Raw genomic sequence first — 144,179 nt, 5'->3', positions numbered from 1 at the left:
TTGGAAGTGTCTAGTGGCAGTAACTACCTTAAGTCTGGGCAGAAGGGGGCATAGTTAGTAAGGGTGTGTGTGTGTGTGTGTGTGTGTGTGTGTGTGTGTGTGTGTGTGTGTGTGTGTGTGTGTGTGTGTGTGTGTGTGTGTGTGTGAAGATCAAATTTCAAAGTGTGTGTTTGTCAGCTACTTGGAGCAGGGACATGAAGCACTGGTGTCACAGAGAGGGTGCTGGAAGACTTGGCTTGGATACTTGGCTGAGGACTTAACTCTACAGCTGTGCCAGTGGGAAGCCTTACTGGGGACCTGGGGAGAGACAGAGAGAGAATCCCAGACCTGGGCTGAGTGTGCTCCCTGTCTGCTCCTAAGGAGAAATTGTGCTTGATGAAGAGAGCTGCATCTGGAAATACTGGGTGTATCTATTTTTGTTCCAAGTTAACATCCCTTTCCAGTGTCAATGGTGAGGATTGAGGCTCCTTGATTACTGGCCCAGAGTGGTGACATGACACCCGCACCCAGCCATGGGTTATTATTATTATTGTTATGCAATGACATTTTTTTAAGAAATGTTATTTACATTTCTTCAATCATATGCTTGTATAATGGTGCTGTGCTGCTCTTCCACATTTTCCCCAGTACCCTGGGGCTTTCTTGATGTACTGTGCATCAGTATGGGACTTATGTTCCCACAGTTATGCAATATATCAGTGCTGTGTAAAGGAAGTCATGGAGAAAGAAAGATCTTCATTGTTTTTTGTTGTTGTTGTTGTTTTTAATTTAAAAAAATGAAATCAGCAGACTTTCAACCCATGGAAGAGATGGGACAGAGAAAATATAAGGATAATCAGGTACTTTTCTCTAGTTTTGCATAACATACCTGATTATCCTTGTATTTTTCTCTGTCACATCTGTCTTGTTCTTTTGAAGTCTCCATTTTTTTAATTTTTTTTTTAAATAAAAAAGTAGACTTTCCATACCATATATTAATAGAAAAAAGTCTGGGCAACTGGACTTTTTTCCGTTTATACATACTCTATTTACAATGAGCACACTGGTTGGGATGACCAGTCAGTGTGCTTGTTTTTGAATGTTAACGGCCAATCATTGTATAATAATGAGTTATATCCTGTGGTACAAGACTTGATTTCCTCAGCCTACCATGTGATCTTGAGCAAGTCGCTTCACCAGACATTGCTTTTGGGCAACAGAGAATTTGGGCTAGTCTCATTAATGGTCTTATGGACTGCATAACTAGTATCTTCCTAAGGTGTTGCATGAAACTCTAATAACATGCATTATTGACTGTGTGCAATCCTTTATCATTTACCATATGTAAGACAATAATAATATATTTATAATTTATTTATTATTTACCAGATGACAGCACCAAGCTGGGATACATTTAATGGTGGACAGGGCAAAAATATGAGACAATATTACAGACAGCTAAGAGGTGGACTACTCTAATTCACTTACAAATTTAACAGAATAACAGGTTTTGCAGCAACATGCATTTTCTGCACATCAAAATTATGAAACTATGGCTGTAATCCTTCAATATTTTATTAGAAAATGAAGTTGTTAATGAAGGTTGCATAGATGGTGTAGAGGATTTAAGCTCCATGCTCTTAATGAGTTGCTCCCTTTAGACAAAGATACAAGGTCTACCTCCATTTGATTTATCTACTGTGTGACTGAACAAGACACTTAACTAGACTTCCTCCTTTATCATTTACCATATGCAAGACAATAATAATACATTTAGAATTTGATTGTGGCAAAGTGTATTATAAAACTTGTTCTCTTGATGACTAATGTCAGGATTATAGATCAGTGTGCATATTGAACCTAGTCAGTCACTGTAGTCAGAGAGCATGTGCATGTAAGTTAGTGAGCACATGCGAGATCAGTGTCATTTTGTATCGTCATTCAGTGTGAGTGTTAGCTTAAATGGAGATGCACATATGCATGTGTTAGAAGTAACAAGTCAGTCAGTAAGCTTATGAAATTCGAAGTATATGCTCCAATTACAGCTCCTGAGACATGTAACATGATGTCAGAATGGGATCCAAAGTTGAAGCAGCTCGCAAACCATGAGGTATGCAGTTAGAAATGGAGCAATATCCAGGACTGAACTCACAAACAGTTACACTGGATATAAGTGCAATGTTATATCAGCACACATGTTTGCTAAAGTAAAAGCTGGTGAGAAACTTGATTCAGCAAAGTGTGCAAAACTAGTTGCTTATGGTGGTGAAGAGATTCAAACTGATGGCGCAGTAGTTCATTCATGCCATTCTGCTGGAAACAGCTATGACTTGAAGTTTTACATAGTCAAAAGACACGTGCAGTCACTGTTAGGCTTCAAAGACAGCCTGAGAATGGGACAGATTTCATTTAATAAAGAGGTCCACCATATAAGTCTGAGTAATGGTGATAGTTTTACACAGAATATTTTTTAATGAATATGCTGATATTCTCAAAGATGAGCTTTTTAAACTTCCAGTCACATATTCCATGAAGTTAAACCATGAAGTAAGTCCAGTTGTCAGACCAGCATGGAAGATTCCAGTAGCAATGCAGAGTAAAGTAAAAGCAGAACTAGACAAAATGGTGTATTTAGGTGTCCTTACTCCAGTAGAAGAACCAACTGAATGGGTATCCTCCATGGTCATAGCTCATAAGAAAAGCTCAGATGATATTTTAATATGTATTGATCCAAGAGACTTAAACAAAGCACTTAAGCATCCTCATCATCCAGTGCGTACAGTGGAAGAGGTAGCTGCTCTCATGCCAAATTCCACTGTTTTCTCAGTCATAGATGCAAAAAGCTCTTTTTGGCAAATTTCACTGGATCACAAATCTTCATTGTTAATTACATTAAATACACCATTTGGGAGATACATATTTTTGAGAATGGCATTTGGAATCAATTCTGCCAGTGAAGTCTTTCAACGTGCGATGGAACAATTTTTTTCTGGTTATCCATGCGCTGTTATAGTACACATTATTATTGGAAGCAATGGTGAAGATGAACATGATAGAAACCTAAGGACAGTTCTGAGACCATGTACATGAAGTAAATCTCAAAATGAATCCTCAGAAATGTAAATTCAAACTGAAAGAAGTTACTTATGTGGGACATTTGTTTACCAATTCTGGTTTACAACCAGATCCATCTAAGCAAGTAGAAATTCTTGAGATGCTAGTTCCAGAGAATGTCATATCTTTACAATGTTTTCTAGGTATGGTCATCTATTTAGGAAAGTTCATCTCAGACTTGAGTGAACTTTCTGTATCATTACGTGAGTTGACATGCAAAAATGTAAATTGGTCCTAGTTGGAGCAACACCAAAGAGCATTTGACGTCCTGAAGCAGAAAACTGCCAGTCCATCAACACTGAGATAATATGATGTTCACAAATCTGCAACTCCTTCTTGTGATGCTTCAAGGTACGACCTTGGTGCAGCATGTCTTTAAGGAGGCATACCAGCAGCCTATGTGTCAAGAACTTTAACCTAAACAGAGATGCATTATGAACAAATAGAGAATGAACTTTTGGCAGTAGTGTTCTCATATCCGAAGTTCAATGATTATATTTATGCAGACTTTTCCAAATAGAGATCACCATCCACTAGTGACAATTTTGAAAAAGCCACTGCACCATGACTGCAACATATGATGTTAAAATTGCAAAAGTACAATTTCAATATTGTTTACAAAAAGGGCAAATATTTGCACCTTGCTGATGCTTTGTCATGCGCACCCAGACAAATGACAGAGCAGCATAAAAATGAAACAGCAGACTTTGAAGTCATGAAAGTCAGAAATTGTTTGTCATCATACCTTGATGAACTAAGAAATTATACAGCTTCAGGCTCAGTTCTACAGAAGCTAAAAAATGTTATCAGTCAAGGATGGCCAACACGACAGTCCAGTTTACCACTTGACATTCAGCAGTGTTTTCTTTACACAGATGAACTCATGATAGAGGATGGAATCATTATGAAAGGTCCAAAAGTGGTAATTCCTAAAGCATTCAACAGGAATATATCAAAATTTTGCATCGTGGTCACCCAGGTACTGATTCAACCAAAAGAAGGGAAAGGTATATTATATTTTGGCCTTCTATGTCTAAAGATATAGATAAGGAAACTCTAGCATTTTCAATTTGCAACAGCAGCAATCCACATCAACTAAAATAACCACTTCAGCTGTACTAGATTCCTGAATTAACATGGTCAATGGTTGTCACAGATATTTTCGAATGGAATGGTCAGCATTACTTAGTGTTAGTAGTCTGTTACTCAGATTGGTTTGAAATTAACCTTATTCCTAACTTTACGTCCAGCACAGTCATTACAAAATTGAAGAGACATTTTTCTGTCGATAGTAGTCCACACAAAGTCATGTCTGACAATGGTGCACAGTTTACAAGTCAGCAGTTTAAGAAATTTCCTGAGTCTTTTGACTTTGTTCATATTATCAGTAGTCCTGAGTATCCACAAGCCATTGGGTTAGCTGTAGTTCAAAGTGCAAAACACTTGTTGGAGAAATTCAAGAGAGATGGTACCGATGTTTTCCTTAACTTACACAGTCTCAGAAGCATTTCTCGAGACAACTTGCTTGGTTCACCTGCTCAGAGATTGATTTCCAGACAGACTAGAACAACTCTTCCAATCAGTAAACAATTGTTACTGCCAAATGTAAAGAACAACAAAGCAAGGCTCAACTTTTGAGAAAATGTCAGTCACAAAAGGTGTACTATGAGAAGACCATTAAATCCCCTAGACCATTACTACAAGATAAGTTGTGAGAATGCAAACATCTAAAGGATATGACCGAGTGAGAATTGTGAAGAACATTTGTGAGGAACCAAGATCTTACATCATACAATCAGAAGGAATGGATTTCAGATGGAATCGAAGGCATGTGTTACCTGTCTACAAACCAGTGACGCAACAGACTGCCTGTGCCAATGACTCTAATTCCCAGAGTGACTCTACACCTGTTCAAATTCAAAAGGACAGTGTGCTTCCTTCAAATAATTTTGATGTAATCCCTGGTGTTCAAGTTTTGAAAGAATCTCCAGAGACTGCCCCTGTTGCTAAACCCAGTCAGAATTTCTGTATTACCAGATTGGTGAGAATTTCCAGACAGCATCCTAAATTCACAGTGACTTGGAGTTGAACTCAGATTTATTTGTTCAAATGACAGTATAATGTCTGTCTCTTAAAATATCTTTGTTCTCCTATTTTGCATGCTGAACAAAATTAAAGAGGGAGGATGTAGATCAGTGTGTACATTAAACCTAGTCAGCCACTGCAGTCAAAGAGCACGTGAATATTAAGTTACTGAGCATGTGCGAGATCAGTGCCATGTTGTATAGTCATTCAGTGTGAGTACTAGCTTGCATGGAGATGCATATGTGAGTGCGTTAGAAGTAATGAGTCAGTCAGTAAATATATGAAATTCGAAGTATATGTTCCAGTTACAGCTCCTGATGTGTTTATGTACAATAAATGACTGGAACCCATCCTGTGTTTCAGTGTCTCATTTGAATACATTTATAATTGTGCTTTGTGCATAAGGATAGTAGAATTTCCTGCATTTTTAATTGCAAAGTACCTTAGGTAAAATGAAGTATGGCCTCTTACGGACTTAGCTTTTGTAGTGTTTTTGTTGTCACAGTCTGTCATTACGTCAAGTTTTCACTTGGGCGCTAATTGACTATTGCTCATAAGACCAGGTGGAGTAATGTATTGAGTGTATGTGCACTACATCCTCATTAGGCCAGCAGTAAAAATGTATTTAGTTTCATCGGCCAAAGTAATGTTTCTTTTATTGCATATAAGAAAGATGTAGACCCCAGCAACTGACAAAGTCGCTGTGCTGCAGTGTAAGGTGGGACTGATATTCAGTGAAATATGGAGGAGTAGAATGTACTTTTTGCCCAAATATCATATTATAACCCCTTGAATTTTAATTTGTAAGATGTCTTGGGGAACTGATGTTTGCCCAGTTATACACTATTAACAAATCTAGCATCTTAGAGTACATTTGTTGTCAAAGACTGATTCTAAGACGTCAGAGGAAACTAAAGTTAAGAATATATGTGTATTAAGTTCTCATTATGTCAGAAGTAAAAATCCTATCACTTAATCAGAGAAAATATTTTTCACATGTTAAATGCCTCCACAATTCCATGTTTACTTTCAGCTAAGATGTTACCTCAAATTCAACACTGAGCCGCACTGAAATTGATGAGAGTTGAATATGAGTCTTAGGTGAATTTTGTCGATCGTCACTCTGTTGTTACTGCTGTAAAGTTTCATTATCAAATCTGAAAGTGGAACTGACATACAGTCTTCATAGAGAGGCACTAATAGCTTTGGTTTAAATGCCAGACTGTGACATTTTGCATTATACTCTGTTTCCACAGATAGTGTCATGGTGAACTTCTGCTCAATATATAAAGAATAATAGCCTAGAATATTTCTCTATTGAGTTTACATTGCAGTAGGTTTTATGTACATATATATATATATATATATATATATATATATATATATATATATATATATTGCAACATGTCTTAGCTAACAGTCAACTGTTTCAGTAACTACCGCATGGGGTCAGATTCAATATTGTGCTATATTGACACCTCTAATGGCAGAATAGGAATCTCATGTGTTTTGTATATGATCACACTACTATTAATCTCAGAAATGCTCATAATGAACTCTGAAAGGTGTACTGAGATATCATTTTTATAGATAAACACTACATCCATATGTTTAGAGGTATTCAATGCCACAGTCTGACATTTGGCATGGCGCCCATTTTCCATTAGGAGTATTCTCTTGAACCTCTGCTTAGTATTCAGAATATAGTAATAGTCTACAATACGTTCACCAGAAAAACATTTTTTTATTTCATTTTTAACATGCTCTGACTGCAATGTCATGCTTTAAAGCAACACAATCTGTAGAGAAGGTCAGCAAAGCAATGGATGATGGCAAATGGTTCACACTGCCAACCTTCACCTGGCCAAGACATTTCACAATACCCCACTCAGGAGTTATTGAAAAACTCAAGGAGTTAGGTATATACCTGTATGCCACCCGGTTAATAGCCAACTGGCTCACAGACAGGACCCAAGAAGTTAGACTTGGGGAGTCCACCTCTACAAAGAGGCTAGTCACAAGTGGAGTCCCTCAGGGATCAGTCCTTGGACCGCTCCTTTTTGGCATTTACTTCTCTAATGTCAAGGACAGTGTCAATGGTTTCTGGCTGTCTAAATTTGTAAATGGTTTCAAATTAGGAGCTGTCATTGAATCCCGCACTGACACAAATGTTCTCCAGGAAGGGCTGCCACAGACAAACAACTGGTGTCAGAGCCATTGACTAAAACTAAATGCCACAAAATGCATAATAGTTACCAGGGGTGGATGACTTTTTGAAAGATACAATCACATTGACAACACACCCCTTAGAGTTGACCCAGCAGTCAGGGTCTTAGGGACACACATAAAGAGTAATCTAGTCTTTGATCATCACGTGTCTACAGTAGTGAGGAAATCATTCTACGTTGTGCAGTTTATAAATAAAGGTATGTCAACTAGCTCCAAGGAAGTCATTGTTCCACTGTATTCTGAATTCATCAGATCTATCTCTGAGTACAATACACCTTTGGTATCTACCTAACCACGCAAATTCAACAAAGGGAACATCCACAGAGTTTCCTCATTAAAAGAATACAGGGCATAAGTAAAATGTCCTATGCAGACCACCTCAAGGCCCTTTCCCTGTATTCTGTCTTCTACAGGCTGTTGAGGGGAGATCTATACCTGGCATATAGGGCATTGTCAGAGCCCACTGTGATGGACCTCCTGAATATCTGCAAACCAGTAGCTCCAGAATTACCCATTCTAAAGACTTAAACCTTGCGTGTGACCTGTTGGAGACAAAAGTATGTATCCCAGAGACTACCCTGTCTCTGGAACAAGCTCCCCATTCATGTGAAGCTGAGTTCCTCCCTAACCCAATTCAAGTGTAACTTGGACAATTGGACGGAGAACAAGAAATTCATCCCTGGCTTGGCACCTATGTCTCTAATGGACAGAGACAACTTTCAACTCGTTCATCTTCCATACCCCTGCTTGTAAATGTTTCATCTCCTAAGACCGTGCATACACTTAACAAGGGTACCAGAACTTGTCAGGGATTTGGGATGCATAGCTAGGATTAAAAAGGCCCTTGTGGTCATTAGCCTAGTAAACACCTATGAACCTATTCAAATCCAGAACAGAATTACCCTGGAAGCACTGAGGTTAGAAGTGCAGAACTGAGGATGTATTATAGCAGAATACCCAAGTGTTATTTCCAGAATGTTTCATAACGGAGACACATTTCACAGATGGACATCAGTTGCTTTAATCATATGCCTTTACTGCTATAGTCTGACAATTTTGTTTCATTATGGGTGTCTGTGCTGAAGTTCTGTTTAGTATACTGAGTACTATAATGGCCTAGAATACTTCTTATTTATTTATTATTTATTATTTGCCATTTGTTAACCAGGTAGGTCCGACTGGGTAGAGACCCTTTTTCAGCAGAGACCCAAGGAGAACAGCTCCAATATTACAGAAAATAGTGATTAACAATTGTAAATTCATAGAAAACAAGGTTAAAAAGAACTAACATGAAATAGCTAACAGTAAGCAACAAGGTCATTTACTTTTTTTTTTGTAAGAGAATAATATTAAGATAAATTTAAAATGTGCATAGTCCAAATTTGCTAAAGGTAAGTCAGCCAGAAAGCTGCATAATGCAATAGGAATATTAGAGTACAGACAGTTATTAGCCAAGCTAGTAAGATAGCTGAATTGAGGGAGAAAATGTAGGGTAAAAGCAGGACAAAATCCCAGGTAATAAGTAGGTAAAGAAGCAATTTAGGTAGGGAATAAGTGAAAGCCTAGAATAACAGAAGCTAAGGGGACAACAGTCCTATCAGATGAGTTAATTCATTTTATAGAAGATGCAGCTTAGAGGGGGAGAGAAGCAGGCAGAAATAATAGATGACAGGAAGGTAGGTTATGTTGGTTCATAGCAAAGGCATGACCATGCCTTACAATAGATATGTTTTAGTGCTATTTTAAAGGAACTGGAGTTAGTGATAGATCTGACATGTGTTGGTAGTTTGTTCCAAGAATTTGCAACAAAGTAGCAATAGAGTAGTTTACCAACATTTTTGTTGGGCTTAGAGACATGCAGAAGGTTCTGTTGAGAGGTATGAAGAGCGCAGCTTGGGATGTAAGGCTGAATAAGAGTAGAGAGAGGGGTGTAATGATGAATCATGTGAGACTGAAATGAGCTGTTACAAGCTGGGGTAATAGAATTTGGTGCTGGAATTCCAGCCATTGCAGATTTTTTAGACATTTTACTTCTGTATTGCATTTTCATTACATCTGAAGTAGAAACCATCTACATTTTACAGAACATGCATATTGTTTTTGCAACATCCCATAATTAGCATGTCAGATGTTTGAGCAATTAAAGCAGTGGGGTAAAATTTAGCATGGGATTCTATTAAAATACTTTTTTTAGCCAATAATGTTATTATTATTCTCCTTAAAATTTTCTAAGCAGGTCTGAGATATGTTCTTTTATAGGTAGACACTATCCATATGTTTGAGACAAACTGAAGACTAGACGGAAAACTAGCAAAAACAAATGACTTCACGGAACTAAAGTTACTGATGGGACCAATTGAACAAAATACTAGTTGGTGAAATGAAGCAGATACTAGTTTAATTAAGTAAAACGCTTTTCGTCGCTTTCATAAAGCAACTTCCTCAGACAATACACATCCACAAAGCACTCTTTAAATAGTAAAAATTGGTCACATGACCTTGTAAAGCCGGTACATTGATGTTACAAAAAACTGAATATATTGTTATATAAATAACTTTTGTACTCGTAAAACAAGTAAAATCTCCATCATTATACTACAGTCTGGGGAATAGTTACGTCACTATTCAAAGAATATTGTTCAATTTAAAAAGATAAAAAGTAAACTAAAATATAAAATTGTATAACCATATAACTAATATGTATACTAAAATATTACAGTACACACTTTCTTTTATTCAAGGTAGCACATCTAAAATGTATGTCAAATAGTGAAAGCGTGTTGAACTTTTACTAATTTATTTTCTGTCTAAACTTTTTAGTTTCAACAAACAGGTTATGTTACAATGATCATTTAAACCAGGCAATACAAATGCGTTCGTTCTAATTTGCCATGATAACTCTCTGTTATCTAATAATAAACTATACGGACCTCCTCTAATACTAGGTTGGATAGAGTCAATTATTGTAAAAGTAAATTTGTGTCCTGGATATCGCATAAAATGTCTAGCAAGGGCATTCTCATTTTTACCTGTATTAATGGCGTATATGTGCTCATAGATTCGCTCTTTAAATTTTCGCTCTCTTTTTCCAGTGTAGAAAATATTACATAAGGAACACAGAGCGACATATACTACCATTTTTGAATTGCAATTTACATTAAATTTAAGTTGATATTTAATTTTATTAATACTGACCACTCTACCTGTGGAAATGTGTTTACACGTACTACAAGTTCCACAGGTAGACTAAGGTTGAAGGGTTTTCTGTCATTCTCAGATTCCAATAATGTTTTTAAATTTCTGCCTTTTCTGAAAACTATTTTTGGAAACTCTTCAAAAATTTCCATTAGTGTCCTATCTAGTCTAAAAAGTCCCCAGTTCTTATAGAGTAGAATTCTGACTGTTGAAGAGTCAGCACTAAATTGAGTTATGAAACTACATTCAAATCTGTTGACTGGGGATGTGTTAGATGTTATATCCAGATTAGGTGTATGACTATTAGGACTGTAAGATCCACATTCAAAAAGGTCAAAACTGTCATGTTTATTAAGAATGGGTTTAATAATACCTTTAAGTCTTTTCTGCTATACTTCATGTGTTAATGTTTCTATCAATGAGTTAGGATAACCCCTCTGTTTGAACATTCCTGCAAGTAAGTCACATTCATCTAGAAAGTCGTGATTATTGGACACCATCTATAAAATTAAATATCAACTTAAATTTAACGTAAATTGCAATTCAAAAATGGTAGTATATGTCGCTCTGTGTTCCTTATGTAACATTTTCTACATTGGAAAAACAGAGCGAAAATTTAAAGAGCGAATTTATGAGCACATATACGCCATTAATACAGGTAAAAATGAGAATGCCCTCGCTAGACATCTTATGCGATATCCAGGACACAAATTCACTTTTACAATAATTGACTCTATCCAACCTAGTATTAGAGGAGGTCCGTATAGCTTATTATTAGATAACAGAGAGTTATCATGGCAAATTAGAACAAACGCGTTTGTATTGCCTGGTTTAAACGATCATTGTAACATAACCTGTTTGTTGAAATTAAAAAGTTTAGATAGAAGATAAACTAGTAAAACTTTAACATGCTTTTGCTATTTGACATACATTTTAGATGTACTATCCTGAATAAAAGAAAGTGTGTATTGTAACATTTTAGTATACATAAGCATTAGTTATATGGTTATGTAACTTTACATTTTAGTTTACTTTTTATCTTTTTTAAATTGAATAACATTCTTTGAATAGTGACGTAACTATTCTCCAAATTGTAGTATAATGATGGAGATTTTACTTGTGTTACGAGTACAAAAGTTATTTATGTAACAAAATATTTAGTTTTTTGTAACATCAATGTACCGACTTGACAAGGTCATGTGACCGGTTTTTACTATTTAAAGAGTGCTTTGTGGATGTGTATTGTCTGAGGAAGTCGCTTTATGAAAGCGACGAAAAGCGTTTTATCTAATTAAACTAGTATCTGCTTCATTTCACCAACTAGTACTTTGTTCAATTGGTCCCATCAGTAACTTTAGTTCCGTGAAGTCGTTTGTTTTTGCTACTATCCATATGTTTATAGGTGTTCACTATAGTAGTCTGACATTCTATATTCTAACTCATTTCTATTGACACTGTTGCTTTAAATGGCTGTTCAGTATGCAGAACACTGTAATGGCTTAGAATAGCTTTCCTGAGGTTGCCATTAGCTCAAAAGTAAAAGTCCTACATATTTCACCATTAAATTACATTATCTTGAGTATGGTAGACAAATTTGCGATCAGCATCCATGTGACTCTTTGAAGTACATGTACTCAGGCCAGTAAAGAGACCACTTTGCCAGTGGTAATGAAGTTGTGAGAAGGAGATATAAAAGATGTCCTGGAACCTGGCAGTAGATGAAAGTCATATATGGACTTCTAGATCATTATGCTAAATAGCTCAAATCATCAGGGGATGATTCTAGTCAGCTTCTGAAACGAACTATATGATTCCATAATGTTCCAGAAAAGAGTGGTAGATATGCAGAGCAAGTCTATGTAACTAAGGTGTTAAATAGTTTACGCTGAACAGATTTTGCTTACACTGGAAGATACAACAAAATGGAGAAACATGAATTTCCATGGGATTTTGGATGGTGAAAAAACATTTGATTGAAGTTTGCGAAAACCATGATTCTGAAATGGGCTTGATTTTCCAGGAGTTATCTAAGTGTTGAAAAAATGTATTGACTGCATTCATAAGTGGTTGTTGCGATCTTAGTTCAGTTTGTGACTTGGCATGTGAAGGAGCAGGGCCAGTGGTATATTTGGTACCCCAGTAATAAGATATCATTTGGATAGAAGGTTTGTGTTTTTGGACTATTATTTCTCAAAGACTACTAACATTTGGCTGATATAAGTTATCATTTATGAAGATTTTGAAAGTGTTTTTTTCCAGTAAAGATGCTATTGTTCACTTCAACTCATTAAATGACTGACAGGCTACATAATTTGTTTCAAGTACTGGATTATATGAGGAAGGAAACTAACAGTAGAACACAGCATAGGAAATGAATATCTGTATATTTTTTGGTTCCCCTTCTGCTTCATTCTTTTCAGCTTACCCCAGTGCCCCATCTGTCAGCAGGTCTGCCAGCTTCTGCTTCAGCCCCTGGACTATCTAAATGTTAAGACTTTGGCTAGCATAGAACCTTAAGAGTATCCTAGGGGGTTGTATTGTTGACTGCTTCCACTAGGGTATTTTTTCATTTTAATGACCTACACCTCATTTCTCCCACCCATGTGTTTGTCTGTTGCATCCAAGCACTAGTCTCCTCTATGGACCATGCCTACCCACAGGAAATGCCTAGACAAATGCCCCCCTCCTGGGAAGACCATCTCTATTCCTTCTTAATAGAGCCTCAGATGCCTGACCCACTAATCAAACTGGCGCACCTGTGCCATAGTTAAGGCTGTATTCCTCTACATCGCAGCACTAGCTGAATACCTGGATATTGTTGAATTACAAAATGACTGAAAACAAGAGTTTGAGCCAGGGAAGGGTAAGGCTGGTAATGCATGTACCCCAAGAAACATGCAATAGAAAGAGAGATGTCATTTAGGCACATGAATGGATAATGAATTTCTGGAAAATTGTAGTTAACAGTAGCCAAATGAAGTGTAGAGCTGTGTAGGGATGGGTACATAACGGAAACTATTTTTTTAAATGTGTTTTAACTTTATCTTTGTATCTTGAGATGGAGCTTCCCAGGAGTTAAACAGTAGGTTCATATAATGATTCTTCCTAGTGGACATGTGTTACTGACGTGATGTATTAAGGCTATGAGATATTCTGTGTCCTAATAAACAACAGCGAACTGTGTGCAATTGTTTTGCTCCCTTACAGCTGACCATTAACTGCTCTCAGGTCCTCTCAACCCTTCTTACCTCCTCAGATTTACTCTGGCCACATTCAGGACCAGTGATGCAACTGAAGTACTCTAAAGCAGTGTCTCACTGTTGCTGATGTAGTGTTTATCATTTTATTCTCATCTCTTTCACACACACATACTAATATCTTATGGTTATGGCATGTAATTGCTGTCAGTGTTGCACCATCCCTTACTTCAGCAAAGAGATGACATGACCAAGGCTTCCCCACTGGCCCACAAGCAGAACCACATGGTTGTTTTCATGGTCTTCATCAGGGAGAATAAACTGCATGAGTGTGCCACACGTAGGCTCACCTACCTCCTTCCCTTCAGTATGGCCACTCCTATCCTCCATACCCTCCTTCCCCTCAGTATGGCTACTCCCATCCTCTCTGCCCTTCTTCCCATCAGTATGGCCACTACCATACTCCCTGCATATGCTATCAATTTCCCATACTACTATTTGAACTCAGGTTACCTGAGCCATAGCTAAGGCTTTATCCCTCTGCACCTCTAGGCTGAAATTTATGCAAAGTTATAAACATGATCTTAATGAAGAAAGAGTTTTTGGAACTATGGTCTTAATGAAGAAAGAGATTTTGTAACAATAATGACTTAAAATACTCCATTTAAAGGTGTTCTTTTTTTAGAATTGGCGTGATATTGATATTATTGTGTTATTTATTGTTTCATGGCTGATAACCTCATTGTGATATCCTGAACAACAAAAATTGCAACATTATTTTACATATGTCACTCCAGTCTAAAGGACAGAGCAGCTATTGGAAAGAAGGTACTCCTGATAATGGGCAAATACTGTCCTTCCAGTTACTGCCTCCTGACCTGCCAAAAATACTCAAAAACTTAAAAGTATGCAATACTGCATTTGTCTCTACATTGCAGATGCTGACAAAACCCTGCATCATTGCCTTAAAATAACTTGACTGGCTTCCTATTCCCATCAGATTACTTTACTTACTGTTACACAAGCAATAATGCCCAATGGGGTGTGTGTTACTGTGTAAATAACACCCGCCTAGGGGTGTTATGAGGCCTGACACCACAGGCGGAGAGCCTCTACACCCCTGGAAGGGAGTTATTTACACAGTAATACACACTCTGGAGGGCATTATTGTGCTTAGAAAATGGGCTGCATGTAAAATTGCTGTGTTTTACTTACTTACTTATTGTTTTTTATTACAATATTTTTATATAGTTTTGATGTAAAATAGTTCATTTGCCTAATGTTTCAAACTTGTTGTAGTATATGTAAATGGTGTTGGAAGAAGTATTTTACATTCAAAATATAGCATGTAAAAAAATATCCAGATATTTATTTCATTTTTTGGTCCTTACTCCTAAAATGTGTGGTTTGCTGCCAGTCATTGGGGATTAAAGTCAATAAATAATGACATACATTTAAGTTTCAGACTTTATTCCTTCAGAAAATTCACTCTAACACAAATTCTGTTATTTAACCAACTTTCTAATTTTATAAGAGCAATATTTAAAATTGGTCCCTATTTTGAGCCTTTGTTCCCCTTTACTTTAGGCTTTATGGAGATATCTTGAGATAAGAGGTCATATGCAAACCTCTTAACGCACATAAACACTTCCACTTTCATGGATGCAAGCACATACAATCATACATGCAGACAGAAACAGAAACACACTTTTTTTCGTTTCATTTATTTTTTACACTGTCTAAACAGCAAAAGTGCTGTTTAGTGAGTGTAAAATAATGACTTGATCAATCTCACTCTCACTCACATGCACACACGCGCACTCACATACTTTTTTTTTTTTTTATTTTACTCTTACTAAACAGCAAAAGCACTGCTTTGTGAACATAAAATTATGGCAGCCTTTATGCTACTTTCAATCCTAGCTTCCCTGCTACTTGATATGCTACTGTGAAGTGGTGGACTTGTTTTTCAGTGGGCATTACCTGTAGATTAACACCCTGCTGAAGAACTATGATTCCCCAATCAGTGTGACAATCTATAGATTGTCCATTCTCTAATTACACAGTAACACATACTCTGGAGGGTACTATTGCACTTAAAGAATAAGCTGTCAGTAAAATAGTTGTAACTTATTTACTTATTATTTTTTGTTACTATTTTTTTATATATTTTTGATGTAAAATAATTCCTCTGCCTAATGTTTCAAAGTTGTTGTAGTATATGTAAATGGTGTTGGAGAAAGTATTTTACATCCAAAATATAACATGTAAAAAAAAAAAAAGGATATCTAGATATTAACTTTATTTTTGGTCCCTTACTCCTAAACTGTGCAGTTAGTTGCCAGTCAATGGGGATTGAAGTCAGTAAATAATGACATACATTTGAGTTTCAGACTTCATTTTCTTCAGAAAATTCATGCTAACACAAATTCTGTTATTTAAACAACTTTCTAATTTTATAAGATTAATATTTAAAATGTGTTCCTATTTTTAAGCCTTTGTTCCCATTTATTTTAGGCTTTCTCTAGATTTTTTTGAGCTAAGAGTTTGGGAGATATGCAAACCTCTTTATTTTTGCTGCCAGTGGTCGATCGATTTCACTTGCTCTCACACACACACACACACACACACACACACACACACACACACACACACACACAGACACACGACTTGCTCTTCAGAAAATGCATGCTAACACAAATCCTATTATTATGGAAATTACAATTTTATAAGAGCAATATTTAAAATCTGTCCCTATTTTGAGTCTTTGTTTTTCCTTTACTTTAGGCTTTATGGAGATATCTTGAGATACGAGGTCGAGAGATTTGCAAATCTCTTAACTGCTGCTGCTTCTGCCACTGCTTGATGGCTCTCACTCTTCACATAATAAACACATGCACACACACTTCCACCTCCATGCACACAAGGATGCATGCACATACACACACACACACACACACACACACACACACACACACACACACACACACACACACACACACACACACAGAGACAAAAATATAAACACACACACAACACACACACACACACACACACACACACACACACACACACACACACACACACACACACACACACACACACACTTTTTCTGTTTAATTTATTTTTACACTTGCTAAACACCAAAAGCACTGCTTAACGAGTGTAAATTAACAGCTCAATCATTCTTGCTCACATGCTTGCATATACTCACACACACAGACATATAAACACACCATAGTCATAAAGGATGCGCCCACCTCCAGACTGGTAGCCCAACATAATGCATCAGAGATACTTCAGGTGCAGCTAACATTGGGTAAGACAGAGATTCAGGTCATAGCCTGCTATAGGTCCCCAACCATGTCTCAAGACTCACACTCCACGTTCCTAAGCACCCTGGAGAATATTAGGGTCCAACATAACACTCTCATACTAGGCGACTTCAACTACCTCCCATTAACTGGGAAAACTACTCATGTACCATTACACTTGCCCAAAGTTTCTTGGAGTTCATTAATTCCAGTGGCCCCAGCTCATTCTTACTCCCACTAGAGGTAGCAACATCCTTGACCTGGTCATTACTAACATGGGCGACCGTTGTTCTACACCAGTAGTCAATTCCTCCGCGGTTAGATCCGACCACAAACTAATCACCCTGGAAATCCACATCGGTCCCACAAAGGTAATCATCATTAAAAACTTCTCCAAGGCTAACTTTGGGCTCCTAAAAACAGAGGTGGCTAACTTCACCGCACCCATGCAAATGGAGAATAGTTGCATGACCGCCAAATCATACACCAATGCACTGTACGAACACGTACACAATTGCATAGATTTCGCCATACCCAGTAGAACCAAGACACTCTCCTCCAAAAAAACGGAAGCCAATCTGGTGGTCCCCTGCCATAAACAAACTCTACAACAGAAGGAGGTAACTGATGTGGAAAAAGGTGAGGTTCCAAGACTGGAAAAACTCCCTTATCAGCCTCAACAAAATGTTGAGATCCCTCATCAAGTCCTCTAAAGCTAGATATGAAAACAGAATTGCAGCAGACAGTAAAGACAACCACAAGGCCTTCTATAGTTATGTAAAGAATCTCCACGGCAATACCCAGATTTGCTCTGAGCTACTGCACAATGGTACCTCCTATACCAAGCCAACAGATATTGCCAATATACTGGCCGACAGATTCAGTGCCAACTTTACCCCCCCCCCCCAAAGGACCAGTCACAATACCAGTAGATTGCCAGGCACCCAGCATTACTGCTGCACAGGTTAAAACAGTACCATCTGAGGCCAATAAAACAGCTTCTATGGGACCTGACAATATTCCTGGCTGTGTTCTACATGAACTACAGAGTTAACTGGAATATCACCTGTGTGCCCTGTTCAATCACAGCCTCACCTCAGGCTTTGTCCCTATCGAATGGTGCACTGCTACAGTCATCCCTCTCCACAAAGGAGGAGTGACTGCAGACCCTGGCAACTATTGTCTCATTAGCCTGATTAGTCTGATATGCAAAGCTATGGAACACATCACCATGGACCCAATAAACAAGGATATAGGGAATCTCCAAACTCTGGATCCCACACAGTTTGGTTTTGTGAAGGGTAGATCATGCCTGCTCAACTTGGTCGACTTCTTTGAGTCAGTTACCAGAGCTGGGGATGAAAGCAAGATGGTTCATACAGCCTGCCTTGATCTGGCCAAGGCCTTTGATACCATTCCCCGCTCAGGAATCATAGAAAAACTTACTAAGCTAGGCATCAACCCCTATATCACTAGGTGGGTTGCAAACTGGCTCACAGATAGAATCCACAGTGTGAAAGTAGCTGACTCCAAGTCATGAGTGGAGTCCCACAGGGTTCGGTCCTGGGTCTCTCCTATTTGGTATCTACTTCTCTGAAGTCCAAGCCAACATGAAGGAACTCTGGCTGAAAAAGCTCACAGACGATTGCAAGTTGGGAGCTATTATTAATTCCCCAAGTGATGTTGACATCCTACAGAATGGCCTCACTGAGACCAACGACTGATGTCAGAACCATGACCTTAAGCTCAATGCCAAAAAATATGTTGTCATTCCCTTTGGGAAAAACCCAGTTCCCAAGAATTACCACATCGATGGTAGTCCACTGAACACAGAAGGCATTATAACAGATCTGGGAACACAGGTTGACAGCAACCTCTCTTTTGATCACCACATTTTCACTGTGGTCAGACAGTCCTTCTATGTGGCACATCTCATTACTAAGGGTTTTGTATCCAGGAAGAAAGAGGTCATTGTCTCCCTCTACTCCTACCTCATTAGGCCAATCATCGAGTACAATGCCCAATTTGGCATGTACCTCACTAGACACCTGCAACAACTCGAGAGGCCACAGAAGTGCCTCACAAAGAGGATCCTAGGCCTTAAACACTTGTCTTGTATGGACAGACTCAAAAAACTCCAACTATTCTCTGTCTCATATCGCCTACTTAGAGGTGATCTCTGCTTGACTTTCAAAGCCATGTCTTACCCAGCTCTGTTAGAAATGCTACATCTAAATAAATCCCAATCCCTCCGCACCACATGCTCCAGAGACCTCAACTTCATTACCACAATCAACAGAACGTACTGGAGGGACAGTTTCATAACCCAGAGACTGCCCATGCTATGGAATAGACTTCCCATACATGTCAAGCAGAGCACCTCGCTGACCCTCTTCAAGAGAAATCTTGATGAGTGGATGGGAAATAGAAAATTCACCCCACGGAATCACTGCAATGACTCTACTTGACAGAGGCACTGGGAACTAAGTTCAGGTGGCACAATGCCATGGTAATCCTATGGCTAGGCTTGTAAATGCCCCAGGGACATTAGCCTAGTACACACCAATGAACCTATAAACGTACAGTTTTTTTTTATTTTCTTTCTTTTTTCTTTTATTTTATACTTACTAAACAGCAAAAGCACTGCTTAGCAAGTGTAAAATAATTGCCGTTAGGTTACTTTCAATCTGAGCTCCAGAGCAGCTTGATATGCTGCCATGAAGCAGCTGTCTCATTTTTCACTGAGCATTACCTGTAGATTAACTCCCTGCTGGAGAACGTTTGTTTTCCAGTCATCATGGCAATCTACAGGTCGTCCATTCTCTAAACTAATTTATAAGATTGTCTTCATCTACCAATGTAAAATCTTATAACTCAAGCATACCTTTAGGGAATATTCCAGATCTCTTAGATTACCTGATCCTTCTGTTCTTACCATTGTTACTCCCTTTATCTCACTATTCTGTGCTGTTATGGCTTTTTACCTATCTAAGACCATCCATGTGGGATTCACTGCTGGCCACTGTTCATGCATCTTTCTATAAGCTGCGTAAATCTTCCCTAATATGTCACATCAGTCCAAATGCACATGCATCAGAGTAGTAACCAAACTCCTGTCTTGTTACATTACATACTCCTAACTGTTCATTTTTATACTCTTACAGTAAATGTTCTTCAGCTTCTGAGTCAGCACTATGTCTACTAATAGCACTGATTCCATTTCTAATGTCAGCCACTACCTTTCACTTGCAAACCTTGTGCATGTATGTTTTATAATTGGGTCTTACATTTTCCTGAAGCATCAAGCCAAATACATACACATTTGATTAACGGCCTGACTTACCTGGCTTATGTCTTATTACTTTGGGTAGACTAGCACTCAGCCTTATACACAGTATTAAACTTTCTTGTAGGACACCACTATGTTTGTTGACAAACATTTTTTTTATTCTGTTGTCTGACAGTGTTGTCACTGTGAAGATAGGTAAAGTCTGCCAGCATAGCCAGATAGAACTTTGTAGATAATTCTGTCATTTGTAAATATTAATGTAAGCCACAGGCTTGTTCTCTTAAATGTGAAAAGACTGCATTGGATATTGAACTGCAAAAATGTAACAACAGTGTACTCTGCTGTAACAAAGCTAAGTCAATTCTTTGATGTCAAAATTCAGAGCCGAGATGTCTAGAGGGAGACATCCTTCCTATTGTTTTGAGGCCAGAGTTAATGGCTAGAATTTGCATGTATAATTTCTTTTATTGCTCTGGTCCCTGACCAGCTGCAAGATCAAAAGGGTTATTAAACTCTGAGAGTCTGTTAGCCTGGGAACCAGAAAGAAGTTATGTAATCTGAAATGAATCAGTGGTACTGTGTTATCAATTTAGGGAGAGAAACAATGAGAGCATTAGAGCATTTGTCTTGATAACATCCAACTCACCAGATCTCTGCCTGTGTCTGTATGTAAGAAGGATCTTAGACTTTAGTGTTTCTCTGAGATATAGCTAGGAAATAGGAAGATTAGACTAAGTGTTTTTCTGTGATGATGTCACAACTTTTCTACGGTATTGTTTTAAGAGTTTCTCTGTGATCATAGAACTCTTGATTGGCACTGTATAGTAAGAAATATTGTCTTGTGGTTTTATTATTTATTATTAAATATTTTAAACCTTTCAACTGTGGCTGTTTTGTGTAGAGATAAATTAAGCTCTTAAGAGTACTTGCATGTATTTGGTAAAACTGTACAAAGCCACTCCAATAGTTGTAGCCCTGGGCTACACTACCTATTTGGATAATAATATTACACAGAAATAACTGGATACCCTTTAGCAAGGACCTTTTTATTATCTGATAGGAGTAGGTGGTGGCAGGTTGGTACTACCTTATAATCTGGGCAGAAGGGGGCATAGCTGAAGAACCTGTGTCAGTCTTCCTCAGGAGTGTCTGTGTGTTTGTTTATAACTCATATCTCAAAGTGTGTGTGTGTGTGTATGCGTGTGTGAGCTACTTGGGCAGGGACACAAAGCACTGATACGACAGAGAGGGTACTGGAGGTTTTGGCTTGCCTACTTAGCTGGAATCTTAACCCTATAGCTGTCCCAGTGGGGAGTCTTATTGGGGATCTGGAGAGAAAGAGAGAAACCAGCCCCAAACTGACTGTGATCTCTGTGTGTTCTTAATGGAAATTGTACTTTACTGTGTGCGTATTTGTTATCCTTTTCCTATATGGATGCCCTTCACTGGTGTTAGGGGTGAGGATTGAGGCTCCTTGATTGCTGGGCCAGTGCACAGGCATCACATAGTAATTGTTTGGCAGTGGTAGGATGTCCACACCACATATTAATTGTTTGGCAAATACTAATTGGCTTGTAGTGGTGTGGGTTGAGTGAATTCCTGTAGCTTGTGTACAGTGATCACTGAAGGTGTTTTGTACTCTAAATCAGCCATGCAGTGAATGCTCAGCGTTCAGATCACAATTATTTTATTTCTTTTGTTAGCTTAGTTAGTCAGGGAGAGCAGGCAGTATGTCAGCAGAGGAGTACAGAAAGATGACAAGGAGCCAGCTGGCTGAGATGTGCCAGACTAGGGGACTGGTGCATGGAAACCTGACTAAGGCAGACATGATTGCAGCTTTGGTCACAGTTGCATCAGAAAACAGCAACCAGGAGGATGATCAGACTGGCCATGGAGATATACCACACTGAGAGAACGGACAGCTCAACCTTTCTGCAGAGGACTTAAAAATCCATCTGAAGCTAAAGAGACTTCAGTTGGTGGCCACGTATTTGGAAATAGAAGCAGCTGAGAGAATGAGATGTCTGCAGTCCGAAGAGAATGAGAAACTGCTACACCTGAAAGCTGAGGAAAAGGAGAGGCAGAGGCAGCATGAGAAGCAGATGCTGACTCTTCACCAGAATCATGGAGGTAATAGGGAAGCACAAAAGGTCAGTAAATTTCTTCCGTAGTTTAAAGAGGGGGATAATTTTGATAGTTTCATTCATATATTTGAGAGGGTATGTAAACAGTATGGTGTTGATCAAAGGCTCTGGGTACGGTTCCTGACCCCCTTACCTCATGGTAAAGCTGTTATTGTCTTGTCTAAACTTGCGATTGTGAATATTTTGATTATACTGCTGTTAAAAATCACTTGTTAGAAGTGTTTAAGCTAACACCTGAAACATATAGGAAAATGTTTCATGAGCATAGACACAAGGCAGATGAAAGTGTGTGAATGTGTTGCTGAACTGAGCACTTATTTTCATAGGTGGGTGAGTTGATGTGAGGTCACCACTTCTGAAGGGTTAGCAGACCTTTTCGTGAGGGAACAAGCCCTTAGCATTTTGCCTGAGGGCACGAGGATCTGGTTAGCTGATAGACAATGTGCTACTTCAGATGAGTTGGGGAAGAAGATAGACCTATACCTAGAAAGCAGGGCATCCCTGCACAGGAAAAGGACCCCCAGTACTGCTCATGGGCCTAAAGGAACCCATGGTGGGCAGCACAGACTGCCCCAACAGATTCTGCCAGTAGCACAGAAAGCCACTAGTCCAGGTACATGTCCAAGACCTAGGGTTAAATGTTTTGAATGCAATCAGTGGGGCCATGTGGCATACAGATGTCCATGGAGGCAAGGTGGAGAACAAATGGTGAGAGAGAGCCAGTAAGTGGGAAAGACAAAATGCCAATAGTAGGTTGTCTTGAGACAATAGGGGTACCTAACTACCCTCGTGCAGATGTCCTGATAGGGAAGGATTTGGATGAGGCAGTACCATATGTTTATGCAGTTACATGCAGTCAGGCTAGGAGGCAAGCATGTGGGTCTGGAACCCTGGGGAGACCCAGATAGACCACTTGTGGGTACTGATGCTCTCTAGGACAGAGTGAATGCAAAGGTAGAGGTGAGTAGTAGTATCCAGGCTGACAGTGAGGCACCACTGTTAGAGGATGCCAGATTTCTTGTGGAAGGGGAGCTGGGAAGGGTTACAAAGAGAGAGTTGAGACAGGCTCAGCTCTCAGACCCTACATTGTAAGGCCTGAGGCCGGTAGCTAGTGAGGCATCTGATTCTCAAGGGAAGGGGGAGTCTCTATACTGGGACAAAGGGTTACTGTACAGAGAGTCGACCCCTGAGGGAGGGCTAGAAGGTGAGAGAGTACAGCAGTTGGTAGTGCCTAGAGCGTACTGTCTGGTGCTTCTAGCCATAGCCCATGATATCCCCTTTGCAGGTCATATGGGCACAAAACACACCAAGAGACATATTATGCAGTACTTCTATTGGCCTGGAATTTCCAGAGATGTAACAGTGTACTGCAGGACCTGTGAGCAGTGCCAAAATGTAGGCAATGCAAGGGACAAGGTGAGAGCTCCTTTGATGCCTTTGCCTGTGACTGAGGAGCAATTTCAAAGGGTAGCTATGAATATTGTAGGGACTCTGAGTACCCCAAGTTCCACAGGGAAAAAGTATATCCAAGTGGTAGTGGATTATGCTACAAGATACCCTGAGCAAGTGGCTCTGTCCTCCATTGAGGCAGAAAAGGTGGTAAATGCTTTGTTAGAGATTTTCAGCAGGGTAGGTTTCCCAAAAGAAATACTGGCTGACAGAGGTGACAGTTTCATGTCAGACCTGCTGACTTGTCTGTGGAATTACTGTGGGATGAAGCACATGAAGACCACCCCTACCATCCCCAGACTAATGGTCTGGTTGAGAGGTTAAACTCTACAATCAAGTCCATGCTACAGGAATTTTCAGACCAGTTTAAGAGGGAGTGGGACAAATATTTCCCTCATCTGTTGTTTGCTTACAGAGAGGTTCCCCTGGAATCTACAGGTTTTTCACCCTTTGAATTGCTGTATGGGCATAGGGTGAGGGGACCTCTAGATTTAATTTGAGATGAGTGGGAAGGTGAGTGTGAACCTCACAAGGAGTCTGTTGTGGCATATGTCCTAAACCTCAGGACAAGGCTCAGGGAACTCATGGGCTTGGCCCAGGAGAACCTGGCAAAAGCCCAACAACAGGAAAAAGGTGTGGTATGACAAGAATGCTGGAGCTAGAGAGTATGCTGTGGGGCAGCAGGTAATGGTTCTCATTCATGTCAGACACAACAAGCTGCAAGCAGCTTGGGAGGGACCATACAAGATAGAAAGAAAAGTAAGTGATGTTAACTACATGGTGGAACTGCTAGACAGAAGGCAAGGGCACAAACTGCACCATGTTAACATGAGGAAACCTTACCATGATAGGGAGGCCCTTGTGCTGAGCATTTGCAGTGGATTGCAGAAGGAGTCAGAGGGAGATCTAAGGATTGATCTCCTCAGTGAGGCTCGGGCTGACACCTCAGTGGAAGGGGTAGCAATGTCCAAGCAGCTATCTCCTACCCAGGTCCAAGAAATCCGAGCAGTGTTACAGGAGTTTGGGGACATGTTCACTGGGAAACCAGGGTGCACCCAGCTCATGCAGCACCAGGTGGATACAGAACACCAAAGGCCTATTTGACAAGCCCCTTATAGGGTGCCTGAGGGAGTCAAACAGACTCTGAGGGAGGAGATACAGGAGATGTTGGAACTAGGGGTCATTCACAATTCCAACAGTCCCTGGGTCTCTCCAGTGGTGCTGGTGCCAAAGAAGGATGGCAGCACCAGGTTCTGTGTGGACTACAGGAAATTAAATAGTCACACAGAGTCAGATGCTTACCCTATGCCTAGGACAGATGAGGTCCTAAAGTAGCTGGGTGGGGCTAAGTATTTATTTATTGACATTTGTTGACCAGGAAAGTTCACTGGGTTGGGGACCCATTTTCAGTGGCGGCCCGGGGAGAAAAGCTTCGCAATTAACAATAAAAGTAAAATAAAGTAAAAAACTTTATACAAATAAATAGCAACAGTAAGTAGAGGTTTAAGGTTTTACAGATATAGTTTGAAGAGAAAAAAAGTTAAAAACATTTATATACAATGTACAACTTATTAATATGAATTAAAAACCCTAGGTAGTCATTGGTATTGCAGTACAAGGAAATTGAGGTATTTCCTTTGGTAACTCATGACACATGACAAAAAAGTAAAACACATAGCAGTGATAGAGCTAATACTATCAGGCTAGGCTTTTTTTTCCCCCTCTTTTTTTGATTTTAGGTTCTAGGTAGGTGCTAGGCTATCTGCCCGAGGGCATTTATAAGCTTAGCCGGAGTATGTCGGCTTTCGCCGCCCCATTGATTAATTAACTGATCCTCTGTCAAGCAGAGCCAATGAAGTGATCCCAGGGGTGTATTTTCTTTTACCCATCCACTTGTCAAGGTTTCTCTTGAAGAGTGTTAGAGAGGGGCTCTGCCTAATGTAGTTTGGAATTTTGTTCCAAAGCATGGGGAGTCTCTGTGACAGGAATCTATCCCTCCAGCATGTTCTATTTCTTGTTATGGTGAGATTTAGCTCACTAGAGCATGTGGCTCGCAGTGACTTGGATTTCTTTAGGTGGAGCATGGCAGAGATCACCTCTGAGTAAGTGATATGCCACTGAGTACAGCCGGAGTTTTTTCAGTCGGGCTGCATAGGACATATGTTTGAGGCCAGTAATCCTTTTGGTGAGGTACTTTTGTAGTCTTTCCAGCTGTTGGAAGTGTCTTGTGGGGTACTTCCCAAATGGGGCATTGTACTCTATGATGGATCTGATGAGTGATGAGTAGAGGAGCCCTATAACTTCTTTATTTCTAGATGCGAACCCTTTAGTAATTAGATGGGCCACATAGAAGGATTTCCTAACTACTTTGGCAATATGATTGTCAAAGGAGAGATTACTATCTACCTGGGTCCCCAGATCTCTTATTACCTTTCCTGTATTAAGGGGGCTGCCACCTATGTGGTAATTCGTGGGTGTTTTGTTTTTCCCAAACAGGATGACTATGCATTTTTTGGCATTTAGCTTGAGGCCATGACTTTGACACCAGGTGTCCATCTCAGTAAGGCCCTTTTGAAGGATGTCCGTGTCAGCTGGAGAGTCAATTATGGCTCCCAGTTTGCAGTCATCTGCGAACTTGGTTAGCCACAGTCCTCCTGTGTTTGCCTGTACTTCTGAGAAGTATATGCCGAACAGTAGGGGTCCCAGGACCGAGCCTTGTGGGACACCACTTGTGACTGGTTTAGAGTCGGACCTGGAGCCCACTATTCTTACCGTGTGAGTTCTGTCTGTAAGCCAGTTGTCAACCCATCTCATGATATTGGGGTTTATGTTCAGGCTGGTGAGTTTTTCTGTAATACCCGAGTGGGGAATGGTGTCGAAAGCCTTGGTGAGGTCAAGGTAGGCTGTGTGAACCACCTTTCCCTCGTCAATGGCCTTAGTGACTGCCTCGAAGAAGTCAACCAGGTTTAGTAGGCATGATCTGCCCTTAACAAAGCCAAACTGGGTTGGGTCAAGTGTTTGGAGGTTCCCAATGTCTTTGTTAATGAGTTCCATGATGATGTGCTCCATAGCCTTGCAGACCAGGCTAGTCAGGCTTATGGGGTGATAGTTACCAGGGTCAGTTGTGGGCCCTCCTTTGTGGAGAGGAATAACCGTTGCTGTGCGCCATTCTATGGGCATGTAGCCTGTGGAGAGGCTGAGGTTCAACAGTGTATTTAGGTGGGGGTTAGTTTGTTCTGTAGTTCGTGCAAGACACAGCCTGGGACACCATCTGGCCCCACTGACGCTGTGTTTTTGGTTTTTGAAAGGGCTGTTTTCACCTGTGCGTCTGTGATTTCTGGGACACTACACTTTCCCGGTATTGTTGTGGGCCCTTTTGGGGTGGGGGGTGATGTTTGCACTGAATCTATCTGCCAGGATGTTGACAATATCAGTAGGTTCAGTATATTTTCTGCTATTTTGCACTAGTTCAGTGCATATCTGTGAGTTGCCACTTAGATTCTTAACATAGCTAAAGAAGGCTTTGTGGTTATTTTTTGAATCCTTGGCTATTTTTCTTTCGAAGTTAGCCTTGGATGATTTTATGAGGGACCTTAGTTTCTTACTGATACTGATCAGGGATGTCTTTCCTTCTTGGGATTTGCTTTTTTTCTGAACTAGTTTCGTCCTTCTGTTGTATAGCCTGTTTATGGCAGGGGTCCACCAAACTGGTTTCCTTTTCTTAGAGGAGTGAGTCTTGGTTTTGTTAGGGATGGCACAATCCATGCATCCTTGTAGGTGCTCATACAGTGCATTTGTAAAGGTTTCTGCATCTTGGGCAGCATTATCTTTTAGAGTGGGGGCTGTGAAACTTACCACCTCTGTCTTAAGTAATGTGAAGTTTGCTTTAGAAAAGTGTTTTACTGTGGTTTCCTTAGCTGGGGGTGGTGGTGGGGTGTGGACATCCAGAGTGATTAGTTTATGGTCTGATCTAACCAGTGACTGGTTGATCTCTGGTGTGGAACACCTGTCACCCATGTTGGTGATAACCAGGTCTAATATGTTTTCACCTCTGGTAGGGGAGTTTACCAGCTGATCCAGGGCATTTGAGTTGATAAATTCCGGGAACCGCTGGGCCTGGAAGTTTGTACTCGAGTAGTTTTCCCAGTTACTGGTAGGGTAACTGAAATCACCCAAAATCAGGGTGTTCGGTAGGACCTTCATGTTTTCCAGTGTCTCCAGAAAGGTGGAGTGGTGGCCCTGGGTCATGGAGGGTGATCTGTAGCAGGCCACAATTTGCATTGCAGATTTGCCCGATGTTAGTTGCACATGGATGATCTCAGAGGTATCATGCTGCACCACTAACCTGGAGGTGTAGGTACCCTTGATGAATATGGATACACCCACTCCTTTTGTGTTTTGGTCCATGTTCTGTGTCCAAAATGTGTGGCATGAGTTGTAGCTTGGTAGTGCTGGGGTGCTCTCTGCAGCCTTGAACTAGGTTTCAGTTACTGCACAAATGTCAATGTTCTCCATACTGAGGAATGCTTTGAGCACGTGCATTTTGAGATTTAAACTCCTGGCGTTGAGTAGCATAACCCTCAGTATTTTGTTAATTGTGCTGTTTACGGAGGTGGGTTTGACTTTTGAGCCTTGCCTAAAAAGGCACTATGGGGGCAGAAAGAGCCTTGGCCAGTATTTGAAAGCCTAGGGGTGATAGGTGCAAGCCATCTCTTGCGAAGCAATGCGGCTTGTTGTTCCAGGCTGACAGACACTGGATCCCCTTTGAATGACACCAGAAGCTTAGCCAATTGTTGAAATTGATAATTGTTTCTTTATACTGAGGTATCATTATTGGTGAGGGCAGGATGCTACTCAGGGTCAGGGTCATACCAGCCTGGACTACATGATCAGAGAGCTCTTCCATGTCTCTTTTCATGTAGTCCAGGGAGGTACATCTCAGGTCATTTGCACCAACATGAACAATGAGAGTCATATTTGTACTTGTTCTGGAGTGACCTGAGTGCTTGTGTTATGTGGTAAATTCTAGCTCCTGACAGGCAACTAACAGTAACCTTTTGCTTGTCCAGCCTAGTGAGTGGGACGTCAGTGTGCCTGACTATAGAGTCACCTATTACTAGTGTGTTAGTTATGTTATTTCGCCTTAAGGGCTGTGATTGTGCGCACACAGATTTTGTGTTTTATGTGTTGTCTGGTTTGTGACGGGAGGTGCAGGTTGCTTGGGTGTCTGCTTTGGAGGTCTCTGATGGTTTTGCAGGTTTTTATTTAGAGCCTCCAAGTATGATTTTGTATATTTATGTGTATTTTTTACCAGTGCTGTTTTAGTAGGCCTATGTGTGGCTGAAGGTGTGGTGCAAGTGTTAACCTTCTCCTCTTGACTGTCTGTTCCAGTCTTGGGTGAAAAGAGCTTAGCCTCCAGTTTGGCTGTATAATTGCATCTCTCATATATGTTAGTGTTTTGTGGTAGGAGGAGAGGTTTGCCTGTGTGCATGAGGTAGGTGTAACATTGCCTCAGGATACCCAGATTCACCAGCTGGACTGGAGAGTACACCTGAAATTGCCCTTTGGTCATGCCTGAATAGTAGGGTGAGCTGCGTAGTCACTTGGTTGGTGAGGGGTGAATAAAGAGCCTTGCCCTGCTGGGCAATCAAGTGTCAGGGTATATTAGTACTTGCTATTAGGTCTTAGCAAGTGCTGGGCTATAGGATGCTTTTTGAGTGCTTAGGTTGAGAGTTAGACTAGTTTCAAGGAAAAAACTGAAGAGGAGACTTAGTGGAGCCAGGAATAATTTAACCATAGCTAACTGGCACAGCCTGGTGCACAAAACCTTGCAAACGCAGTTTTTATAGTAGGGAAATGAAAGAGATAGAAATTAGCCCAAAATGGCCAATAAACTACTAATGTCTGGGCAGGAACCACTCCTCCAGGGACAGATAGGCTGCTGAAAGCTCCCCTCTCTCACAGGTGAACAGAGAAACTTCCTTCTATCCAAGTAAGGTACAGGCAACTCAGAAACTAGTATCACAGCCCTGAATTCAGCACTATCCTGAAAACTGGACTATACTAGCTTAGAAAGGTGGGAAACAAGGAATTTTTTTTTTTGTTTTTTTTGAAAAGATAAGGCAAAAACAGTAAAAAAATACACTTAAAACAGTTTTAAATGATTACAAATGATCAGAAAAGGCTATCACACTTTAGTGTGTAGCCTACAACAGTTAAACAAATTATTTAAACAAAAAACTTTTTAAAAGTGCAGGCAGTCAAATAAGTACAATATGTGAAAAAAATAAGCTTTTAAATCACAATAAATGCTGGAAAATCTGTGTTTAGGCAGAAAAAAGTTAGGTACAGCAAGAAAGTATTGAAAAGTGGTACTTAATCACTCCAAAGTCTCTCTTCTAAGCTGGATTATGGAGCTGGCTTACAAACTATGCTATTATGGAGCTGGTTTACAAATTAAGTAGCCCTGGTTTATGGTGATTTATTGATTGACATTGGCATTCATGGTTGTCAAGGATATATGTTTTTAATGTTACTTTGAATTTCTTTATGCAGACTATTTGTGTAATATGGGAGGGTAGGGAGTTCCATTTTTTATCAATGCTATGTGAGAACAGGCATTGCCCAGTATCTTACAACCATTGATCTTACCGAGGGTTACTGGCAAGTGCCCTTGACTCCCAGTGCTAAAGAGAAGTCAGCCTTTGTGACTCCCTTTGGCTTGTATGAATTTACAAAGATGCCCTTTGGGATGAAGAATGCCCCAGCAACTTTTCAGAGGCTGGTAGATCATATCCTAGAAGGAGCTGGAGGGTTTGCCCTTGCTTACCTACATGATATTGCCATCTACAACCATTCCTGGCAAGGGCACCTTCAACATGTCAGGGAGGTTTTGGCAGACTACAGAGGGCAGGGTTGACCATTAAGCCCAGCAAATGTCAGGTGGGTAGGGCAGAGGTCTCCTACCTGGGACATAGAGTGGGGAGTGGTAAGATCAGGCCAGAAGCTGCCAAAGTAGAAGCCATTCAGACATGGCCTGCACCTGTTACCAAAAAGCAGGTGAGGGCATTCTTAGGGACAGCAGGGTACTACAGAAAGTCCATCCCCAGTTATAACACCATAGCTGCTCCCCTCACAGACCTAACATGGTTAAACAGAGACAGACAGCAAAATGCCAAGTTGCTAAAATGGAGCCTAGAGTTGCAAGCATATGATATTTCAGTGCAGCACCACAGTGGGATTAGCAATGCCAATGCAGATGGCTCTCAAGACAGGGAATGGGGTAAGGTATACTCAGATAGACTTAACCCTCTCAAGCAACATTTCTCAAGGGTCACTTAAAAACTAGCTTGAGTTCTCTGGGGGGGGGATGTGTGGGGGGGGTGTAAAGGTAGGTAAAGGCTGCCAGCCTAGCCAGATATAATTTTGTAAATAATTCTGTCATTTGTAAATATTAATATAAGCCACAAGCCTGTTCTCTTAAATGTGAAAAGACTGCATTGGATATTGAACTGCAAAAATGTAACAAAAGTGCACTCTGCTGTAACAAATCTGATAAATCAATTCTTTAATGTCAAAATTCGGAGCCAAGATGTCTAGAGGGAGGCATCCTGTGTATTGTTTCGAGGCCAGAGTTAATGGCTAGAATTTGCATGTATAATTTATTTTATTGCTCTGGTTCATGACCAGCTACAAGATCAAAAGGGCTATTAACCTCTGAGTTTCTGTTAGCCTGGGAACCAGAAAGAAATTATGTAATCTGAAATGAATCAGTGGTACTGTGTTATCAATTTAAGGACAGAAAGAATCAGAGCATAAGAGCATTTTGTCTTGAGAACATCCAACTCACCAGATCTCTGCCTGTGTCTGTATGTAAGTAGGATCTTAGACTTTAGTGTTTCTCTTAGATATACCTAGGAAATAGGAAGATTGGACTAAGTGTTTTTCTGTGTTGATGTCAGAACTTAAGTATTTCTCTGTGATCGCTGAACTCTTGACTGGCACTAAGTAGTAAGAAATATTGTCTTGTGTTTTTATTACTTATTATTAAATGTTTTTAAAGCTTTCAACTGTAGCTGTTTTGTGTAGATATAATTTAAGCTCTTAAGAGTACTTGCATGTCTTTGGTAAAACTGTACAAAGCCACTCCAATAGCTTTAGCCCTGGGCTACACTATCTATTTGGATAATAATATTGCACAGTAATAATTGGACACCCTTTAGCAAGGGCCTTTTTAGTAGGCTGATAGGAGTAGGTGGTGGCAGGTTGGTACTACCTTATAATCTGGGCAGAAGGGGGCATAGCTGGAGAACCTGTGCCAGCCTTCCTCAGGAGTGTCTGTGTGTTTGTATATAACTCATATCTCAAAGTGTGTGTGTGTGTGTGTGTGTGTGTGTGTGTGTGTGTGTGTGTGTGTGTGTGTGCGCGCATGCGTGTGCGTGTGTCAGCTACCTGGGCAGGGACACGAAGCACTGGTACAACAGAGAGGATACTGGAGGTTTTGGCTTGCTTACTCGGCTGGAATTTTAACCCTATAGCTGTGCCAGTGGGGAGTCTTATTGGAGATCTGGAGAGAAAGGAAGAAAACAGCCTCAGACTGACTATGATCTCTGTGTGCTCTTAAGGGAAATTGTACTTTACTGTGTGTGTGTGTGTGTGTGTGTGTGTGTGTGTGTGTGTGTGTGTGTGTGTTTGTTATCCTTTCCCTATATGGCTGCCCCTCACTGGTGTTAGTGGTGAGGACTGAGGCTCCTTGATTGCTGGGCCAGTGCACGGGCGTCACAGTCACATGCAAATGCTATGTTATGTACATTTATGATTGGACATTACGCTCAGAGTATTGTAGTTTTATAAGTTTTTTTTTACTTTATTACAATCAGGCCATAACTAAACATTGACACTTGTGATCCATTTCACTTAACTGACAGTTAAATAAAATAAAAAAAATATTATTCTTGATCACTGTTTATCCATGAGGTACTGTTAAAACTCTTTTGCATAACAAGTGCCTTAAAATGTTACATTCATGTTGAACTGCTAGAAATTTCCACATTATATGTACTTTATGGAGGGTGTCAAATATGTGGGAAAAGATTTCAGTGGGAACAAAACAGCATGTGATTAGTGGCCGACTGGGCTGTATGGCGTTTTTAATTTACACCTGCTAACACATTCTGAAAGTGCACTTTGTATTCAGCATGACAGTGCTTCCAATAGATTTAATGCCTTAGGTATCCAGTCTGATAGTAAATTAATCATGTTATCACCTCTGCATTTTTCAGGAATGTCACAGATTCTTGACTGTTTGCCATATCCATTTCCTCAGTCAATCAGTAATTTTTTTCTAGTAAAAAGTCAGTTTCGGTTTCATCTGCTGTCAGTCTTCCTTCTATATCATTCAGAGCTTCTTCAGTATTACATAATTGTACAGTTTATTGTTTTACATAGCTTCCAAACAAATATATACTGGATTTTTTCAAATGACTTTTTAACGTTTTTTTAGGAATTTTCAGTAGAACAAACTTCCTTTTCATATGTTTAAATTCAGCAGTTCATGTAATGTTGCCATTGATACAGATGCCATGTTGGTGCTACAGTTTATTATAACAATTCTGTTAAGTAAACAATGACATTGCAAAGCAGTTTACTGGAACTTCTTTCAGTCTACCATCTTGGCCATGAATATTTAATTTCTTAAGCTGTATCAATCAAGCATTTTAGTAAGGAAATGTATTTATTGGTAATTACTGAGTGTTGGTGACTAGCTGTGGGCATCCACCACTGAAACAGAGAAAGACTGCTCACCCATCAGTTGTTTCATTTTATTTGGATGTCTTTAAGAATATGGTGTAGTAACCAATAACCTTATATATATGTTATGTAAGCTCTGTCTGGTAGCAGTACACCCAAAAACCAAGTGAACGAGAGCTGAAGCACTGGAAAGCATGAGTGTGTGTGTGTGTGTGTGTGTGTGTGTGTGTGTGTGTGTGTGTGTGTGTGTGTGTGTGTGTGTGTGTGTGTGTGTGTGTGTGTGTGTTTGTGTGTGTGTATACGCTTGCAAGAATGGGATGCATTTTACTTATTCTATTTATACATATGACTGCATTTGCTAATGTCGAACAACACATATGTTGACATTGTAAATATTGATAAAAATCAGTGACTATCACCTGAACTTAACATGGATCCTGCAAAGGGGCAGGTTGGTGCCTTGAACTACTGCAGTGGTCAACAAAAGTCTACCAGTGTAATCAACAAATCACATGCTGACAAAAGCATCTGCTACCTTATGTGCGTACGTTTGTATGTGTATACACACACACACACACACAAATATATATATATATATATATATATATATATATATATATATATATATATATATATATATATATAATTATAGATATATAGCTAGATATAGATATATATATTTAGATAGATATAGATATAGATGCATGCACAAGTACATGGTAATTGTTCATGTGAGCAAAGTGCTGTAATGTCAACATCTGGTTTGTCAATGTCAACATGCTTTGGTTGACAGGTTATGAGATTGTCAGTCCACAGGGTAGGGGAATATGCCATTACCCCAGGGAGTGTATGATCTGAGACTTAGCATTTATAATTAGCAGGGGGTATGGATGGTTGTAGAGGGGACTGTTCCCATGTGAAAAAGATTATTTTATTTACCTGCTTTCAGGTTGATCCTCGGAGCATGTGCAGAAGTGTGTTGATGTTTTGCTGTCAGTGTTAACATGTTTGAAGAACAGAGTGTATGTGCTGTATCATTAAGAAGCATATCAAGGACTGAACATGCATATATAAATAGCAAGCATGTACTATTCCTAGTGCCATTATGACAGTGCAGCCAGAAAGTGAGCATGTATGATTGCAATAACTAGTTTGTATATAAGTTACCTAAGTTAAAGCCAGTAAACATCTATCGTGATGTGTTTGTATATAATAAAGCTGCTTGAACAGAACCCACAAACACTCTTCCATTGTATCCTAAGTAGCAGAGTGACATAGTGCCAGAACCGGGATTCCAGAGGTTGATATTCAGAGCCACAAAGTGCAGAGATGACAGTGAAGGTAAACTAAGAGAAACAAGCACAAAGAAAGGCCAGAAAAGAACCTAAGGTAATGAAAACTTGCAGAGATAACTTATTTTACAGCATTACAAGAGCACAAACCACATTATTAGACAAGTGGGAGGCACAAAAAGTTTATTAACTAAGCAAAATGTTTAAAATTAAGATATTTGATTAAATGATTATCATAAAAGCAAAATGAGTATGTTTAAAGCAAAAAAAGTGTGTTTAGAGTAAAACAAGCACAAGAAAAGTACAAAGGGCATGAAAAGAGATTAAACGAGCAAAACGAATATAAAAAGGGCAAAAAGAGCACATTAAGCATAAATAAAGCAAGGCAACTGCATGTTTTTTGGCAACGTGCTGTGTTTTAGCATACCTATGACTTTGTATTATATCAGGGGCATAGCTAGAGTTATTCAAAGTATCTCAAAGTGTGTAAAAGTGCTTAGTGTGTGCTTATTACTGTGCATGTATTATGAAGAGTTTGTGTGTAAAGTGCAACTAATTTGTGAAGTACAGTCAAAGTACAGCCATTTCAAAAAGTTTCTTGTGCTGGGTGTGTCTATTCAGAAAGTGTCACCATTACAGAGTGTTTCTTGCACTGTAAAGAATTATCTAGCAAGCTACTGCCAGTTTGGGGAAATTTCAGTGTGCTGTGTACTGTTTATTCGCAAAGTACAATTACTTCAAAATGTTTTTAGCTCCGAGATTCTTCTGCCCAATTCATTCACATTGTGCAGTTATTTGAAATGTTTCTTATACTGATGAGGTGATTTCTTGCAGTACAGCAATTTCAAGAATATAACCATGCCCATTAGACTTATTATTCAGAGGCTTATTGTGCTATTGGGCAAAGTTACAAATACTGGCATAAATTTCTGGCATTATATGTATGTGTGTGTATTCGTGCATATTTGCAAAACCCTTCACTGATATGTGTTAATATTGCAGACAGATTTTGAAAGCCCTCACCACTTGTATTTGATTAGAATATTGCAGAGAATTGGAGAATATTTGAGCGAGAGTACAATATTTTTATACAAGCGGCTAATTCAAACAAGGATGCACAGACCAGGGCATTCATTTTGCTAAACCTAGCTGGGTCCAAGGCAATTGAAAGAGAGCATTAATTTGTGTATGTACCAGCAGTATATGAGGGAGAAGGTGAAAAATCATCATATTGTTGTACAGGCTGAATCAAAGGAAGACCCTAAGTGTTTGAAGCGCAAATTCAGGGAAATGTGCAATTCCCAGACAAATATTACATTAGAGATGCATTTGTTCATAGGTTCATAGGTGTGTACTAGGCTAATGGCCCTGGAGCCTTTACAAGTTTAGCCCAAAAAAATTGTCCTGGCACTGTGCCACCCAATGTTAGTTCGCAGTGCCCCATCTAGTAGGGCAACTGGATTGATCCCTGGAGTGAACTTTCTGTTACCCATCCACTTGTCAAGATTTCTCTTGAAAAGGGCCAGCGAGGTGCTCTGCTTGACATGAATGGGAAGCTTATTCCAGTGTATGGGCAGTGTTTGGGAGATAATCTGTCCCTCCAGCATGTTCTGTTAATTGTGGTAATGAGATTGTGATCTCTGGAGCATGTGGCGTGGGGGGATAGGGATTTATTTAGGTGTAGCATTTCAAGTAGGGCTGGGTCAGACATAGCTTTGTAAGTCAAGCAAAGATCACCTCTAAGTAGACAATAAGAGACTGAGAATAGCTGAAGTTTCTTGAGTCTGCCCATGTAGGACATGCGTTTAAGGCCTAGGATCCTTTTTGTGAAGTACTTTTGTGGCCTCTCCAGCTGTTGTAGGTGTCTGGTTAGGTACATGCCAAACGGGGCGTTATGTTTGATGATTGGTCTAATGAGGAATGAGTACAGAGGGATGATGACCTCTTTCTTCCTGTATGTGAAACCTTTGGTTATAAGATGTGCCACGTAGAAGGACTTTCTGACCACAGTGGCAATGTGGTGGTCAAAGGTCAAGGTGAGGTGGATGTTGACCTGGGTACCCAGATCTCTTATGGCCCCTTCAGTGTTCAGTGGGCTCCCATCAATGTGGTAATTTGTGGGAACTGAGTTTTTTCCAGTGGGGATGATAATGCATTTTGGGCGTTAAGCTTCAGGTCATGGTTCTGTTACACAAGAGATCAGAATCCAGGGGAAACTTTTGCAGCTTTTATTATTCACCTGAGAAAGAAAGTTAAAATGTGTCAGTTTGGTGACTTAAAAGATGAATTAATAAAAGACAGGCTCACGTGTGGTATTAATAATGCTGTTGTGAGAAAGATTTTGCTTTGTGACAGTGATTTAACATTGAGTAAAGCTATAGAGATTTGTCAAATCCATGAAGTTACAAGCAACAAAAAGAAGTAACGTCACCAAAGGCAGAGCACATCAAAATATAAAACTTCAAAAACAAATGGTTCTGCCACCAATTCCACTTAAAAACACTTGAAACTTGAAAACTTTAATTAAAATATACAATAATAAAATAAAATAAAATAAACACACTGGCTCATAAACCGGATAAGCGCTTTCGGTATAATACCGTTTTCAAATCCTAAATGCTTGCCAGTGAAACTTCTAAATACCTTCCTTTCCTAGTGTTCACTCACCTAGATGCATTTAGTAACCATAGCAGCATACACACCCTTTTAATTATGTAATTTTGAGGGCTGAAGAGCTTTCCCTTTAAGTGCAGGTTTTAAAGGGACAAATGCATTCAGACCTGGTGACTGATCTGATTGCAAATTCATTATCCACTTCATCTCTTCAATTTCTGTTCGGTTTACTAAATCCCCACCTCTTGGTGTTTCACAAAGCCTAGTTAGTGCCATGAACTTGAAAGAATGACTGTCATTTATACTAATATGCATGTAAAGTGCATTGCTGGTAACTTTTTTCTTATGTCAGATAAGTGCTTTAGGATACATTCCTTGAGCATTTGATTAGTTTTCCCTATGCAGTATGCCTTGCAATGACTGCAGGTTGCCACACAGATAATGTTCTTACTCCGAGAGTTTGCAAATCCTTCAAACTTATAGTTCCTCTTAGTCAGGGGATGTGTAAAAGTATTTGAGATGTTTATATGAGAGCATGCTTTGCAACTTCCAGATCTGAATTTACCAATTCTCCTGTTCATCTGAAAACTCCTGTCTTCAGAAATAGCTTAAGTTTTCATGAAGTTACAGAAAAACACGCAAGTATGCTTGCAAGCAGGGTTGCCAGATTTCCAACAAGCCAGGTAGGGACAAAAAAAAGGTCTTTCACGTCAAGTGAAGACCAAAAAAAAAAAGGTCTTTCACGGCAAGTGAAGACCAAAAAAAAAAGGTCTTTCACGGCAAGTGAAGAGCAAAAAAAAAAAAAGGTCTTTAATGCAGAACAGAGTTCCACATTAAAGAACAGGAACAGTAGCTCTGCACTAAATACGGAGCTTCTCGTGTTTCATGCATTGCAGTTCCGCATTCAACACAAGTAGCTCCGTGTTTAGTGATTTTTAATTGGCCCATATGCCAGTATATGGCCCAATTAAAAATCGTTAAACACGGAGCTACTTCTGTTTAATGCGGAACACAAGAAGCTCCGTGTTTAGCGATTTTTGATTGGCCCATATGCCAGGTATACGGGCCAATCAAAAAAAAAAAAAAAACAAAGCGGAGGCTGGCTGGGAATTAAACCAGCAGGGCAGGACTCGGGATCAGGCTGCTGATCTCGGGACAGTCCCGCCCAAATAGTGACGTCTGGCAACCCTGCTTGCAAGTGACAACAGCATAGTTTAGCAGGCTCCAGAGCAAAATGTAGATAGCATGCAACACCTGGCAAACGACAGCCACAGCCCCTGCTGGTTCACCAGGGAAACCACATAGTTTTCCAGCAAGTTCTAAGAAAGGAGCATGCTCATTGCAGTACAAACATAAATCAGCAAAACCCAAGTCCAGCTTTATTGTTAACTGTCGTAATTGTGGTGCCAATCAGGAGTCTAGAAGAGAGAAACTTAGCATTTGGTCAGCAACGTCACAAGTGTAAAAAATTGAACCATTTTCAAAAGTTTTACAAAACAAGTAAACACACAGTTGTAAAACAGGGTCACTCAAAAAAGCAATTTGATCAACTACATTTGCAGCAGTCTACTTTCTATGTAGGTGGTGTATCAGTAATTGGTGAAAGAGCTGATGCAGTGAATTTGTTGGCAAAGTGCGAAGTGTTTTGTACTGTCCAGATGAATGGTACATCTACAGAGTTTAAAGCAGCCTCTGGTTCAAAGTGTAATTTTATATCAGCAGACACATTTGCTAAAGTGAGAACTAATGAGCAACTCAATGTGACTGGTAGTGCAAAACACGTTGCTTTTGGAGGTGAAGAAATCAAACCAAAGTCTCAGTAATGCTATCATGTTATTTGGCTAGGAACTGTTACAGCTTGTCATTTTATGTAGTTTGAAGACGTGCAGTCATTATGGGGTCTCAGAGACAGTATGAGAATAAATTTGCTTTCTTTTATCAAAGACATTAATCATATAAGTGCATATCCTAGTTCCAGCTTTTCTGATACCATTTTCTCAAAGTATGCTGATGTTTTCAAAGACAAGTTGGGTAAACTTCCAGTTGTGTATTCTATGAGGTCAGACCCAGAGGTCACTCCAGTAGTCAGATCAGCAAGAAAAGTTCTGATAGCTATGCAGGATAAAAATAGAAAGAAAACGACTTCAGAAAGCAACCAATGGTCTTTAAGTGCATAAAGCACTTTGCGTTTTATAAAATCAAACTTCTTTAGATGCATACATACCAAATACAAGTTTCAGTTAAATAAAATACCAGGAAGTGCTTGAGCCAGTCGGCTTATATGCTGTGATGACATCAGCAACAATAATTAACCCTTCCTGTTCTACACACTGTGAAATAATACTGTTTAAAACTAAAACAATGCTGACATCCGTAAACAAGGACATTTGAAGCTATGGTTTAAAAAATCAATCATAAACAAATTATGTTCACGAGTATTACTTTAGATTACAAAAACTAATAAATGTGTAACATAGTAAAGTTACCTATAAGAAATTATTTCTATTAAGAAATTCTACCTTACTGAAAAATTGTATTACATAAGATACTTCATCTCTACAAAACAAAATCTCATACCATTGCTAATGAATACTATTAATAATATAAGCGGTGTGCTGCTGAAATTCCAAACTACAACCTTTATTACTACATTTCATACTGCTTCCTTGCTAAACGCCTAGTCCAAAAATAACTCAGCTGGCGGTTCAAGAAGAATATATTAAGGCACCATTAACAGTATCTAGAAAATACTATACAAGGAACAAACTGATTTTAACTAACAGTACATGGCCGTATTACTAGTTCTGTGGGATTCATGCTATGCTAAGCTATTCACTGGTTCCACAGAATGGCATTCATTATATAAAACCACAATCAGACAAAAACCTAAGGAGAATTTAGAGAAAGTATACCTAGTATTACGTTTACTGATGTAAATTACTACTTACGATGGATAGTATTAATAATGATAATATAAAAATACATATAAGAAAATTTGTATAACAGAACTAAAAATGAGATTACGTCATCTAGTTAAACTTTTCAATTTAAGTAAACATCTAATCCAGCAGATGTCATTGATACCAGGGTAGTAATATGCATTGAGGTGAATTTGCCAGTAAAGTTCAAGTTCTTCAAGTCTTAGGGAAATGGGGCCACCCCGAATGTCGTATTTAACATGGTCAATGATCTTAAACTTAAATTTATGGTTTGGAAATATTCCAATATGTTTAGCCAATATGTTCTCCGTTTTCTTTTTATTAATGGCGTACTGATGTTCATATACTCGTTCCCAGAGCTTACTATATAAAATACTAGGCAATACTGGCAATTCGCTAACTATGCTACCAATTTGGTGTTACAATTGTATCTGTCTTTTAAAGACATGGTCGTTCACCTCAAATGTGTTTCCTACATCAATGAATTTACAAAAGTTGCAGGATTCACACTTAAACATCCCAGGAAACTTCGCCAATTGTGGTCTACTAGATTCCAAGAGGTTCTTGATATTACACCCTCTCCTATAGATGATTTTAGGTGAAGTCTCTAGTCTACTGAGTAAGGTCGGGTCCCGTCTAAGCCATTCCCAGTTTTTTCGAACCAAGTTCTGTACAAGGTGACTATCCATATTGTAGGTGTTAACTAAACTCAAGGTGAAGTCACTATCTGTAACTGGAATACCCAACCCAAACTTTTCTTTTGATGTAAATATAGGTACCCCTCCTGAACCCAAAATTGGGGTGCAAAACCCTGACCCTCTCTTACTCTGCACTTCCTCCGTAAGTAAATCAATTAGATCACTAGGATAGTCACTGGCTAAAAACATGTCCTTTAAAAGCTTACATTCCACCTCAAAATCCCTATACAAAGTGATAATTCTGACCGCCCTTACCAACTGGCCCTTGATGACCAAACGTTTTTGATGGTAAGGGTGTCAGCTGGAATAATGGAGGAATGAGTTGGAATAAGTACTTTTCCTGAAAATTCTGGACAAATATCGATTGCTGCCCCTATCTTTTCTGAGATTAATATCTAGATATGCTATTTCTTCACTATCAAAAGTGTGAGTGAATTTCAGGAAGGATGTGGTAGTATTAAAATAATAAACCAACTTATTAGCATCTGCACAATCCCCTTTCAGCATAATAAAAATGTCATCCAAGAACTGGGTATAAAACAAAATCAGGTTCTTGCATTCCTCCATGTTAAATACAAAATTGGTTTCACAGAATGCCATCACTAGATTTGCCAAACTGGCTCCACAAGGGGAACTCATCGCAACCCCAATTTTCAGCAAGTAGAAGTCATTCTCAAAGACAAAATAGTTATTTGATAAAACAATGTCCAACAACTCAGATACAAGTGAAATTTTTGAATCAGGAGCTCCTTTCTTCCTTAACATCCCCATAATCCATTTGATTCCTTCCAAGTGTGGGATAGATGTATAGAGGCCTTTTACGTGAGAAAATTATAGTTCTCACTAAATTCAAGATCATTGATTTTCTGTAAAAATGACCATGAGTCTTTACAGACTTGACTTTCACTTGTCAGGTATCTTTTCAGAATAGCATCCACTACTTTAGCGCATGGATAAGTGACTGAATCTCAACCATCCACTAAAGGTCTCATTTGTGGATTGGTTAGATCCTTATGGATCTTAGGTATCCCGAATAATCTCGGGATTTTGGGGTAAGGATTAGTCATATAATTGAAAATGATAGCTTCAATTCTAGCTGTTATGAATAAGTAGGTCAAATGCATATTTATCCGTTGACATGCCTTGTTGACTTCATTAAGGGAGGCTACTTGGTAGGCTTCCCCTGCTAAAATGTCCCTCATTTGATTCACATATTCATGATGGTCAGGCCACCACCCTTGTCAGGTTTGGAAACCCATACTTTAAGTGATCTTAAATAATTCATTTTGTCCCACTCATATTTGCTGACATTCATCTTGACAGTAGCATTCTTAGAAAATTTCTCCAAGTATCTTAAGTCAAGCTCACATGCATGTTCGAATATTTGTAAGCTGGGATGTAATGGTGGGTTGAAAGGGGTCTACTTTAAAACAGTGAATGATCAAAAGATCGAACGCTGTTATATCGACCCCTTAAAGTTGAAAACTAAAAAAGAGCGAACAACCAGAACAGCGATTTCTTTCCCAGGGAAAGAAATCGCTGGGCCGGCTGTCCGGGTTGTGCTGTTTCCTCCACTATAGTGCAATCTCAGAGTTGGTATATTTAAGTAGGGGGGTGTGGGGGGCAAAGCTCCCTACTTAAAGTAGTGTTTAGTGTGTTTTATTATTATTTATTTATTTATTTTTGGGAACGCCAATTTCTTTCCCTGGGAAAGAAATCGCTGTTCTGGTTGATCGCTCATTTTAGTTTTCAACTTTAAGGGGTCGATATAACAGTGTTCGATCTTTTGATCATTCACTGTTATAATATAGACCCATTGAAAGTACTTGATACACGTAAGGCATCCCTGACATCTGAGCAGTTATTGTCATTGTTGCCAAATAAAATATTCAGATTTAGTTTCCTGGTATAATTTTTGATATCGAGGATTGCTTTGGCTATATTAATATGTTGTGAGGGAACAAAGGTGTACTCCCTAGCCAAAAGTTCAACTAATTTGGGACTAATATTAACTTCCGAATAGTTGAAAATTTGAAAGTCTCCTGTGTTGTTTTTAATGATATTCGAGTACTCTTTGGACTCAGGGTACATTTCTAATGTTTCTTCTTGTTGAACTTCCTGCTGTTCTTCCTGTTGTTCACATAATTCACTTGTTTGGGGATGACCCCCTGTTGTTGGTGGGTTCTGAAAATTTATACCAGATGTGGTGTTACCCCCACCTTTCTGCTGACCCCTTCCATTTTGATTATTGATTCTCTCACTTCTCCTTATGGGGAAAGACTTGGTCATATCCTTCTGGCAGGGGGCTTGAGAGTTCATTTGTTGATCAAGGTTGAAGATTAAATCCAGACCCCCCCCCCCTGAGAAAGGCCTTGCATGGAGGCAGTGTTATTGTTGTTAAATGCCCCTGTTTGTGATGTCAGTGGACTTGGATACGCCATACCATTGTCATAGGCTAAGTGGTCTCTTTGCAATTCTTTAACATTAGTAGATTTCAATTTATTAAGGTACTGGTCAATGCTGGTAAAAGTTCTTGTGTAGTCATACTGGTACCTGTTGAAATCTAAATGTGTTTTAATTTTGTGATCTAAATCAGTCACTTCTTTTAGAATGGTTTCAACCCATGAATTGTAATGTTTTATCATGAGTTCTAAAAGTTCAAATCCCTGTTTGTCAAATAACTGTAGTAATTCTGAATGAAAAACAAAGTGATTAACTAAGCCCGTTGGATACCGGAATCTCCTAAGGCCTTTTGGTACTATATGCTGTTGTAAACACTCCTTAAAGTATGACATTTCAAGTTGTAATTTTTTAAGTTTAACCAGTTTGGAATCAAAAACTTTCAGCATGTCAACAATACTGTTATTGAGATTAACATTACCTCCAGCCAGTTGCCCCTGTAGTGGATTGTGAACTTCCATAGAAAAAGAGAAATTTCCGTTTAGCCAATCCGTCAAAACAGGAGGTCACTCCAGTAGTCAGATCAGCAAGAAAAGTTCTGATAGTTATGCAGGATAAAGTCAAAGCTCAGCTGGATAAAATGGTGCAGCAAGGTGTAATTTGTCCAGTTACAGAACCAACTGAAAGGGTGTCGTCCATGGTAGCAGCCCACAAAAAAGGCTCAGATGAAATCAGAATATGTATTAACCCAAGAGATCTGAACAAAGTATAAAAGAGACTGCATCATCCAGTGCGTACAGTCAAAGAGGTCACAGCTATGATACCGAATGCCACTGTTTTTTCTGTCCTGAATGCAAAAAGTTCATTTTGGTAACTGATGCTTGATCGCAAATCTTCATTACAACTACTTTCAGTACCCCATTTGCCAGATACAGATTCATAAAGATGCCATTTAGAATAAATTCTGCAAGTGAAGTCATCAGTGTGCAATGGAGCAAATTTTTTTCAGGTTACCCCTGTGCTGTAATAGTAGATGATTTATTGGTTGAAGGCAATGGTAAAGCAGGGCATGACAGAAACCTAAAAAGAGTTCTAGACAGCACGTGAAGTAAATTTAAAGCTCAATTCTCTGAAGTGTAAATACAGTCTCCCAGAAGTTACATATGTAAGTCATTTATTTACCAGCACTTATTTGAGACCAGACCCATCCAAGCAGGCAGCTGTTCTTGAGATGTCATATCAGCACCAGATAATATTCAGGTTCTACAGCATTTCCTAGACATGGTCAACTATTTAAACAAGTTTATATCAGATTGCAGTGAATTAACAGCACCTTTAAAAGAGCTAATGCACAAAATTGTTATATGGTCTTGGTTGGAACAGCACCAGAAGGCATTTGAAGACTTTAAGCAGAAAATTGCCCTCCCCCCTCCTACAGTAAGATATTATGATGTCAATAAACCTGTCACTCTTTCCTGTGATGCTTCACAATTTGGTCTTGGTGCAATAATTCTTCAAGAAGGTAGACCAGTAGCCTATGCATCTAGAACACTTACCCAAACTGAAATGCAATATGCTCAAATTGAGAAAGAACTTTTGGCAATAGTATTTGCATGTTCAAAGTTTCATGGTTATGTCTATGGCTGAGCTATTCAGACCGAAACTGATCACCAACCCCTAGTTACTATTTTAAAGAAGCCTATGCATTCAGCTCCAGTGAGATTATTTATTTATTTATTTTCCATTTGTATACCAGGATGGTCTGACCGGGACAGTACCCATTTTCAACGGAGCCCCGGGGAGAAAAGCTCCAGCCTAAGCTTACATACAAAGTCTCCACATCAAGTAATAGAAATGATAGTAAAAAAAAAAGAATGTTAACACATTTACTGGATAAAAATTTAAAAACAAAAATATATACATAGTATCAAATAGAACAAGACTTTAAACACTTGGATATAGACAAATATATGGTTGAATTTATATATGTGGAGGAACATAACATACGTTAGGAAATTAAGTAAGGAGAATCAGTTAGGCAAAGTAGTGCACAGTTAGTAATACGTCTCTGGTGAGAGATGCAGCCAGGAATATAACTACTTATAGAGAAGTAGTGTTGTTAGAAGCAGTGGCGGCTGGTGACTTCACATCAAAGGGGGACCGCAGAAGATAGTTGAATGCGTGGGGCCAATGGGAAGGGGTGTGACCAACTAGAAAGGGGAGGGGCTATGCTCAAAACCACAAAAACTGGGACTTTAATTAAATACTCTGCCCTGGGTGCCAAATCATCATTATGGGTGTCCAATCAAGACAAAATGAAGTATAGAAGAAAAAAAAAGTTTGGTGACTTGATCCTTTATAGTTTTTTCTTATCATCTCCATTTAAACCTATGTCACATTTTACAAGACTTTTTGTTTTAATGAACAGCTGCAGGATTCTTCCCAGTCAGTATTTTCTCTTCCTCATTTCTAATTGATTTTCTTGCAGGCTCTCTTAGTTTCTTCTTTGCTAGCACCCAGACAGTGTACTTACTAGCCAGTAGTGGAATTTACTAAAAGAGACTCATTTCCTGGTCCTTGTCTTTCAGGTTTTTTTTTCACATTGGGACAACTGAAGGTAAGCTGTCAATCAGTGCACAGCCATCTCGGAAATAAATTATATTCTGTTTTGATGGCTTTGACTGTTGTTTTTCAGAGATTTTGTTAACGCCAACCTCTCAACTCTTTTTATATGTATCAAATTAGCCTCCGCAATAAAGACATAATATTACATCATCACATCATTAAAGACATACACATATTAGGCTTGGTAAGTTGTACACACAAAAATTAAGCTAGCACCATTAAAAAAACGCATGCAGTAATCTAATTTTCAGATTAAATCCCTGTGCTTTAAAATTGTAGTATTTAGTGGTTTTTGCTTTCGAATGCTTACAAATATATGCATAAAGTCTATAAAGTTACTGTCTATGAGCCACCCTTTCTCTATAAGAGAAAGATTTTATTTGTAATGCCATATATAACAGTGAGAATATATCTAAGTATCAGTGAAATTCTGATAGAAGTCTGTTAGTTTGTAAAGGTATTACTGCATCATTACATCTTCAAGTACATATATCTATTACACTTGAAGAGTTGCAAAGGCAAAATTTAAGCTAGCACAATTATGTAAAACATAAACCCACATTTGTAGACTAAATCCTTCTGTTTTAAGTTTGGTCAGCAGTATTTGGTGGTCTATAGTTTCACATGAATGCCTAAGGTCTGTAACTACCAGTGAAGTACTTTTTTTCCATGGCTGAGAAGATTTTATCCATAACAGTACGTATATAAGTAAGAGACATCTCTACATTATCAGTTTGTAAGTATTTTATTTCAGAACATCTACTGCTTGCTCACATCAAGCAATCACAGTCACCAGCACAACTTTTTTCTTCAAAAGGAGCAAAAATAGCAGTCATCATGATACAGTGAATGAGAAATAATAAGAAAGCTCTAATATTATTTAATAGTCTTCTGAAGTCAGCCAAAATTATGTATTCCATTTCATAAAGTGCTTTGTATTTAATCATACACATTCATCATCAACTATCACAGCTTACTGGTCAAATAAATTAAATCATTTATGCTGCAAATGCAATAGTTACATTTATGTTTTCCAATTTTTTCAGGGCAGTGTCCATCAGAAATAATCTAAAAAGGTCAAAAAGCAGACTGAACTAAAGTGATATAGAATGAAGATTATTATAAGTGTTAAATGTAATATATTATTCAATATTATAAGGGAACCATTTTATTTTACCATTCATAATGTGCTACAGCATTCACTGAGTTATTTGACAATAAAAACAAAAAAAGTGGTGATTCAGTCCTTACAATGTCATAAGTTTGATTGCCAAGTTTAGACACACACACACACACACACACACACACACACACACACACACACACACACACACACACACACACACACACACACACCAAAATAAGCAGTACCTGAGTGAATCCAGCTCCCAAGCCAGTCCGCAGCCGCCAAAATAAGCCAGTTTCCCATCCCCCAAGTCCACTTCTAGGTGCTGGAATAAATTCAAAGTCCATAGAATAAATAAGCCAGTTCCAGTTCCCCTGAGTTCAAAATTATGCAGTAGTTCCTGTTTCTCAGTGCCTAAATGCACCATGCATGCATGTGCTGCCTCAGCTCGTTCCAAGCATGCATGGACTGCAGACCATGCAGTCCGATCCCCTTCTAGTCTATGCGGTTGTAACCGGATAGACTTCTGGGGTATCTGTAGACTGATGCCTTCTTTCCAAATCTGGACTGGTTAAACAGCAGTCCAGATTCAAGATTCTAAACATGCATGCATGGAGTTCCGAGATTTTTTTTTTATTTTGGGAATTTTTTTATTTTGATTTAAAGCTGGGGGGGGGGGTTGCAGTCCTGCAGTCCAATGTCTCGAGCCACCACTGGTTAGAAGGGATATGTTAACAGTTAGTACGTACAGCCAAATTGTATAAGCAGTGCTAAATTAATAATTAACCTGGAGTGTAACATGTGCAAAGCCAGAATTCAAATATGTCTTTTGAGAGATATTTTGAAATGATTAAGATTGCTTATGGATGTAATACTATGTGGAAGGGTATTCCAATTTTTGGCAATTACAAAGAATGATGCTCAGATTGCAAAAGTGCAAATTCAAAATGGTCTATACAAAAGTCAAACTACTTTATCTGGCTGATACATTATCCAGATCGCCCAGAAATACAATGGAACAGCTTGATGCAGAGAATTTTGACTTTGACATCATGGAAGTGTGCAATTTTTCTACCACTAGACTTAATGAGCCAAGAGGTCATGCAAAGACTGAGTCAGTTTTGCAAAAGCTCAACCACTGCATTAGTGTTGGATGGCAGTCAAAGCAATCTAGTGTACCACCTGAAGTGCAAACCTATTTTCTCTAAAGAGATAAGATGTTGATAAAAGATGGCATTATTTTCAAAGGTCCTGAAATTGTTGTTCCTGCTTCCTTATAACATGAATATATCCAGATTTTGCATCATGGTCACCCAGGTTCTGCATCTACTAAGAGAAGGCCAATGGAAATAGTATTTTGGCCTTCATTACCAAAAGACAATGATAAAGTAAATTTTTCTTGTTCAGTATGCAATAGTACTAAATTGCATCTGCAAAGACAACCACTTTAGCTAAATCAAGTTCCTGAACTTCCTTGGTCAACAGTAGCCACTGATATCTTTGAGTGGAAAAATCAACATTACTTGGTTTTGGTAGACTTTTATTCAAACTGGTTTGAGATTGATCTACTACCTAATCTCACATCCACTACTGTTATTACTAAGTTAAAATGTAATTTCTAAGTCCATGGTAGCGCACACAAAATTGTTTCTGGCAATGGTACTCAATTTATTAGTCAGTTTTTTTTAGCAATTTGCAAGAGAATGGGACTTTGTACATATTACTAGCTGTCATGAATATCGGCAGTCAAATGGACTAGCCGAATGTGCAGTGCAGAGTGCAAAGCAATTACCTGAAAGGTCAAAGCGTGACAATACCAATGTCTTTTTGAATTTACTTAATCTCAGAAACATACTCCGTGATGATATACTTGGCTTGCCTGCTCAGAAAGACTTCTATCCAGGCAAACCAGAACAACGATACCTATTAGTTCCAGTTTATTGAGGCTTAAAGCTAAGAACAGCAGAACCATCAAAGCCCAATCATTCAAGAAGCGTTCTAGCCAGAAGTCCAGTTATGATCAATCAAGCAGATTTATTCGTCCATTGAAAGAAGGAGAGACAGGATACAAACGGCAAAAGGTTTCAAATGGATTGGTAAAGTTACAGGTATATGTACCAAGCCGAGATGCTGCTTTGTAGAATCTGAGGGTGTGGAGTAAAGGAGAAATCGCAGACATCTTCTTCCTGTACCAGAATCATTATCACAGCATTGTTCCTGTGATACAGACTCTAGATCTGAGAATAAGTCAGACATTGTTCCCATCCAAGAATGTGTCTCAACCTCTACTTCCTTTCCTGAGGATGTTCCAGATATTCCCAAGGTTGAACATTCTGCAGAGACAGTTCCAATTGCAAAATCCAATTCTCAGTTTTATGTCACACATTTGGTCGCATTTCCAAGCCCAGTGTGAAATACACAGCAACATGCACATACCTGTATATATGTACCTAGTTCTGTATAAGTGCATGACAAAGAACTGTTTGTATTATCTGCATGCCATATGAGATTCATAGCGTTGCATGATCTATTTCTGAAAGAGGAAAGATGTAGAACAGAGTGTATGTGCTGTATCTTTAAGAAGCATATCAAGGCCTGAACGTGCATATATAAATAGCAAGCACGTGCTATTCCTAGTGCCATTTTGAGAGTGCAGCCAGAGAGTGAGCATGTATGATCACAATAGTCCATTTGTATATAAGTTACCTAAGTTAAAGTCAGTAAACTTATATTGTGCTGTGTTTGTATATAATAAAGCTGCTTGAACAGAACCCACAGACTCTTCTACTGTATCCTAAGTAGGAGAGCGACAATGTTGATGTTTCAAGCATTGATATTTCAGACATTCACCTTGAAGGACTAGACCCCTATACACACACATGCACACATATATAGTCAAGTTATTTGCTATATGGTCTTGCAGGTCATTTTAAGCTTAGTCAGTTTCCTTTCAAATGTGGGAATCAAACTCTGTACCTTGTATCTGTCAGGTAAACATCTACAACACTATGTGAAATCCCAACCTGTGGGGGAGAGAGAAAGAGGGAGAGGGAGAGAGAGAGAGAGAGAGAGAGAGAGAGAGAGAGAGAGAGAGAGAGAGAGAGAGTTAAATGTTACTTTCATTGAAATTTTAAGATTTTAGTTGAATGGAACATCAATTGCCTGCAGGTAAGGTAAGTGTGGCTTTTGAAAACTATTGACACAACGTTTACATATTACAACACTATGTGAAATCCCAACCTGTGGGGGAGAGAGAAAGAGGGAGAGGGAGAGAGGGAGAGAGAGAGAGAGAGAGAGAGAGAGTTAAATGTTACTTTCATTGAAATTTTAAGATTTTAGTTGAATGGAACATCAATTGCCTGCAGGTAAGGTAAGTGTGGCTTTTGAAAACTATTGACAAAACGTTTACATATTTGGAAGGTTTCAGCATTAGGGTTGGAAGTATCTGTGCAAGTGTAGTGTGGGAGGTTTGCATAATGGTTAAGGTGCTTACCTTGCCATCACAAGGTGCAAAGTTTGGTTCTTACATGGGGTAATTGGTTAGGCTTAAAACGGCCAACAGGCGCAGTTAGACTTGTACTAATCTATAAACCTTTGTAGGCAGGTAAGGGTTAAGTATGGAGATTGAGAGTGTGTGTGTAAGGGTGGCCTCTGTGGTGCAGATGTTAGTGTTGTTCCATCACAGCGAGAGGTTCTCTGGTTCTGTTCTCAGCTGGGGTGCCTTCTGTGTGGAGTCTGCATGTCCTCACTATGGTCATGGCAGTTTCTTCCCACACTCCAAAGACAAGAAGTAGGTGGAGTGGGCACTCTAAATTGGCTGTAAGTACGAGAGCATGTGCAAGTGGGTGATATGGATGAATTACCGAGACAGGGCTAGCCACCTGGTGATGTAAACCTTGACTTGAAATGATTGCCACTGTTGAAGTGACACTCTACCCCCATGTTCAAAATGGGAAAAAGGGGTTGAGGATGGATGGATATGTGTGTGTGTCTGAGCTGTCTTGGTAATGTTATGGAAAGGGTCTTTCTAAGGTAATGTGCTGAATTAGAAGCAGAGGCGGGGTTAGGGTTAGCAGATATTAGTAAAATGGTACAGAAAAACCTCCTCTATGCTGTCAGTAGTGAATGTTAATTTATTACTTGAAGGGTATGTGGCCCAGTTGTTGCAGGATCTAATTACTAACTCCTACAGAGTGATACTGCTGTCAGAGCAGAGAATGCACTTTCTAGGTCCTGTCGTCATCTTGCTATAATTTCATTATTCAGCCTAAGCTGATATTTTATGTTTTATTTTTTTTTGTAAATATATATTAAAGTGTTAATACAAAAAAAAAAAAAACAATAAAAACATCAAATTATATTGCAGTATATCCTTTATAAAATTTTCACAATATCCAGTTTTGGTAGAGACCCATTTCTAAAGGCTTGATAACAACTCAGATGGACTGTGTTTATTTAGCAACATGAATGCTGGGAGAGCTTGGAGGGTGGGTGACGATGGGAATGAGTAGGTTATATGAGCTCATCTAACCTGGAGGGGGGGGTTCTAGTCTGCTGGCTGCCTAACATTAGCAGGTATACATGTTCAAGGCCAGTGTGACCACATGCTGCAGACAGCTATGTGGCATTGCTAGGAACTAGCATGTATGGGCGCAAACATACCCCCTGTGTCCAATGACAGGTTAATATGTACTTATTAGGCTATTGATCTGTGAGGATCTTAAAGGAGTACCGCACCCACATACTCAAAAAACATGTTTAATTCATCATGGCATGATGTTTCCTACATTTTAACAGCATTCTGGAATTATTTACAGGATTTTAAATATTTTTATATGTAATTCCATACTCTGACCACATAGAGGCTAGCATCGTAACGTGGTTTGGATAAATCAGGTTGCCATTCAGTATCCCAGAAATCATTGTTTGGCTCAAAAATGTTACATCATGCAGGCCTCGGTTTGCCTAAAGCTCCTGTCATTCCATAGATGTTACATGCATACACTGCTCTCTTTTAGTCAGTACTTTGTAAGTAACATTCCCTGCTGCTGAATGGCTACTTAAAACAGAAGCAGTGTAAATGTCACAGAACACACTCAAAGTGCTGTTTACTGCTGCCGTTTTTTCTAATTTAGTTTAAATGGCACTAATTTGTGAGACAATGAATTCCAGTCCATTTACTTCTCCCCTCCCCCGTAACACTTAGCTTCCCTAGCTGTCAAAGTCCTGAAGGTAATTTGACCTGTTAATTCCTGTGATTGGCAGGGGTCTATATTAGCTGAGAGAAAGTCTGTTTACGTGAATACGTAAACGTCGACATGTATTGCGCGAAACAGACTTATAGCGAAAGTACAAAACCGTGATTTCGGAAATGTCGAATTACCATGGTTGACCTGTCTGTGGAATAGCTGTATAAGGTAAGTGTTGGATAGTTACGGACTTTAGGGTTAGGGTGCAGGTTAAGGTAAGTGCATAGATTGGTTATGTATGTTAGATTTAATGTAGGGTTAGAAATAGGGTTTTGTTAAATGTATGTATGTGGATTATTTATTTTGTTTGTGTATATCTATGTACGGGAAGTGTGCAGTATTTACGGACCTTAAGGTTAGGGAGGTGTTAAGGATAGTGCATAGATAGTTGTGTAAGTGAGGTTTAGTGTAGGGTTAGAAGTAGGGTGTTTGTGCTTTACTTTAGGGTTAGAAGTAGGGTTTGGTTAGTGTATGTATGTGCTTTATTTATTTTGTTTTGGTAGGTAATATGTAGCGGGTGGTAGGGTTGGCCGAGTATGACAGTTCGACATTTAAAATTTCGTGGTTTAGTGCGTTCGGGATATCCACGGTTCGCACAATAGGTGTCGGGGTTTTAGTATTCGCTTAATAGTATTTTTGCTCTCGTAATATAGACCGAATTAGCAGCTCTCAGCAGGGTGCTTGACTCATGTAATTTAATCTTTGCTCTAGCATTTCCTTTGTTAGAGGGGACATATTTTTTTTGCTGCACTATAGGCATGGCCTTACTTGACTGCATTCACATCCAGTTTATGTAGCAGCTCCTGGAAGTTCTTGCACCAAGGAGCTAAAGAATAAAACATTTAGACTATGAACCAGTTTAGATCTTTATTAATTTAAGTGTTAAGGCATCACTTCATGCTTCCACCTTGTTAAAAATTGAGATTTAAATGTGCAAAGTGTGTTGGTATGCAGTGTTTGCCTACATATGTTTTTACTCCACTGGTTGGTTTGCAAAAAAAAACTTTTGCAGTCTCCCTGGATTTGTCTTTGTACATACAAACCACATTGCTATATTTTTCTCTTCCTTTTTCTTGTTTCCAGAAGTGACTGTGGTCATTGGTGAATCCTTGAATGTCACTTATCACAAAGTAATTTATTTATTTATTTATTTTTTTTTTAATCAAGATTAATTTACCTTGAATCAGATAAATGATGCCACTGCAAAGAATCACTTTTGAATATTTGTGCACGGACAAAACCCCTTACTAAATCTATTTGCCAGCCTCCAGTGCAATTGGTGCTATGGTAGTAATATACTTGTGTGTTTGCTCATGCCTTCCAAATATCCTCACCATTACATACCAATTTTGCAGTGGTTTCACATGGTGCTTGTTTACAGCTACTCTCATGTTAAGCCACTACGAATATGTTGCACTGCCACTTCTGATACCAGGGTAATCATTCTACTCCCACAGTGCACACTAGCAGTATCTGGTGCAAATACAACAGAGGAATATGCAAGCGATACACCACTTCAGCATCATTTGCCGTGCGAAATGGACAAGTATGCATACCAAATTTCTGTGTTTCCAAACATCGGTGTTACTACACTAGTACTGAACATAATGAACATATTGAAATGTAACATGACCTGTTACCAGATGTAATTAATAAAGATTTTTTCCTGTATAAAAAATGTCCATGATTCTCTGGCTGTTTGGTTTCATTCACTTTACTGGCTACCTGTAGAGGTTTGCTCTTTCTTAGCAAGTTGCAGTAAATATTCTATCTAGTTGTTTACCTGGTTAGTCTGACTGTGCACACGATGAATGTTTCCAGCGGCGTCCCGGGGTAAAAGCTCAAAATGGTGCCATCTTAATAGTCTGACCTTGTACTGTAGTCCCTTAAGTACTGCCTTACATATCTTGCATAAGGCAGATCTGAATTATCTATTGCAATGTCCAATTCCTCTATCAGGCAGTATCAAACAGTTTGACTAGATGAACCATCTGTTTGCACAAGAGTCTAACTTAAAAAGTTTCTTACCTTAATCACAATCATGCCCATGTATTACTCAAGCATATCAAGGTGAAATTCTAATAGTATTTTCGGGACAGCAATCTAGTCTCTTCACACCCTGAAAAATACAGCAGCCACCACTCGTTTGTCATGTTCATCCCTTCTTCAGCCAGCATTATCCACATCACATAGCACCACGTGACATCCCAACCTGCCTGTTATTGTCCAATACCTGTCAATACAGGAGAAGATTAATGCATACACCTAACTATATAGCAGCAGTCAAAAGGCAGTACTTAAATGATGTATCCACAAGCTGGTTTTTGGTTACAATGTGCATATGCAGAAACTACTGCATACTGCACTATTGTGACAAGCCTCTGTACCACTTCACGGTAGCCAGCCTCACAGAGGTTCACTCACACCACAACAGTACTTGCAGCTGCAGCCAGATCCACTCATCTCACCACTATCATAACACTCCTGCAGCTATGCAGGCTACCCCAAACATGCATCCTCTTGCCAATTATGCATTCTGTCTATCTCACTTCTGTCCTCAAAGACCAGTCTGTAAAACTGCAGCTGCCAAACAATAAGCACCACTACACTGCTGCATCATTCACTCGAACACAGTCTGTAATGTTGTCACACAACAATCCCACTTTCAATACAGATCTGCATTCTCTATTGATGGACGCATGCAAATTTTAAGATTGCTCTTAGCCATGGCATTAACTGAAATTCAACCACCTGACTTTCCTAATGCCTGTATATTTACCCCATTGTATATGAATGACCTGCTCTATATTCGAAGTGCTTCGATATGCATTCCAGTTTCAAAGCCTGTGATGTTGTCAACATTTCACACTGCAGTCCTAAACACATTCCTAGAGAGATGTTTACAGAGTTGTTAAATTGTATGACATGTCTTGTCAGTCATGGCAGTTTGACCAGTTGTTCAATACCAGGATTGTGAACTGGCCAGCACCCAGTCTCCATACACCATTTATCAATGCACACATGGATCACCACAGTTAATGTGATATTACTTCTCAGCAACAGTTTAGCATAATTTCTCCAAATGATCACCTCAATACAACACAACCACCAGGTATGCCAATACAACTGTTCACAAGTCATGAAAGTAGTACGTATAGGGACATAGTGACATATGCTTCACTAACTGTTCGTCTGCTCTTTCAGCACTTATAGTACATATTAACTGCAGCCCATTGTTCCACTTATGTCAAAGCTAATGTCCTTCTGTTGTGTCCGTCATTTGCTAAGGCCCCAGTGTAAGTAAAGGGCAAACATGCAATTCCTAGTCTGGGCCCTTCCCAAAACAAGAATTTCCATGTTGCTGCTTTTAACAATGTCCACCAAGTTGATAAGACAGGATTAAATCAATGAGGCATTTCACTGTTCTCATTTTTAACAGTTACAAACAACACTTTGCATGGTATTATACTAATGTACAAATAATCAACAATGGTAACTGAAATATCACAATGCATCGTAATACATAAGCAGATTAGAATTAACGTGACAGTAAATGACTCCATAGATATATGTCAGCTACCGATCATCCAGACAAAGGATGGCAAAATTGAATGAGGCCAGAAACTATTTATTAATTTAATTATGCTACATTTGTTTACTGGGATAGTCGCACTGGATTCATGTCCTTTGTCAGCAGAGGGCCAGGGAGAAAATCTCCAGCAGAAGAAATTACATAGATTACTCAAATTAGATTACATTACATGGATTGCACAAGTTAGAGAACATTACAAAATATAAGACAATGCATTTATTACAATGGTTTACTAATGTTCCCAAATAGGGAGTCACAGTTCTCATGGTCCGACACAAGACAAGGCATTTTGTACAATGGTTTAATAATGTTCCCAAATAGGGACTCACAGTTCTCATGGTCCGACACAAGACAAGGTGTTGTGTACAATGGTTTAGTAATGTTCCCAAATCGTGAGTCACAGTTCTCATGGTTAGACACAATTACAATGGAGACACATCTGATTGGAAACAGAGCTTGGTTAAGTAATTCCATATTATATTATTTACAGATTATGCTTTCAGTGTAAACTTAATCAGGGTTGGTACTTGGGCAAAGCCAGTTCACTTTGAAATACTGTTTGATTTTGTTGATGTATGGTTTATTTTTTTGTTTGTTTTTTTTGAGGAGACTTCTGGAGGATTGAAGGGGTTTATATAGTTTTGCAGTGAAGTCCAGGTTTTGCCAACAAAGTTGGCAAACACGGATTCACCAGTATAGTTATTAGCTTTGAGGGTTTGGACCACTAGTTTGTTGTCTGATCATAGGGATCTCAAGTTGCTAAATGGCTTAATAGTATTTTGTGCACTATTAAGAGTTGAGGGACACAGTGTGAAAGGTAGCTGGCTGAATAGTTTGCCCTGCCATAAAACTGCCTGTTGTCTACCAGTGAGGTTGAGCTGGAACCACTGGATTGCATGCTTGAGGGAATTTGACTTTTGCGAAAGAATGAGAAGTTCATGGTTGGGCATGTCAAAGGCTTTTGACAGGTCAAGAAAGAGGGTGGAGGATAGCCTATTGTCATTCCTGTTTTGGTTGATGGCGTTAGTAAAGGAAAGGAGGGCCGAGGTGGTGCTGTGATATGGCCTGAAACCATGCTGGGAGTCTGATAGTAAGTTATTCTGTGTAATACATAGCATTAGTTGCTTTTGTACACATTTCTCCATTTTATTTGTAAGTGGGGAAAGAATGGCAATGGGTCAGTAGTTTGATAGTTCTGTAGAACTTCCTCCTTCATGGAGTGTGATGACGTGGGATATTTTCCAGAGGGAGGTGATAGCGCTTACGGATAATCAGGATAGATATGGGCTATGCAATGGTAGCTGCAGCTACTTGTAGGAACTCTGCAGGGAGGAGGTCTGCAGAGAGGGTGGTAGGTTTCATTTTTTTTTTTATGAGTGTTTTGATAAAACTAGTCGATATGGGTTTTAAGGTAAATTGGGATCAATAGTGCATAGATTAGTGGTAACAGGAAAACATCAATCCACTGTTGCCATCACATTTATCACCTGACATCCATACCTGTCCCCTTACTTGCATCTCTAAAGAGCAAATCTGAATTAGCCTCTCTAAGGACAACAACAACAATGGTGGCTCTGGACTACACACACACAGATAAGTTGTGTATTGGCTCTAACCAGAATTAGTAACGACTTTGTGTAGTTCTAGTGTAATGACTGAGAAAATCACAGTCAACTGTGCAATGTGCTCAGTTGCCTCTTTGAACCAAGTTGTTGCTTCCACTGACCCTGGAGACTGTGTCGATTTCAGCATGATTATTTTTTCAGTGCCCATGCAACATGTCTTATACCTCACTATGTGCAGACTACATACATTTTTGCAGGTCTCCTGTCATTGGCCACCACCAATCGTGGCATCAGACAGGTAAGCCGGCAATACTGTGCGAGGTCACTATGTGTCTCACTCCAACACCTAGAGTCCAACTAGGACAATCCACCTTCTCCTGCAGACCAATATGGGGTGGTGTGCCACATGGACCTTGCCTGGAACCTAATCTGCTTGCTGCTATTTCTTGTTAAGTAATAAGAAAAAAGTAGGGTCTTTTGATGACAACGTTTGTAGAGGACAACCTCTGTGAATCAAGTTTGTCATCTGTCCTATATGGATCGGATGACATCAATGTCACTTCTGTTTCACACTTGCCAGTCATATGTCAGCCTTGCTGGCAAGTCAGAAGCCACATGGTCTTGGCGCTGTAATGACCTTCCCCTAGGTATGTGTCAGTACTATAACCTGGTACATGAACTTTGTTGTCCCACAGAGTACACAAGTTGGGCACCAGTATTCAGATTCATGTCTGGCCACCTCATTGGGCTGCTTTGCTTGCAATCTGTATAATTGAATGGCAAATGGTAATTTCAACTTTGATTGATCCATCAATGCCTGTCTGACAGGGACAATTGGTTTCGACTGCAAAAAATGACTGCCACAGTTGGGGATTCGACTGACCCTGAGGACTGCAGCCATTTCTGGATGATTCACCTTATTTGCAAGCCTATGTAGCAAATCAAGGACCTCACTGGGTACAGCATACATACTGTTGTATAGCATTAGCATACACTCTGGCATCACAAACTTACCCAGGCATGTAACGGCTGCAGTAGTGTGGGAGGTCACTCTGGCAAATGCATATAACACCGTTAAGTGCAAGCATGGAAACACACTGTCTCCAGCAGACCACTAAGCAGTGTTGTTTCACAGGGAGCAGGTCTGGGACCAATTCTGCTTGCTGCCATTGCTTGTTAAGGAATAGCCAAAAAGTAGTGTCTGCGGCTGACAGACTTTGCAGAAGACAACCAGTGTGAATGAAGCTCTTCATCTGTCCTATATGGAAATGAAGAAATCACTGGCAATTCTGTTTCACACTGACCCGTCCTACGCAAGCTTTCCCATGCCTCTAAATGAGAAGGCACGTGGTCTTCATGTTGTGCTGAGCTTCCATTGCTAGGTGAAGGTACTATAACCTGCCCAATGGACTTTACTAGTAGCTAGGTGAAGGCACTATAACCTGCCCAATGGACTTTACTAGTAGCCAATTTCTACACCACATATCTGCATCCGGTCTCAGCACCACAAAGGACTGGTTTGCATGCAACATGTACCATTGGAGGTGTAATGGTAATTTAAACTTGGGGTGATCCACCCATGTCTCATGGACAGAGACCTTAGGTTGATTGTGATAACAAGGAAAAAAAGATCAATTTCAACAATTGGCTAAGCTTCTGGTGTCATTCAAAGGGGATCCAGTGTCTGTCTGCCTGGGACAACATGCTTGACAAGCCACATTGCTCATTGCTTTGCAAGAGATGGCTTGCACCTGTCAACCCTTGGCTTTCGAATACTGGCAAAGGCCCTTGCCACGCCCATGATGCCTTTTTTAGGCAAGGCTCAAAAGTCAAAACCACCACCATAAACAGCACAAGTAACAAAAAGATGAGGGTTATGCTATTCAACGCCAGGAGTTTAAACCTCAAAATGCACACTCTCGAAGCACTCCTCAGCATGGAGAATGTCAACGTCTGCGCAGGGACTGAGACCTGGTTCAAGGCTCCAGAGAGTTCCCCAGCATTACCAGGCTACAATTCATATCACACATTTCGGCCGCAGAACATGGACTGAAATACAAAAGGTGGGGGCATATCCATATTTATTAAGGATATCCACACCTCTAGGTTAGTGGCACAACATGATACCTCTGAGATCATCCATGTGCAACTAATATTGGGCAATTCAGCAATGCAAATTGTGGCATGCTATAGACCACCCTCCATGTCGCAGGACCATCACTCTGCCTTCCTGGAGACACTGGAAAACATGAAGGTCCCACCTAACACCCTGATATTGAGAGACTTCAATTACCATACCATTAACTGGGAAAACTACTCCAGTACAAACTCCCTGGGCCAACGATTCCTAGAATTAATCAACTCAAATGCCTTGGATTAACGAGTAAACTCTCCTACTAGAGGCAATAACATTTGGACCTGGTCTGCACCAGAGGTCAACCAGTCACTGGTTAGATCAGACCATAAACTTATCACTCTGGATATCCACTCCCCAACACCACCCCCAACCAAGGAAACCACAGTGAAAATCTTTTCTAAAGCAAACTTTACCTTAATTAATTTTATTTATTTTATTTTTATTTTACATTTGTTAACCGGGCTAGTCTAGCTGGATATATTTCCATTTTCAGTAGAGGCCCGGGGAGAAAAGCTCCACATATAGAGATAAGAGATATATCATGAGCTCAATTAACAGATTACAGGCTGGTAGGACTTAGACAATGAATATTGTTACTCAAACAAGAATAGGACTTAAAAATTTCTAGACAATCTAAATGACATCATAATGAATATTATTACATAGTTTAAAACAAGAAAAAAAAAATGTAAGACCAAGGAAAGAGAAATGTACATTGTTACTAAAAAGGAAAGGAGTTTAACTTTCTGGACAATCTAAATAACCTCCTATTGAACATTATTGCTTATTTTAACAGCAAGTAGAGAAAGTGGAAGACCAAGGAGGAAAGAGAAACAACAATAGAGAGAGAGAGTAGAGTTATAAGAGATACAAGTTTACTGGAAAAGAGTCATAGCCAATAAGGAGGAGAGATATATGAGAGAAGTATGTAGGGTGGAAGGAAGATTAGTGCAGAAAGGAGGAGGCACAACAGAATAGGGCGAGAAAGAGGGTTAAGAAGGGAATCAACATTTAGTCAGGATTAGAGCAGGGACACATCCAGTGGGTCAGGATTAGAGCAGGGACACATCCAGTGGGTCAGGATTAGAGCAGGGACACATCCAGTGGGTCAGGATTAGAGCAGGGACACATCCAGTGGGTCAGGATTAGAGCAGGGACACATCCAGTGGGTCAGGATTAGAGCAGGGACACATCCAGTGGGTCAGGATTAGAGCAGGGACACATCCAGTGGGTCAGGATTAGAGCAGGGACACATCCAGTGGGTCAGGATTAGAGCAGGGACACATCCAGTGGGTCAGGATTAGAGCAGGGACACATCCAGTGGCTTCTGAGGTATGTTCTGAGTTTTTGTTTAAACAGAATAGTAGATGCAATGGAAGTAAGTTCGGTAGGAAGTTGATTCCAGTGTTTACCTATGGAGTTTGAGAAGAGGGAGTCACCAGCTAGGTTATTAGATTTGGTTAGGGTAACTAGCAGTTTGCTAGATGAGCGGAGTGAGTTCAGATTAGCATATGGGGTTAAGAGGTTAGAAAGTACAGGTGTGTTAAGAGATTGGTAGAAAGCACTTTGGACAAATGTAAGTTGGGAAAGAAGTAACATGTTTGTCAGTTCAAGCCAGTTCAGTTGCTGCAGATTCAGACAGTGGTGAGTTCTGAAAGGCTTCCCAGTAACAAATCTAGCTATGTTATTGTAGGTAGTAGACAGTTTGGAAAGATTGTTTTTCTTGAGGTTAGTATAGATGGGAGAAGCATAGAGAAGAGTGGAAATGAGATGAGAGTGGGCAAGAGTAGCTTTGGCTGGGGAGGTTAAGAAAGTCTTAATTCTATAGAGAGAGCCAAGTTTCCTGTTTACACATTTAATGGTATTATTGATATGACAGTCAAAGGTAAGATTGTTGTCAATTGTGACACCTAGCAGTTTGGTAGTAGGGTCAGGTGATATAATGGTTCCATTGTTAGATAAGATAGTGAAATCTAAAGCTGGGGATCTGGTAGTAGGCTTAAAGAGTAAGAGTTTGTTTTTTTTTTTGCGTTTAGGAGCAGGCAACGATTTAAGAACCAAGTTTCTACTTTGGAAAATACAGCTTGAGTATTAGTTTGAAGTTCAGAAATGGATTTAGCAGAGCAAATTAGTGTGGAGTCATCAGCATATTGTATACAAGTAGCCTGGGGAATAGCTACTTGTAGGTCATTTATAAAGAGGGAGAAAAGAAGAGGTCCAAGAATAGAGCCTTGGGGGACCCCAAGTGAGATTGGGAGAAGAGATGAGAGTTCCTTATTCCAGAGGACGGCCTGTTTCCTGTTAGTGAGATAGGAACTAAACCAGTGGATAGCCTTAGCTTCTAAGGAAAGAGATTCGAGAATTTTTAAGAGGAGAGAGTGGTTGACCATGTCAAAGGCTTTGGACAGGTCAATAAAGAGAGCTGAAGACAGGATGTTATTATTACGATTTTTGTTAATAAAGTCTGTGAAGGAGAGGAGAGCGGTGGTTGTGCTATGAAAAGGCCTAAAGCCATGTTGACAGTTAGTAAGAATGTTGTTTTTATTAAGTGGTTCATTAACTGATGGTGAACACATTTTTCCATGATCTTTGCAAGTGGGGATAAGAGAGCTATGGGTCTATAATTAGAATAATCATAGGAGTTCCCTCCTTTATGTAAGGGTATGATGTGAGAGATTTTCCAGATATCAGGTATGGTTTCTTCATTTACAGTTCTATTAATGAGAATGGATATAGGATAGGCTATTTCAGAGGCTGCTTTTGAAGGAATTCAGATGGCAGTTGGTCAGCTGAGGGGGAGCATGGTTTGAGTTTGTGGATACATTTCAGAATAAAGGAAGTAGAGATGGGTTGTAGCCTAAAGGTTGGTAGCTTGAAGGATGCAAGGTCAGGGATATTGGTGTTGTCTCTAGAGAGATGAGAGGCCAAGGAATTAATAGTATCAATAAAGAATGAGTTGAAAGTATTGGCCGTATCAAGGGCGGAATTCTTTTCAGACCCGGAAGGGGATGGAGTGGTAGTCTGTCCTGGGTGAAGAAGTTTATTTAGGGTTGTCCAGAATTTTTGAGGGTTATTATGATTTGCTTGCTGGAGATTACTATAATAACTCCTTTTATCAGAGAAGATAGCTTTTTTGGTAATGTTTCTTAGGTGCCTAAAAGTCTGATGGTCTATTGGAGATTTGCTAGTTTACCATTTTGACCAAGCTTTGTTTCTAAGTAACATTTTTTGTCTTGTATCTTTAGATAGCCAAGGGGCAGGTTTAGATTTAATTCGGATGGAGCGTTTTGGAGCATGATTATCTAGAATTGTTAGGAATGTGGTATTGAAGTAAAGGACAGCTTCTTCAAGAGGAAGTATCTTTAGTGGGTTCCAGTTACAGGCATTTAGTTCACTTTTAAATTGAATAGGGTTGAATTGTTTATGATCGCGTAGGGTCCTGTAGATGGGAGTATTGTTAGAGGCGTTTTTTTGTCTTATAATATAGGTTAGTTTGTGATCACTAAAGTCATCGGGTAAAGTTCCAGATTGATATTTTAGTAGAGGTTTGTTAATGAGAATCCAATCAAGAATACTTTCTTTGTTGTTAGGTTTGTTTGTCCTAGTAGAGGTGTCTATTGTCTGTGTAAAGCCATGGAGGTTAATATGAGAGGCTGGGTTGTTAGTGTTTAACGAGGACCAGTCAAGGTTAAGGTCTCCAAGTATTATGGTTTCTTGTGGGTAGGTGGAGGTGGCCCAACTAAGGATATTTTCTATGGTAGTAGAGTTATTTCCAGGAGGTAGATAAATACAGATAATATAGATAGATTTTTTCGGGTTTAGTTGAAGCTTTGAGATAAGAAGTTCAGTCTTGGTAATGTCCAGGTTCTCATTGGGTACTAATGTTACATTTAGTTCAGTTTTGAATAATATTGCCACTCCTCCTCCTTTTTAGTTTTGCGGTCGAGTCTTAAGATGTTGTAACCTGGAGGAATAATTTCATTATCTGTAGTAAAGGGTTTTAACCAGGTTTCAGTTAAACAGAGAATATCAAAGGAGTGGTGTTCAAGAAGGGAGTGGAGATGGGTGATTTTGTTATTGACACTTCGTATATTAAGGTGCCCTATGAGTAGAGTATTTGCATTGAAGGTTGGTATTAGTAGGGAAGAGTTTAGTGTAACAGGTATAGTATCAGATGTAGAGGCTAAGGGCCCTGGGTTTGGGTGAATGTCCCTATCTGCCAAGATGGAGTGGTTATATTCGAGGTAAGCTTTGTTAGAGAAGTTCAGTAAGTATTTTAGTTTCCTAAGCAAGAGATTCTGGATTTTAATATGTAACAGCCTATGATATCTGGGTAGAAGGTAGCTAGGGGTAGATGTAATATTTACATGAGTAAAGTTTAGGCTTTCGAAATCAAAGGCTGTATGTTTGGGAGAGTAGATAAGGTGGTAGTTAAGGTGTGATTCATAACAGGTCAGGAAGTAGGGTAGTGTGAGAGCAAGAGAAGTACTCAGCAGAAGTGTTATCTTTAACAGAGTAGTTTCTGTTACAGAGGTCTTAGAAGAAGTTTTGTAAGCTTTGATGGACATGTTGAGGAGAGAAAGAAAGGATGAAGCAAAGGAATTAGACTCAGATTATAGAATAAGTAAGACAGGTTAGATGGATAAGTTAGAGTAAGTATTTATCTTTGGGTGGGGAGGGAAGATAGGAGGGTAAGAGCGGAAGGTGTAGTTGGTAGGGTGGGTGGGATAAGGGGTAGGGAGGGAGCGGGGCAGAAACAGTTAGAGAGAGTGAGTCAATCAGCTTAGCAGGGAAGCTGAACAGTACTGTTTCATATGCTATGTAGTTTAAGTGGTAAGTTAGGGAGAGTTAGGTAGAGGAAGATGGAAAGGAGAAGGCAAAAAACAAGAATATAACAGGCTCAAGGTATGTGTAGGATGTATACAGTTTGCAGTGGGACCCTGAGAGGGGTAATAGAAAGTAAGTAAGCAGGAATATTAAGATACAGTCATTTGGTGAATTAAAATGTAGGAAAAAGAGAGAAAGGAGTGCAACAGCCAGGGAAGTAGTGTAGAGACAGTGAGAGAACAGGAGAGGCTAGGCAAGCAGGACGTCACAGCTATAGTAAAGCTAGCGGACGAGGGGGACTTCAGGTCAACCAGGGGCAGGAGGAAGAAGCAATAATAGATGAAAGATGAAAGGGGAACTGTTAAACTGCAGATAGGTAAGGGACAAGACAACCTTAGCTGGTGCCATGTGTGTGCTGTCCACAGGAGGACAAAAACATAAAATAAAGTAAATAGGCAAAAAATGGACGTACAGCCAGTAAAGATTATTTTAAATAGTCAATATAACTCAAAAATAGTAAGAGGAGAGCTAAGGGTATTACAGGGTAAGGAATGAGGAGAGCTGCAGATCTTAAAGGGTAAAGAAAGAGAAGAGACAGGTAAAGTGAGTGGAGGGATGTAAGAGGAATGATGACAGAGGAAAAGGAAAGATGCAAGTAACATGAAAAGGTGGGGAAGTAATCAAGGAGGAGGTGGGAGGAGGAAAAGGGGGGTATAGGGGGGAGGGGATTTAAGTTTAGCGGGAATGAAGAGGATAGGAAGGCACGGAAAGGGGGCGTCTAGAGAGCTATAAGATTAGGACCCCTGGGGTGGGTGGGAATTGGGGGTAGGGAGGAGCGGAGTGAGCCAGAGGCAACGGAGCGGTAAAAACAACTAAAGGTGAGATAGGAGAGGAGACAATCAGAAATGCAGGTAAGAATGGTAGAAGAGCAGTGTATATAAAAGGAAGGGGTAGGATAGAAACTAAAGTACACCAGTGAGATGAGATAAAATTAAGTAGGATTAAATTAGAATAGAGCATACAGTAGGAAAAGAGGAGGAAAGGGTGAAAGTGTAGAATGATAATTTAGGCAGGTTACAAGTGTAAATCTGGAGTTAGGAGGGAGATAGACAGACAGCAAGGTATAGCTAGGGCTAAGGGAAGTAACGGAGACCAAATACTGACTTAACAGACGAGACTAGACTAGGGCTAATAAGAGCCAGAAAGAGCAGCAGAGTTGTAACAGAGAGAGGAGGGTTTCACCTATGAAATAGAGCAGGTAACTGAGAGGGAGAAATAAGGGAAGCAAAATAGGACAGTGAAAGGTACAGGGAAAAGGTAAAAAATATATAAGCAGGAAGAGTTAATGAAGCAAAAGGGGTAGGGGAGGCTGAGAAGGAGAAGTACTGGCTGCTAGGGACTCAAGCACAGGCAACTAAAGGACTCTATAGGAAGACCCGATAGGAGGCTATCAAACTAACATTGCTATGCCCAAGACCTACTTTCTGATTCTTGTTAGAGTGTAAAATATGAGACAAGCAGAATTTCAGTCACTGTAGGAAGGGCCAGGTTCGTCCAACACCAGTAGGGAGTAAGTTAGGGCAGGAATCGTTCAAGTTGAGCTTGGATTTTCTGATTCTTGTTAGAGTGTAAAATATGAGACAAGCAGAATTTCAGTCACTGTAGGAAGGGCCAGGTTCGTCCAACACCAGTAGGGAGTAAGTTAGGGCAGGAATCGTTCAAGTTGAGCTTGGATTTTCTGATTCTTGTTAGAGTGTAAAATATGAGACAAGCAGAATTTCAGTCACTGTAGGAAGGGCCAGGTTCGTCCAACACCAGTAGGGAGTAAGTTAGGGCAGGAATCGTTCAAGTTGAGCTTGGATTTTCTGATTCTTGTTAGAGTGTAAAATATGAGACAAGCAGAATTTCAGTCACTGTAGGAAGGGCCAGGTTCGTCCAACACCAGTAGGGAGTAAGTTAGGGCAGGAATCGTTCAAGTTGAGCTTGGATTTTCTGATTCTTGTTAGAGTGTAAAATATGAGACAAGCAGAATTTCAGTCACTGTAGGAAGGGCCAGGTTCGTCCAACACCAGTAGGGAGTAAGTTAGGGCAGGAATCGTTCAAGTTGAGCTTGGATTTTCTGATTCTTGTTAGAGTGTAAAATATGAGACAAGCAGAATTTCAGTCACTGTAGGAAGGGCCAGGTTCGTCCAACACCAGTAGGGAGTAAGTTAGGGCAGGAATCGTTCAAGTTGAGCTTGGATTTTCTGATTCTTGTTAGAGTGTAAAATATGAGACAAGCAGAATTTCAGTCACTGTAGGAAGGGCCAGGTTCGTCCAACACCAGTAGGGAGTAAGTTAGGGCAGGAATCGTTCAAGTTGAGCTTGGATTTTCTGATTCTTGTTAGAGTGTAAAATATGAGACAAGCAGAATTTCAGTCACTGTAGGAAGGGCCAGGTTCGTCCAACACCAGTAGGGAGTAAGTTAGGGCAGGAATCGTTCAAGTTGAGCTTGGATTTTCTGATTCTTGTTAGAGTGTAAAATATGAGACAAGCAGAATTTCAGTCACTGTAGGAAGGGCCAGGTTCGTCCAACACCAGTAGGGAGTAAGTTAGGGCAGGAATCGTTCAAGTTGAGCTTGGATCAGCTAGAGACTCCAATTAGGTAATCTATTAAAGTCAGCATGCCAGGGCAGGAGCTTATAGCAGCCAAGGACCTAGAAGGTGGAGAGCAGTAAAAGGAGTAAATTAAGACAGAGCAGTAAATTAAGACAGAGGTGGTGTGTTTCCAGTCCCAGAACCGAAGGATAATGCTGCTCAAGACCCGGAATCTTTTACAAATGCTCTCTATAAGCACCTACAAGAATGCATGGATCGTGCCATCCTTAGCAAAACCAAGACTCACTCTTCCAAGAGAAGAAAATCAGTCTGGTGGACCCCTGCCATAAACAAACTATGCAATAGGAGGAAATTAATCCAGAAAAAAAGTAGATCCCAAGAAGGAAAGTCAACCCTGCTCAGTATCAGCAAGAAACTAAGGTCCCTCATAAAATCATCCAAGGCTAACTTCGAAAAAAAAAATAGCCAAGGATTTAAAAGATAACCATAAAGCCTTCTTTAGCTATATCAAGAATCTGAGCGGTAACTCTCAGATATGCTCTGAACTGGTACAAAATAGCACAAAATTTACCGAAACCACTGATATTGCCAACATTCTGGCAGATAGGTTCAGTGTAAACTTCACCCCCCTCATCCCCAAATGGGCCCACAGCAATCCCGGAAAACTGCAGAATCACAGAAATCACAGATGAGCAGGTGAAAATGGTTCTCTCAAAAGCCAAAAACACAGCGTCAATGGGACCTGATGGTGTCCCAGGATGTACATGAACTCCAGAACTAACTGACACCCCAACTAAACACGCTGTTCAACCTCAGCCTGTCCACAGGTTACGTACCCATACAGTGGCACACAGCAACAGTTATTCTGCTTCATAAAGGAGAGTCCTCAACAGACCCTGGGAACTATCACCCCATAAGCCTGACTTGCCTTGTCTGTAAGGCTGTGGAGCGCATTATCATGGAACTCATAAACAAAGACATTGGGAACCTCCAAACACTTGATCAGACTCAGTTCAGTGTCATTAAAGGCAGGTCATGCCTCCTAAACCTGGTTGACTTTGAGACAGTCACCAAGGCCATAGTTGAGGGAAAGGTGGTTCACACAGCCTACCTCGACCTTGCCATGGCGTTTGACACCATTCCCCACTCGGGTATTATACAAAAACTCACCAGCCTGAAAATAAATCCATACGTCACAAGGTGGGTTGCCAACTGGTTTACGGACAGAACTCACACGGTGAGAATAGCAGGCTCCAGGTCTGACTCAAAACCAGTCACAAATGGTCTCCCACAAGGTTCGGTCCTGGGACCCCTACTGTTCGGCATTTACTTCTCAGAAGTACAGGCAAAAACAGGAGGTCTGTGGCTGACCAAGTTCACAGATGACTGTAAACTGGAAGCAATAACTGACTTGCCAGCCGACATAGACATCCTCCAAAAGGGCCTCATGGAAATGGACACCTGGTGTCAAAGTCATGGACTCAAGCTAAACGCTAAAAAATGCAAAGTCATCCCGTTCAGAAAAAAACAAAATACCCATGAATTACCACATAGGTGGCAGTCCTCATAATACAGAGGAGGTAATAAGAGATCTAAGGATCCAAGTAGATAGTAATCTCTCTTTCAACAATCATATTGCCAAAGTGGTTAGGAGTTACTTCTATGTGGCCCATCTAATTACCAAAGGGTTCGCATCTAGAAATAAAGAGGTCATCGTGCCCCTCTATTCATCACTCATCAGACCCATGACAAAATACAATGCCCATTTGGAATGTACCTCACAAGATACTTCCAAAAGCTCGAAAGACCACAAAAGTAGCTCACCAAGAGGATTACTGGTCTCAAACATATGCCCTATGCAGCCCGACTAAAAAAACTCTGGCTGTACTCAGTGGCATATCGCCTACTTAGAGGAGATCTCTGCCTGACCTACAAAGCCATGTCCAACTCAGAATTGATGAACATGATACACCTAAAGAAATCCAAGTCACTGCATACCACATGTTTTAGTGAGATAAACCTTGCCACAACAATAAATAGGACATGTTGGAGGGACAGATTCTTGTCACAAAGACTCCCCATGCTTTGGAACAAAATCCCAAACTACATTAGACAGTCCCTCACTGACACTATTCAAGAAAAATCTTGATGAGTGAATGGGTAACAGAAAATACACCCCTGAGATCAATTCAATAGCTCTGCTTGACAGAGGCTCAGTAAATCAATCAATAGGGTGGCGTAAGCTGACACACCTTGGCTAGGCTTATAAATGCCCTTGGGCAGATAGTTTTATAGGTTCATAGGTAGGTACTAGGCTAACACAACACTATGCTTGTAAGGCCATGATGGACATTACATCGGATCATAGTAAATCAGTACGCTACACTGCTAATGAACCCTGCTATCACTGTTTAATGTCCACTGATGAGTCATACACACTTACATATACATAATATGCACTCGAATACCAATATGCATTCATAAACCAGATCAGTAAGAGGAAACCAGTAAAATCGATGTACGGTATGAAGAACACTGATTCAAAAGCTACTTACCCAGCATGTGGTTATGTTTACTATAGTAGCCTGGGTTCTCTTTATTTTTTCCAAACCTAGAAATATGTCTTTCAATTACCACTGCCTTCTCAGGACATTCACACCAAGCTATATTCTTTGGCACTGCGGGTACTGACATTGGCTGAATTTCCAATATGCCTTTTTTGGCTTTTATGACGTCCATAGATTCATAGGTTCATAGGTTTATACTAGGCTATCTGCCCTGGGGCAATCACAAGCCTAGCCCAATTCTGTATGGCTTACGCCACCCCTTGATTTGAGTATACTGTGCCCTTTTTAAGGTTTAGTTTACTGTGCCTCACCTATGATCCCCCATCCACCTATCGAGATTCTTCTTGAAGAGATTCAGTGAGGTTCTCTGCCTCACATGAACTGGAATTCTATTCCAGAGCGAAGGGAGCCTGTGGGTTATGAACCTGTCCCTCCAGCAAGTTCTATTTATTTCTGTGCTGAGGTTCAAGTCCCTCGAGCGTGTGGCTCTAAGGGATCTAGATTTACTGAGGTGGAGCATGTCCATTAATTCTGGATTTGACATAGCTTTGTATGTCAGGCATAGATCGCCTCGAAGTAGGCGGTATGCAACTGAGTAGAGCTGGAGTTTTTTTAACCGAGCAGCATATGGCATCTGTTTGAGACTCTTGATCCTCTTGGCGAGATACTTTTGGGGTCTTTCTAATTGCTGCAGGTGTCGGGTAAGGTACATCCCAAAAGGGGCATTGTATTCTATGATGGGCCTGATGAGGGATGAATAAAGGGGCACGATTACCTCTCTTGATCTAGACGTGAAACCCTTCGTGATGAGGTGGGCTATGTAGAAGGTCTTTCTAACCACTTTGGCAATGTGGTTTTCAAAGGAGAGATTGCTATCAACTTGGGTCCCCAGGTCCCTAATAACTTTCTCTGTACTTAATGGGTTTCCGCCTATGTGGTAATTTGTGGGCACATTGTTTTTGCCAAAGGGTATGACTATACATTTTTTGGCATTTAGCTTTAAACCATGGAGCTGGCACCAGTTATCTGTCTCTGTGAGACCTTTTTGAAGGATGTTTGTGTCAGCTGGTGAGTTGATTATGGCGCCCAGTTTGCAGTCGTCTGTGAACTTGGTGAGCCATAGTCCTCCCATGTTTGCCTGTACCTCGGAAATGTATATACCGAACAAGAGTGGTCCCAGGACAGAACCCTGTGGGATGCCACTTGTGAACGGTTTCGAGTCTGACATGGCTCCAGCAACTCTCACTCTATGGGTTCTGTCTTTGAGCCAGTTTGCAACCCATCTTGTGACACAGGGGTTTATATTTAAGCTGGATAGCTTATCTATGATGCCCGAGTGGGGTATTGTGTCAAATGCCTTTGCAAGGTCCAGATAGGCTGTGTGGACTACCTTCCCTTCATCTATGGCTTTGGTGACTGTTTCAAAGAAGTCAACCAGGTTCAAAAGGCAGGATCTGCCCTTGACAAAGCCGAACTGGGTAGGATCTAGTGTCTGTAGGTCCCCAATGTCTTTGTTTATGAACTCCATGATGATCCTCTCCATAGCCTTGCAGACTAAGCTAGTCAGGCTTATGGGGCGATAGTTTCCAGGGTCTGTAGAGGCTCCACCTTTGTGGAGTGGGACCACTGTTGCTGCACGCCATTCTGTGGGCACATATCCTGTAGTGAGGCTGAGATTGTATAGCTGTTTTATTTGAGGGATTAGTTCCTCTTGGAGTTCATGTAGGACGCAACCTGGGACGCCATCTGGTCCCATGGAAGCAGTGTTTTTGCTTTGGAGAGGGCAGCCTTCACCTGAGCATCAGAGATGTTTGGGAGGCAGCCCTCTGCTGGGATAGATACTTGCTCTTTTGGGGGAGGGGTGGAGAAGTTTGCACTGAACCTGTCTGCCAGGATATTGGTGATGTCTGTGGGTTCAGTGTATTTTTTGTTGTTTAGAATCAACTCAGAACAAGTCTGGGAGTTGCATCCCAGGTTTCTAACATAACTGAAAAAAGCCTTATGATTGTCTTTGGTGTCCTGTGCAATTTTTCTCTCGAAGCTGGCCTTGGAGGATTTTATGAGGGATCGTAATTTTTTGCTAGTACTAATCAGAGATGCCTTCCCTATTAGGGATTTTGCTATATCATGTAGTAGCTTCCTCCTTCCACAGTTTATTTATGGCAGGGGTCCACCAGACTGGATGCCTGCCTTTGGATGATTGGGTCTTGGTTTTGTTTGGGATAGCATGATCCATGCATTCCTGGAGATGTCCGTAGAATGCATTTATATAGGATTCTGCAGTTTGGGCCGTAGTTTCCACTAGCCCTGGGGCCTTGAAGGATTCCACTTCGGTTTTGAGAAGTGAGAAGTTCACTTTTGAGAAGTTTTTCACTGTGATTTTCTGGGCTGGGGGTGGGGTCGGGATGTGGACATCCAGTGAAATTAATTTATGGTCTGATCATACCAATGAGGGATATACTTCTGGTGTGGAGCATAGAGTCCCCATGTTGGTAATGATCAGGTCTAGTATGTTGTCCCCTCTTGTGGGAGTGGTGACTAGTTGTTCCATAGCATTTGAGTTTATAATTTCCAGGAACCTTTGGGTTAAGGTCCTGGGGCTTGAGTAGTGCTCCCAGTCAATGTTTGGGTAGTTGAAGTTGCCCAATATAATGGTGTTCGGAGAGATCTTCATGTTCTCCAATGTTTTCAGGAAAGCCGAGTGGGATTCCTGACTTTGAGGGGGTGGTCTGTAGGGTGCTATAAACTGAAAAGCAGTCTTTCCCACTGTTAGTTGCACATGGATGGTCTCCGATACTTCGTGCAATGCCACTAACCTGGAGGTGTGGATATCCTTGATAAATATGGAAACTCCTCTTCCTATTGTGGTTCGGTCCGGGTTTTGGGGCCGAAAAGCATGATATGAGGTATAGCCTGGTAGTGCTGGGGTGCTCTCTGGAGCCTTGAACCAGGTTTCTGTCACTGCACAGATATCGATGTTCTCCATACTGAGCAGAGCTTCGAGTGCGTGCATCTTGAGGTTAAGACTTCTGGCGTTTAGCAGCATTACCCTTAGTTTCTTGTTCCTTGTGCTGTCTATGGGGGTGGGTTTGACTTTTGAGCCTTGCCTAAAAAAGGCACTATGGGGGTGGCAAGAGCCTTTGCCAATATCCAAAAGCCCAGTGGTGACAGGTGCAAGCCGTCCCTAGCGAAACAACGTGGCTTGTCGAGCATGTCATCCCAGGCTGACAGACACTGGATCCCCTTTGAATGACACCAAAATTTTAGCCAATTGTTAAAATCGATCATTTTGTCTTTGTACTGTGGCATCATTCTAGGTGTGGGTAAGATGCTGCTCAAGGTCAGGGTCATACCAGCCTGGGCTACATGATCAGAGAGCTCCTCTATGTCTCTTTTCATGTAGTCCAGGGAGGTACGTCTCAGGTCATTCACACCAGCATGTACAATGACTGAGTCATATTTGTATTTGCTTTGGAGTGACCTAAGTGCTTGCATTATGTGGCGGATCCTAGCACCCGACAGGCAGCTCACCGTGACCTTCTCTTTATTCAGCCTGGTGAGCGGGACGTCAGTGTGTCTGACAATAGAGTCACCTATTACAAGAGTAGCAGGTGTGTTATTCAGCCTTAAAGGTTGTGGCTGCTTGGCACACTGACTTTGTGGGTTATGTGTTGTGTGTGTTTTGCTTTGAGGTAGCGTTTGCTTGGATGTCTGCTTTGGAGGTCTCTGTTGCTTAGGTAGATTTTTATTTAGAGCCTCCGAGTATGTTTTTGTGTATTTATGTGTTTGGTTCGCTGATGTGGTGGGACTATGTGATACTGGAATTGTGTTGTGTGAGGTTACCTTCTCCTCCTGACTGGTTACACCAGTTTTGACATGAGAGAGCTCAGCCTCCAGTTTGGCTAAATAGTTGCATCTCTCACATATATTTGAACCTGTTTGGAGGAGGAGAGGGTTGTCCGTGTACATGAGACAGTTGTAACATTGCCTCACAATTCCCAGATTCACCAGCTGGACTGGAGAGGAAACCATTGACTGACCTTTGGACATGCTAGAGTAATATAGGGAAACTGAATTTAAGATGGTCCAATAGAGGACAGGGTAATTGTAGAGAGTATAAGAGTAAGTAGTGCTTGTGGTTTAATAGTGCTAACTTGTAGGATTACTTAATTGGACCAGTGAAGGGCCTTAGAATGAGAATATGTTGTTTAAATTGAGAGATAGAGCAGTTCTAAGGGAAAAAGTGAAGACTTTGTGGAGCCAGGAATAGTTTAAACCCAATTAGGCGGCGCTGCCCACTGTTGTGCTATGCACAAAAATGCGCAAAACCGCGCAAACGAGGGTTTTAAGAGAGGAAGATGAAGGAGTTTTGGAAGTGACCCAAAATGGCCAATAAAACTACAGTTTCAAGGCAGTAACCACTCCCACAGGGGCAGGCAGGCTGCTCAATGTTTTTCACTGCCACTGATCAACAGAGAGACTTCCCTTTAGCCCAAGCAAAAAATGGCCTCACAGAAACTTACAAACAGTTCAAGAACAGTAAGCCTGTAACTGAACTTTTTTAAATCTCAAAAAAGTGGGAAAAAAGCAAGATTTTTTTTGTTTTGTTTTTCAGAGATAGCAGAGGTTCACAAGTATCAACAAGTTATAACAGTGCAGTAAATGACCCCACACAAGAGTGCTAGGCCAAAGACAGATAAAATGCAAGTTTTGAGAAAAACGATTTTAAAAATAAGTGCAAACAGGAAATTCAGTAAACAGCTCTAGGTTGTGCTCTAAATACAGTTACTAATGCAGAAATCAAGTTTAACAAGCCAGAAAATGCTCAAAATAGGTGGCTATGCAGAAAAACTTAGCAAATAAACAGAGGAAAAATACTTAAAATCTCAAAAGTGGCTCCTTTCTTCTCTCAGCGTTTTCTCCTCTTGGTGGGTGCTTCACCAACAGCCAACAAGCCTGAAAAGATGCCAAAACCACGAGGCAACCAGGTTTTAAGAGAGGAAGATGAAGGAGTTTTGTAACTGACTCAAAATGGCCAATAAAACTACAGTTTCAAGTCAGTAACCACTCCCACAGGGGCAGGCAGGCTGCTCAATGTTTTTCACTGCCACTGATCAACAGAGAGACTTCCCTTTAGCCCAAGCAAAAAATGGCCTCACAGAAACTTACAAACAGTTCAAGAGCAGCAAGCCTGTAACTGAACTTTTTTAAATCTCAGAAAAGTGGGAAAAAAGCAAGATTTTTTTTTTTTGTTTTTTCAGAGATAGCAGAGGTTCACAAGTATCAACAAGTTATAACAGTGCAGTAAATGACCCCACACAAGAGTGCTAGGTCAAAGACAGATAAAATGCAAGTTTTGAGAAAAAAACGATTTTAAAAATAAGTGCAAACAGGAAATTCAGTAAACAGCTCTAGGTTGTGCTCTAAATACAGTTACTAATGCAGAAATCAAGTTTAACAAGCCAGAAAATGCTCAAAATAGGCAGCTATGCAGAAAAACTTAGCAAATAAACAGAGGAAAAATACTTAAAATCTCAAAAGTGGCTCCTGTCTTCTCTCAGCATTTTCTCCTCTTGGTGGGTGCTTCACCAACAAGCCTGAAAAGACGCCAAAACCATGAGGCAACCAGGTTTTAAGAGAGGAAGATGAAGGAGTTTTGGAATTGACCCAAAATGGCCAATAAAACTACAGTTTCAAGTCAGTAACCACTCCCACAGGGGCAGGTAGGCTGCTCAATGTTTTTCACTGCCACTGATCAACAGAGAGACTTCCCTTTAGCCCAAGCAAAAAATGGCCTCACAGAAACTTACAAACAATTCAAGAGCAGCAAGCCTGTAACTGAACTTTTTTAAATCTCAGAAAAGTGGGAAAAAAGCATCATCAGGTCATAGATGTAGTCAAACTTTTGTTTCTCAAATATTGGTTTCACTACACACTCCTGCTTTGCCTTCGGATACACCACGTTGTATCTAAGTTCTCCCGTTGCTGCTGAGTTTTGAGTAGGGAATCAGACCACTGCTTGTTCATGATTCAGGTTTTTGTTGTGATCAAGGATGGCCAAAATTATTCATGCCTTCATTCCTGCAAAACTGAAATGCTCAAACTTTGGGCAGTATTTGCACAGTAATGCATGGATGGTCTAGAGGTTCACCTGCAAGGTCGTATGCAACACAGGCAACCATAGCAAACAAACGTAAAAATGAGAGCCCTTTAGGACTCAACAAAGTAAGTTGCAAGTAGTTGTGGCATTAAATTTATCATCTTTTGAGTTAAATCCTGCTCATCTCTCTCTCTCTTTTAGACAAAGGATTTAAATTTATACCATCCTGTAGTGATAATGTTGTGTCTGCTTTAACTGATTTAAAGTTGTTTGTTCGTAACTTGAGTTTAAAACTAATGTTTGGTAAATCTAACTCAATGGGAGACAGTCTAAAATGACGAAGTACTTTTATTCCACTTAATGCACCCATATTGAATGCATTTCATGATGTGTGTGAACTACAAATAAGAGAACTATACCTACGGCCCATGAGGAATAAGAACTTTAATCTGACTTTTGCAGAGTATGAAGCATTAAAAAGTCTACAAAATAATAATGACATTGTAATAAAGCAAGCGGACAAAGGTGGTATGCCTGTTATTATGGACCGAGACAAATATTTTTCAGCTGTTTCTCTACTTTTGAATGATGAGAATGCATTTAAAATAGTTACACATGCAGATGTAAAGAAATGTGTGAGTTATGTCAACATGGTAATATTTGAACTTCAGCTTAATGGTGACATCGACCTTGATTTGTTTCATTTTCTAACTGTACCTTGTCCTTTGATACCTCATCTGTATGGTATCCCAAAAATACATAAGTCTATGGATAACCCACCAATGAGACCTATCGTCTCAGGTGGAGGCTGGATTACAGAACCGGTTTCAGTTTACTTGCACAAACAGTTCCAACCACATTTACTTAATTGTAATACCATCCTGAAAGATACACATGATTTGTTAACTAAGTTACAGCAATGGTATACTAGAAATGAGCCTGATATAAAAACTAGAAGACATTATTTAGTTAGCTTGGATATCGTATCCTTATTTACCGTCATTCCTAATGATGCCGGACTTGAGCTTCTGAGGGAATTTTTAATAACACAACCTAACCCTGATTTCAAATCCATTGAAACATTTGCTGTCTTATGGATGTTGTTTTGAAAAATAATATTTTTATGTTTAACGAAACTTTATATTTACAGTTAACAGGAATAGCTATGGGTACCTCAGTGGCTAACACATACGCTAACCTAGTCCTTTACCAATGGGACCATAAACATCTGTATAGTAATAGGAATCTTTCTACCTATATTAGTTTTTATCAAAGATTTGTTGATGACTGTTTAATTGTTTGGAATGGTACACTTCATGATCTGGATGTTTTTGTTGACTATTTGAACTCAACAACTGATTATTTGAAATTTAAAATGCAAGTTTCTGAAAATACTATGTGTTACTTAGATTTAAAAATCCAGCTGAATGATGAAATTCTTAATACTTCTGTATATAAGAAGGAAGTTAGCTGTTGTAAATATTTACATTACAGTAGTATGCACGCTCCACATATTTTCAGAAGTGTGGTAAAATCACAATTTATTAGGACAAGTAGGCTCAACACAGATGATGATGTATTCAAGTTACAACTGGATGATTTGATAATGGAATTTACCTCAAGTGGCTATGATGCCCACCTACTTAATAAGTCAAGAATTGATATTTTAGAGGCTAGGAAGACTTATTTGAAACCTATCAGCTTTAATCAAGGGCAGGACATTTCGTTAACTACATCCCATAAAAATAATAACAGCAATAAAGAGATGACTTCAGTTAGATATATGACTACTTTTAATAGAAGAAGTCACCTGGTTAAACAAATTATCTCAAGAAATTGGATAATTTTATTAGCTTCAGATTAAATGAAAGCTATTGTAGGTGATAAGCCATGCTTCTCTTATAGAAATATGAAGACTATCAAAAGCTTATTGTGTTATAAAGATTTTTATAAACCTAAGCCTATGACGTTGGCTATTAAGCATGGAACTTTTCAATGTTTTAACTGTATTGCCTGTGCACAGATGTTTGGTAATGGTAGCGACATTTTCACACACCCTAGCACCGGTCAAGTATTCAATTTTAAAATTTCAGCTACTTGTAACACTTCAGGTGTTATCTATTTGGCTACATGTAAATCCTGCACCTCGTTCTATGTAGGAAAAACTATTCGTAAGCTGAAAGATCGTGTTATTGATCATAATTCAGAAATCAGACGGTGTTGTGAAAATAATGCACTATATAAGCATATCAATATTCATGGCTCTGAACATTCTTTTAAGTTTAGAGTTATTGATTTTAATTGTCCTAGTGCCAGAGGTGGAGATTTGAATAATCGCCTTGAGACTAAGGAATCTGAATGGATTTTAAGACTAGCTGCTGATTCACATCCAAGAATTAACAGCAAAGTCAGTTTAAAACCAATTTTAACTAGATTACGTAATATTATTAATTGATTTTTTAAAAGTTTTATTATGTTGTTTGCACTTTAAGACTTTCTCGTCACATGATTCTTGGCTGCTAATCATGTGACTTCTAGACCTGTATATAAGCTTCTAGTATGCAGACTTGATTGTATTAGTATTGAAGAAGGGTTCTGCCCGAAAGCTTTGCTTTGTTATTAAAGGTGGTTTTTCATACAAGTTTGTGTTACTTGCTCCACGTTTTGCAGCTGTTTTTTTGGTCCACTCCTATAAAAACCATGAAAATAAGAACTCAACCTATCACAAAATAAGGCATGATCATTAAACAAATCACAAAACACCTAAAGGGAACCAATAAAATATTAACTCAACCCTGTGAGCTCCTACCCAGAATAACAAATACTTGGACCTATCAAAGCTAACAAAATCAGAACTCAACCAATGAAACTCGTTATTCTCAACTACGTATCTAAAATGGCATGAAACTACCTATCAAGAACTCACAACAACTCTCACAAAATATTCGCTACCAACTCAGCTTAAAATAATACCGATATGGCACCTGCTAGATGCAAATACACTACTACACTTACAAACAAATAATTAGAATGACAAGCCACAAAGGCTCTTCATAGATCAGCCTGTTAAAATTCCTAAAATAAAGACTCTGTCTATTAGAAATTCAAGTATGGCCATTTAAACAAATCACGGAGCACCTTAAAAATCATTACTTTAAAATAATCATAAACTCATAAGATGTTAACTCAACTATAAGGGCTCCTATCAAAGCTATTAAAACAGAAACCTGACCTATCAAAAACTCAAACATGGCCATTGAACAAATCATGAAAAAACATTGCATTAACCAATAAAGTCAAAGTAAAATTACCGCTAACTCTCCTAAAGTATCCTGCTGTAAATGCAGTAACAAAATTGTAGAAATTGAAACAGTAGTCAGATCTGAAGAAGCGTGCATTAAGCACGCGAAAGCGGTCATCTCTGTTTTTATGGAATAAAGAAGCTTTTTTACGAACGGACTTCTCGTGGTGTATCCTGACTACTGTTTCAATTTCTACAATTAACCAATAAAGTGTTAACTCAACTCTACAAACTCCAATCAAAACTAAAACATGTTTCAACCAATCAAAACTAATAAAATCAAAACTGAACTAATCAGAATCAGAATTCTCAACCCTTGCAGCAAATCTCAAAATATACGTATTACCAACCTCATATAAAACTATCCTAATACAGCAGCTGCTAAATGCGCTGACATTACTAAACTATGCAACTGCACATTATAAACTATTAAAACTGAATAATAATAATAATTACCCCAAGTGACAAACAAACACTCTTATTATCATTTAAAGAGCCTTCTGGCTTTTGAGCTTCATAATGGCTCCCTTAAGCTTTTAACTGTGATCTTAAGGTAAGTAAATTGAGACCTCTTATAAGCATTAAGCAGTTTCTTTCTCTTGTTAGACAATTTATTTATATGGGTATACTTATAATCTTACCCATGGAAAGACCAGTGTGGTTGTAAATGTGCTTGTGGGCTTCTCAAGGCAATGCAGTATGTATTTAATTACATTTGTCACCAGCTGGGTTGAATGGCCTTGAGACCCTTTTCAGTCACAAAATGGCTGTTGTGGCAGAATATATTTGTTAGCTGCGTCTCTTCACACAGATTAGCACTGTCATTTTGTTTAGTATATATGATAAAAATATTAGTTTTAGCTTTATATTTTAGATGGCATTTGCTTAAAAATATTTACTAACATTGGAGGAGCTATGCAGTTTACTGAAAACACCACTATAGTTTGAGATGGAAAAGGGGGAAAAAACATACAGAGTGCAAGGGAATATATGATGAATATGATGCACAAATACATATAAGAATGAGGTAGCATTTTAGCAGGGAGCAGCTATAATGTTTGAGATGCACAGCTAGATAGCAGCATCTAGGGCAGAAAAAGATTGTAATTACTTTGTCTATAAAGTAAGAACAGGTATAAGTGTGTCTCAGGTGTGCAGATACTTGTGAATATAATGATGCTGTATGGCTATCAGAAGGCAGATCTTACTATTTGTTAGGTGCTATTTTAGAAAATATTTTTTTCCATCTGTAAGATTGCTGAACTGGGGACTGTGTGATGGGATGGAGTTGCTCATAACTATACATTGGTTGTATGGACAGTATTTTACTTTCAATTCATTTTTAAGTGATGGGCAGTACGTCTGGTTATTTAGAATGTTTTCAAAAACTTTAGTAAGGATACAGAATAAGGAAATAAGCCTAGAGATAAGAATTATTTTTGTGTACTTAAGCTGTAGGTGGATGACACCACTGACAAGGAGGACAATGAGCATGTGGGAGAGTGGATCAGAAATGTAAGTAGATGACATACATAAAAAGGAGAGGTAAAAAGGTACTAGGGGTTGAACTTTTTATCATATTTTTCAAAGATATTCCTAATAGCCTGGTGAGATGGACTGAAAATAAAAAGTTGGGTGATTTTTTTTTAGGATAAGAATATTGAGGAACTGTGGCCTAGAAACTGTAGAAGCTGATTTGCCAGGGGAATATAAAAAAGACTGAGTATGAATGGCAGGGTTTACATAAGTTCTAAATTTACTGAAATCTTTAAACATGGAGGTGCCATGCATATGAGGTTATTGTTGTGGACAGTCCAAATAAGATTTGTCTTTAATAACCCTCCATTCATTTTTGGTTATGAGGACATAATCAGCTATATGTTATGAAGGGAAGTAGTTAAAGTTTCCATTAAACTGGTGTCTGAATTAGAGAAAAGCAAGGTAGTCTGATTGGAGATGGGAGGCTTTCATTTGTCCATGGATTTTATATGCTCTTTCAAAAGTATTTTAAAGCAGCAATTATCCAAAGGTAGTTTTTACCTCATAAGTGTGTGTGTGTGTGTGTGTGTGTGTGTGTGTGTGTGTGTGTGTGTGTGTGTGTGTGTGTGTGTGTGTGTGTGTGTGTGTGTGTGTGAGAGAGAGAGAGAGTGTGCACTATAAATATTTTATCACTATGGGAAGGAAGTTGGCTAGGAGAAGGATCTTCCTGTTAAGATTATTCAAAGTGTTTTTGGAGATTTGTAAGAGATAACTGTTCAGATGGGGAGGTACAGTCACTGAAGGTGTTGTGAGGCAAGTAGTAAAACTATGTTTTGGGGGTATTGGTTATGTGGAGGTCCAAAAAGATATTTTGGTAGTGACAATATTAGGCCTTGAAGGAGAGGTGTCTAGTTGGGTTAGACAATTTAGGGTGAGGCATTATCCATTTGTTGTTTTTGAGGCTAGAAGGCAAGCATTAAAGTCTGCTGATATTACCCCTAGGATAATGCTTTAGGATATCATTCATTGTGTTTTCAAACATTTTTTGACTGGAATTTTAAATTGGTAATAGTGTACCATCTCCTATTTTTGCCTCATGTATTAGAACAAATGAAACTTCTTCTGGAGGAAGGAAGAAAGGCAATCTATCTCCTTGAGACAAGATTCACTGATTTCTTATGTGTCTGGATTGATGATGGAAACCCAGGATTCCACCATGTCTCGACTGTTACTTAGAGTCTGAGCATTAAAATAAAAGACTTTTTATTACTTTAATTTTTTTCTGGTTAAGAACTTCGGTCTAATGTAGGTATGGATTACTGGTCTGAAGTGCTAAGCTACTGGCTCTCTGGTAATAGATGAGTTTGTAACTGATCAGTTATGGAGGGATTGTATATGTGAGGCAGTGTTACTGTTATTATTATTATTGTTTTTATTATTATTATTATTATTTGTCACAGAGTATGGAATTTGATGTGCAAAACTATAGTTTGTAGAAGAACCAGGGTTGGAGATGATATTGTCTGTTGTCTTAGGCTTATGCATGGTTATATATAAGAGAGTACACTTTCTTTTCATCCATTTGAGTAATGATCTTGTATAGAGTTAATTCTTAAATTAAACAGAGGTTTAGAAAGAGAAGGGACAGTTTTATGTAGAACAGTTCAAAAGAAGTCATGTTTGAAAGTTATGTGGTTCAGTTGTATAAGTTATGGAATGTAGATGTGAAGCTGGACTAGTACTGATTTTACTACACCAAAGATCAATAGAAAATAAAGTGGCCACTAACAGAAAGATAGAGATGATAGTTAAGAGGGAATTTTTGCTTCCTGATATACATGAAGTGGCAATGATTTAGTGTTAAAAAATAGGGAAGGCCTAGGATAACTATAAAGTAGTTAAAAGGAGTAGAGAGAAATGCTAAGAAAGATGCGGCTGTAATGAGCAAATATTGATGACAATAGAAAGGAAGCTCCAGGAAACTGCCTTTACTGACACAAAATGCTGGAAGGTAAAGCTATTGAGGAGAAAGACAGTGAGAGAGAGAGAAAGTAAGAGCTTTTATACCATCAAAAGATTGGATGTGTAAAGTAGAAAAGGTTAGGTGATAGTCAAAGAAATATGCTTTGATACCACCAAATCCTGAAAGGTAGAAGAGGAATTGTTTAAAAACAGTACCTTTGCTGCTACCAAAGGCTAAGGAGTTAAAATTAGAGAGGAGGAGAGTGGTAAATAGTGACACTTCATTACTACCAGGAGCAGAAGGGAGAAAGCTACAGGACAGAATAAAGGCCTGAGGGAAAGGAATCTTTGCTGCCATCAAAGACTGAAGAGTGAACATTAAATGATGAGTTGAGTTCTAACACAGAACTTTTCCTGCTACCTAAGCTGAGATTTGAGAATAAAGAGGTACCAATTGGTAAAAGAGAGTGTAATTGCTGACACCAAAAGTTGAAGGCAAAAAATAGTATCAAGACAGAGAGAGATACAGGGAGAGAGTCTCTGCTGTACCCAACTTGCTCATGGCAGAGAGTTAGAGGATATGCAGAGGGCAGACCTTTGACGTGGCTTTGAGGAATGGATACAAGTTGTAAAGGAAATTTATGATTGGTGTAATAAGTTGTGAAATAAATATGATTGGTGTACTAAGCTGTGAAATAAATGTTATTGGTGTACAAAGCTGTGAAATAGGATTGTAAGAGGTGTGCTTAGGTGGGAGTGAAAAATGTTTGTATGCTTGGTTAGCTGTAGAAATGTGTGTGGACCTCGTATAAGTGCAGTGATATTGGGGTTTGTGGGAATGAGAGGTAGGGTACGGAGTGAAATGGAGCTGAACATAGTAATGCTAGCAACACAAAGCACCAGAAAACAGTCAACAAGCTGTGGCATCTTTGGCTGATGGAAGAGAAGGGTTAAACAGAGCTTCTGCAATGCCAGTGTATCCTCCTTACAAGGTCAGCAAGAAGTTTTGTGTCTGCTATGCTGCACACTCTGAATGACAGGATGTAGGCAGACAGACAACATCTCACTTCCCAGATTCAGTGAAGGTGTTTGAAAAATAATAATACAAATAACACTATTCTACTTTCTTTCCTCAACTGTGCTCTACACTTATTAATGAGTAACCATTTACTCTCTCCTTCCTCTATCAGCCTTTCCATAGTGCAGGCCGCAGAACCTTCACAGTGGAATCAACTTGTTCCATGCAAGACTTCTTGTCTGTTTTTCTGACTTACCTAATTTAAGAAATGTCCTATATCTCTCAGACTTATACTATGTGTGATGCACTATCCCTAGTGCCATTATACCTTCCCTTACTTGTAAATCCGTATATAATTGCTTCCATGAATGAAATTTGTATTTTAGTGTAACCCTCCTTGTATCAGGACACCTTCCCAAAATTGTGAAATTGTATATTTTAACTTCTGTGTATGAATTTTGTGTATATTCCAATTATTGTAATAACTATTGTTCATAAAAATGGAGCTTTTCTCCCTGGGCCTCCACTGAAAAAGGACTTTATTCAGTTGGACTTTCCCGGTTACCAAATGTAAAATAAATAAATAACTTAAATAATGTTGAAGTCCTGATAGGATTCTGTGGGAAAGCAGTCAGGGAGGTAAGATTTGAGTAAGGTAATGTTGGCTGCTGATTTTGGACTGAATGAGGTTAGTTTAGGCAAATGTTTTAGAGGTAAGTTATTAATTTTGCATGTGATCAAACTGTGATCACAAAATGTTGGGGGAAGATTGGATATGGAGTGGACACTAGAGAGATTGTTAGTGATTAAAAGTTCTAGGAGAGAAAGTGGTGACTGGAGTGTAGGTTAGGTTGAGTAGGTTCTACAATTAGTTACATGGAGGCCATGATCAGTAAGAAGTTCAGCCTGTCATCAGCACAGATTCCTGGGAGATAAGATTAAAGTCCCTAGGAGGGATCTTATTGGTTTGTTTGGGAGAGGCTGCTAAAATGTTATGAAGGAGAAATGAGGTATTTGGCAGGTACTATGTTCTGAGGGATGTTAGTTTTATAAGTAACCAGTGAAGACTGCTGTTTGGGCTGGCACACACTTGAGCAGTAACGTTAGGACTGAGATTGGTTTAATATAGAAGTAATGGACCACTCCCTGCTCTGTCACTGGGCTTAGCATGAAAGGTATAATTATAGCCAGCGAGTAGGTTTTGACAGTTTGGAGACTTGTTTGTCAGTTGTGATTCAGTGATAGCAGCAATGTCTAAGGAGATGGAGGAAAGGAAGACATTTGTTTGGTCCAGTTTATTTTTCACACTTTTGCCATGAGGGTAAATGATATAGTACTGTGATTTAGATTGAGGGTAAGATAAGATGTGCAGAGATTGAGTTCAATATTCCCTCTAACTGGAAAGATGATTGGTGTGAACTTGGAGAGCTATTTGGGATGTCTGTGATGTGGTGTGTAGGTTTAGAGGCACTGAGAAAGATGAAGTACTGTGAACATGCCAGAGGTTTGCTGTGACTGGTGGTACACTATGGAGGGAGACATTACGTTTGTCATTGAGAGGAGAATTTGCCAGGGTGCAGTTAGTTCATATGTTTTGAAGCTATGGAAGAATAATGTGGGATGTGAAATGTGGGGTGACTTATGAGGATGGTAAATTAGGAGGATGAAGATTAATGAAAGAATGTATAACATGGAGAAGAAGGAAAGACTTGATGGAGTTTTGGTGGAAAAAGAGGGCTGGGTATAGAAGAGTATGTTGAGCAGGTGAGAGCAAATGGCAAGTTAGTGAAAGAAAAGTAGTCTGGATATTTGAACTGGGCTAACTCAAGCTAAACCAAAAATAAAAATAAAGGAGGGGCAGAGGCTTGAGGGAGGATAGAATTTGATTTGGTATATCTGGTAAACTGTGAATCTGACAGGAAGGAAATGAATTAAGAGAAATGATGTTAAGTTTAAACAAATGCTGATGTAGTATGAACTGTTACAGGCTGTGCTGCAATGCAGCTAGTCAGAGTGAACTGGGCAAGTGTAGCATCAGGAGTTCTGGGAACCAGTTAAAACTGTAGAAAGTATCCTGTAGTAGAGATGGTGAAATAGGGTTGTCCTTGAGTTTGCCACATGTCAGTGGTGCAGAAGGTAACACACTCACCTTGGTGCTGAAAGACCATAAGGCAGGTGCTTCTATTTCAACCACAGATGGATGTAAAGGATCTCATGGCACCTTTCAAAAAGGGTATGGGAAGTTCCCCAATACACTGACCAAATTTTCTTCCAGCAGAAGAAATACCACCTTGGATCTCCCCTGAAAAGAGACCATTAGGCTAGTAAGACTAACCTGGTCAATAAAGTATAAATAAAAATAAATAATAATAAAATAGAAAATAACTTAGGATATGTAAGTGGTGTGATAAACTAGAAGAGAGGATCTGTATAAAGAGGGTGTGAAGATAATTTAGTAATTAACAAGAGGGTAATTTGAGGGGTGGAGGGTAGTCAATATAAAAGTCAAAGCACTGTGGGTGGCTGAGGTAGTGAAGTGGACTGCCAATCAGCAGGAAGTGGGCCACCAGTCATCAGTTACAGTGGCCAATCAGTGTCAGCAGGCTCACTGAGAATGTACTGGCGGAATTAGTAACTCTCCCGGCAGTTCTTAAGTAAAGGAAAATAAATGAAACTAAGGAAATAAAGTTATGGCAATGCATACAGTATAGCAACTGACATGCTGAAACTAGTACAAACTGTGCCGCACACTACATGGTCTATTCACACTGTACATGAGACATTCCCATACAAAACACATTTAGAGAGCTGTCAGGTTATTTAGCAAGCACTTACACAGGTGACAGATGCTTCACCTTATAGATGGCCGCATGGATGACATCCCAGCTGCAGCACAAGTTTTGGCTAAAATGTCCCTTTCCAATTTAATGATCTTCATCTGAACTGAAGTCAGACCTATATTATTTATAATTCTATGCAAATATGCATAACTCGTATTTCTGTGTTGCCATCACTGCATAGCCATACAACTATGTCCTACCCACATAAATGTGGCGTTTACATGGAATTCATAAATGAGGATAACAGTAGTGTGCGAGATGGCGGCCTGTAATATTTTATTGTTTTTTGAGTGGTGCAGGAAGAAAAAATGTTGTATACACACATCTGTCCTCACTATAAATACTTTGTATATTATTGGTGTGTACTTTTATGTTTCTTGTGTTATTCTCACTGTGCCTCACTACATCCACAAAAAATCCACCTAAAATCCATCAAAGTCAGTTTTGAGGTAAAATAGCTATCTAACCCAAATACACAAGGAACTTTTTAGTTATGCTCATAATCTCAAAAGCACAATGTAGCAATGCACTGGGCTGATTTTGAACAATGTTACCCACACTGAGGGTGCAGATACAGCAAACCACCTGGCCAATAAATTTAGCTCTAACTTTACCCCTATCCTCCCTCCATCTGTCCCTCAAGATATACCTTAAACTGGCTGGCCTCCAGCTATCACACAAGACCAAGTCCTAAAAGTGCTATCAAAAGCTAAAAATACTGCATTGATGGGTCCTGACAATAACCCTGGTTGCATCTTAAATAGCATGAAGCACGATTTAGCCACACCCCTAACAACACTGTTCAATCTCCGTCTCTATACAGGTTTTGTACTAAGACAATGCAGAATTCCCCTGCAAAGGAATGTCCTTCCAAAGGCCCAGGCAATTACAGACCCATAAGTCAGACAAGCCTCATATGCAAAGCCATGGAAAGGCTTATCATGGAACTAATCAATCAGAGCATAGGGAACCTCCAAACACTGAACTTGTCTCAATTTGGATCTGTCAAGGGCAGATCATGCCTACTCAACTTGTCTTGCTGGATTTTTCTGAAAAGGTCACCAAAGCAATGGATTAAGCCAAAATGGTACACACTGCATTTCACTACCTGACAAAAGCTTTTGACGCAATTCCCCACTCAGGCATAGTAGAAACACTAAGTAAACTGTGAATAAACCCCTATGTTACCTGCTGGATTGCCAGCTGGCTCACAGAAAGGACATAGGAAACCAAAATAGGGAAAGTTACCTCCACAGAGTCCAGTCAACAGTGAATTTCCCCAGGATTTGGTGCTGGGACCTCTCCTGTTTGACATGTACTTTTCTGAAGTAAAAGCTAATACCAAAGGGCTCTGTGTGACTAAATTTGCAGATGACTGCTAGATAGGAGCAATGATTGAATCCCCAAATGACTTAGCCATCCTGCAGGAAGGTTTGTCCTAAAAAATAACTGGTAACAAAATAATGGACTGAAACCAAATGCCAGAAAATACATTATTGTATCCTTTCAGAAGTAATTTATCCCATGGAAATACCGCATTAACAATATGCCCCTAAGAGTTGACCCAGACAGCTGTAAAGAATTTGGGAACTTATGTAGACACTGACCTAACTTTTGACCAACATGTGTCCATTGTTGTAAGAAAATCATTCTTTATTACACAGCTTACAAACAAAGGGATTGTGTCTAGATCTAGAGATATCATTGCCTCCCTTTACTCAGTCTACATTGGGCCAATCATTGAATATAATGCCCTCTTTGGCATGTATCTGTTCAGACACATGGAACAAGTGGAATGCCCACAAACGTACCTTAATAAAAGGATACAAGTCTTAAATAACATGTTCTACATGGAATGACTTTGAGTCTACTCAGTATCCTTCAGACTGCTAAGAGGTGACCTGTGACTGCCCTCTATATTACTAATGGGCAGAGGGAGTTCATAAATGCTTTATCCCATGCATGAGTCCCCTCAAATTTTCTGTGGCATGATCCGAGTTATTCTCATTAGGGATGATATATAATTATCGACCATGGGATGGGTAAGATCAGTCTATAACCAAATGGGATAGTTAATTTGAAATAAAAGGGAAACTGGCTAGGCTTAAAACGGCTCACAAGAGCAACTAGTATAGTACTTACATATGAACTTATCAGAAAATTCCTTGTATAGTCATGCTGCCCTGACATATTTTTGTCAAGTTATTTTATTTTTATGTCTCTGTACATTTGTACAGTTCATGTTTATTTTGTTTTTAGGCTATTTTTTTCTGATTCTGCAGAAACATCTCCACTTATTCTGCACTGATGATGCATGTCACAAAATGCAATGTGTTATGCATTCACATACAGGTCTCTCACAATGTGATTTGCTATATATGAGCATGCTTTGCTGCAAACCTACCAATTGCATTGGTCCTTGCTTCATATCATCATGGCTCTTCAGATCACTGAATAGCTTAGTTTGGTCATGGGTTGTTGCCATTGTAAATCCATCTTCTATTACATTTTAAAAGATGTTTTGGAAAACTATTCTTTTGACTCTTTACCACACAAACCTTCCCTGCAGAGCAGAACATCTTTTTGAATCTGGCCCACTGATAACTGCAAAGCTAATGTGCATGTATTTTTGTTTATAAAACGCACCATTGACATTTTTTTGATAAATCTGTTTAGATCAAATATTTACAACATAATCTTTATTTAGAGTATATCATGAATGTGATTAGTTGTGATATTTCTCATATCTTTCAGATCCAAACCTTTTATTCAGCATAAAAGGAGGTCAGTCACTAGATAATCATTTTCTGAGTAACGCATAAACATGCTTCCTACACGATGACACAAAAAACTGCACTCAATGCAAGCAGTCCTCGCCCTGGAAATGCAGACATTTGTGCAGTCACAGAGACCTGGTTTAAGGCTGTGGAGAGCACCACAGGTATACCACATTACATTTCCTTCCACATGTTCAGACCATAAACTGAAGTGTGAAAACTAAAGGAGATGATGTATCAATATTCATTAAAGATAAATACACCTCTGGATTGGTTAAACAGCACAATTCCATTGAATTATTTCAGGTGCAGTTGACTGTAGGTAAGACCCCTCTTTAAGTTTTTGCCAGCCGTAGGACCCCCTCCATGAATCAGGACATCCACTCAGCCTACTTGGATCTACTTGAGTCAATCAAGATACAACCAAACACCCTGGTTGTGTGTGACTTTAATTACTCATCCATAGACTGGGTAAATTATACATGTTCTAACTCACTTGCCCAAAGGTTCCTGGACTTCATTAACTCCAATGCCCTAGAACAGCTGGTTGACACACCCACAAGGGGCTCAAACATCCTGGACCTGGTGCTCACCAACAATGGGGACAACTGTACCACCCCCAGTGTGTGGCCATCCCTGGTGAGATCTTACCACAAATTGGTCTTGTTAGAAGAGACTATAAGATAAGACCCTCCCTTAGCAACAACTAAATTAAAAAACTTCTCCAAGGCCAATTACAACTACTCACATGATGGCATAAATAGCTTCATAGCCACTCCCCCAACTGATGGAACAGACACATATGCTGAGTTATACGCCAATGCTTTATACAAGCACCTGTACAATTGTATTGACTTGGCTGTACCTGATAGAGCCAAAGCAAGATCTTCAAGGAAAAACAAACCTGCCTGGTAGACAACTGCCATTGATAGGTTATACAATAGATAAAAGAAACTGCTGTCTAAGAGTAGGAAGGAATGGTCTCAAAACTGGAAACACTCCCTCTTCAACTTAAATAAGCAAATAAGACTCCTAGTGAAGTCCTCCAAAGCTAACTACGAATCCAAATTAGCTTTCCTAACTAAGGATAACCACAAGGTGCTTTTTAGTTACATCTGTAACCTCAAATGTAAGGGCCAGATTTGCACTGAACTCGTAGTTAATGGTACTACATATACAGAACCTGCGGATGTAGCAAACCTGCTGGCTGACAGGTTCAGTAATAACTTCACTCCCCTGTCCCCATCACATATACACCAAAGCATTCCTAACACTGTCCCCCCCCTAGTATCTCCAAAGGATCAGGTCTTAAATGCCCTCTCCAAGGCCAAAAAGATAGCTTCTATCAGATCAGACAACATTCCAGGCTGTGTTCTACTTGGGTTAAAATAAGAATTAGTAAATCCAAAAACAGACAGCCAGCACAATTAGAGGAATCCAGAACTTTATTCTGAAATAAGAATAAGAAAAAAAAGGCAGACGTTTCGGCCTAAAGAAGCCTTTTTCAATGCCAGAAAAATCACCATATAACACAAGGTGCCCTTTATATACATATTGTTAATGTGTTCACCAATAAAAATTGAGAAACAGTTAATGGATTGACCCAATTCAAAGACCATACCAATATTGCTGAATACTAAAAATGTATATAATAAAAACTAAAGAATATACCAAACCCAATATAAATAATAAAAAATGTGTTAAAGATCTTCATTCAACCCTGTGGGAAAAGGCCACCCAATCTGCTAATCCATGACCTTTCTTTATCATTGAGAAGTCCATGCCATTTAGAAAATGTTTGTCCTCTCACCCTATCAATGATAGTAAAATGAAAGCAGGCTGTTTTATGAACTAAAGTATATTTATATAATGCATTAGTGGCAACCCTGTTTCTTATGTTGCTTAAATGCTCTGAAATACACAACTTAAAAGATCTGGAAGTTTGTCCAATATAAAATGCAGAGCACTGACACTCAGCCAAATAGATGACCCACTTGCTGCTGCAATTTGAAAATGTCAAAATTTCAAATACCCGTGTTGTGTTTTTGCTAGAAAATACAGTTACAAATGCTGAATCTTACACAAATGCACTCTATAAGCACTTACATGAGTGCATGGATCATGCTATCCCAAACAGAACCAAGACACTATCCTCCAAAAAAAGGAAGCCAATCTGGTAGTCCTCTGTCATAAACAAACTGTACAACAGAAGGAAGAAACTGCTGCAAAAGAGAGCAAAATCTCATGAGTGGAGGAGCTCCCTCGTCAGCCTCAGTAAGAAGCTGAGATCCCTTATAAGAGCCTCCAAAGCTAGCTACGAAAACAAAATTGCCACTGATTCTAAGGACAACCACAAAGCATTCTATAGCTATGTCAAGAATCTCAATGGCAACACCCAGACCTGCTCTGAGTTACAGCACAATGGCATGAAAATTAATAAACCAACTGATATTGCCAGCATCCTGGCAGATAGGTTCAGTGCTAACTTTACCCCCCCGCCCCCTCACCCCCTAAAGGGCCCATATCTTTACAGGAAGAATGCAGAGTCCATGTAATCACAACTATGCAGGTAAAAGCTGCACTCTCTAAAGTCAAAAACACAGCATCCATGGGACTGGACAACAGCCCAGGCTGCGTTTTACATGAATTTCAGAACGAACCGACTCCCCACCTAAGCACCATGTTCAATAATAGCCTCACATCAGGCTTTGTGTCCATTGAATGGCGCACAGCAACAGTTATCCCACTCCACAAAGGGGGAGCCACCACTGATCCTGGGAACTATCGCCCTATTAGCCTGACGAGCCTGGTCTGCAAGGCCATGGAACGTATCATCATGGAACTCATAAACAAAGACATTGGTAACCTCCAAACTCTGGATCCCACCCAATTCGGGTTTGTGAAAGGCAGATCATGCCTCCTGAACCTGATCGACTTCTTTGAGGCAGTCACCAAAGGCGTAGATGTGGGTAAGATGGTTCACACAGCCTATCTTGACCTTGCCAAGGCTTTCAACACCATCCCCATTCTAGAATTATAGCTAAACTCACTAAACTAGGTATAAATCCCTCTGTCACAAGATGGATTGCCAACTGGCTCATTGACAGAACCCACACTGTAAAAGTTGCAGACTGCAAATCTGACCTGCAACCAGAGACAAGTGGAGTACCACAGGGTTCAGTCCTGGGACCTCTCCTGTTTGGTATCTACTTTTCTGAAGTACAGGCTAACACAGAAGGTCTCTGGCTAATGAGGTTCACAGATAACTGCAAACTAGGAGCCATAGTCAAGTCCCCAAATGATGTGGGCATCCTACAGAAGAGCCTCGTTGAGACAGATGCCTGGTGTCAGAGCCATGGCCTGAAGCTCAGTGCCAAAAAGTGCAGTGTCATCCCCTTTGGTAAAAACTCTGTACCCATGAACTACTACATAGGCAGCAATCTACTTAACACCGAATGTGTGATAAGAGACCTTGGGACCCAGGTGGACAGTAGTCTCTCCTTTGATAGTCACATCGCCACAGTAGTCAGGAAGTCCTTCTACATGGCACACCTCATCATAAAAGGGTTCTCATCCAGGAAAAAAAGAGGTCATTGTTCCCCTCCACTTGACACTCATTAGACCCATTATAGAGTACAACGCCCCTTTTGGAATGTACCTCACAAGACATCTGCAGCAGCTGGAAAGGCCACAGAAGTACCTCACAAAGAGGATTACTGGCCACAAACAAATGCCCTACACTGACCGTCTCAAAAAACTCCAGCTTTACTCCGTAGCATATCACCTACTCCGAGGTGATCTCTGCCTAAAATATAAAGCTATGTCAAACCCAGAGCTGTTGGACATGCTACACCTAAAGAAATCCCTCCGAGCTACATGCTCTAGGGACCTAAACCTTGTCACCACAATAAACAGGACATGCTGGAGGGATAGATTCCTGTCCCAGAGACTTCCCATACTCTGGAACAGGCTACCCATCTATGTCAAGCAAAGTTCTTCATTAGCACTCTTCAAGAAAAATCTTGATGAGTGGATGCGAAATAAGAAATACACCCCGGGGATTACGTCTGTGTCTCTGCTCAACAGTGACACAGGAAAATAACTTTCTTGGGTGGCATAAGCCAGGGAACCTTGTTGGCTAGGCTTACGTAGGCCCTTGGGCCGATAGCCTAGTACCTACCTATGAACCTAAGTTCTGGATTCCTCTAATTGTGCTGGCTGTCTGGTTTTGGGTTTACTAGTTACATTTTGGCCTTTGCACTTGCCGTCCGTGCAGAGCTTCGGTACGTTGTGTTGACTTAAAACAGGAATTAGCATCATCATTGAGCAAGCTGTTAATCACAGCCTAAGCACTGGCTTCATCCCAGCAGAATGGAAAACAGCTACTACCATCCCTTTGCACAAAGGGGGTGCATTCACGAACCCTGGGAACTATAGATCCATTAGCCTGACCAGCCTTATCTGCAAGGCCATGGAAAGAATATTCATGAACCTTATTAACAAAGATATAGTAAATCTTCAAATGCTCAACTGCACCCAGTTTGGCTTTGTCAAGAGGAGATCATGCCTGTTAAACTTGGTGGACTTCTTTGAGACAGTCACCAAAGCAGTAGATGAGGGCAAATATGTGCATACAGCCTACCTAGACTTAGCCAAGGCCTTTGACACAATCCTCACTCAGGCATCATTGATAAACTTACCCAGCTGGGTATTGACCCATATATTGTCAGGTAGGTTGCAAACTGGCTCACTGTAGAACTCACACAGTCAAAATAGTGGACTCCACCTCCTCCAGCAGACCTGTAACCAGTGGTGTTCCACGGGGATCAGTTCTGGGACCCCTACTGTTTGGAATCTACTTCTCTGAAGTACAGGCTAAAACTAAATGACTGCGGCTGACAAAGTTTGCTGATGACTGCAAACTGGGAGTAATCATTGAAACTGTGATACCCCACCACCTCTGGACCAGTAATCAACGAGCCTCAATCCTCACCACTGGCACCAGTGGGCAGCATTCACTGGGATGACGACAGGTACACACACATTTTCTCCAGATGCAGCTCTCTGCATCAAGCACAATTTCTCTTAAGAGCACACAGGGAACACAGTCAGTCTGGGGGCTGATTTCTCTCTCTTTCTCCAGATCTTCAGTAAGACTCCCACTGGCACAGCTATAGAGTTGAGTCCTTAGCCAGGGTATCAAGCCAAGTCCTTCAACACTCTCTCTGTCCAATCAGTGCCTTCTGTCCCTGCCCAAGTAGCTGGCACACACTCTGAGATTTGATTTGCACACATACACAGACACATACACATGCATTATACAAACACATGATTGTTCACACTTCAGCTAGCTTCAAATTTATCATTATTGATAAAATTGTGGGCAGTCGATGTTATAAGGCAGGTTGGCATAACGTTTTAAGCAAGAAGGAGAAATCATGGATTGTGAGACTGTGGGGATTATTTCCACCTGGTTTGAATGATCACTTGTGAATTTAATACATTTTGTTAATTGGTTAATGATATATATATATATATATATATATATATATATATATATATATATATATATATATATATATATGCCCTTCACATTGCCGACATTTCATAATGATGAAAATCATATGGCCGACACAATATGATAGACATTTGAAATGCCGACAATGTGAAATTGACATCTCAGTACAGTGCGGAATGGAAAGATTTCCATTCCTGCACTGTAGTGCAATCTCAGAGTTGGTATATTAAAGTTACGGGGGTGTCATGGGCAGAACCCCCCATGGGGGCTGCAGGGGGGCATAGCCCCCCTGCTAGCAATTTAAAGGAAATTTTATTTTCCTTTATCATGGTCTACTTCCACTATCAATATTTCAAATGTCAGTCATATGGTGTCAGCCATATGATTGTCGACATTTTGAAATTTTGACTTTGTGAAGTAGATCCATATATATATATATATATATATATATATATATATATATATATATATATATACATAGTGGTTTACTGCAGTTAATATTATACATTGAGAAAGACCTGTGTGCTGAAACCATCTGTTGACTGTGAGTTGACTTAATAAAGTCTGTAATGTTTCCATTCCATTGGGTGCTGGCTATTCTTTGTGGTTCAATAATAGAGTATAACACTCCCTTTGGTATAATCATTTCCAAACACTTGCAGTAACTGGAGAGACCACAAAGGTTCCTTACAAAGAAAATTCAGGGTCTTCAAGATCTGTCTTATGCGGACAGACTGAAATCATTGTCATTTTACTCTGTGTGGTACAGACTGCTCAGAGGAGACGTGTGCCTTGCATAAAGAGCAATCTGTGATTCAGATTTAATGGAAATGCTACACATTCAAAAGTCAAATGGCACACAGGTCACTTGCTCAAAGGATCTTAACCTGGTATGTGACATCAACAGAACTTGCTGGTGGGCAGATTTGTCTCACAAAGGTTGCCCCACCTTTCAAACAAGCTTCCTATTCATGTAAAACAAAGCCACTTTTTGGCCATATTTAAGTATAGTTTGGATGACTGGATGGGTAACCAGAAGTTCACCCAGGGGTTTCTACCCATGTCCCTCTTGGACAGGGGAATAGGTGCTGATTTTAGTGTCTGCTTGAATCAGACACCCTTGGTAACACGAGTTGAACTTGGTTAGACTTGTAAGGGCCTTGGGGCCATTAGCCTAGTAACTTCTTATGATCCTATGATGAGAAAATATGGTCATAACAAACTATGCTGAGAAATGGATTAATATTATTAGAAATTATGAAATGTGCAAGTATGCATTTAATTTGGTGGAGAAAGCATCTGTTTTACAAAATTTAAATAACATCTGTCAGAACAATAGCATGTATGCATTCCTTCAAAGCACTTCATGAATTTGAGATATGTTACTTTTAATAATAATCTGAACTAAAATGCACAATGGCAGAAACTCATGTAACTAGAAGACATATACAAATTGAGTTTTATTGACCACCCTTTCTTAAACGAGGATAGTATGAATACCTAAAATGTAAGAGCGTATATTTAAACATTGAGTAGTGGCAGGAAGCTTTGACCCCACAGCTAAATATAGCCACTGAGTAACATTTTGTTTCAAAAAGACACTGAAATTTCAAGGAAATTAGTATTGGAATTTATGCAGCTGATACATTTTGTGTGCAAACTACTTAATAATCTTATGTTGCATGCAGTCAGATGCTGGCAAAGGCATATGCATGTTCTATCTTCTTAAGTAAGATATTCAGCTCAGGAGTTTCCTGAACATTTTCTTTAATACACATTAGTGTTCACCCAGTACAACAAAATCATCTGAAATTATATTAGTATCAAATTAACGTGCTGGGTATTCAAATGAAGACATTAACTATGAAGCCATCTATTAGCTATTTTATCAATTGCAGTATTGATCTTCATAAATGGGGCAGCATGTTACAGGTACCCTACATGTGACTCATATACTTGTAAGTCACCCACAATGGGTGTGGATGTTAACTTTGTGGGGACTGTACTTCAAATAATATAGTAAAGAAAGAATATGAGAAGTGAACTCACAATCTCATCCACCTTTCTGTCCCAAAATCATAGAAGGAATGTTGATTTGTGGATGTTAGGAATGTGGCTGGAGCAAGAGACAGGTAGGTAAAGGGAAGAGAAAGAGTGATGTCAGATGGCAGACAAAGTGTGGGAAGAAAGAGAAAGAGGGGATACCAATGTGATTTCCTCCAAGTCCTGTAAGGTTTTATAATACCATATTCTGACTTTTTTCAATCACATGGATTCAGCCAAGATCATTCTTCACAGAACATCTGAACTGGAAGTACAACACAGTGGCTGCCAGAAGATCAGTACTAAGGCCTAGGACAACTGTCCATAGTCATTTTAGCTAAGAACAATAACATTCGGACCTGGGATAATCAAGATGCTTATTTTATGCACATTAAAGAAAACTGTGGTAGAACTGCCTAGGAGGAAATGCAACTGCTAAATTATCTGTGGATATGTACTGATTTTGCCTTGTTCATACACAAAGAAAGAAGGGTAGGTTAACTGATAATAGAGTCAGGGAGGTGAGACTATTGTGCAATACTTTGTTAAATGACTGGCTGTCCTAATGTGTTACCTTGGGCAGTAATGTAAGGCTGTGGAAGGGGAAACAAGGCTCACATTTATAGGACTAAAAGATAACACTTTCAAATTATTAAGGAGTAGTGATTCATCTTCTCAATATTAAGTGAGGTTATCTCAATGGCTCCCAGCAGAACTGATTGGGACCATCTCAGAGGTACTTCAGGAGAAATTAATGGGGCTATCTCAGGGGCACCTGAGGAGAAAGCTTATGTTTGCTGTAAAAAGGACTGACTGTATAGATACATTTAGATAAACTTAGATGAGATTTCAAAACTCAAAATAATTCCTACATTCTGCTGAAAGGAATGTTTTTTTTCTGTCTGAGGAAATTAGTGATAATACAGTTAGTTTCACTTTGTCACTGGTTTCTAACTATGGAGCAGTTCTATTAATGTACAGCACTACAATAGCGCCAGAGCTAAGGACAGTGAGACTTAGACCTCTGTAAGTTTTCACAGCAGAAGCAATAACATTTTAAAAATGCACTTGCAGGTGACAACTGCTGAAATACTACATCTGATCATAATATGTTTGAATTTGTTGCTGGGACTGGGAGTGGAATATTTCTATTACGCTGCAGTTAGTTTATTTGGGCCAGGGTAGTCTGTGGCACAGTCAGATTATTTTTGCAGGTTGCAGAAAGAACAAGTGCTTTATGATGGCTGTAATTAAACTCAGTTTTGTGAGTTAAAGCACACATGCTGTGAGTTAATACTGTTTTATTGCTGATACAGTCTAAACAATGCACTAAGCTGGAAGATCCACTTTGTGCAATCAAAGTCCAAGTTAAGGGTTAATTTCTGACTTCATAAAATGAACATAACTGAATTATCCTTAGTTAAGAGTGCATTATCATCATAAACAGTTGCTGAAACAGGTTAGATAGATATTGGGGGAATTTAATAAAGCCTATATTGACTTTTTTCCATGTAGACATCATGGCACACTTTTTATATGAAAGTAAACAAGTTTGTGATCTAGTAAACAGACCTGGGCAGCTCACACACACGTGCCAACAAGGAAGTATCCATGGTGTACAAATCACCTCATAAACAGGTGAATTGCATGCAAATGAGGGAGGTAGAGTGATCCAGCAAGCAGATATGCAGTCCCGCAGACTCCATGTTGATGTCCTCAGTGTACACGGAAAGATTCAGTGTACAGGATTTTCAAAAGACAACAGGGGCTGAAAAAGTGTAGTTAGATGGACAGAAATAGCATAGCAGACACAGATATGTGTAACATCATCCCCTGTGTGTCCAAAAACTGTATGAGAATTAATTTTAAATAATTTATTTTTTTTAATGATGTGGGTATGTTTACTCGGTGCCCAGCAGTGTGCAAACATGCTTTAGGAATAAAAAAAAAATAAAAAAAGAGTGTAAAAAACAAATTTATTAGTATGTGACAGTAATGAATTATAGGACCCTGAATGGAGCATCTGCAGTGGTGGAATGGTGCTGTTGTTAATGAAGAAGGGCCTGGAACCATGCAGTTTTCAGGTTGTGTGCACGAATCCCTTGCAAATGAGGTGGGGTTACTGCATAGCACAAATGGCTATCCAGGTCAGCATATCCCATCTGTATAGGCACAGAACCATATTGGTGTCCATAGAAGAGGTAGCTGACATCAAGGGGGGGTGTCTAAGGATTTGTAAGCTCACTGGAGCTTCGCCGATTTGCGCAGCACACCGCTCTACTGAGCAGGGCGGGTGTACAGTTCTGCTGTGCTAAGTTTACTTTCAGGGCGCATGTTTCTGTGTGTTTCCATGTGTTTCCACATCTTTCTGTGGCACACCACCGTGATGAGCATGACCTTTCATAAGACTATTTGCAGTGACTGCTGAGCATTGTTTACCTTTGCAGGGCATGTTTACATGGTGTGCCACAGTGCTGAGTGTGACCTTTCATTGGGGGTGTGTGCAGTAACTGCTGAGCATTGTTTAGTTCATGGTACATGTTTGCATGGTGTACTGCAGTGCTGAGTGAGGAAGGCTGTCCAAAAAAAATGGATGAGAAAGCCATTGGTATATTAAATACTGATGACCCCTGTTTCAATTAAACTAGGGCCATTAACAGGCTGTAATTATGTACTTGGTAGGTGGAATGCACCATAGGTAGCCAATCACACAGGCTGCGCCTACAGCAGAGCACTATAAAGGTTGCATGCACCATATAATCTGATTTCACCCCCATACTCTGCACCAGTGGAGTACATACTTGAAGTTTTTAACAGAAGGAATGCTAAGGGTCTTCTGCAGGTCTACTATGGCTGTATGTACTAGATGATGAAGTCAATGCTGCTGCTGTAGCTGACAATAGGCCTAGACTGAGAAGAAGATGATCAGGCCCAGGGTGAACTTCCAGGAGTTACATGAGCTGGAGATTGTAGAGCACTACAGGGTGGACAGGGACATATTACAAGAACTCTATGAGCTCTGTTGCCCTCAATTCAGACTCAGAGCCAACAGAGGGGAACTCATCACAGTGAAAACAAAGGTATGTGTAGCTCTTAGGGTACTAGCTACACATACTTTCCAAAGACCAACTGGAGACATGATGGGGGTCTCACAGACATCAGCATACAGGGAACTTCACCAGCTCTTGGATGCTGTGCTACCACATGCCAGTGAGCACATTTATTTTCTCCACACCCATGAGGAGAGGGCCAGCAGTATGCAACACTTCTACTGTGTAACACACTACCCTGAGGTACTGGGTGCCATAGATTGCACTCATGTACACATCAGGGCACCACCTGGTGAGGAGGGTAGAATCTATGTCAACCACTGGGGGTATCACTCCATCAACTGCCAGGTCATGTGCAATGCCAAGGGCATTATCATGGATGTGTTTGCTGGCAGTCCTGGCAGTTACAAGACTCTCATATCTGGCATGCATCACAGTTGTGCCAGATGTTTGATAGGGGGGAACATTTCACACGGCCATTTACTGGGGGATGCTGGCTATGCACTGGAACTGTGGATGATGACACTATCAGGAATGCACACACATCCACTAAAGAATGCCATAATGAGGCATACACACAAACTAGAAATAGCATAGAGCATGTGTTTGAGCTGGTGAAGTCATGGTTCCAGTGCCTTGATATATCTGGTGGAACCCTGCAGTACTCTCCAGCCACATGTACACACATGTTCACAGTATGTGCCATGCCACACAATATGATCCTGTGAAAACAGCTGCAGCAGTATCAGCAAAGGGAAGGGCTACACAGCCCCCCACCAGTGCCTGGGTCCCCACGGCCACACCTACAGGGGGACTCAGAGAAGAAAACCCCTGAGGATGTCCCTGTAGGCAGACGTAGGCATACCCAGTATGCTCTGGCCTTGGCCAAGAGACAACATGTAGCACATGCACTGACAACCTAGGGACCTAGGGATGGACACCTTACTCTGACTCACATACATATAGTAAAAATGATGCCAGCCAGCCCACACAACTTGTACCTAACCATGTATTGGCTGTGTACTCCATGCATCAGACAGTGTCAGCCCCAAACTACAGGTCTATCAACTATTGCATTTGCAAGGTAAGTCACTCACCTATACACCACATTTAAGCGCTACTAGAATATGATAGCATATTATGGACCTGCCACATGTATGCAGGGGAATGTAGTGGACTACTAGGCTACTTGGAGAGATCTGACAACCACTTGGGACAACAGGTACTCTGTCCAATAGTATGTGCTCAATAATATGCACTAGGCCACATGGCTGGAAAATACACTACATTATTCAAGGGAGATGGCAAACAGCGGTGTCACAGGACAGTTGCACAACTGTCTATGCCAGTGGTGCATGGGCTGGTCAGCCCCCACCCCTAACACATGAGTGTTCCCATACAACTGCTGTAACAGTAAGTCTGCAATGATATATCAGCAGACCAGTCAATTCTAGGGTTGTGACATAGAATCTGTCCACACATTTTATGTCTCACATAATGCAGGGGTGACAATGTATGTCTGTACGCTGTTGATTGTGTAAGGAATGACACCTCTTCACCTCTCTGTCTGGTGGCTGGTGTGACTCACTGGGCTAGGGATGTTAGCTTGGGTGATGCTGTTGATGGTTTAAATCTGGCAGTATCCATATCTTTTGCATGTGAGGTACTCGTATGGTGGTGTTTCCACAGACTGTTATACCCCTCAATCTGTTACTGCAAGAAAGCTGGACAAAGTCAGAGAGAAAGGGGGGAAAAAGGGACAAAACTACAGACAGACATTACACATGCTCTGATGAGCCTAGAAGGTGACTAGTATAACAGCAGGCTGCAACAGAACAAAATAGCTGGAGGATGTAAAGGCCGTCACTTAAATGTGTCAGTAGTTAGTACCATTCAGTGACTGCATTATACAATAGTTTACCAGAACCCATAAATGTATGAAGAACAGACCAGACATATGAGGTGAAATGCTGCACATTCTGCAAAAATATGTACAGTGAGAGGTATGCAGACTGTCACCCTCTGTGTGATGTTACATTATTTACCCCAGTCACATATTAAGTACAGCAAACAGCCGGGGAATGCTTTGGACAATTTCAGGGAAGTGGAAACAGGTGCAGAAACCAATGTCTGCAGCACACAAAATCCCAGACCCGAGTACAGGTAGCTCTGGCCTGGAGTCACCTTGTAGCTATGGACAGTCCCACTGGGCATGCTCCTACACTTAATTAACTTGAGCGCATATGTTGCCTCTTTTTCACAAAGACCTGCTATGTGGAAATATGTCTGTACATCATCATCATCATCATCTTTCGACTGTTCCCGTTAGGGGTCACCACAGTGGATCATCTGTTCCAATTTCTTCCTGTCCTCTGCATCTTGCTCTGTCACACCAACCACCTGCATGTCCTCTCTCACCACATCCATAAACCTTATCTTAGGCCTTCCTCTTTTCTGGATACCTGGTAGCTTCATCCTTAGCATCCTTTTCAGAATATACTCAGCATCCCTCCTCAGCACAAGTCCAAACCAACCTAATCTTGCCTCTCTGGCTTTGTCTCCAAACCTTCCAACCTGGGCTGACCCTCTAATATACTTATTCCTAATCCTGTCTACCCTTGTCACACCCAGTGCAAATCTTAACATCTTTAACTCTGCCACATCCAGCTCTAACTCCTGCCTTTTTGTCAATGCCACTGTCTCCAACCCTTATAACATATCTGGTCTCACTACCTTCTTATAGGCCTTCCCTTTCACTCTTACTGGTATTCGTCTGTCACAAATCACTGTCTCAAAAATCAAAATCAAATCAAATAAAAAAAAAATCAAGAATGTCTGTACATACAGACAGCTATGTATTCATATCTGTCTGTCCCTATCCCCCTCAAACATGATTAGTGTATCTATCTATACAGTGCATACGATACCGATATATATATATATATTTAGCTATATAGACCCCCCCACATATATCTACCTAACATATTTACATAACGTACACACACAACAACATTTACAGAGACATCGTTGTTATACACATTTATATATATATATATATATATATATATATATATATTTATATATATATATATATATATATATATATATATATATATATATATATATATATATATATATATATAAACATACATACACACACACATATATATGTATATATATATATATATATATATATATATATATATATATATATATATGTGTGTGTGTGTGGGGGGGGGCATGTAGGAATCTCCCCACATATCCTTGGAATGCTGAGGTTATCTGCACTTACACATCACAGCAGTTGTCTGAAAGAACAAGATCAAGGCCACAACTGTACATAATCCACTCACCTATAGACCCCTGTGCCTGCGGAATGTCACCTTGTAGACAGACACAGGTGAGCAGGTGTTGTAATGTACAGCAGTTGCAATGCATGCCTTGGACAGGCCATATGTTTGCCTATCTAACTGCAACCAGCCACATATGGCCATACTGGTAACTGTACACCCATAGCAGGGATATTAACAGGTATCCCACTCCTAGGACACTGGATACAATAACAGTGTCAAGCAATATCACTCTGCAGCCCACACATGCCATTTAACACAAGGCTACTTTGTGTACTCCACAAGTACTGGGTCTGCAATTACATATCCAATGGGTGTAACATGTGGCACATGCAATGAATACTGCGAGCTATAGTGTGTAATAATCGATAGGTTGGGGTTCTAATCTCACATCAGCCAACTGTGTGTGTGTGTGTGTGTGTGTGTGTGTGTGTGTGTGTGTGTGTGTAAATATATCCCCTTGTAACACTACAGACATGCCTATATGTGCTATCTGCATGCAATGGTTATGCATTTTATGGCCCTGTGACTAGCTGCTGGCCTGTACATTGCCCTCCGCTACAAGGCCTGCTGATGTCATCTACCTTAAGAGCACTGGCAGACATTATAATATTAGATAAGCACTGTGGTGCATGCGATAAGTACTGCAAGCTACAGTGTGTAATAGTAGACACGTAGGGGTTCTAATCTCACATCAGCCAACTGTGTGTGTAAATATACCCTCCTACAGCACTACAGACATGCTCACATGGGCTACATCTGTGCAATGGTTATGCATTTTACAGATCTGTGACTAGCTGCTGGCCTCTAAATTGTCCTCTACTACAAGCCCTGCTGATGTCATTCACCTTAAGAGCACTGTCAGACAGTCTAGTATCAGATAAACCCTGGGGCACATGCAATAAGTACTACAAGCTGCAGTGTATAATAGTAGATAGCTAGGGATTCTAATCTTACATTGGCTAACTCTCTGTGTGTAAAGGTATCCCCTTGCAGCATTATGGACATGCTCATATGGACTATCTCTGTGCAATGGCTATGTATTTTATGGCCCTGTGATTAGCTGATGGCCTCTACAATGACCTCCTCTACAAGCCCTGCTGATGTCACCCACCTTAAGAGCACTGGCAGACAGTCTCATATCCGATAAACTCCATGGCACATGTGATAAGTACTGTGAGCTACAGTGTGTAATAGTAGATAGGTAGGGGATCTAATCTCACATCAGCCAACTGTGTGTGTAAATATTTCCTCTTGCAGCACTACAGACATGCTCATATGGGTTATCTCTGTGCAATAGTTATGCATTTTATGGCCCTGTGACTAGCTGCTGGTCTATACATTGCCCTCCTTTACAAGGCCTACTGATGTCATTCACTTTAAGATTGCTTTTAGACAGTCTAATGTCAGATAAACTCCATGGTGCATGCAATAAATACTGTGAGCTATAGTGTGTAATAATATCTCAGTAGGGGTTCTAATCTCACATCAGTTGACTGTGTGTATAAATATATCCCCTTGCAGCACTACAGACATGGCCATATGGGCTATCTCTGTGCAATGGTTATACATTTTATGGCACTGTGACTAACTGCTGGCCCTAAATTGCCTTCCTCTACATAATCATAACTGATGTCCACCACTTGTCTGACCCAGACACAGGATATTTGCAGATGTGTCAACTACATCACCATACCTTTTAGATTTGTAAGTGCAGAAAACCCAGGTGACACATATAGCAAGGGTAACAGACCTTATCACAAAGTAGGAATGTATGACTATGCTGACTACTCCCATTGTCCCTTATAGACTGTTCTACACATATGCACCTAGGGAGCCATGTACGTATACTTCCGTACCTTGCTGAAATCATATTTCTGCTCTGCTGCCATACTATCCTGTGCTGCTGTATTGTCACCATGTGCCCATAGTTTACCCCTTCATACTCCTGGAACAGAAACATACACAGGTCCATGACACACCTGTCATTCTGTAACATTACCGCCAGTCCAACATCATGCAAAAATGATACACAGAGTGTGATGTGTAGTTATGACACATGCCAGCATACAGTACCTGTTGTGGCCCACAACAAGTGGCATAGCAAAACAATACTGTAATACACAAGTACATGTCAAGTAATACAGACAGCCTGTGCATCAGACACATAGTAGCATTTCCCTGCATTGATGGCATGGATGGCAGGGATGTGGTATAGGTATGCACAGGATGTGGTGTGCCAGAGGCCTAGGCTGTGCCGAACAGTTGACAGCATGTGTTTGTGAGTCAGGAAGGGGTGAAGTTTAGATGGGCCATGGAGAGATGCCGTGTCTGTCTGTTGGCATACATGTGTATGTTGGACAACTGTGGACCATACATGTTAGAGTGGACAGATCACCATCTCCAGCCATGAACATGGGAACTAGCTCTGCCAGGAACAGCACTGACACCACTATGCCCATGATCAAATGCATTGCTAGTACCTGATGGTGACTGCTGTCTAGTGGGGCTGTGTCTCCCACAGGACCGCACAGGACCACGTGCCCATGACCTGCCTCATCATGGTGTGAATAGAACACTTCCCTCTATAATGCTGGAGGTACTGCCATTATGGGAGTGTTATTGTGCATGACCACGTGGACACTCAGCAGATGTTGCTGACCTACGTCCACATGTCTGATGCCCAACTCCAACCAGATGTTCCAACACAATGTGCAATCTAAGACAGACACTGTCTCAGCCCACCATCTGTCCTCTGCATCAGTGAACCAATCCAGAGTGTCCCCAATGCAGTGGAGGTAATCACAGATGTCAGACCATGCTGCATCCATAACCCTAAGCATCCATCTGGTGTTGCATTCAAAACATGCCTGTCCGACCATGGTGGCTCGAAACATGCCCCAAGTAACCTGTGATGTGACACCTGCAACAGGTAGAGGATGAACAGCAGTCCCCCTATGAGCACTCCTGTCAATCTGTCTGTGTGGAACCTCACCAGCTGTCTGGCTATGGCTAGTGTCTACACTCACTGATGTCATAGTTGCCACACTGCCCTGTTCAATGTCACCACCTTCTGACTGTCCAATATCATTGGCCTCTGGGGACTGGGTATATGTCGGCATACTGACTGTGTGCAGTGACAATGGGGGCAGAATAAGGATGTCAACCTCTGGAACAAATTCAGCCCCCGACAACCCCACCTGTGCCTCACTATGGTCACCATTATCATCAGAGTCCAATGAGACACTAACATCAGGTTGTGAGGGGGACAGACACCAACCCCCCACCCAGTCACATATGAAAACCAGGACAAAAGCAGCACATTACTACCTGCACTTTCATGTATGGTAATCCACACAGACTCATACAAATGAAGATCCACAGCTGCATTACCAGTCTCACATCTTCTCATCTCTGCTCCCATTCACAACAGACAACCCCACACCAACATACACAGACAAGTCAAGCCCTTTATAACATGGATTTCAGCCACATCCAGTTAAAGTATCCAGTATAAGCTGCCTGTAAGGTATGCAATATGACAATATATGTGATAGAACTATACATAAAGCCCAGTACATCTATCTTGAGAATGATATGCCAGTACTAGTGTCACTGCCTCAGGTATGTGCCATCTCCTTTTTGTGTTTAAACAGGCATCTTGGAGTAATTGACTCATGTATATCAGGCTGTGTAGCTGCTCATAACTATCATTGCAAATGTGACGATGGTCATTCAAATACACACCTATGATTACCCAGTCTATGAACCATAGTTAACTGCTCCAGAATGGAACATACAAATATTCTACTCTGGCTAAGCACATTTGTACATAGGGCAATATGGCAGTCCTTAATTTTCATAGGGCATATATGATCCATAAAAAACACTATCACACTTACCAGGTACAGGACCACAGAATTGGGCCACACCTGACAGACCTATGAAAAGGTGAGGGAGAGTTACTGTCAGCACCACCAAATGTTGCAGCACTACAAGGTAATATGTGCATATATCCACATATACAGTAGCTACTGTGATAATGGCTGTATTTCTGACATTCTGAGTATGTGTGCACAGCTAAGCATAAACTCCAACTCCCCCCTAATGCAGATAGACCTGACACCCATGTACAGGTATGTACAGCGTGCCACAGTGACTAACACAGTTTTACACTGGTAAACACAGCATGCTTGCTTGGATGCTCCTCTGCTGTGGACACTGTGGCACCCACCCCCACAATGTATGGTGTGATGGATGCCTGGGAGCTGTCATGTGTTCCTAGGTTCACCAGGAATTCCTCTGTGGCCGAGAGTGGTTGTTCCATCACACACCCTCCACAGGTGGCAGCACAATCCCTGGCAACATCAGCTACCCTTCATTGTGCAGCATTCAGCATGTCTGTGGCCTGGTGTTGGACCTGCTCATAGGTTCTGTCCTGTTGGCAATCTGATTGACATCCCTCACAAGGACTGCTCACAATGCTGTCCACTGTTCCCTGTTATGCCTCCCCCTGGACAACAGGATATGATGGTGCTGTCACTGGTGCTGTCTCAGTCCATACACTATTATGTCATTATCTGCATCTGAGAAGGGGAAAAATCTTCTGTAGTACATGATTCCTGAAAGACAACAAAAGGGGAACAAATTACAGGATCTGATATGTGGACATCCACTATGTACAGATCCAGCACACCCATAATGGCCTGCACTTTCCACTGCTCCCTCGCATGTCATACCCCACAGTCTGGCAGCACACTACGTGTGTGGATACCACCAAGATAGTAGCAATACTGGGGTATGTCCCTGTGTGCCATAACAGATTCTGCTGTATGTTCCTACACCCAGCACTGTAGCCTACTGTGGTGTGTCCCCTATGGGCACACTCCCGCTAATATGTCATACAGCCACAGCCAGACAAATAGCAGTGTGCTATTACAACCACTATATGGGGACAGTCCAGCAACACCAGTGTGCTTCAATGACAGAAATTATGTAAACCTGCTGTAGTATGTGTTCCCTGTAGGCATCATACCTCTCAACTATACAGATGTTTGCAGAATGTCAAGATATTTGTCTCATAGTGTTTGTCATTTTCACACAACATTGTGGATTTCTGACAAAAGGTTGCTCAATCATTGATGCTTGATGTCAGAAAATAAAGACAGACATTTGAGTTCAAGATGTCATACCCTTCAGAACACAGTTATGCTACTGTAATATCTGTTAGCCTATTCACTTTCTTAGTTTGTACAAGCAATAGTTACAGTGTCCCTAATGTTGGGTCTTTGCCCCCCATTAATTATGGCTTTGTTCAGATTTCTTACTGTAACAGGTTGACAGCTATGTTAGGCATAGCTCTCAACCAGATTGGGAAGAATGTAAACAGAATCCTGGACTTAGCCAGTGTACATCGGGGACAATTAGGAACACTTTTAAAATGTTAGAACTATTCATGTGAGACACTGACAGAAAGAGAGGAGGTGAATTAGTGTACATCATCTGACATTACAGGAGTATCACTCTTACTTATTGTCACTATGTATTACATGTAATTCACTGGCTTCCCTACAATAGCTAACCATAGCAGGAGGGAATAAGAGGAACAGAGTTAAGATGTGAGTGGAAATCAGGGACATTTAAGAGGCATGCCTGTAGGTGTGGGAGATCTGAGTATCAATAACATGTCATTACCATAGATCTAAGGCTTACTGCTATAATCCCGATTCTCCATACCTCCATCCTTCCATTTGCATCCTGTTATATGGAGAAATCAATTACATAACTGGTTGAGTGCAGTACTCCTTTGTTAAACTTTGCTTCCAGTAATCTTCTGAAAATACACACTCTGTGTGAGGTAAGTCTCATACTGACTTGTGCTCCATAACCAGCTGCTTGCCTTTTTAAGGTACTGTTCATGAGCAGGTAATTGCCTTTGCACCAAGCTGTGGCTTGGATATGCTAATTGCAGCCATAACAGCTGAATTGCACTAACATTAGCTAATGACATGCCACCACAGTGCAATAAGGCCTTCATGCAGACTTGGATCTCTTTCTTAGCTGTTAAGATGGACATTACTGAGGTGTGGAGACTACAGCATCACAGAGGGTAGGTACCATAACTGTGAGCTGCAGAGATTTATGCAGTATGTCCACAGATTTGCCTCATATATGTGGTCAGTGTCCCATGACATTGTGGTCATCTGGCAATTGACTAGCAAACACTGTGGGTTGAGGTCAGTAATGGAAGACACACATTTGAATTCATTCCCCTCTGAATATGCATGCTAGTGCAATAGATGTTATTGTATCAACTTACTATCTATGTAGAAGCAGACTGTCCACCCCATTAAATACGGCTGTGTCCAGATTCCTTGTGCTAAGCGGTTGGGAGGTATGGTAGGTCTGTAGTAGCTACCTTTATATACAGGTGTGTGTGCTACAGGCTGCAGCCTAGAACACATAGGGGGAGTGTGAACACTTTGGAGGACAACAAGCTGTACATGTAACTGTAGCAGCTGTGTCAGCCCTGTCATTATGGCAGAGCCAGGGTAAGCGTACCCTTTACAGTCCAGTTCAGGCATGTGGTTAAGGTACATCTGTTATGCAACAGAGCCAATAACAGAGTAGTAGGTGACATAAAGTTATGCTATACGGATGTGTGCAGTGTGTCCCTACCTACAGGCCTTTGACTTGAAAAACTGGATAGTAGCCCATTAATTAGCAATAACCTGTGCGGATAAAGATTCCAAGACTCAGTCATTAATTGCTATCTTCACAATAATGTAATTGAACTGCAACACAAGGCTGGATTTGAACCCAGGACTGTGTGTAGCAAATTAGATTATATGCAAGGCATTTAACAGACTGAGCTACTCAGTCACTGCTATACCAGGTGTATTTGCAAGGTATATATGCAGACATACAGGCTGTGACACACACTGTCTGCATCCATCAGGATGTGCATGGCTTTCTATAACTGTATTTCTGCACCAGGGTCCAATTTGAACATGTTCTTTGCCATTGATGCTTTAGCAGGTGTCTTTCTCCATGTTGCTGATACAAGGGTACATTTACTTCCTATCACAGACCTCACTTAAATCTATTTTTATGCCTCTGGCTGTCTAGTGGTGTATTAATGCACCAGAGTCCAAGGTACACTCCTATATTCCCCATTAACTTTTAATTCCAGTTTGCTTGGTGCAGTGCGGCTCGCAGCTCTTCTGAGATGCGCTTAATGACTGTAAGTGGCAATCACTAAGTTTTGATGAAAACACCTATTTTAAGTAAAATCTGTGTGGTGTGGTCAGTAAATGCAGTGTGTTGCACGTGTGATGGTCTTGGTTTGAAACATGGCACAGGTGTTAATTTTGTACAAGTGACTTACAGTGTTAAAAACACATATAGTCATTATAGCTCTATTTAACTGAGCTAAGAGAAGATGCATGATGCGGTGTGCCACGCAGCTCCACACTAAAAAAAATTATAAAGAAAAGAAACAAGGGGAGATAGAAAAGTGGTTAAATGGGGGTAAGCAGGGGTAAAAAGATAGTGAAAAGCAGGTAGGCATGTGCAGGAAGGGTGTAGGAAGGAACCATAGCTATCCATTTCTTGTACAGCAACAGCTGTGCACTTTGACAGATTTTGTAGATGAATTTGAACTCTCAAACCCCAGAGAGAGAGGTGAGGACAACATAACTGCATTGTCAAGTCAATTGGTACAAATTACATGTGTCCAGTGGACACATGTGCAAAATGGAGAGCTATGTATGGGGGTTATATATTTTCTGGGACAGGCACCCATTTTATTTTTTATTAAGGTGAGAGTGGAATGTTGGGGAAGGGACTTATGTACATGTGGGGAGATAAGTTGGGTAGGAGAGGATGCATTCACAGAGTGACAAGACAAACAAGACAGCAGACATGGGTGGTGTGTGACACATGAGGTGGGTGAACACCTTGGATGAGGAGGGTGCTGTGGAATCCAAGTCGCACATCTCTCCAGAAGGCAGCAGCATGACTCACATCCCCACCCATGGCACTGTCAACACTGCTTCTTCACTGCCCCAAGGGTGTCTGTGCTGGAGGCTGGGTACCAGGGCAGGGCTACCCCACCATGTTGGCCAGCATGCCCTCAATCTGGTACATGTGGTGTTCATATCTATGATGAACAATCCTGTACACCATGACGAAACGTTCAGCCTGAGTGACAACAGCCCTTCTGCCACCACTCCCAGGGGGAGGCTGGGCCCCGTCCTCTGAAGTGGTCCCACCCAATGCCACAGATGGTACAGGGGCAGTGGAGAGGGCATAACCGGTCTGGGTCCCAGATGTAAGAGGACCCGCTGCCATAGCTGGTTGAGACAAGGTAGTTGGATCACCAGGAACCTGTCTATCCTGATGTGCTGTAGTAATTGAAGTATAGCAATAAGTATAGGTTAGTTGTGAACAAACCATTGTTAGTAATAACAGCATGGCAGAGCACTGGAAATAAATCAATTACATATCAATGCATATTATGTGAAACACAACAATAAATAAGAGAACAGTCAGTATGTTAACAGTATGTCAGTAACAGTTACAGCATAATGCCAACAAAATAGGTAATTTAACAAGATATGTTAATATGCAACCATTATAATATATAACAATAATAAAACACATGTCCCAAAATATAGTTAATGTAACACCATATATTAATAGTAAACCATAACTAATGAAAAACAATAAGAAATAAATTAAGATAAGGGGTGGGGAGAGAGAGAGAGAGAGAGAAACAGTCCATTAGTAACATTTCTGGTTATTTCCTTAACAACAGTACTATTATCTACTATACGGGTCTGTATTTTGTTCATGTGTGCAGTGACTACAAGTCTTCTATAGCTGATGTAGCACATACATACCTCTCAAGCTATTTGCATGGGACACTGTGGGCCAAGCAGTAACAACTGTGGGTACACAACTACACATAACACTTGCACATCAGGTGGACCAATATAACTACCAAGGTGTTTGGTGGGCTGATGTGGTGATACTTTGCAATCTAGATAATCATTTCCATGGTAATCCTGTGACTGACTGATTACGCACTATTAATTACATAATGTTAAATCATGACGCATGAGAGACATGTATGTGTACAGGTTCCCTATTATATGATTGAAGATGCATTCTTTCGAATGCGTCTCAATCGAACTTGAAAGTGCGAAATGGCAAAATACCAAAACGGCATATAAGCAAATTCTTTCTCTGGAAAAGAAATCTCTTAGCTGCCTTTGTTATTTTGCCATTTTCATCACTGTAGTGTGATGTCGGAGTTGGTATATTTAAGTAGGGGGTGTGTGGATGTTTTAAAGTTTTTTTTTCTTTTTTGGAACAGAGATTTTTTTCCCTGAGAAAAAAAATCACTGTTCTAAGTGTTCAGGATTGTAAGCTTTCGCTTACATGGGGTCAATAAATCAGCGTTCGCTTTTTTAAGCACTCACTAATTTAATATAGACCCTATGTACAGTACAAACACTAAACAGCTGTCATGCCTTAGTTGGCATGCATGGGAATAGACCCCAATAGCAGTGACTGCAGGGAAGATCTGCACAGAATGTATTACTTGACTGCAGCAACTTTTAACAGACACTCCAGGCATACAGCCATACTGGAATTACACATTTTATTTCTGACTGAACATTGCTGATGAACACATTCTTGCTAACGATTTTAACAGTCTGTGATATCTAAACACAAAATTAACTACTCATAATATGGGCTACCTTGCCCATTTACTTGTAGTACCTGTGGAGAGAGAAATTGTGAGCATTACATGACTGCTACTATAATATTTACTGCTACATACCACTGGATCAGAACCCTGGACTGTGTGTGGAAAAATGTACTGTATACAGAGCATTTAACAAACTGAGCTAATGAGTCACTGCTGATTACTAACTGACTGATATTTGCCTAGAGCTCACCTGGAACGAAAATATGACCTGGTAGTACTACTACTACAGTGTTATACTAGACTGGAGTGACAGTAGAACACACATGCATGAAATACAAGCATAATGCAGATAGTAGGTAAGCTATATTTCAGTATCATATCTGTGAAGTCAACAAACAATATCAGTTTATGGAGTGACCTATCTCACCTATATACCTTTATTACCTGAGGTCTCTGGATGACAGATCATTATGTGGCCAATATTGGCCTAAAGACAGCCTTGAACAGTACTTATATGAATTAACCAGTACAATTTGTAGCCATTAGATTTGCATTCTACAGCTATTACAGTGTTATATGTGACTGTAGCTCCTTACCTTACAACCTCAATGCATACAGCTCTATTGCAATGGTTACGACAACACAATCCTGATGTACAGCATTTTCCTTGGTGTTATTAGTACTGTTTCATGTTTTAATTGCACTACAGTTGGCATTACTCATTTATTGCAATACAGTTCTAATTCCACATTTATTGCTTTACAAACTTTACTGTATATACTTAATGCACTTATTAGTATTGTTTCATGTTTTTATTGTAGTACAGTTGGCATTATTCATTTATTGCACTGCAACTCTAATTCTACATTTATTGCACTACAAACTTTACTGTATATACTTTAATGTAGTTATTGGTATTGTTTTATGTTTTTATTACACTACAGGTGGTATTATTCATTTATTGCACTACAGCTCTAAGTCCACCATTTATTGCACTAAAACCTTTACTGTATATACTTTATTGTAGTTGATGCTTTACTCTTTCTTGCTTATTTCACTACAGTTAGCATAATGCATCTGTACTCACTACACTCACCACACTCACAGCTCAACCTGGCCAAGTGCCTGGCATGCGATTCCACATTGTGAAATCTCTCAGCTGCAGCTGTTGGGAGTGAAGCACACCATTATGCACACCAGTTTTGCCAACATTCAAAGTACATATTGGTAAAACAGAGGAAAAAGTACTTACGCACTTCTGGGGAATTCCCTGCCCTTGCTTTTTGGATCCAGGTGCCCAAGAGTCCCCTCTTTCATCTTTTCAGGTCATCATGGTGGTAACGACACTGTTCATCTGTGTGGGGGATACCAGTGACACTTGTGAGTTCTCTGGCCAGCTGGTCTTAGGCCTCTGCCTTACACTACGAGCCCTGGAAACTACACTACAGCAGCCTATCAGCATGGTTTTGCAAAAGGAGCCCAACTATGACTCTGGACTCCAGAATGCCCCAACACTGCACCGTAAGTGAGCACCTTTACCACCATCAGCCATTGTATACTGTCAGTAATCGAACTCCAATGGATTCTGCTATATTCCTGCCTCTTGGGCTTAATATAGGCTGTTTTCCCACCCTCACACATCATTAGGCAACATTCAAAAAAGAGCGTCATCGTTTAGCACCTCGCAAACCAGCAGAGCTGAACTGAAATTCATTAAAACTGTCAGAACCATAGTCTTAGCAGAGACTTAGCAGTCCACAAACAGAGCCAAGCAGCACACAAACATTTACACCCATTACCATGGTTATGTGGGGCTTAGCAGGTAGCAGGTCTAAGCACAGCTGAGCACAGCTTAGCAGGGTTCAGCAGGGCCATCTTTTATAAAACAACTGCATAATAAGTATATCAAAATTAACTACATATTTTTCTTTCCAAGTATTCAAACCCTGAACCTACTGCACATAAAGCCATAACAATACCCATTCAGCTATGAGGATGTCAAGAAATATGGCATACCTTCACATATACCACCAAGCTACCAAAAAGCAGCACTGAGCACAGCATTGTGCAACTCAAAAATGCTTAGACATGCTTAAACACACCTTTAAATAAATAATAAATTACATCCGGTTTCGATTTTTAAACATCTGGCAGATGCCTGCTATCTTATATGTTAGCACAGCTTGGCATTGCTGTGCTCCACACCGAGGTGTGCAAACATAAAAAAAATAAATAGAATAAAACAAAGAAAAAAAATTAAACTGAAAATAAAACAAAGGACATTGCAGAGAGTCTCATACTTATTTGCAGCCATGGTTAGCACTACACCTCTCCTTACACTGATTCAATAACTGCTTTCCTTGGCTGTCCCTCAGCATTGTGCCATCATTAATATATATATAGAGCGCTGCTGAGGTGGAACTGTGGCCAGGAACACAGATACATTCCACCTAGGTTCTACACAGTTCCTAGATAACATCAAACAGAACACTAGAGGTGGAATTTTGCCACTTACAGGTGACAGTTTCTATGTAAGGACTGCTTTTGTGAGCTGCCATTGTGTCCAAGAGCACATAGAAAAAAATAATATTCCTTCTCCTGCAGTGATGACCTGTGTGACACCCCACCACTGGGCCAGTAATCAAGGAGCCTCAATCCTCACCACTGGCAATAGTGGGAGTGGGGGACGTACATACTGGGAGGATGACAAGTACACACACAGTAAAGTTCAATTTCCCATAAGAGCACACAGACCACAGTCAGTCTGGGACTGTTTTTTCCCTCTTTCTCCAGATCCCCAGTAAGACTCCCCACTGGCACAACTATATAGTTGAGATCTCAGCTGAGTGGCCAAGCCAAGGCCTTCAGTACCCTCTCTGTCCAACCAGTGCTTCGTGTCCCTGCCCACGTAGCTGGCACACACACTTTGAGGTTTGATTTATACACACACATACACACCTGGGAAAGGCTGGCATGGGTTTACTATAGCTAAGCCTCCTTCTGCCCAGACTATAAGGTAGTTTTGACTGCCACCAGCCACTCCTTATCAGCTACATTAAGGCCCTTAACAAAGGGTTCCAATCTTACTGTGCAATGTTGCTATTAATCCAAATGGTAGTTTGAACAAGAGCAAGCACTCTCAAAATATAAATATGTCTCTACACAGATCATCCACAATGAAAAGTTTAAATATATTTAATAATAAATAACAAAAGAACAAGAAAATACTCAGTAAATAATCACAGTTACATTAGAGTTCAAAATTACAGGAAATACGTAAAATAACATTGCAGGACAGTCTCAAATAAATAAAGAAAAACATCTAAGCTATACTTCACTATATTCTTGTCTGTATCTAGAGAAATTACTGTATGTAGTTAATTTACTTACAGAGCCAGGCAAGACAGATGTGGTGAATGGGTCTTCCAGCTGATGCTGTCAGGTCAAAGACAAAATACAAAATGCTCAGTCTCTCTCAGAGAATTCTTAAATTAATATCTCAAATATTGTTGCTGGGATACTTGCAGAATGACATCACTTCTTGTCATCTGACTATCCCAGGTGAAAACCATTGATTTTAGCATCTACCTGCGAAAACACAAAGACCTTAGATCTTTTGGAAAATGGTGGAAGTCGTAAAATAATTTACATTCCTCCACATTTAAAGACAGTACAAAACATCTATAGACCACAAAGTAAACAGCTCACAGTTGAACGAATACCACACAGAACCGACCAGTGAAAAAATAGTTCCTTTTTTATTAAAATACACGTTAAATCTCTCTCTAGCGCCTCGGCTATAAACAACCTTTAACAGATTACAATCACATAAGTAAAAACACAGCTTTTTATACTTTTTGCATTCAATGGATTTCTTCATTAATAAAACCAATTAATCAATTAACAATTACTGAAATTCCATTATACCAAACACTTACAAGTGCATTCTTGATTTAAGCCTCTAGGACACATAGTATCAAACTTTAAAATTAACATTGTTTCTTTCTTTCTTAATACATTTTTTATATGTTGCTCTACCATTAATTCATTAGTTTCTACTTTTTCCAAAATAGTTGCTTGTAACCCCTCCAGGTTACTGCTATGAAATTCTTTAAAATGAACTGCCACCGGACTAGTTGATTTACTTTTTTACTTTGAGTCTGCGTGAAAACTGCCTTTTACTTTCCCCAACATAATTTTTTTTACATGGGCATTTTAAGCAATATATAATTTTCTCTGTGTTGCAACCATAAATGCCTCTAACATGGAGCTTTTTTCCATTAATATCTGTAAATTCCTTTACTATGAACTCACATATGCTGCATTTTCCACAAGGAAAGGTGTCTAACATTTGTGGTGATAGAACTAGCCCTGCTTGGGACATTCTAAACTTCCCATGTACTAAAAAACTTTTATGCTTCTGCCTTTCCTAAAGGAGAAGATGATCTGATTTTGTAGAAAATCTACTTCCCCTTTTAATTTTAACCAACAATATTTTACTTGTTCTTTTACCGTTTCTGAAAAAACAGAAAAAGTGGAAGTAAAATAAATACTTTCTTGTTCTCCTTCATTTTTCTTCCTTTGATTGTTACCACTTCTCTGATTCCACTTTATTGCTTTTTCCAATCCCTGGTTCCACATGTGCTTTTAAATATCCCCTTTCACAAAACTTATAAAAAGTTTCTTCTATTTCCTTTTCCTTATCTGCTGGATTACTACACAGTCTCTTTAAAATCCATACCATATGGAGAATTCCTTAGGGTATAGTATGTGGGGGATGATAACTGGAACCATGCAGCATACAATTTGTTCCCAGGAACTTTCTATGTATTTTTGTTCTTAACTTACAATTTTTCCTACCCATTACTTCAACATCCAGATAATGAACTTCACTACCAATCTGTAATTATCAAAATGTATCCCCTCTTCATTTTCATGTAACTTATTAATAAATGCTTGCACTTTATTGTGTCCCCCCTACATACAAAAATTAAATCATCAATATATCTAAAATATTTGACAACATGTTCTTTATAAAATTCAGTAGTATAAATATATTGACTTTCAAAGTATCCCATGAATATATTTGCATAAGAGGGGGCAAAAGCTGCCCCCATTGCTGTACCTTGTCTGCCTATAGGGGCAGCCATTAAATTCAAATATGTTGTTTTTTAAACACAGCAAAACCAAATCTGTTACATACTGTATTACTGGGGCTTCCCCCAGGAAAAATTGTATGGCTTTAATACCATCTTTATGCTTGATGTTAGTATACAAGCTAACAGCATCCATTACAATAAAATACATTCCTTCTGACCATACAATTTCCTTGATCTTACCTAGAAAATCAAAAACATCTTTAATGTAAGAAAACATTTTTTCCACAGTCGGTAACAGAAAATAATGCAGAAAACATGCTATGTTATGCAAAAAATAGCCACAGGCTGAAACGATAGGCTGTCCAGGGGGATTGGCCAAATCCTTGTGTATTTTTGGGACCCAAAAAATTGAGCCATTAAGCATTTTTAATTCAAAACTTTTGCTGCACATCTTGTAAAGAAAAATAATGCAACCTCATTCCCTTATTAACTAATTCATTATATATTTTTTCCTCTTTATTATATTCATCTATACTGACTTTTATATAAACACTCATTATTTAAGTGTTTATAACACATAGATAAATATTGAGAAAAATGTATAACTACCAGTTTACCCCCTTTATCCGCTGATTTGAATATCAAGTCCTTATACTGACTTAGATCTTTTAAACTATTACACTGCTCTTTGGTTAAATTATAGTTCACATGTGCCCTATTAAATATTGAATACTCCCTTTCCAAACCGTAATTCAAAAATACACCAAATTGATGTTATTATTTGTTTGTGGCGGCATGAATGCGTTTTTTACTTGTACAGATTCAGTGTTTGGCTTACAATATGCGTTCACTTCATCTTCCGAACAACAAGAATAAAAACTCACATTACTATTATTACTATTATTATTATTTGATGAGAGATTAATGCTTTCTTTAAAATAATTCATCAAGTGTAATTTACGACTAAAACAGCAAACATCACATTTCAATTCGTGTAACCTTAGAAATACTGTTGGGACAAATTTTAGACCCATATTTAAGATGCTCATCTCACTATCCATTAGTGAGCGTCCTGACAAATTAACTTTATAACCACATTCTGCCAAAGCAGTATTTATTAATTCCATTTACCTCGTTTAACAGTCCTTTGAAAATTATAGTCCTTGTAATGTTCACCTCCATTCCATCCTCTTTTTCTATTTCCCTGGTTCTCATGAAAAGTTTTCATATACTGTTCATTTCCTGGCTTTGGCAAAGCTGGATAGTCCTCCTGGTCTGTTATAATGTCTCAATACAAAACATGTCTAGTTCTAGACATTAAGTCTCCTGTTGCACTGAAACTGAAAGATAATATCTCTTTTATTACGTGGGTATCAAATAATTTAATTTCAACTATTTTTTCTTAAGTTTTGCAACTTAACCTCCTATGTGCCAGTTCCCACTGTTAAAATATATACATCTACACAGTTACAATAGTTTATATACATTTCTGTGTTTTGCCAGTAGGGTACTCCTTTTGCTACACCCCCCCCCCCTGAAGACTCAAGCTAGTTTTTCAAGTGACCCTTGAGAAACGTTGCTTGAGAGGATGAGCTTATTTGGGAATTACACTACCCCATATCTTGTCTTAAGATTCCATCTGCCTTGGCATTGCTGACCGCAGTACAACGCTGCACTGTCCTATCATATCCCTGCAACCCTAGGCTCCACCATAGGGATTTGGTTTGCTGGCTCTTTGTAGCCATAGATCCCCCTCATCCTCCTCCTGTCTTGTACTGCAAATACTTAGCACCAGGGCCTCCATATCATGGTAAGTTTTCATCATGTTAACATGGTACAGTTTGTGCTCCTGCCTCCTGCCTCCTATCATGTAGTTAACATTCCTGACCTTCCTTATCACTTTGAAGGGTCCCTCCAAGCTGTCTGCAGCTTGTTGTGTCTGACAGGAATGAGAACCATAACCTGCTTTCCCACAGCATACTATCTAGCTCAAGCATTCCTGTCATACCAGACCTTTTTCTGCTGTTGGTCTTCTGCCAGGTTCACCTGGGCCAAGCCCATACATTCCCTGAGCCTTGTCTTGAGGTTTAGGACATATGCCACAACACACTCCTTGTGGGATTCACACTCACCATCCCACTCATCTTGAATCAAATCTAGGGGTTCCCTCACCCTATGCCCATACAGCAACTTGAAGGGTGAAAAACCTGTGGATTCTTGGGGCACCTTTCTGTAAGCAAACAACAGATGGGTCAAATATTTGTCCCACTCACCCTTGAACTTGTCTACAAATGCCCTTAACATGTTCTTTAGTGTAGAGTTTAACCTCTACATCCACCAGACCATTAGTCTGGGGATGGTACAGGGTGGTCTATAGGTGCTTCATCTGACAGTGCCTCCAAAGACAAGCCAGCAGGTCTGACATGAAATTGGCACATTTGTCAGTCAGTATTTCTTTTGGGAAACCTACCCTGCTGAAAAAACTCTAACAAAGCATTTACCACCATTTCTGCCTCAATGAAGGATAGGGCCACTGCTTCAGGGTATCTGGTAGCATAATCTACTACCCCTAGGATATACTTCTTCCCTGTGGAACTTGAGTTACTCAGAGGCTGAAGCCCCACAATATCCAAAGTTACCCTCTGAAACAGCTCTTCAATCACAGGCAAAGACATCAAAGGAGCCTTGACCTTGTCTACCTTTTGGCACTGCTCACAGGTCCTGCAGTACCTGTTACATCTCTGGAAATACCAGGCCAATAAAAGTTCTGCATATACATCTCTTGGTATGCTTTATGCCCATATGACCTGCAAAGGGAATTTCATGGGCTATGGCTTGAAGTGCCAGATGATAGGCTCTGGGCACTACCAACTGCTGCAGTCCCTCACCCTTTAGCCCTCTAGCCCTATACAGATTCTCCCTTCCCTTGAAAATCAGGTGCCTCACTAGCTACCTCCCTCAGGCCTTGTAATGCAGGGTCTGAGAGCTGAGCCTGTCTCAACTTTCTCTTTGTAACCATTCTCAGCTCCCCTTCCACAGGAAGTCTAGCATCCTCTGACAGTGGCTCCTGACTGTCAGACTGGGTACTACTACTCACCTCTGCCCTTGCAGTCACTCTGTCCAAGGGAACATCAGTACCCAAAAGCAGATGTGGTTCACCTTCAGTCTCACTGCTACAAGGTATCTCCCTCCCTGAAGTAACCACCACACCAGTCCTGACTTCAAGATTGTGATCTATCTGGCTTCCCCCAGGCTACCAGACCCACATGCTTGTCTCCAAGCCTGACTGCATCTAACTGCATGCATGCAATGTACTGCATTATCAAAATAATTCCCTATCAGGACATCTGCAAGGTTATCCTCAAACACACCTACTTGCTGGCTTCCTTTTTCACCCCCCCATTCAAGGTAAACCCTAGCCAAAGGTATTTGGAATAGGGTCCCTCCTAAAGTTCTGACTGGAGTAGACTGCTCAAGCAAGTAGTGCTCCTCTTTAGCAATTGCAGGCTTCACAATAGTTAGATCAGAGGCTGTGTCTCTCTTAGCAGTTGCCTTTTTCCCATTTATTAAGACAGGATATAACGGCTTGTGGTAGTTTGGTACCCTTGTTGTTTCTAGACAACTTACTGCTGGCATTCTGTCATTCCCACTTACTGGCTCTCCACCTTTTTGTTTCCCACCTTGCCTCTGTGGACATCTATATGCTACATGGCCCCACTGTTTGCAATTAAAACATTTAACCCTTGGTCCTGGATGTGTACCTGGACTAGTGGCTTCCCCTTCTACTGGCAGACTCTGTTGGTGCCATCTAGGCTGCCCACATTGGACTCCCTTACACCCATGAGCAACATTGGGTATCCCTTTCTTGTGCAGTGATGCCCTCCTTGTTAGGTATAGGTCTCACTTCTTCCCCAGTTCATCTGCAGTATTGCATTGCCTATTTGCTAACTAGAATCATGTTCTCAGGCAAAGTGCTAAAGGCTTGTTCCCTCACCAGAAGGTCTGATAGCCCTTTAAAAGTGGTAACCTGACACCCACTCAGCCACATATGAAAATAAGTGCTTAACTCAACAATATATTCACACACACTTTTATCTGCCTTGTGTCTATGCTCATGAAAAGTTTTCCTATAAGCTTCAGGTATTAACTTAAAATGCTCTAACAGACAATTTTAACAGTATTATAATTTAAGCAATCACTTTCAGTCAATTTATAAATAGCAGTCACAGCTTTATCATGGAGTAAGAGGGTCAGGAACCGTACTCAAAGTCCGTGGTCAAGATTGTACTGTTTACATACCTTTTGCAAGCATATGAATGAAACTATTAAAATTATCCCCCTCTGTAAATTGTGGAAGAAATGTAGTGACCTTTGTTGCTTCTTGGGTTCGGTTACACCCTTCCCCATTACCTCCATGACCCTGGCGAAGAGTGAGCATATCCTTCTCATGTTGCCTCTGCCTCTCATTCTCCTCAGCTTCCAGGTGTCACGGTTTCTCATTTTCCTCAGCCTCCAGATGTCTCAGCCTCTCTGCTGCTTCTATTTCTAAATGTTTGGCCTCCAATTCAAGTCTCTTTAACTCAAGATGGATTTTTTATTCCTCTGTGGAGAGGTTGAACAGTCCATATCCTGAGAGTTCTTCATCCGCAAGGCCAGTCTGATTGTCCTCCTAGTTGCTGGTCTGTGATGCAGCTGTGACTAAGCCTGCAATAATTTCTGCTTTAGTCAGGTAGTCATGCACCAGTCCTTTGTAGTGGCACATCTCAGCTCCTTGTCAACTTGCCATACTCATCTGCTGACATCCGTGCCTGCTCTCCTTGACTAAGCTAACAAAAAAAAAAAAAACAATTGTGATATGGAACTCTGAATGTTCACTGTGTGGCTGACTGAGAGTACAAACACCTTCTTCAGTGACCACAGTTTACAGGCCACGGGAGTTCAATATCCACACCACTGAATCCTAATATGTGGATATCCCACCACTGCCAACCAAGTAATATGTGACACCCCACCACTGGCCCAGTAATCAAGAAGCCTCAATCTTCACCACTGGCAACAGTGGGGGATATACATACTGGGAAGATGATAAGTACACACACAGTAAAGTGCAATTTCCCTTAAGAGCACACAGACCACAATCAGTCTGGGTCTGGTTTCTCCCTCTTTCTCCACACATACACATCTGGGAAAGGCTGGCATGGGTTTACTAGCTATGCCTCCTTCTGCCCAGACTATAAGGTAGTTTTGACTGCCACCAGTCACCCTTTATCAGCTACTTTAAGGCCTTTAACAAAGGATTTCCAAACTTACTGTGTAATGTTGCTATTAATCAAAATGGTAGTTTGACCGAGATCAAGCCTATTAGGAGTGGCATGTACAATGTCAACAAATAAATATGCAAGTACTCTCAGAACATAAATATGTCTCTACACAGATCAACCACAATGAAAGGTTTAAATATGTTTAATAATAAATAAAAAAGAACAAGAAAATACTCAGTAAATAATCACAGTTACATCAGAGTTCAAAATCACAGGAAATACTTAAAACAACATTGCAGGACAGTCTCAAATAAATAAAGAAAACATCTAAGCTATACTTCACTATATTACTGTCTGTATCTAAGATAAATTATTGTACCCTAGTTAACTAACATATAGAATCAGTCAAGATAGATGTGGTGAGTGGGTCTTCCAGCTGGTGCTGTCAGGTCAAAGACAAAATACAAAATGCTCAGTCTCTCTCAGAGAGTTCTTAAATTAATATCTCAAATATTACTGCTGGGATACTTGCAGCATGACATCACTTCTTGTCATCTGACTATCCCAGGTGAAAACCATTGATTTTAGCATCTACCTGCAAAAACACATAGACCTTAGATCTTTTGGCAAATGGTGGAAGTTGTAAAATAATTTACATTCCTCCACATTTAAAGACAATACAAAAAATTTCTAGTTCTAGACATAATGTCTCCTGTTGCACTGAAACTGAAAGATAACATCTCCTTTATTACGTGGTTATGAAATAATTTAATTTCAACTATTTTTTTTCTGATGTTTTTCAAGTTAACCTTCTATGTGCCACTTCCCACTATTAAAACATATACATTTACACAGTCCCCGAGATTCACTAATCCTCCGTGTAAGACTAAATAAGTCTTACACGGAAACTGCAGCCTAAGAGGATGATGTCAGCACACCATGCATATTCATGAGGGCGCGCTGACTCAACTCTAAGGCTAACACGGAACGTGCACGAGTGCAGGGGGCATGTCGGACTGCCGAGCAGTCCAAAAATCCATGCCTCTGCAAGTCCCACAATCGTGCAATGTAAATGACATGAGCGAGTCCGCTCAAATGTGTACATACACAGCACTACACACCCCCACATTCTAAACCCCTGTACAATTATAAAATGTAAAACTCTTAATTTTTTTTTATTATACCCAAAATAGCTGCCCGTATTTGCATGTGTTTGCGTGGGTTTGCGCATTGCTTAGCTACAGTTAGCAGTTTAGACATCGAAGAGGATAATAAACTACTTATATGCAAATTAATCCAAATAGCAATAGCGTAGTGGTAGTGCCTTCGCACAAAGAGAAGGCATTCCCGGTTCAAGTCCCACCACCCCCCTTTCAATTTACTGTAAGAAATCTGTATAGAAAAATAATTCCTGACATTTATCTTTTAAATTTTAGTAAAAAGCATTGAAATGGCCTATGTAGTAGTGAACAATATTTTATATATATATATAAGAAGGTGAATTGGTTATGCATACTGATGAATGCATAAGTAACGTATCTTAAGCAATGTGAAGCACTGCTAAGCAAAGTTTACCAGTATTAAGCACATTTAAGTATAATTGCTCATAGCTTAGCACTGCTTTAACTAGCGCAATGGTTTTGCGCAGAGCTGCACATCGCGCCAACTAGGGCAAACAAAACATATTTGCACGTAGCTGTGCACTGTGCTAACTAGTGCAATGTCGGGCAACGTCGGGCGTCGAGCAACATAGAGCAACACTGGGCAAAGTTGAGCAAAGTTGGCTAAACACAGCCACACCTCCTAGCCGGTCTGGCCAGTAGTAAAATAAAAAGAAATGACAAGCCTCGAACCTGGGATACTGTGCACCATAATCATAGTACTGAACCACTAAGCCATGACAGCTTTTGATATTCATGTACTGTCAACACACATATACATATTAATGAAAGTTTATCCAGTGCTAAGCATGTGTGCTTTGAGCCGAGAATTTTCAAAACCGGCCAATCACAAATAAGTGAGGGAAATGAGGCATATTTAAGCTCCATAGGCGAGAATACTTGCCATAACTGGTTGTAGCGGCTGGTGCTGGAGAGGGCTCTCACTTTCAGGCACAATGGTGGGGCATTGAGGAGTCAAAAGTGATGGTTTGGCTCCTCATCCATAATCATGATGCCAGACTCCTGCAGGGTCAGTTCCAGGGCATTGAATACAAAGCAGAAGCCTGGAACCGTCTTGCACATGATCTCACCAGTGCCACAGGTGTCCCTCAGACTGGTGAGCAGGTCAGACACCACCATGCAGACCTGAAGAGATGCAAGCAGGACCAACTGAACCAGTGGATACAAGAGGCCCGTGGGATGCAAAATGCCCCACTACTGAGGGTAGCCATGGAATAAAGTATGTAAGAATTGCTATTATAGTCGATATTACGGATAGGTATATGTCTCAATATCACTTCATTTACTTCACAGCTGCAGGTGTCCGTGCTGCAAATCAGCAAGCCTATGCAGATAGGCTGCTAAGGCTGCACCAACAGGCAGGTTAGTAATTATTCTGCATGTATTGTTATATAAAATAAGTGAGAGAGCCTGAAAAAAAGTGTTGTAGCCCAATAATAAAGGTATAATAAGTCTTGAATAACCTCTCTGCATGTACTGTTATGTAAAATAAGTGAGAGAGCATGAAAAAGAGTGTTGTAACCCATTAATAAAGGTATAATAGGTCTTGAATAAGTCTTCTGCATGCACTGTAATATAAAATAAATGAGAGAGTCTCTAGAAAAGTGTGTAATGTAATTAATAAAGGTATAATTCCTGGAGTGTGTCCGTGTCACTTTCCACGAAATGTTCTTGTACTCTTGCATTATAGAAATAGTATTGTTGTATTAAGCACTGTCAACTCACACTTGGGTAGGCCCATATAAAGTGGATGAAGGGAGTGCCAGTAGCTGTTAAGCATATATACAGTCCTCAACTGTTGGTTAATGGCTGGCATGTATAGGTTAATCTGGCACATGAGTAGCTTGTTACTGTGTTCCCCAGAAATGTCAGTGTGCTGCTAGAAATGTAGGGGGCTGTTAAAATATAATTGATAATGTCACCTGAACACATCCAGATATGTAGAGATATAAATATAAATAAAATATATAAATGTGTAGCAGTAACGTCTGCATCCTGGACAGTCTGTATGTCAGATACAGGTCAGGTATATAAAGAACTAGCAAAACCCATTTCACAATTTAACGGACATTGCCTAGTGTAATAATACATGTAGGGGATATATATATACCTGCAGTCAATATGAATGTAGTGTAAACTATACGTACATATAAGTTGTTAATGGAGGTATCTTTTTATACCCTACTGTATGTGCATAAACAATGCAATTCCACATGTCAACGGGTATGTCTAATCTCAAAACATTTGTTGGGACATATGTCCTATTGGTTTATAAATTTCTGCATTTACTTTGATGCATGTGCCCTGTTCAAATACCACAGTCTTGGTGGCCTGTTGCCACCAATCAATCCTGCATGCTGTTGGAATGTCCACTGTTGTTCTATATATGCATGTGTTATGCTTGCTGTTCAACTGTTGGAACTCTGGTGTTATGGGTTAATGGGAATACTACTGCATGCTGTTACAACTAATTTGGAATGCTGTTGGTTATTAACAACCCATATTGTCATTAAATCCTCCTAAACATAGAATGTATGGGAAGGCCGGTCCCAGCGGACCCACCTGTCCCACCTCAGCTGGCGATGGCACCTGGCACCAGCATGTCCAGTGACCAGCCCGGGACCTCCTCCTCCATTGGTCCTGTGCCATCTTCAGGTGGAAGCGCAGCAGGGGATGGGGCTCATCCCCCCCCCGTGCAAGCGTGGCTGGAGGAGGGCCACCCGTCACCCTCTGAACGGTCCAGGCTGTGGTGCGTAAGGAGAATGAGCATTCAGTCGCTGATCCTCTACGCCAGCTTGAGGCACGTGTGGCACAACTCATGGGTGAGCCTGCCCCTCCTACACAGCCCCCAGCACAGCCACCCTCTGGGCTGTGAAGGTGCAGTGGTGACTGCCCATGGGTGAGGATGTCTGTGGGCTCATGGGCTTGCGATTTCCAAACATCCTTCCCCGTCAATGGTGTTCACCCACCACATGTGTCATATTCTGCCCCTGTATGCATCTTGTTTGTCTTGTCAGTTTACCTCCCCATCCTAACTCCCCAAATATACCCATTTCCCCTACCCCACATTCCACTCTCACCTGAAAAAAAAAGGACAATCTGCTCCCAAAAAAAATTATGCCCCATACATAGCTGCCCATTTTGCACACATGTCCGCTGGACACATAAACTGATATTTAATTGGCAGTACAACATACTTTGTTGTCCTCACCCCTCTCCCAGGGGTGGAAGGTTTCATATTTCCCTCCAAATTTCTAGCATATGCACAGCTGTTGCTGTTAAAGAAATGGGCAGCTATGGACCTTCCCTACACCCATCCTGCACATCCCAAGCTGTTTTCCCCACTGTCTTTCCCTCTTTGTGCCCCTTTTTCACCGCTTTCCTATCTCCCCATTTTCTTTTCTTTTAAAGAAATGAGCACGGGGGTTAGCGGGAGTAAGCACTTTTAAGCAGTAGTTAGCGGGTTTGCGTGAGTTTGCGCTTGTGTGCACTTAGCTAAGTATTGCTAAGCTTCATGCAAACCCACGCAAACCTGCTTACAACTGCTTAAAAGTGCCTTAGTCACCCTGCATGTGAGGGCCCTTGTTCTGCTCAGCAGCAAAATAACACACCTCTGTCAGTCTCGAACCCCGGACCTTGGACACACTAGACTGCATGAAGTACCACTAAGCCACAGTAGATATACAGCAGGTTGTTGCTGAAATAGATATATCATGCATCAGAATGAGTGAATGTAAAGGAAAGATATGAATGCCATAACACAAAACCTGTTCTGTGGAACTTTACCAGCAGTTGTTGTGGAATTGCATTACATGACTGTGATAACAGAACCAGCCATTCTAGCAGTAAATAATGTTACAGCAGCACTTTACAACCCCACACAGTATCATAGCAGGACAATCCCCACCCAAATGTACAAAATACCTGTGTGTTCAGGGTCCACCAAGGATGTAGGTAGGCATACTCAGTACTGGAATTATCCAGTTTTCTTGAGCATCCTGTGCTAATGTCAACAATAAAAAGCAGAAACTGTGCAGAAGTGAGTACATTAATATTCACAGTATAGCAGTTCACAAACAGTTCATGTGCCAAATGAATACATCTCAATAACTACTTATGTATGGCAGTTAATTGTATAAGTAGAAAAGAAACTACATGCTCCCATGTATCTTGTGTTAGCATTTGTAGGGGTGAGTACAATTCTACACTGACAACTGTGTACTGGAAGTGGCAACATTCAGGTCTGAGTACAACATTCAAATCACTGGCTACACACCTAGCTTCAGATATAAGAAGTATACCAACCTTCTGACTTACACAACAGTGACCAAAGCAAACAAGCATGGGCCCCACTTTGGAAAGCTCAAAGGGCTACACCTACCTGACTTAGCAATTTATAGCATTGGGTTCCTATGACAGTGAGTACTGCAATTACCACACAGCAGGCTGCATGCAATTACCAAATGGTGGCCACCAACTGGTGCAGAGGCCATCACATGCACATGTGCAGATACTTATAAAAGCAGGCTGTACTTGCTGTCCACGCATGCAATCATTTCATTGCAGCTATGGAGAGAGAGAGAGAGAGAGAGAGAGAGACACACACACGGACAGACAGACACCAACATCTACAACAAGAGCAACAGCAACAGCAACAGAAAAAAAAATTAAAAGATATAAAAAAAAAGATATAATATATATATATATATATATATATATATATATATATATATATATATATATATATATTAAAAAAAATTATAAATAAAAAATAAAAACAACAAATACAAAACACACGGAACTGACAAATACAAACACATACAAAGGAAATGTATGTAACAGATATGTATTTACTGGTATGTAGTAGATGTTTTTGAAGAGTACTCTACATACTTTGAATCATCCATATGTGGCAGCAGTACGTATATATGCCCAGATGCCCTCCATAACTACTGCCATGAAGAAATCAATGTGTAGCTGTGTGCAGTGGAATATGACTGTGACATATGTTGTTCAGCATTAAATGTCAAACATCTGATCCATGTTATCTGTGTTCTGTACAGTAGTGTGTACAATGTCTGTTTGGGGGAGTAGCGCATACAGTTATATAAACATGGATGCAACAGAGTAACAAATGCATGATAGTTAATGTGTAGCTTAGCATTGGCAACAGCTGTACCAGGCTAGTATGCTAATCTAGCATTTGCAGCTATATATACACCCTCTAATATTACCGTGTGCTCACATGTGGCACCTGTTCATGTTGCAGCAAGGCCCAACAGGTCAGCCGTGAGGTCCACGGACTTACAACTGTGTGGACCTTGTGTGTGTATGGCATACACATACGGAGAGATCAGTCTGTGACAGATATATTAGCATCTGTACATGTGCATAGAGCAAGGGACATACTGCAACTGTTTATGATGGGTGGACATATATATGTTGGTGAAGGTTTTTATGTGCATATTTCTATGTGGGTTGTAGTGTGTGGCAAACAAGACAGCATACAGTGCTGGTATATAACATGTGGTGGTTAAACGCTGTGGGTATGATTTGTCAGGTTTGCAGTGTTGCAGCCAGTGAGGCCTGCCAAAGCTATATGGGCTGAGAACACCTTCAATGCATTCCGCACAACACTGTGCAATATTATTAGATAACTGTATACCTCACAACCTTTGCATAATTGATATTCCCACCATGAAAGGTGGACTGTATATGTGCCTATATGTATATCTATATGTACACCAATGGATGTTAATATGTATGTGTATATATATATATATATATATATATATATATATATATATATATATATATATATATAGAGAGAGAGAGAGAGAGACAGGGTCATATTTACTGCAACAGATGCATGGTGACAAAGCCATGGACTCAAGCTCAATGTTGAAACTGCATTGGCATCCCTTCTGGCAAAACCTCCGTACCCATGAACTACCACACAGGTGGTAGTCTACTAAACACCGAAAGTGTGATAAGAGACCATGTGACACAGGTGGACAGTAGTCTCCCCTTTTATAATCACAGTGCCACACTAGTCATGTAATCTGTCTACGTGGCACACCTCATCACAAAAGGTGTGTCATCCAGGGAAATATAGGTCAGTGTTCCCCTCTACTCATCACACATAAAACCCATTATAGAATACAATGCCCCATGTGGTATGTACCTCACAAGACATCTACAGCATCTGGAAAGGCCACAGACATACCTCACAAAGAGTAATACCGGCCTCAGACAGATGCCCTATGCAGACCGTCTCACAAAACCACAGCTAGACTGTGTTGCATACCGCCTACCCAGAGGTGACCTCTTGCCTAACATACAAAGCTATGTCAAACCTAGAGCTGTTGGACATGCTCCACATAAATAGATCACAATCCCTACCAGCTACATGCTCTAGGGACCTAAACCTTGTCACCTCAATAGACAGAACATGCTGGCGGGATAGATTCCTATCTCAGAGACATCCCATACTCTGGAACAAACCACCAATCAATAGCAAACCAAGCTCCTCATTAGCAGTCGTCATGAATAATCCTGATGATTTGATGGGAGATAGGAAATACACACTGGGAATCACCTCTGTGGCTCTGCTGGACAGGGGCATGTGAAATTAGATTACATTTGTGTCAAAGGCCAGGGTAGCGTATGGCTAGGCTTCTATAGGCCCTAGGGCCAATAGCCTATTACCTACCTATGAACCGATACACACCCACAAGTACTTGTTGCAATAATTGCTATGTGAGGTTGACTGAGTGTGATGGTGAATGTGTTGGTGAATGTGTTGAGGTTCTGTAAATGTGTGATAGCTTAGTGGGAAACCGTTTCCATCATGCTATTTTGTGTCCTAGCTCTGATCCCAGCAAAAGATGTGTATGCTATTGCTAGGCAGAAAAAGCAGTATGGCATACAGTCTGACGTAGTTCCTTGGTGTGGACTGGGGAGTGCCATTGTAGGCTAAAGCATTACATGTATGCTTATTGATTGGTATTGCTGGTGAATCCAAATCCCGTATGAACTGTAGTACTACCTGAAGCTGTATGCCTAAACATCACAGCATGGTGTATGTCCACATTGCTTGTAAACACTGTTATGTGTGTTCCCTGTAGTCCTCACAGATTACATACCTCAGGCATAATGTTATGTAAGTACTGACACACAGTACTGTATGGTACACAGCTCATTTGGGTTGCCATACCTTTGTGTCTTGTATGTATGTGTGATGTGTGTGTGTGGGTATGCCTGTAACATGCCCTTGGTCATATGTGTGTTACAGGATATAAGTACGTATCCAGCAACATGTATAGTCTAGTACAGCAGTATGCCACCTATACTAACGAATGTGCACATATGTTAGGCAGGGGGTTGCCACCACCAACTAGTGTGGTATACTGGTAATATTGTAAATGGACTTTACAATCATTGCAATGGATGACATATTTCATTATGCATTAGCTTTATCTATGCCTCCTGTGGCTAGGTGGTGCATTGTGTCACATACAGTGTGACATGTACTGTTGTATAGTCTTACATACTGGTTTCTCTTTGTTGCTGTGCAGAACATGGTTTGATATATAGAGCGTGCCAGGCACAGTCAGGCAGTTGTGGTATGAACAGTGATATGTGGTATTGAAAGTGTGTATCCTCTGACAGCCAATAGGTTGCTATATATGGCAGTTCAGTGATATCTGTACTTCAGAATGTTAAGTGTGCCACATGACTTGCTCACACATATTGTTTCATTGTCTTCCAGGGTCATGGCTCAACATCGCAATCCAACATGTAGCCCAGCCGAGGATGAGCAGATGACAACCAGCCTGGTTCAGCACTACGCCCTGCTGTTCTCAAGAACCAGCCAGGACCAGCATGAGTGGACTGCACTGTGGCAAGATGTTGTCCATCGGGTAAATGACATAGGCATGCATAACCGGACATATGAGCAGGTACGCCATCGCTGCAGTGATTTACTTAGACATGTCTGGCAGCATGCGTCTGATGTCCATAGACAACAGCTTGCCACAGGTGGTGGGGTAGCCATCCATCCCCCCTCACCAGAGTGGAGGAGCTGCTCCTCAGCCTGGTAGCTCCTGGTCAACAACAACAGCAAACATGTATCATCATGGAGGCCGGAGTCACCCAGCGAGTTGACACAGAGCATGCAGGTAACATGGCATATCTGTAGACTACTGTTACCTCTTTTGGTAGATCATGCATATGTGAGATTTGTACTGTGTAGTTAGAAGATGTGGAGCCTGGTGTTGTGCGATACTGATAATTTGGAACATAATCTGTAGGCCTGTGATTGTCAACCTTTGTACTACCGTAAGATTGCAAACCCACAGTAGCAATGCCACAGTTGTTGCCACTGACAAACTGTCTCATATCCTTGTAGGTCCCTCTGGTGTGACAGCAAGGCAGCAGACCCATGCTGGTGAGTGTGTTCTACATTTAATATTGCATGATATATGTGCATGTCATAGGTGAGGTATAGGACATGTACACATAACACACCTACACATAATGCATGTTGTGCATATTTGCTGTGAGACTATGCACATCCCAGTAACGTCTGTAGCTCCCTCAACCATATGCAATACACAGAGCATCCCACACAATTGTGGCAAAACTGTAGTGGACATTGGATAGGCAGAGTCGATACACATGCACACAACATTGTCATACGCAGTACACATTAATATGCTACACATGGCGTATTCAGACACCTGCTGTAAGATCTCACTCCAGTATCCAAATGTCATCCACACAGCACACATAATATACCTGAGGGGTAGGGGCCTATCATGGGGCTGTGCGACACTCTGCAACGCATAACACATTCATGTTAGGCAATGCTCCCTATTGGGCACCTTACAAACCCATGTAACAACTGGTTGCAAAATGATGAATGTAGCCATGGTACTGAAGTTCAGGTACAGCATGCTAGGTGCCAGTCTGGCACACATTAGTAGCCTTGAATGACCATATGATGCTGCATGATGATGGCTCATGGTACTACACCCCATCCATTTACAGTAACCACAGTACTACACATAGCATTCATTGTTATGCACCTCACTGTTGTGTGTGTGTGCAAACATATGCACCTATACACAATATGCATAGCAATCACCATTTGTACAAAGTGACACATATATGTCTTGTAATGGTATGGAGTGTATTAGGTCACATGACACACATTGGGTATGTGTGATGTTTAATGTTGCAGTTGTGTTGTAGCATGTCATGTCATGGCTGGCACTGGCATGTACACAATATGTCATACACTCACCATAACCACTGTACAATGGCTATGTTGAACAATAGCATTCCATCAGGTATACATGCACCACTCATCCTGTGTGTATACATAGCATGCATGTGCTACACCTTTGTCCACAATTATCTGCTAAAGACACAGACGCTCTAATCAGAAATTGATATCTATGTGACACACAGATACACATGCAGCCATGGTATGTATACTTGTGAGTGATGGTGCACAGGACATTGCAGAGCATTCAATACTTGCACAGCAATGTTGTGTCCATGTACACATTGCATTCCAGGGTGAGGCCAATCACTGAACAACAACACACATGCATCAGAGCCATGTATAATGTTATTAGCAAGGGCTGTCTACACCCACACTGTATGCTGTTGAGCAACACATGTCCTGCATGCTGACACGTGTGATATGACTGTTTGGCTTGTGATACTTTACCCCACCATCAACCACTATTGAGTATGTTTTGGATTGCTGGTGGTGTGTGTGTGTGTGTGTGTGTGTGTGTGTGTGTGTGTGTGTGTGTGTGTGTGTGTGCGTGTGTGTCTGTTTAAGTGAGGAGTGTATTTGTGTGCATGTGTGCATGTGTTCTGACATCAAGTACAGGTCGTACAGTGTGTTTCCTGTCTTCGTCTCACAGGTGCTGAGGTTGGGCTGGTTCACTGCAGCAGGGAACATGATGTCACTGAGCAAAATAGTGATGATGAGGATATGTGTGTTGAGGCACAGGCATGTTTGCCAGGGTCTGTCGTTGGGCCACCAATCGAAAGAACACAAGTTTCCACCCCATCCATGCACACAGTCACACTGCCAATACATCCATCACCAATGCCCTTAGCTGAGGGACAGTGTACAGTCGGCATTGGCCAGGACAGTGTGGTATTTATGGCACATGCATCCCGACACAGCAGCCATACCCAGATGTCTGGAAGGGTACCACATAGGCAGATGTCCAGGGGTTCTCGTCAGAGCACTGCTGCTCATCATGCCCCTGGCAGATGTGCCACTGGTCTTACAACCTCACGCATGTTCCAGGCTGTCATGGAGGCACAGGCACGTATGGAACAGTACACCAGACAGGGACTAAGGGCACAGAGGGCACATAACACCGCTGTAATTGACAGTATCCGTGACCTAGCAGGTGCCATCTGTAATTACACTGAGATCACTGATAGACGTTGGGGTGAGACATTAGATGTCCTCCACAATGTCATGTCCATGTGTCAGGACAATGTGGGATGGTTGAGACATCGACGTGGATGTATGCCAGCAACATCAGCAGCTAGCAGTCGCCGCGGAAATCCCTCAAGCCACAGCCGCTCCCGTAGTGCCAGTACCAGCCCCAGCAATGTTGGGGGTGGGCTGTCCATAGACCGTCCTAGAAGAACATGTGCATGTGGCTCTAGACAGTCCCAGCAGGGACCTGGGTCCAGTGCACATCTGTCCACCTCTGAGGATAGTACCCAGTCTGGCTTAGTACCTGATACTGTCAGTAGCACACTTGCCAGGCACAGGTACCGTGTCCATGGCCAGAGATGGTGATCTGTAAAGCCTGGCATGTACAGTATGTGGCTGCCCCACAAATCCCCATATATGGCAGCCACATGGTGGAACTGTGTGCATGTAGGCACACACACACATAAAACAGACACCTAGGGCTAACACATACCCGCACACATTACATCAACATTGGCCCATAGCAGTACTCTTGGCCCTCACACACACACACACACACACACACACACACACACACACACACACACGCACACACACGCACACACACGCACACACACGCACACACACATACATGTCGATTGTATGGCTCAATGTAGGACTGTGGCAAACCAACAACACACCCTGTGCATATGATGAAACCTGTGCCACCTCCTGTCATCTGTAACATTGATGCAGGAACAGACTACCATGGTGCGGATGCACAGGGTGACTTTACAGCAGTGTAGCAATGTTAGCATGTTGTCAGCAATAGAGTGTAATGATATCCTTGAAGGTGTAGTTGAGCAGGCATGATGCTTTAAAACTGTGATTGTCAATGTAGTATTGTTTACACCAGTGTTAGTTCCAATAGTGTATTGTCCGCCCACGTGCCACTTGGCTGATGTGTGTAGTATTGGCAGCATGTGTTAGAGAGTGGACAGTACGTGTGGGATGTGTGTAGCACAGATTTGCAGGTGTACATTTGTGAACATGGTGGAGGTGCACTGTCTGCATGTACGTGCATAGTGGACACATGGGCAGGGTGACATGCCCTGTGTTACACAGTAACACTCCATAGTTTCTATTGGTGGCCAGTATGCATTGTACTACACATATTTTGGAACTTGTGTACACATGTGTGTATGACATGGTTTGACACTGTGGTGTGGGTGATACTGTTGCTATCTGTCATTGTTTTACATTCTGGTAGTATACATAACCTCAACAACCTGACCATAAACAATCGTTAGATGATGTCTTGACAACTGACACACAGATGTAGGACACACAGTAACATTTGGATCCTTCAGGTACTATACTATGCCAGTAACCAGTGGTATTCACCTGCACCCATTCCTGAGACCACTCCTGTTTGCCATATAGCTCTCTTAGGTATAAGCAATCACAGTAGGGATATGTCTGTCCACGTCTCGAAATGCATACTGTGGCCTATAATGCATTCTTCAGATGGCACACACATCCTCCACAAGGGTATCATACAGACAGATACCTGTTGTCAAACCCATGCTGTAAAGCTATACACCAACCAGAGCATAGTCATCCACCTTTACGAAACATAGCATCCCCACAGTACCACATAGGTAGTAGCCACCAACATGTTGAACAGGTACCGATGTGTACATGCAGCCAAGTGTTACATCATCTATACTTTGGTAATCACATTTCCAAAGGTATTTAGAAATCCCTCGCTGGATCACATAAGCAATAAGGGGTCTGCATGCATATCCACAAAGGTTGTTGTACACCTATAATGAATAGCCATCATTTACTGACTTTGCTGCATTTGAACAGGTCTGTAATATACCTCATCCATAAACCCTCACTCACACAATTCAAAAGAAACCGTAATGAGTGTGTGCGACATGGATGACCTAGGCCAGGGATCACTGCAGTGGCTGGCCTTGTCACAGGCATACAGATGTGACCTAAGATCTGGAAAGCAGCAGCACACTCTGGTAAAGATGACAGATGTGTTCATGGAGAAGGCAGGGTTCCCACCTATGAAATAATTGAGGTCACATGGACATATATGTATTTGTCACACAGCTACCTGACATGTGCAGTGCACATACTGTTGTCATACTGATATGTCATACAGTAGTAAAAGCAAAACCCACAACACATTGACCAACAGTGTCACATACATAGAGCACACACACACTCACCAAGTGCAGGATTCAAACCCCTACCTAACTACTTCATGATACTAGAGGAGTACGCATTAACACGACGCGTTATACACATTAGTGGGAGTTCTCTTTTCCACAGGTATATTTGTATGATGGTGACATCATCAGACTTGAGAAAGATTTGTATACCACTTTTAAGGTGTTTTACTACTCTCCAAAAAGGTTGCTCCTCTCCAAGGAGATCACACACACACTTGTCAAGTGCAGGATTCAAACCCCTACCTAACTACTTCATGATACTAGAGGAGTACGCATTAACACAACACACTATACACATTACTGGGAGTTCTTTTTTCCACAGGTATATTTGTAGGATGGTGACATCATCAGACTTGAGAAAGATTTGTATACCACTTTTAAGGTGTTTTACTACTCTCCAAAGAGATCATACACACTTGTCAAGTGCAGGATTCAAACTCCTACCTAACTACTTCATGGTACTAGAGAAATATGCATTAATACAACAAGCTATACACATTACTGGGAGTTCTTTTTTCCACAGTTATATTTGTAGGATGGTGACATCATCAGACTTGAGAAAGATTTGTATACCACTTTTAAGGAGTTTTACTACTCTCAAAAAAGGTTGCTCTTCTCCAAGGAGATCACAAACAAACTTGTCAAGTGCAGGATTCAAACCCCTACCTAACTACTTCATGATACTACAGGAGTACACATTTACACAATGCGCTATACACATTACTTTGAGTTCTTCTTTCCACAGGTATATTTGTAGGATGGTTACATCATCAGACTAGACAAAGTGGGTTACATTAGGTGACATTAGGTGGGCTACATAGAAGGAATGTCTAAACACTTTGGCCATGTGATCATCAAAGGAGAGTTTACTATCTACCTGTGGCCCTAGGGCCATAATAACTTTCTCCGTACATACTGGATTACCACCTATGTGGCAATTTGTGTGCACTTTGTTTTATCCAAAGGGGATGACTATGCATTCTTTGGCATTCTGCTTGAGGGCATTGTTTTGACTCCAGGTATCTGTCTCTGTAAGACCCTTCTGGAGGATGTCTGTGTCAGCTGTAGAGTCAATTATGGACCACAGTTAGCAGTCATCTGCAAACCTGTTCAGCCATTCTCCTCCTGTGCTTGCCTGTACCTCTGAGCAGTATCTACTGAACAGGTGGGGTCCCAGGACCAAGACCTGTGTGATGCCATTTGTGACTGGTTTAGAGTCGGACATGGCACCCGCAACCCTGAGCATGTGTGTTTGATCTGTGAGCCACTTGGCCACCCATCCTGTGACATAGCTGTTAATGTTCAAGCTGGTAAGCTTGTCCATGATGACAGAGTGGGGAATGGTGTAGAAAGTCCTTAGAGAGGTCCAGGTGGGCTGTGTGGACTACTTTCACCTCCATCTATGTCCTTGGTAACTGTTTCAAATAAGTAAACTAGGTTTAAAGGCAGGATCTGCCTTTAACAAGGCCAAGTTAGGTAGAGTCCAGTGTCTGGAGGTCCCCAATATCTCTGTTTATGGGTTCCATGGGAATTTGCTCCATAGCTTTGCAGACCAGGCTAAGTAGACCTATAGGGCAATGGTTTCCAGGTTCTGTTGTGGCACCCCCTTTGTGGAGCTGGATGACTGTTGGTGTATGCCATTCTTTGGGTACATAGCCTGTGGTACGATTGAGTCTGGACAGTGAATGTAGGTGAGGGTGTAGTTCCTTTTGGGGCTGGTGTAAGACGCAGCCTGGGACACCATCCAGTCCCATTGATGCTTTGTTCTTAGCTTTGGAAAGGGCTGTCTTTACCTGCATGTCCATGAAGTCTGGGGCTCTGCATTCTTCTGGGATGGACACAGGCCTTTTTGGGGGTGAAGGGGGGGAGTTTGCATTGAACCTGTCCCCCAGGATGTGGGCAATGTAAGTTGGTTCAGTGTACTTCTTGCCATTTTTCAGTAGCTGACAGCATATTTGGAAGTTGCCACCTACATGTTTGGTATAGCTAATGAAGGCTTTGTGGTTGTTATTCTTACATTCCTTGGCAATTTGTCTTTAGAAACTGGCCTTGGATTATTTTACGAGTGATCATTGTTTCTTCCTAATAATCATCAGTGATGCCTTTCCTTTTGTGAAGTTTGCTGTATCATGTGTTCGTTTCCTCCCGCTGTTGTCTAGCTTATTTATGGGCGATGACCACCAGATTGGTTTCTTATTTTTGGAGGAGTGCATCTTGGTTTTATTTGGGATGTCTTGATCAATGCATCCCTGTAGATGCTCATAGGATGCACTTGTAAATTATTCGGCAGATTGTATGGCATTATCCTATAGCAAGGGGACTTTGGAACTTTCCACTTTGGTCTTGGGAAGTGTGCAGTTTGCTTTTGAAAATGTCTTCACAGTGGTTTCATTGACGGGGGGGGGGATGTGGATGTCCAGTGTGATTACTTTATGATCTGATATTACCAGCGAGGGGTTTATCTCTGTTGTGGTACACTGGTACCCCATGTTGGTAATGATCAGGTCCAGTATGATGTCACCTCTAGTGGGCATGGTGACCAGCTGTTCCAAGGTGTTTGAGTTTTTTAACTCTAGGAAACCTTGGGCAAAGGACGTTGTACACGAGTAATTCTCCCACTCAATGTTTGGGTAGTTGTAATCTCCTCATATAATGGTGTTTGATAGGACCTTTGTATTTTCTACTGTTCTCAGAATACTGAGTGAGGTTCCTGAGACAAGGTAGGTGATCTGTAGCAGGCTACAATTTGATAAGCAGCTTTGCCCAATTTTAGTTGCACTTGCAAGGTCTCCAAGGCCTCATGCTGTGCCACTAACCTGTAGGTGTGGGTATCCATAAGGTAAATGGATACACCCCTTCCTTTGGTATTTCACTCTTGGTTTTGGGTCCGAAGATCAGAGGGAATGTGAGTGTTTTACATGGAGCATGTCCAACAGCTCTGTGTTTGACATAGCTTTGTATGTTAGGCAGAGAACACCTCTGAGTAGGCGATATGCGAGGGAGTACGGCTGGAGCATTTTGAGATGGTCTGTGTATGGCATGTATTTCAGGCCGCTAATGCTCTTTGTGAGGTATTACTGCAGGTTTTCCAGTTGTTGTAGTTGTCTTGTGAGGTACATGGCAAAAGGGGCATTGTACTCTATTATGGTTCTAGTGAGTGATGAGTAGAGGGGAACAATGTCCTCTTCTATTCTGCATGAGACACCCTTTGTGATGAGGTGTGCCACATAGGAGGATTTCCTGACTACTGTGGGGATGTGATCATCACAGTTGTGTCCACTGTCCACCTGTGACCCAAGGTCACTTGTCACACTTTAAGTGTTAAGTATACTACCACCTATGTTATAGTTCATGGCTACAGAGATTTTAACAAAGGGGACGACAATGCACATTTTGGCATTGAGCTTGAGCCCATGGCTTTGACAACAGCCATCTGTCTTAGTGAGGCCCTTTTGTAGGATGTCCACATCTTTAGTGTTTACTATTATGGCTCCTAGTTTGCAGTCATCTGGAAACTTCAGTAGCCACAGACCTTTCATGTTAAAGTTTTCTTCAGGGAAGTAGATACTAAACAGGACAAGACCCAGGACTGGACCCTGTGATACTGCACTCATCACTGGTCCAAAGTCATACATGGAGTCTGCTACTTACACAGTGTGTGTTCTGTCAGTAAGCCTGTTGGCAACCCATCTTGTGACATAGCAATTTATACCTCGTTTAGTGTGTTTGTCTATATTTACAGAGTGTGGGGTGGTGTTATAAGCCATGACAGGATATACATAGGCTGTGCGAACCACCTTACCCTTGTCTACAGTTCTGGTGACTGCTTCAATGTCATCTATCAGGTTTAGGAGACATGATCTGACTTTTACACACCCAACATGGTTGTGGTCCAGGGTTTGGGGATTACAAATGTATTCTTCTTTAAGTTGTATGATGACACATTCCATGGCCTTGAAGGGCAGGCTCATCAGGCTAATGGGGCACTAGTTCCTGGGGCCCGTGGTGTCTCCACCCTTGTGTTGTGGGATAACCATCACTGTGCACCATTCAGCTGGCACAACGCCTGAGGTGTGGCTATGACTGAACATGGTATGTCGGTGTGGTGCCTGTTCGTTCTGTGGTTTGTGTAGAACACAGCCTGGGAGGTTGTCTGGTCCCATGGCTGCTGTGATACTGACTTTGGAGAGTGTTTTTTACTTGTGCAGCCATGATGACAGCAACTTTGCAGTCTTCCATTATAGTGATGTGCTCTTTCATGGGTGAGAAGGGGGTAAAGTTAACACTGATCTTATCTGCCAGGATGTCGGCAATATCAGTTGGGTCTGTATATTTAGTGCCATTGAGCTGTAACTCAGAACAGATCTGCGTGTTGCCATGACATGGACCTGTCTGTTGTGCAGAGATCTCCTGAGTAGACAATATGCAACAGAGTACAGATTGGGTCAAATTCAGTCTTGTTGCATAGGGCAACTGTTTGAGGCCAGTAATCCTCTTTTTGAGGTACTTCAGTGGTCTTTCCAGCTGCTGACGGTGCCTAGTCAGATTCATCGCAAGTGTGTTGTGGTACTCTCTGATGGGTCTGATGACTGATGAGTAGAGGGGAACCTCCTTTGACCTACATGCACAGACCTTGTCAGGTTGTGTGAACACATAGCATGATTTTCTGAGCACTTTGTGAATGTGTTTCTGGAAGTAGAGATGACTAACCACATTTGTCCATAGATTCCTTATTATCACCTCCATATTTAGCCTAAGTGTGTGAGCATGCCCAGTATGACCTTTCAGTATGTTGTTGCCTGACATTTGCTTCGTTTATTTGTGTGTGAGCATGGCCAGTATGACCTTTCAGTGTGATGCTGAATGAAATCCACTACATTTGTTGAAGTGTGTGAGCACGGTCGCTATAGACATTTATACTATATGTGTGTGGAAAATCAAGTTGTATTTTTACAGCAGGGCTCACCTTTGTGTCATAAATCAACAGGGATCATGCTGTGCCAGCAGGGCTTCCATGAGACACTTTGCATAGACTTATCAACATTTATACATACAGGGGGGACAGCTATTCTTTGTACATTTCTACCTGGGGGCACACCTGATTGTTACTGTGGGTGTACATAGGATGAGGGGTTCACCTGGCACTTATACACATTTGCAAGGCTTGCACTGCTATGTAAGGTACTCCATTTCAGTCTGCACTGTTGCCTATCATACTGGCTTGAGGCATACTACTGTACTACAGATCTTAGTGTCCACTGTCACGTATATTAGATTGTGACTTCATAGCCTACCCAACCCACATCACACCACCTGGCCTGCTGTTCTCTGTCTGCATAGGCCTGTGGGGGAGGTCACCCATATGTCTCTTTAGGGGCATGCTGCATCATTTCTTTGTGTTTGCATTAGTGTACAATTGTCCTGCTGTGTCTGTGCCATTGAAATGCTGTCATGGCTTACTGGTTCAATACTGTGACTATAGTGCACAGTATCCTGGGTTCGAGCCCTGTCACTGCTTTTTATTTTCATGCTGGGCAGACCAGACTGCTTAAGGAACAGTAAAGCAGATATGAGCATGTTTACCTGACTTTGCTTGACTTTGCCCGACTTTGCCCGACCTTGCCCAACATTGCTCAGTTTTGCCCAACATTGTTCATCATTGCCCGACGTTGCGCTAGTTAGCGCGGGCAATTTTGTTTACATATACTAAATAGTGGTAAAGGCTGCTTAGCACTGCTTTATATTGCTTATAACATGGCAATCATGCCTCAGGTGGTGCTGCAGGGCTGCCTATGTTGGATGCACATAGTACACTCCCTATACCTGTGTGAAAACAGGTAGTGTCAAGTTAGGCATCCCTTTTATTTTATGTGCGAGTCAGAGAGAGGTATAATTTCCAGGGTTCCTACTGAGCCAGTGTATGTGCTATGCGTTGTCTCTTTGCTAAGGCCAAGGCATACTGGGCACGCCTCCTTCTGCCTACTGGGGCAGGCTCAGGTTGTTCCTCCTCTGAGTCACGCTGTGCCTGTGCAGGCCTTGGCAATAGTGGGGGGCTGTTTGGCCCTGCCCCATGCTGCTCCTGCTGCAGCTGTTTTCGCAGGATCAGATTGTGTAGCATGGCACATACCATGACAATTTGGGTACATGTAGTTGGTGAGTACTGCAAGGCTCCACCAGATGTGTCCAGGCACCGGAACCGTGACTTGAGCATCCTAAACACACGCTCGATTACATTTCGTGTTTGTGCATGTGCCTCATTATGGAGTTCTTGTTCAGGTGTGTGTGCATTTCTGATGGGTGTCATCAGCCATGGCTCCAGTGCATATCCAGCATCCCCCATTAGTTGACCATCAGGGATGTCCCCATTGGCAAATGTCTGGTACAGCTGTGTCAGATGCCAGATATGGGAATAGTGGTAGCTTCCAGAGCAGCCAGCACACACATTCAGTATTATGCTCTGGGCATCGCACACGACCTGGCAGTTGATGGAGTGGAAGCTCTTGTGGTTGATGTTGGCCCTACCCCGCTCACCAGCTGATGCTTTGAAGTGTATGTGCGTGCAGTCAATTGCACCCACTACCTCAGGGTATTCTGCTATTTGCTGGAAGAGATGCATATTGCTGGCCAATGCCTCACGTGGATTGGGGAAATATACATGATCACTGACGTGCTGACATAGCATTCAGGAACTGGTGCAGTACCCTGGATGCTGATGCCTGTGAAATCCCCATCATATCACCAGTTGGCCTCTGGAAGGTACCTGTTGCTAGTATTCTTAGGCCAACACATACCTTGGTTTCCACT

Source organism: Protopterus annectens, chromosome 1.part0, assembly GCF_019279795.1.
Source record: "Protopterus annectens isolate FY-2018-M chromosome 1.part0, PAN1.0, whole genome shotgun sequence".
Classification (NCBI taxonomy): domain Eukaryota; kingdom Metazoa; phylum Chordata; order Ceratodontiformes; family Protopteridae; genus Protopterus; species Protopterus annectens.
Note: the sequence above shows the minus strand (reverse complement) of the source record.